This window comes from Rhamphochromis longiceps, linkage group LG2, assembly GCF_057381845.1.
Source record: "Rhamphochromis longiceps isolate RC_006_pf linkage group LG2, R_longiceps_female_GT1.1, whole genome shotgun sequence".
Lineage (NCBI taxonomy): Eukaryota > Metazoa > Chordata > Actinopteri > Cichliformes > Cichlidae > Rhamphochromis > Rhamphochromis longiceps.
In genome coordinates this window covers 17,094,004-17,238,182 of record NC_140558.1, presented here as the reverse complement: position 1 = coordinate 17,238,182, position 144,179 = coordinate 17,094,004, and the positions used below count along the sequence as shown (strand labels likewise).

The window sequence follows — 144,179 nt, the reverse complement described above, 5'->3', positions numbered from 1 at the left end:
AAGCGTTTTTGAACAACTTCATATAAATCGCTGTAACTTTTGATAGAAGACTCAGACAAACATGTTTATGGCTTTATCTTATAGAACTCAATATCCCCGTGCTGGGCAAACAGGTTTTGCAGCCGTTTGAGCTAAGATTTTAAAATTATTCACATAATGAAAACCTATACTTTGTTTCAGGCGAGTTTCCCATTCAAATGCATGTAACAGTGAGAAACGCATTGTCTTGGCGAAATAAAGCGTTTTTCAACCACTTCATATAAATCGCTGTAACTTTTGATAGAAGACTCAGACAAACATGTTTATGGCTTTATCTTATAGAACTCAATATCCCCGTGCTGGGCAAACAGGTTTTGCAGCCGTTTGAGCTAAGATTTTAAAATTATTCACATAATAAAACCTATACTTTGTTTCAGGCGAGTTTCCCATTCAAATGCATGTAACAGTGAGAAACACACTGTCTTGGCGAAATAAAGCGTTTTTGAACAACTTCATATAAATCGCTGTAACTTTTGATAGAAGACTCAGACAAACATGTTTATGGCTTTATCTTATAGAACTCAATATCCCCGTGCTGGGCAAACAGGTTTTGCAGCCGTTTGAGCTAAGATTTTAAAATTATTCACATAATAAAACCTATACTTTGTTTCAGGCGAGTTTCCCATTCAAATGCATGTAACAGTGAGAAACGCACTGTCTTGGCGAAATAAAGCGTTTTTCAACCACTTCATATAAATCGCTGTAACTTTTGATAGAAGACTCAGACAAACATGTTTATGGCTTTATCTTATAGAACTCAATATCCCCGTGCTGGGCAAACAGGTTTTGCAGCCGTTTGAGCTAAGATTTTAAAATTATTCACATAATGAAAACCTATACTTTGTTTCAGGCGAGTTTCCCATTCAAATGCATGTAACAGTGAGAAACGCATTGTCTTGGCGAAATAAAGGGTTTTTGAACAACTTCATATAAATCGCTGTAACTTTTGATAGAAGACTCAGACAAACATGTTTATGGCTTTATCTTATAGAACTCAAGGTCCCCGTGCTGGGAAAACAGGTTTTGCAGCCGTTTGAGCTAAGATTTTAAAATTATTCACATAATGAAAACCTATACTTTGTTTCGGTCGAGTTCCCCATTCAAATGCATGTAACAGTGAGAAACGCACTGTCTTGGCGAAAGAAAGCGTTTTTGTACAACTTCATATAAATAGCTGTAACTTTTGATAGAAGACTCGGATACACATGTTTATGGCTTTATCTTATAGAACTCAAGGTCCCCGTGCTGGGCAAAACAGGTTTTGCAGCCGTTTGAGCTAAGATTTTAAAATTATTCACATAATGAAAACCTATACTTTGTTTCAGGCGAGTTCCCCATTCAAATGCATGTAACAGTGAGAAACGCACTGTCTTGGCGAAAGAAAGCGTTTTTGTACAACTTCATATAAATAGCTGTAACTTTTGATAGAAGACTCGGATACACATGTTTATGGCTTTATCTTATAGAACTCAAGGTCCCCGTGCTGGGAAAACAGGATTTGCAGCTGTTTGAGCTAAGATTTTCAAGTTATACACATAATGAAAACCTATACTTTGTTTCGGTCGAGTTCCCCATTCAAATGCATGTAACAGTGAGAAACGCACTGTCTTGGCGAAATAAAGCGTTTTTGTACAACTTCATATAAATAGCTGTAACTTTTGATAGAAGACTCAGACAAACATGTTTATGGCTTTATCTTATAGAACTCAATATCCCCGTGCTGGGCAAACAGGTTTTGCAGCCGTTTGAGCTAAGATTTTAAAATTATGCACATAATGAAAACCTATACTTTGTTTCAGGCGAGTTTCCCATTCAAATGCATGTAACAGTGAGAAACGCATTGTCTTGGCGAAATAAAGCATTTTTGAACAACTTCATATAAATCGCTGTAACTTTTGATAGAAGACTCAGACAAACATGTTTATGGCTTTATCTTATGGAACTCAATATCCCCGTGCTGGGCAAACAGGTTTTGCAGCCGTTTGAGCTAAGATTTTAAAATTATTCACATAATGAAAACCTATACTTTGTTTCAGGCGAGTTTCCCATTCAAATGCATGTAACAGTGAGAAACGCATTGTCTTGGCGAAATAAAGCGTTTTTCAACCACTTCATATAAATCGCTGTAACTTTTGATAGAAGACTCAGACAAACATGTTTATGGCTTTATCTTATAGAACTCAATATCCCCGTGCTGGGCAAACAGGTTTTGCAGCCGTTTGAGCTAAGATTTTAAAATTATTCACATAATGAAAACCTATACTTTGTTTCAGGCGAGTTTCCCATTCAAATGCATGTAACAGTGAGAAACGCATTGTCTTGGCGAAATAAAGCGTTTTTGAACAACTTCATATAAATCGCTGTAACTTTTGATAGAAGACTCAGACAAACATGTTTATGGCTTTATCTTATAGAACTCAAGGTCCCCGTGCTGGGAAAACAGGTTTTGCAGCCGTTTGAGCTAAGATTTTAAAATTATTCACATAATGAAAACCTATACTTTGTTTCGGTCGAGTTCCCCATTCAAATGCATGTAACAGTGAGAAACGCACTGTCTTGGCGAAATAAAGCGTTTTTCAACCACTTCATATAAATCGCTGTAACTTTTGATAGAAGACTCAGACAAACATGTTTATGGCTTTATCTTATAGAACTCAATATCCCCGTGCTGGGCAAACAGGTTTTGCAGCCGTTTGAGCTAAGATTTTAAAATTATTCACATAATAAAACCTATACTTTGTTTCAGGCGAGTTTCCCATTCAAATGCATGTAACAGTGAGAAACACACTGTCTTGGCGAAATAAAGCATTTTTGAACAACTTCATATAAATCGCTGTAACTTTTGATAGAAGACTCAGACAAACATGTTTATGGCTTTATCTTATAGAACTCAATATCCCAGTGCTGGGCAAACAGGTTTTGCAGCCGTTTGAGCTAAGATTTTAAAATTATTCACATAATGAAAACCTATACTTTGTTTCAGGCGAGTTTCCCATTCAAATGCATGTAACAGTGAGAAACACACTGTCTTGGCGAAATAAAGCGTTTTTCAACCACTTCATATAAATCGCTGTAACTTTTGATAGAAGACTCAGACAAACATGTTTATGGCTTTATCTTATAGAACTCAATATCCCCGTGCTGGGCAAACAGGTTTTGCAGCCGTTTGAGCTAAGATTTTAAAATTATTCACATAATAAAACCTATACTTTGTTTCAGGCGAGTTTCCCATTCAAATGCATGTAACAGTGAGAAACGCACTGTCTTGGCGAAATAAAGCGTTTTTCAACCACTTCATATAAATCGCTGTAACTTTTGATAGAAGACTCAGACAAACATGTTTATGGCTTTATCTTATAGAACTCAATATCCCCGTGCTGGGCAAACAGGTTTTGCAGCCGTTTGAGCTAAGATTTTAAAATTATTCACATAATGAAAACCTATACTTTGTTTCAGGCGAGTTTCCCATTCAAATGCATGTAACAGTGCGAAAAGCATTGTCTTGGCGAAATAAAGCGTTTTTGAACAACTTCATATAAATCGCTGTAACTTTTGATAGAAGACTCAGACAAACATGTTTATGGCTTTATCTTATAGAACTCAATATCCCCGTGTTGGGCAAACAGGTTTTGCAGCCGTTTGAGCTAAGATTTTAAAATTATTCACATAATGAAAACCTATACTTTGTTTCAGGCGAGTTTCCCATTCAAATGCATGTAACAGTGAGAAACGCACTGTCTTGGCGAAATAAAGCGTTTTTCAACCACTTGATATAAATCGCTGTAACTTTTGATAGAAGACTCAGACAAACATGTTTATGGCTTTATCTTATAGAACTCAATATCCCCGTGCTGGGCAAACAGGTTTTGCAGCCGTTTGAGCTAAGATTTTAAAATTATTCACATAATGAAAACCTATACTTTGTTTCAGGCGAGTTTCCCATTCAAATGCATGTAACAGTGAGAAACGCATTGTCTTGGCGAAGTAAAGCGTTTTTCAACCACTTCATATAAATCGCTGTAACTTTTGATAGAAGACTCAGACAAACATGTTTATGGCTTTATCTTATAGAACTCAATATCCCCGTGCTGGGCAAACAGGTTTTGCAGCCGTTTGAGCTAAGATTTTAAAATTATGCACATAATGAAAACCTATACTTTGTTTCAGGCGAGTTTCCCATTCAAATGCATGTAACAGTGAGAAACGCATTGTCTTGGCGAAATAAAGCATTTTTGAACAACTTCATATAAATCGCTGTAACTTTTGATAGAAGACTCAGACAAACATGTTTATGGCTTTATCTTATGGAACTCAATATCCCCGTGCTGGGCAAACAGGTTTTGCAGCCGTTTGAGCTAAGATTTTAAAATTATTCACATAATGAAAACCTATACTTTGTTTCAGGCGAGTTTCCCATTCAAATGCATGTAACAGTGAGAAACGCATTGTCTTGGCGAAATAAAGCGTTTTTCAACCACTTCATATAAATCGCTGTAACTTTTGATAGAAGACTCAGACAAACATGTTTATGGCTTTATCTTATAGAACTCAATATCCCCGTGCTGGGCAAACAGGTTTTGCAGCCGTTTGAGCTAAGATTTTAAAATTATTCACATAATGAAAACCTATACTTTGTTTCAGGCGAGTTTCCCATTCAAATGCATGTAACAGTGAGAAACGCATTGTCTTGGCGAAATAAAGCGTTTTTGAACAACTTCATATAAATCGCTGTAACTTTTGATAGAAGACTCAGACAAACATGTTTATGGCTTTATCTTATAGAACTCAAGGTCCCCGTGCTGGGAAAACAGGTTTTGCAGCCGTTTGAGCTAAGATTTTAAAATTATTCACATAATGAAAACCTATACTTTGTTTCGGTCGAGTTTCCCATTCAAATGCATGTAACAGTGAGAAACGCACTGTCTTGGCGAAATAAAGCGTTTTTCAACCACTTCATATAAATCGCTGTAACTTTTGATAGAAGACTCAGACAAACATGTTTATGGCTTTATCTTATAGAACTCAATATCCCCGTGCTGGGCAAACAGGTTTTGCAGCCGTTTGAGCTAAGATTTTAAAATTATTCACATAATAAAACCTATACTTTGTTTCAGGCGAGTTTCCCATTCAAATGCATGTAACAGTGAGAAACACACTGTCTTGGCGAAATAAAGCGTTTTTGAACAACTTCATATAAATCGCTGTAACTTTTGATAGAAGACTCAGACAAACATGTTTATGGCTTTATCTTATAGAACTCAATATCCCAGTGCTGGGCAAACAGGTTTTGCAGCCGTTTGAGCTAAGATTTTAAAATTATTCACATAATGAAAACCTATACTTTGTTTCAGGCGAGTTTCCCATTCAAATGCATGTAACAGTGAGAAACGCATTGTCTTGGCGAAATAAAGCGTTTTTCAACCACTTCATATAAATCGCTGTAACTTTTGATAGAAGACTCAGACAAACATGTTTATGGCTTTATCTTATAGAACTCAATATCCCCGTGCTGGGCAAACAGGTTTTGCAGCCGTTTGAGCTAAGATTTTAAAATTATTCACATAATAAAACCTATACTTTGTTTCAGGCGAGTTTCCCATTCAAATGCATGTAACAGTGAGAAACGCACTGTCTTGGCGAAATAAAGCGTTTTTCAACCACTTCATATAAATCGCTGTAACTTTTGATAGAAGACTCAGACAAACATGTTTATGGCTTTATCTTATAGAACTCAATATCCCCGTGCTGGGCAAACAGGTTTTGCAGCCGTTTGAGCTAAGATTTTAAAATTATTCACATAATGAAAACCTATACTTTGTTTCAGGCGAGTTTCCCATTCAAATGCATGTAACAGTGCGAAAAGCATTGTCTTGGCGAAATAAAGCGTTTTTGAACAACTTCATATAAATCGCTGTAACTTTTGATAGAAGACTCAGACAAACATGTTTATGGCTTTATCTTATAGAACTCAATATCCCCGTGTTGGGCAAACAGGTTTTGCAGCCGTTTGAGCTAAGATTTTAAAATTATTCACATAATGAAAACCTATACTTTGTTTCAGGCGAGTTTCCCATTCAAATGCATGTAACAGTGAGAAACGCATTGTCTTGGCGAAGTAAAGCGTTTTTCAACCACTTCATATAAATCGCTGTAACTTTTGATAGAAGACTCAGACAAACATGTTTATGGCTTTATCTTATAGAACTCAATATCCCCGTGCTGGGCAAACAGGTTTTGCAGCCGTTTGAGCTAAGATTTTAAAATTATTCACATAATGAAAACCTATACTTTGTTTCAGGCGAGTTTCCCATTCAAATGCATGTAACAGTGAGAAACACACTATCTTGGCGAAATAAAGCGTTTTTGAACAACTTCATATAAATCGCTGTAACTTTTGATAGAAGACTCAGACAAACATGTTTATGGCTTTATCTTATAGAACTCAATATCCCCGTGCTGGGCAAACAGGTTTTGCAGCCGTTTGAGCTAAGATTTTAAAATTATTCACATAATGAAAACCTATACTTTGTTTCAGGCGAGTTTCCCATTCAAATGCATGTAACAGTGAGAAACGCATTGTCTTGGCGAAATAAAGCATTTTTGAACAACTTCATATAAATCGCTGTAACTTTTGATAGAAGACTCAGACAAACATGTTTATGGCTTTATCTTATAGAACTCAATATCCCCGTGCTGGGCAAACAGGTTTTGCAGCCGTTTGAGCTAAGATTTTAAAATTATTCACATAATGAAAACCTATACTTTGTTTCAGGCGAGTTTCCCATTCAAATGCATGTAACAGTGAGAAACGCATTGTCTTGGCGAAATAAAGCGTTTTTCAACCACTTCATATAAATCGCTGTAACTTTTGATAGAAGACTCAGACAAACATGTTTATGGCTTTATCTTATAGAACTCAATATCCCCGTGCTGGGCAAACAGGTTTTGCAGCCGTTTGAGCTAAGATTTTAAAATTATTCACATAATAAAACCTATACTTTGTTTCAGGCGAGTTTCCCATTCAAATGCATGTAACAGTGAGAAACGCATTGTCTTGGCGAAATAAAGCGTTTTTGTACAACTTCATATAAATCGCTGTAACTTTTGATAGAAGACTCGGACAAACATGTTTATGGCTTTATCTTATAGAACTCAAGGTCCCCGTGCTGGGAAAACAGGTTTTGCAGCTGTTTGAGCTAATATTTTAAAATTATTCACATAATAAAACCTATACTTTGTTTCAGGCGAGTTTCCCATTCAAATGCATGTAACAGTGAGAAACACACTATCTTGGCGAAATAAAGCGTTTTTGAACAACTTCATATAAATCGCTGTAACTTTTGATAGAAGACTCGGATACACATGTTTATGGCTTTATCTTATAGAACTCAAGGTCCCCGTGCTGGCAAAACAGGTTTTGCAGCCGTTTGAGCTAAGATTTCCAAGTTATTCACATAATGAAAACCTATACTTTGTTTCGGTCGAGTTCCCCATTCAAATGCATGTAACAGTGAGAAACGCACTGTCTTGGCGAAATAAAGCGTTTTTGAACAACTTCATATAAATCGCTGTAACTTTTGATAGAAGACTCAGACAAACATGTTTATGGCTTTATCTTATAGAACTCAAGGTCCCCGTGCTGGGCAAACAGGTTTTGCAGCCGTTTGAGCTAAGATTTTAAAATTATTCACATAATGAAAACCTATACTTTGTCTCGGGTGTTTCCCATTCAAATGCATGTAACAGTGAGAAACGCATTGTCTTGGCGAAATAAAGCGTTTTTGAACAACTTCATATAAATCGCTGTAACTTTTGATAGAAGACTCAGACAAACATGTTTATGGCTTTATCTTATAGAACTCAATATCCCCGTGTTGGGCAAACAGGTTTTGCAGCCGTTTGAGCTAAGATTTTAAAATTATGCACATAATGAAAACCTATACTTTGTTTCAGGCGAGTTTCCCATTCAAATGCATGTAACAGTGCGAAAAGCATTGTCTTGGCGAAATAAAGCGTTTTTGAACAACTTCATATAAATCGCTGTAACTTTTGATAGAAGACTCAGACAAACATGTTTATGGCTTTATCTTATAGAACTCAATATCCCCGTGTTGGGCAAACAGGTTTTGCAGCCGTTTGAGCTAAGATTTTAAAATTATGCACATAATGAAAACCTATACTTTGTTTCGGGCGAGTTTCCCATTCAAATGCATGTAACAGTGAGAAACGCACTGTCTTGGCGAAATAAAGCGTTTTCGTACAACTTCATATAAATAGCTGTAACTTTTGATAGAAGACTCGGACAAACATGTTTATGGCTTTATCTTATAGAACTCAAGGTCCCCGTGCTGGGAAAACAGGATTTGCAGCTGTTTGAGCTAAGATTTCCAAGTTATACACATAATGAAAACCTATACTTTGTTTCGGGCGAGTTCCCCATTCAAATGCATGTAACAGTGAGAAACGCACTGTCTTGGCGAAAGAAAGCGTTTTTGTACAACTTCATATAAATAGCTGTAACTTTTGATAGAAGACTCGGATACACATGTTTATGGCTTTATCTTATAGAACTCAAAGTCCCCGTGCTGGGAAAACAGGTTTTGCAGCTGTTTGAGCTAAGATTTCCAAGTTATTCACATAATGAAAACCTATACTTTGTTTCGGTCGAGTTCCCCATTCAAATGCATGTAACAGTGAGAAACGCACTGTCTTGGCGAAATAAAGCGTTTTTCAACCACTTCATATAAATCGCTGTAACTTTTGATAGAAGACTCAGACAAACATGTTTATGGCTTTATCTTATAGAACTCAATATCCCCGTGCTGGGCAAACAGGTTTTGCAGCCGTTTGAGCTAAGATTTTAAAATTATTCACATAATGAAAACCTATACTTTGTTTCGGTCGAGTTTCCCATTCAAATGCATGTAACAGTGAGAAACGCACTGTCTTGGCGAAATAAAGCGTTTTTCAACCACTTCATATAAATCGCTGTAACTTTTGATAGAAGACTCAGACAAACATGTTTATGGCTTTATCTTATAGAACTCAATATCCCCGTGCTGGGCAAACAGGTTTTGCAGCCGTTTGAGCTAAGATTTTAAAATTATTCACATAATAAAACCTATACTTTGTTTCAGGCGAGTTTCCCATTCAAATGCATGTAACAGTGAGAAACACACTGTCTTGGCGAAATAAAGCGTTTTTGAACAACTTCATATAAATCGCTGTAACTTTTGATAGAAGACTCAGACAAACATGTTTATGGCTTTATCTTATAGAACTCAATATCCCAGTGCTGGGCAAACAGGTTTTGCAGCCGTTTGAGCTAAGATTTTAAAATTATTCACATAATGAAAACCTATACTTTGTTTCAGGCGAGTTTCCCATTCAAATGCATGTAACAGTGAGAAACGCATTGTCTTGGCGAAATAAAGCGTTTTTCAACCACTTCATATAAATCGCTGTAACTTTTGATAGAAGACTCAGACAAACATGTTTATGGCTTTATCTTATAGAACTCAATATCCCCGTGCTGGGCAAACAGGTTTTGCAGCCGTTTGAGCTAAGATTTTAAAATTATTCACATAATAAAACCTATACTTTGTTTCAGGCGAGTTTCCCATTCAAATGCATGTAACAGTGAGAAACGCACTGTCTTGGCGAAATAAAGCGTTTTTCAACCACTTCATATAAATCGCTGTAACTTTTGATAGAAGACTCAGACAAACATGTTTATGGCTTTATCTTATAGAACTCAATATCCCCGTGCTGGGCAAACAGGTTTTGCAGCCGTTTGAGCTAAGATTTTAAAATTATTCACATAATGAAAACCTATACTTTGTTTCAGGCGAGTTTCCCATTCAAATGCATGTAACAGTGCGAAAAGCATTGTCTTGGCGAAATAAAGCGTTTTTGAACAACTTCATATAAATCGCTGTAACTTTTGATAGAAGACTCAGACAAACATGTTTATGGCTTTATCTTATAGAACTCAATATCCCCGTGTTGGGCAAACAGGTTTTGCAGCCGTTTGAGCTAAGATTTTAAAATTATTCACATAATGAAAACCTATACTTTGTTTCAGGCGAGTTTCCCATTCAAATGCATGTAACAGTGAGAAACGCATTGTCTTGGCGAAGTAAAGCGTTTTTCAACCACTTCATATAAATCGCTGTAACTTTTGATAGAAGACTCAGACAAACATGTTTATGGCTTTATCTTATAGAACTCAATATCCCCGTGCTGGGCAAACAGGTTTTGCAGCCGTTTGAGCTAAGATTTTAAAATTATTCACATAATGAAAACCTATACTTTGTTTCAGGCGAGTTTCCCATTCAAATGCATGTAACAGTGAGAAACACACTATCTTGGCGAAATAAAGCGTTTTTGAACAACTTCATATAAATCGCTGTAACTTTTGATAGAAGACTCAGACAAACATGTTTATGGCTTTATCTTATAGAACTCAATATCCCCGTGCTGGGCAAACAGGTTTTGCAGCCGTTTGAGCTAAGATTTTAAAATTATTCACATAATGAAAACCTATACTTTGTTTCAGGCGAGTTTCCCATTCAAATGCATGTAACAGTGAGAAACGCATTGTCTTGGCGAAATAAAGCATTTTTGAACAACTTCATATAAATCGCTGTAACTTTTGATAGAAGACTCAGACAAACATGTTTATGGCTTTATCTTATAGAACTCAATATCCCCGTGCTGGGCAAACAGGTTTTGCAGCCGTTTGAGCTAAGATTTTAAAATTATTCACATAATGAAAACCTATACTTTGTTTCAGGCGAGTTTCCCATTCAAATGCATGTAACAGTGAGAAACGCATTGTCTTGGCGAAATAAAGCGTTTTTCAACCACTTCATATAAATCGCTGTAACTTTTGATAGAAGACTCAGACAAACATGTTTATGGCTTTATCTTATAGAACTCAATATCCCCGTGCTGGGCAAACAGGTTTTGCAGCCGTTTGAGCTAAGATTTTAAAATTATTCACATAATAAAACCTATACTTTGTTTCAGGCGAGTTTCCCATTCAAATGCATGTAACAGTGAGAAACGCATTGTCTTGGCGAAATAAAGCGTTTTTGTACAACTTCATATAAATAGCTGTAACTTTTGATAGAAGACTCGGACAAACATGTTTATGGCTTTATCTTATAGAACTCAAGGTCCCCGTGCTGGGAAAACAGGTTTTGCAGCTGTTTGAGCTAATATTTTAAAATTATTCACATAATAAAACCTATACTTTGTTTCAGGCGAGTTTCCCATTCAAATGCATGTAACAGTGAGAAACACACTATCTTGGCGAAATAAAGCGTTTTTGAACAACTTCATATAAATCGCTGTAACTTTTGATAGAAGACTCGGATACACATGTTTATGGCTTTATCTTATAGAACTCAAGGTCCCCGTGCTGGCAAAACAGGTTTTGCAGCCGTTTGAGCTAAGATTTCCAAGTTATTCACATAATGAAAACCTATACTTTGTTTCGGTCGAGTTCCCCATTCAAATGCATGTAACAGTGAGAAACGCACTGTCTTGGCGAAATAAAGCGTTTTTGAACAACTTCATATAAATCGCTGTAACTTTTGATAGAAGACTCAGACAAACATGTTTATGGCTTTATCTTATAGAACTCAAGGTCCCCGTGCTGGGCAAACAGGTTTTGCAGCCGTTTGAGCTAAGATTTTAAAATTATTCACATAATGAAAACCTATACTTTGTCTCGGGTGTTTCCCATTCAAATGCATGTAACAGTGAGAAACGCATTGTCTTGGCGAAATAAAGCGTTTTTGAACAACTTCATATAAATCGCTGTAACTTTTGATAGAAGACTCAGACAAACATGTTTATGGCTTTATCTTATAGAACTCAATATCCCCGTGTTGGGCAAACAGGTTTTGCAGCCGTTTGAGCTAAGATTTTAAAATTATGCACATAATGAAAACCTATACTTTGTTTCAGGCGAGTTTCCCATTCAAATGCATGTAACAGTGCGAAAAGCATTGTCTTGGCGAAATAAAGCGTTTTTGAACAACTTCATATAAATCGCTGTAACTTTTGATAGAAGACTCAGACAAACATGTTTATGGCTTTATCTTATAGAACTCAATATCCCCGTGTTGGGCAAACAGGTTTTGCAGCCGTTTGAGCTAAGATTTTAAAATTATGCACATAATGAAAACCTATACTTTGTTTCGGGCGAGTTTCCCATTCAAATGCATGTAACAGTGAGAAACGCACTGTCTTGGCGAAATAAAGCGTTTTCGTACAACTTCATATAAATAGCTGTAACTTTTGATAGAAGACTCGGACAAACATGTTTATGGCTTTATCTTATAGAACTCAAGGTCCCCGTGCTGGGAAAACAGGATTTGCAGCTGTTTGAGCTAAGATTTCCAAGTTATACACATAATGAAAACCTATACTTTGTTTCGGGCGAGTTCCCCATTCAAATGCATGTAACAGTGAGAAACGCACTGTCTTGGCGAAAGAAAGCGTTTTTGTACAACTTCATATAAATAGCTGTAACTTTTGATAGAAGACTCAGACAAACATGTTTATGGCTTTATCTTATAGAACTCAATATCCCCGTGCTGGGCAAACAGGTTTTGCAGCCGTTTGAGCTAAGATTTTAAAATTATTCACATAATGAAAACCTATACTTTGTTTCAGGCGAGTTTCCCATTCAAATGCATGTAACAGTGAGAAACGCATTGTCTTGGCGAAATAAAGCGTTTTTGAACAACTTCATATAAATCGCTGTAACTTTTGATAGAAGACTCAGACAAACATGTTTATGGCTTTATCTTATAGAACTCAATATCCCCGTGCTGGGCAAACAGGTTTTGCAGCCGTTTGAGCTAAGATTTTAAAATTATTCACATAATGAAAACCTATACTTTGTCTCGGGTGTTTCCCATTCAAATGCATGTAACAGTGAGAAACGCATTGTCTTGGCGAAATAAAGCGTTTTTGAACAACTTCATATAAATCGCTGTAACGTTTGATAGAAGACTCAGACAAACATGTTTATGGCTTTATCTTATAGAACTCTATATCCCCGTGCTGGGTAAACAGGTTTTGCAGCCGTTTGAGCTAAGATTTTAAAATTATTCACATAATGAAAACCTATACTTTGTTTCAGGCGAGTTTCCCATTCAAATGCATGTAACAGTGAGAAACACATTGTCTTGGCGAAATAAAGCATTTTTGAACAACTTCATATAAATCGCTGTAACTTTTGATAGAAGACTCAGACAAACATGTTTATGGCTTTATCTTATGGAACTCAATATCCCCGTGCTGGGCAAACAGGTTTTGCAGCCGTTTGAGCTAAGATTTTAAAATTATTCACATAATGAAAACCTATACTTTGTTTCAGGCGAGTTTCCCATTCAAATGCATGTAACAGTGAGAAACGCATTGTCTTGGCGAAATAAAGCGTTTTTCAACCACTTCATATAAATCGCTGTAACTTTTGATAGAAGACTCAGACAAACATGTTTATGGCTTTATCTTATAGAACTCAATATCCCCGTGTTGGGCAAACAGGTTTTGCAGCCGTTTGAGCTAAGATTTTAAAATTATTCACATAATGAAAACCTATACTTTGTTTCAGGCGAGTTTCCCATTCAAATGCATGTAACAGTGAGAAACGCATTGTCTTGGCGAAGTAAAGCGTTTTTCAACCACTTCATATAAATCGCTGTAACTTTTGATAGAAGACTCAGACAAACATGTTTATGGCTTTATCTTATAGAACTCAATATCCCCGTGCTGGGCAAACAGGTTTTGCAGCCGTTTGAGCTAAGATTTTAAAATTATTCACATAATGAAAACCTATACTTTGTTTCAGGCGAGTTTCCCATTCAAATGCATGTAACAGTGAGAAACACACTATCTTGGCGAAATAAAGCGTTTTTGAACAACTTCATATAAATCGCTGTAACTTTTGATAGAAGACTCAGACAAACATGTTTATGGCTTTATCTTATAGAACTCAATATCCCCGTGCTGGGCAAACAGGTTTTGCAGCCGTTTGAGCTAAGATTTTAAAATTATTCACATAATGAAAACCTATACTTTGTTTCAGGCGAGTTTCCCATTCAAATGCATGTAACAGTGAGAAACACACTATCTTGGCGAAATAAAGCGTTTTTGAACAACTTCATATAAATCGCTGTAACTTTTGATAGAAGACTCAGACAAACATGTTTATGGCTTTATCTTATAGAACTCAATATCCCCGTGCTGGGCAAACAGGTTTTGCAGCCGTTTGAGCTAAGATTTTAAAATTATTCACATAATGAAAACCTATACTTTGTTTCAGGCGAGTTTCCCATTCAAATGCATGTAACAGTGAGAAACGCATTGTCTTGGCGAAATAAAGCATTTTTGAACAACTTCATATAAATCGCTGTAACTTTTGATAGAAGACTCAGACAAACATGTTTATGGCTTTATCTTATAGAACTCAATATCCCCGTGCTGGGCAAACAGGTTTTGCAGCCGTTTGAGCTAAGATTTTAAAATTATTCACATAATGAAAACCTATACTTTGTTTCAGGCGAGTTTCCCATTCAAATGCATGTAACAGTGAGAAACGCATTGTCTTGGCGAAATAAAGCGTTTTTCAACCACTTCATATAAATCGCTGTAACTTTTGATAGAAGACTCAGACAAACATGTTTATGGCTTTATCTTATAGAACTCAATATCCCCGTGCTGGGCAAACAGGTTTTGCAGCCGTTTGAGCTAAGATTTTAAAATTATTCACATAATAAAACCTATACTTTGTTTCAGGCGAGTTTCCCATTCAAATGCATGTAACAGTGAGAAACGCATTGTCTTGGCGAAATAAAGCGTTTTTGTACAACTTCATATAAATAGCTGTAACTTTTGATAGAAGACTCGGACAAACATGTTTATGGCTTTATCTTATAGAACTCAAGGTCCCCGTGCTGGGAAAACAGGTTTTGCAGCTGTTTGAGCTAATATTTTAAAATTATTCACATAATAAAACCTATACTTTGTTTCAGGCGAGTTTCCCATTCAAATGCATGTAACAGTGAGAAACACACTATCTTGGCGAAATAAAGCGTTTTTGAACAACTTCATATAAATCGCTGTAACTTTTGATAGAAGACTCGGATACACATGTTTATGGCTTTATCTTATAGAACTCAAGGTCCCCGTGCTGGCAAAACAGGTTTTGCAGCCGTTTGAGCTAAGATTTCCAAGTTATTCACATAATGAAAACCTATACTTTGTTTCGGTCGAGTTCCCCATTCAAATGCATGTAACAGTGAGAAACGCACTGTCTTGGCGAAATAAAGCGTTTTTGAACAACTTCATATAAATCGCTGTAACTTTTGATAGAAGACTCAGACAAACATGTTTATGGCTTTATCTTATAGAACTCAAGGTCCCCGTGCTGGGCAAACAGGTTTTGCAGCCGTTTGAGCTAAGATTTTAAAATTATTCACATAATGAAAACCTATACTTTGTCTCGGGTGTTTCCCATTCAAATGCATGTAACAGTGAGAAACGCATTGTCTTGGCGAAATAAAGCGTTTTTGAACAACTTCATATAAATCGCTGTAACTTTTGATAGAAGACTCAGACAAACATGTTTATGGCTTTATCTTATAGAACTCAATATCCCCGTGTTGGGCAAACAGGTTTTGCAGCCGTTTGAGCTAAGATTTTAAAATTATGCACATAATGAAAACCTATACTTTGTTTCAGGCGAGTTTCCCATTCAAATGCATGTAACAGTGCGAAAAGCATTGTCTTGGCGAAATAAAGCGTTTTTGAACAACTTCATATAAATCGCTGTAACTTTTGATAGAAGACTCAGACAAACATGTTTATGGCTTTATCTTATAGAACTCAATATCCCCGTGTTGGGCAAACAGGTTTTGCAGCCGTTTGAGCTAAGATTTTAAAATTATGCACATAATGAAAACCTATACTTTGTTTCGGGCGAGTTTCCCATTCAAATGCATGTAACAGTGAGAAACGCACTGTCTTGGCGAAATAAAGCGTTTTCGTACAACTTCATATAAATAGCTGTAACTTTTGATAGAAGACTCGGACAAACATGTTTATGGCTTTATCTTATAGAACTCAAGGTCCCCGTGCTGGGAAAACAGGATTTGCAGCTGTTTGAGCTAAGATTTCCAAGTTATACACATAATGAAAACCTATACTTTGTTTCGGGCGAGTTCCCCATTCAAATGCATGTAACAGTGAGAAACGCACTGTCTTGGCGAAAGAAAGCGTTTTTGTACAACTTCATATAAATAGCTGTAACTTTTGATAGAAGACTCAGACAAACATGTTTATGGCTTTATCTTATAGAACTCAATATCCCCGTGCTGGGCAAACAGGTTTTGCAGCCGTTTGAGCTAAGATTTTAAAATTATTCACATAATGAAAACCTATACTTTGTTTCAGGCGAGTTTCCCATTCAAATGCATGTAACAGTGAGAAACGCATTGTCTTGGCGAAATAAAGCGTTTTTGAACAACTTCATATAAATCGCTGTAACTTTTGATAGAAGACTCAGACAAACATGTTTATGGCTTTATCTTATAGAACTCAATATCCCCGTGCTGGGCAAACAGGTTTTGCAGCCGTTTGAGCTAAGATTTTAAAATTATTCACATAATGAAAACCTATACTTTGTCTCGGGTGTTTCCCATTCAAATGCATGTAACAGTGAGAAACGCATTGTCTTGGCGAAATAAAGCGTTTTTGAACAACTTCATATAAATCGCTGTAACGTTTGATAGAAGACTCAGACAAACATGTTTATGGCTTTATCTTATAGAACTCTATATCCCCGTGCTGGGTAAACAGGTTTTGCAGCCGTTTGAGCTAAGATTTTAAAATTATTCACATAATGAAAACCTATACTTTGTTTCAGGCGAGTTTCCCATTCAAATGCATGTAACAGTGAGAAACACATTGTCTTGGCGAAATAAAGCATTTTTGAACAACTTCATATAAATCGCTGTAACTTTTGATAGAAGACTCAGACAAACATGTTTATGGCTTTATCTTATGGAACTCAATATCCCCGTGCTGGGCAAACAGGTTTTGCAGCCGTTTGAGCTAAGATTTTAAAATTATTCACATAATGAAAACCTATACTTTGTTTCAGGCGAGTTTCCCATTCAAATGCATGTAACAGTGAGAAACGCATTGTCTTGGCGAAATAAAGCGTTTTTCAACCACTTCATATAAATCGCTGTAACTTTTGATAGAAGACTCAGACAAACATGTTTATGGCTTTATCTTATAGAACTCAAGGTCCCCGTGCTGGGAAAACAGGTTTTGCAGCTGTTTGAGCTAATATTTTAAAATTATTCACATAATGAAAACCTATACTTTGTTTCGGTCGAGTTCCCCATTCAAATGCATGTAACAGTGAGAAACGCACTGTCTTGGCGAAATAAAGCGTTTTTGTACAACTTCATATAAATAGCTGTAACTTTTGATAGAAGACTCAGACAAACATGTTTATGGCTTTATCTTATAGAACTCAAGGTCCCCGTGCTGGGCAAACAGGTTTTGCAGCCGTTTGAGCTAAGATTTTAAAATTATTCACATAATGAAAACCTATACTTTGTTTCGGTCGAGTTCCCCATTCAAATGCATGTAACAGTGAGAAACGCACTGTCTTGGCGAAATAAAGCGTTTTTCAACCACTTCATATAAATCGCTGTAACTTTTGATAGAAGACTCAGACAAACATGTTTATGGCTTTATCTTATAGAACTCAATATCCCCGTGCTGGGCAAACAGGTTTTGCAGCCGTTTGAGCTAAGATTTTAAAATTATTCACATAATGAAAACCTATACTTTGTTTCAGGCGAGTTTCGCATTCAAATGCATGTAACAGTGCGAAAAGCATTGTCTTGGCGAAATAAAGCGTTTTTGAACAACTTCATATAAATCGCTGTAACTTTTGATAGAAGACTCAGACAAACATGTTTATGGCTTTATCTTATAGAACTCAATATCCCCGTGTTGGGCAAACAGGTTTTGCAGCCGTTTGAGCTAAGATTTTAAAATTATTCACATAATGAAAACCTATACTTTGTTTCGGTCGAGTTCCCCATTCAAATGCATGTAACAGTGAGAAACGCACTGTCTTGGCGAAATAAAGCGTTTTTGTACAACTTCATATAAATAGCTGTAACTTTTGATAGAAGACTCAGACAAACATGTTTATGGCTTTATCTTATAGAACTCAAGGTCCCCGTGCTGGGCAAACAGGTTTTGCAGCCGTTTGAGCTAAGATTTTAAAATTATTCACATAATGAAAACCTATACTTTGTTTCAGGCGAGTTTCCCATTCAAATGCATGTAACAGTGAGAAACGCATTGTCTTGGCGAAATAAAGCGTTTTTCAACCACTTCATATAAATCGCTGTAACTTTTGATAGAAGACTCAGACAAACATGTTTATGGCTTTATCTTATAGAACTCAATAACCCCGTGCTGGGCAAACAGGTTTTGCAGCCGTTTGAGCTAAGATTTTAAAATTATTCACATAATGAAAACCTATACTTTGTTTCAGGCGAGTTTCCCATTCAAATGCATGTAACAGTGCGAAAAGCATTGTCTTGGCGAAATAAAGCGTTTTTGAACAACTTCATATAAATCGCTGTAACTTTTGATAGAAGACTCAGACAAACATGTTTATGGCTTTATCTTATAGAACTCAATATCCCCGTGTTGGGCAAACAGGTTTTGCAGCCGTTTGAGCTAAGATTTTAAAATTATTCACATAATGAAAACCTATACTTTGTTTCAGGCGAGTTTCCCATTCAAATGCATGTAACAGTGAGAAACGCATTGTCTTGGCGAAATAAAGCGTTTTTCAACCACTTGATATAAATCGCTGTAACTTTTGATAGAAGACTCAGACAAACATGTTTATGGCTTTATCTTATAGAACTCAATATCCCCGTGCTGGGCAAACAGGTTTTGCAGCCGTTTGAGCTAAGATTTTAAAATTATTCACATAATGAAAACCTATACTTTGTTTCAGGCGAGTTTCCCATTCAAATGCATGTAACAGTGAGAAACGCATTGTCTTGGCGAAATAAAGCATTTTTGAACAACTTCATATAAATCGCTGTAACTTTTGATAGAAGACTCAGACAAACATGTTTATGGCTTTATCTTATAGAACTCAAGGTCCCCGTGCTGGGAAAACAGGTTTTGCAGCTGTTTGAGCTAATATTTTAAAATTATTCACATAATGAAAACCTATACTTTGTTTCGGTCGAGTTCCCCATTCAAATGCATGTAACAGTGAGAAACGCACTGTCTTGGCGAAATAAAGCGTTTTTGTACAACTTCATATAAATAGCTGTAACTTTTGATAGAAGACTCAGACAAACATGTTTATGGCTTTATCTTATAGAACTCAAGGTCCCCGTGCTGGGCAAACAGGTTTTGCAGCCGTTTGAGCTAAGATTTTAAAATTATTCACATAATGAAAACCTATACTTTGTTTCAGGCGAGTTTCCCATTCAAATGCATGTAACAGTGAGAAACGCATTGTCTTGGCGAAATAAAGCGTTTTTCAACCACTTCATATAAATCGCTGTAACTTTTGATAGAAGACTCAGACAAACATGTTTATGGCTTTATCTTATAGAACTCAATATCCCCGTGCTGGGCAAACAGGTTTTGCAGCCGTTTGAGCTAAGATTTTAAAATTATTCACATAATAAAACCTATACTTTGTTTCAGGCGAGTTTCCCATTCAAATGCATGTAACAGTGAGAAACGCACTGTCTTGGCGAAATAAAGCGTTTTTCAACCACTTCATATAAATCGCTGTAACTTTTGATAGAAGACTCAGACAAACATGTTTATGGCTTTATCTTATAGAACTCAATATCCCCGTGCTGGGCAAACAGGTTTTGCAGCCGTTTGAGCTAAGATTTTAAAATTATTCACATAATGAAAACCTATACTTTGTTTCAGGCGAGTTTCCCATTCAAATGCATGTAACAGTGAGAAACGCATTGTCTTGGCGAAATAAAGCGTTTTTCAACCACTTGATATAAATCGCTGTAACTTTTGATAGAAGACTCAGACAAACATGTTTATGGCTTTATCTTATAGAACTCAATATCCCCGTGCTGGGCAAACAGGTTTTGCAGCCGTTTGAGCTAAGATTTTAAAATTATTCACATAATGAAAACCTATACTTTGTTTCAGGCGAGTTTCCCATTCAAATGCATGTAACAGTGAGAAACGCATTGTCTTGGCGAAATAAAGCATTTTTGAACAACTTCATATAAATCGCTGTAACTTTTGATAGAAGACTCAGACAAACATGTTTATGGCTTTATCTTATGGAACTCAATATCCCCGTGCTGGGCAAACAGGTTTTGCAGCCGTTTGAGCTAAGATTTTAAAATTATTCACATAATAAAACCTATACTTTGTTTCAGGCGAGTTTCCCATTCAAATGCATGTAACGGTGAGAAACACACTGTCTTGGCGAAATAAAGCGTTTTTGAACAACTTCATATAAATCGCTGTAACTTTTGATAGAAGACTCAGACAAACATGTTTATGGCTTTATCTTATGGAACTCAATATCCCCGTGCTGGGCAAACAGGTTTTGCAGCCGTTTGAGCTAAGATTTTAAAATTATTCACATAATGAAAACCTATACTTTGTTTCGGTCGAGTTCCCCATTCAAATGCATGTAACAGTGAGAAACGCACTGTCTTGGCGAAATAAAGCGTTTTTCAACCACTTCATATAAATCGCTGTAACTTTTGATAGAAGACTCAGACAAACATGTTTATGGCTTTATCTTATAGAACTCAATATCCCCGTGCTGGGCAAACAGGTTTTGCAGCCGTTTGAGCTAAGATTTTAAAATTATTCACATAATGAAAACCTATACTTTGTTTCAGGCGAGTTTCGCATTCAAATGCATGTAACAGTGCGAAAAGCATTGTCTTGGCGAAATAAAGCGTTTTTGAACAACTTCATATAAATCGCTGTAACTTTTGATAGAAGACTCAGACAAACATGTTTATGGCTTTATCTTATAGAACTCAATATCCCCGTGTTGGGCAAACAGGTTTTGCAGCCGTTTGAGCTAAGATTTTAAAATTATTCACATAATGAAAACCTATACTTTGTTTCGGTCGAGTTCCCCATTCAAATGCATGTAACAGTGAGAAACGCACTGTCTTGGCGAAATAAAGCGTTTTTGTACAACTTCATATAAATAGCTGTAACTTTTGATAGAAGACTCAGACAAACATGTTTATGGCTTTATCTTATAGAACTCAAGGTCCCCGTGCTGGGCAAACAGGTTTTGCAGCCGTTTGAGCTAAGATTTTAAAATTATTCACATAATGAAAACCTATACTTTGTTTCAGGCGAGTTTCCCATTCAAATGCATGTAACAGTGAGAAACGCATTGTCTTGGCGAAATAAAGCGTTTTTCAACCACTTCATATAAATCGCTGTAACTTTTGATAGAAGACTCAGACAAACATGTTTATGGCTTTATCTTATAGAACTCAATAACCCCGTGCTGGGCAAACAGGTTTTGCAGCCGTTTGAGCTAAGATTTTAAAATTATTCACATAATGAAAACCTATACTTTGTTTCAGGCGAGTTTCCCATTCAAATGCATGTAACAGTGCGAAAAGCATTGTCTTGGCGAAATAAAGCGTTTTTGAACAACTTCATATAAATCGCTGTAACTTTTGATAGAAGACTCAGACAAACATGTTTATGGCTTTATCTTATAGAACTCAATATCCCCGTGTTGGGCAAACAGGTTTTGCAGCCGTTTGAGCTAAGATTTTAAAATTATTCACATAATGAAAACCTATACTTTGTTTCAGGCGAGTTTCCCATTCAAATGCATGTAACAGTGAGAAACGCATTGTCTTGGCGAAATAAAGCGTTTTTCAACCACTTGATATAAATCGCTGTAACTTTTGATAGAAGACTCAGACAAACATGTTTATGGCTTTATCTTATAGAACTCAATATCCCCGTGCTGGGCAAACAGGTTTTGCAGCCGTTTGAGCTAAGATTTTAAAATTATTCACATAATGAAAACCTATACTTTGTTTCAGGCGAGTTTCCCATTCAAATGCATGTAACAGTGAGAAACGCATTGTCTTGGCGAAATAAAGCATTTTTGAACAACTTCATATAAATCGCTGTAACTTTTGATAGAAGACTCAGACAAACATGTTTATGGCTTTATCTTATAGAACTCAAGGTCCCCGTGCTGGGAAAACAGGTTTTGCAGCTGTTTGAGCTAATATTTTAAAATTATTCACATAATGAAAACCTATACTTTGTTTCGGTCGAGTTCCCCATTCAAATGCATGTAACAGTGAGAAACGCACTGTCTTGGCGAAATAAAGCGTTTTTGTACAACTTCATATAAATAGCTGTAACTTTTGATAGAAGACTCAGACAAACATGTTTATGGCTTTATCTTATAGAACTCAAGGTCCCCGTGCTGGGCAAACAGGTTTTGCAGCCGTTTGAGCTAAGATTTTAAAATTATTCACATAATGAAAACCTATACTTTGTTTCAGGCGAGTTTCCCATTCAAATGCATGTAACAGTGAGAAACGCATTGTCTTGGCGAAATAAAGCGTTTTTCAACCACTTCATATAAATCGCTGTAACTTTTGATAGAAGACTCAGACAAACATGTTTATGGCTTTATCTTATAGAACTCAATATCCCCGTGCTGGGCAAACAGGTTTTGCAGCCGTTTGAGCTAAGATTTTAAAATTATTCACATAATAAAACCTATACTTTGTTTCAGGCGAGTTTCCCATTCAAATGCATGTAACAGTGAGAAACGCACTGTCTTGGCGAAATAAAGCGTTTTTCAACCACTTCATATAAATCGCTGTAACTTTTGATAGAAGACTCAGACAAACATGTTTATGGCTTTATCTTATAGAACTCAATATCCCCGTGCTGGGCAAACAGGTTTTGCAGCCGTTTGAGCTAAGATTTTAAAATTATTCACATAATGAAAACCTATACTTTGTTTCAGGCGAGTTTCCCATTCAAATGCATGTAACAGTGAGAAACGCATTGTCTTGGCGAAATAAAGCGTTTTTCAACCACTTGATATAAATCGCTGTAACTTTTGATAGAAGACTCAGACAAACATGTTTATGGCTTTATCTTATAGAACTCAATATCCCCGTGCTGGGCAAACAGGTTTTGCAGCCGTTTGAGCTAAGATTTTAAAATTATTCACATAATGAAAACCTATACTTTGTTTCAGGCGAGTTTCCCATTCAAATGCATGTAACAGTGAGAAACGCATTGTCTTGGCGAAATAAAGCATTTTTGAACAACTTCATATAAATCGCTGTAACTTTTGATAGAAGACTCAGACAAACATGTTTATGGCTTTATCTTATGGAACTCAATATCCCCGTGCTGGGCAAACAGGTTTTGCAGCCGTTTGAGCTAAGATTTTAAAATTATTCACATAATAAAACCTATACTTTGTTTCAGGCGAGTTTCCCATTCAAATGCATGTAACGGTGAGAAACACACTGTCTTGGCGAAATAAAGCGTTTTTGAACAACTTCATATAAATCGCTGTAACTTTTGATAGAAGACTCAGACAAACATGTTTATGGCTTTATCTTATGGAACTCAATATCCCCGTGCTGGGCAAACAGGTTTTGCAGCCGTTTGAGCTAAGATTTTAAAATTATTCACATAATGAAAACCTATACTTTGTTTCAGGCGAGTTTCCCATTCAAATGCATGTAACAGTGAGAAACGCATTGTCTTGGCGAAATAAAGCGTTTTTCAACCACTTCATATAAATCGCTGTAACTTTTGATAGAAGACTCAGACAAACATGTTTATGGCTTTATCTTATAGAACTCAATATCCCCGTGCTGGGCAAACAGGTTTTGCAGCCGTTTGAGCTAAGATTTTAAAATTATTCACATAATAAAACCTATACTTTGTTTCAGGCGAGTTTCCCATTCAAATGCATGTAACAGTGAGAAACACACTGTCTTGGCGAAATAAAGCGTTTTTCAACCACTTCATATAAATCGCTGTAACTTTTGATAGAAGACTCAGACAAACATGTTTATGGCTTTATCTTATAGAACTCAATATCCCCGTGCTGGGCAAACAGGTTTTGCAGCCGTTTGAGCTAAGATTTTAAAATTATTCACATAATAAAACCTATACTTTGTTTCAGGCGAGTTTCCCATTCAAATGCATGTAACAGTGAGAAACACACTGTCTTGGCGAAATAAAGCGTTTTTGAACAACTTCATATAAATCGCTGTAACTTTTGATAGAAGACTCAGACAAACATGTTTATGGCTTTATCTTATAGAACTCAATATCCCCGTGCTGGGCAAACAGGTTTTGCAGCCGTTTGAGCTAAGATTTTAAAATTATTCACATAATGAAAACCTATACTTTGTTTCAGGCGAGTTTCCCATTCAAATGCATGTAACAGTGAGAAACGCATTGTCTTGGCGAAATAAAGCGTTTTTCAACCACTTCATATAAATCGCTGTAACTTTTGATAGAAGACTCAGACAAACATGTTTATGGCTTTATCTTATAGAACTCAATATCCCCGTGCTGGGCAAACAGGTTTTGCAGCCGTTTGAGCTAAGATTTTAAAATTATTCACATAATAAAACCTATACTTTGTTTCAGGCGAGTTTCCCATTCAAATGCATGTAACAGTGAGAAACGCACTGTCTTGGCGAAATAAAGCGTTTTTCAACCACTTCATATAAATCGCTGTAACTTTTGATAGAAGACTCAGACAAACATGTTTATGGCTTTATCTTATAGAACTCAATATCCCCGTGCTGGGCAAACAGGTTTTGCAGCCGTTTGAGCTAAGATTTTAAAATTATTCACATAATGAAAACCTATACTTTGTTTCAGGCGAGTTTCCCATTCAAATGCATGTAACAGTGCGAAAAGCATTGTCTTGGCGAAATAAAGCGTTTTTGAACAACTTCATATAAATCGCTGTAACTTTTGATAGAAGACTCAGACAAACATGTTTATGGCTTTATCTTATAGAACTCAATATCCCCGTGTTGGGCAAACAGGTTTTGCAGCCGTTTGAGCTAAGATTTTAAAATTATTCACATAATAAAACCTATACTTTGTTTCAGGCGAGTTTCCCATTCAAATGCATGTAACAGTGAGAAACGCATTGTCTTGGCGAAATAAAGCGTTTTTCAACCACTTGATATAAATCGCTGTAACTTTTGATAGAAGACTCAGACAAACATGTTTATGGCTTTATCTTATAGAACTCAATATCCCCGTGCTGGGCAAACAGGTTTTGCAGCCGTTTGAGCTAAGATTTTAAAATTATTCACATAATGAAAACCTATACTTTGTTTCAGGCGAGTTTCCCATTCAAATGCATGTAACAGTGAGAAACGCATTGTCTTGGCGAAATAAAGCGTTTTTGAACAACTTCATATAAATCGCTGTAACTTTTGATAGAAGACTCAGACAAACATGTTTATGGCTTTATCTTCTAGAACTCAAGGTCCCCGTGCTGGGAAAACAGGTTTTGCAGCCGTTTGAGCTAAGATTTTAAAATTATTCACATAATGAAAACCTATACTTTGTTTCGGTCGAGTTCCCCATTCAAATGCATGTAACAGTGAGAAACGCACTGTCTTGGCGAAAGAAAGCGTTTTTGTACAACTTCATATAAATAGCTGTAACTTTTGATAGAAGACTCGGATACACATGTTTATGGCTTTATCTTATAGAACTCAAGGTCCCCGTGCTGGGAAAACAGGATTTGCAGCTGTTTGAGCTAAGATTTTCAAGTTATACACATAATGAAAACCTATACTTTGTTTCAGGCGAGTTTCCCATTCAAATGCATGTAACAGTGAGAAACGCATTGTCTTGGCGAAATAAAGCGTTTTTGAACAACTTCATATAAATCGCTGTAACTTTTGATAGAAGACTCAGACAAACATGTTTATGGCTTTATCTTATAGAACTCAAGGTCCCCGTGCTGGGAAAACAGGTTTTGCAGCCGTTTGAGCTAAGATTTTAAAATTATTCACATAATGAAAACCTATACTTTGTTTCGGTCGAGTTCCCCATTCAAATGCATGTAACAGTGAGAAACGCACTGTCTTGGCGAAATAAAGCGTTTTTCAACCACTTCATATAAATCGCTGTAACTTTTGATAGAAGACTCAGACAAACATGTTTATGGCTTTATCTTATAGAACTCAATATCCCCGTGCTGGGCAAACAGGTTTTGCAGCCGTTTGAGCTAAGATTTTAAAATTATTCACATAATAAAACCTATACTTTGTTTCAGGCGAGTTTCCCATTCAAATGCATGTAACAGTGAGAAACACACTGTCTTGGCGAAATAAAGCGTTTTTGAACAACTTCATATAAATCGCTGTAACTTTTGATAGAAGACTCAGACAAACATGTTTATGGCTTTATCTTATAGAACTCAATATCCCAGTGCTGGGCAAACAGGTTTTGCAGCCGTTTGAGCTAAGATTTTAAAATTATTCACATAATGAAAACCTATACTTTGTTTCAGGCGAGTTTCCCATTCAAATGCATGTAACAGTGAGAAACGCATTGTCTTGGCGAAATAAAGCGTTTTTCAACCACTTCATATAAATCGCTGTAACTTTTGATAGAAGACTCAGACAAACATGTTTATGGCTTTATCTTATAGAACTCAATATCCCCGTGCTGGGCAAACAGGTTTTGCAGCCGTTTGAGCTAAGATTTGAAAATTATTCACATAATGAAAACCTATACTTTGTTTCAGGCGAGTTTCCCATTCAAATGCATGTAACAGTGAGAAACGCACTGTCTTGGCGAAATAAAGCGTTTTTCAACCACTTCATATAAATCGCTGTAACTTTTGATAGAAGACTCAGACAAACATGTTTATGGCTTTATCTTATAGAACTCAATATCCCCGTGCTGGGCAAACAGGTTTTGCAGCCGTTTGAGCTAAGATTTTAAAATTATTCACATAATGAAAACCTATACTTTGTTTCAGGCGAGTTTCCCATTCAAATGCATGTAACAGTGCGAAAAGCATTGTCTTGGCGAAATAAAGCGTTTTTGAACAACTTCATATAAATCGCTGTAACTTTTGATAGAAGACTCAGACAAACATGTTTATGGCTTTATCTTATAGAACTCAATATCCCCGTGTTGGGCAAACAGGTTTTGCAGCCGTTTGAGCTAAGATTTTAAAATTATTCACATAATGAAAACCTATACTTTGTTTCAGGCGAGTTTCCCATTCAAATGCATGTAACAGTGAGAAACGCATTGTCTTGGCGAAATAAAGCGTTTTTCAACCACTTGATATAAATCGCTGTAACTTTTGATAGAAGACTCAGACAAACATGTTTATGGCTTTATCTTATAGAACTCAATATCCCCGTGCTGGGCAAACAGGTTTTGCAGCCGTTTGAGCTAAGATTTTAAAATTATTCACATAATGAAAACCTATACTTTGTTTCAGGCGAGTTTCCCATTCAAATGCATGTAACAGTGAGAAACGCATTGTCTTGGCGAAATAAAGCGTTTTTGAACAACTTCATATAAATCGCTGTAACTTTTGATAGAAGACTCAGACAAACATGTTTATGGCTTTATCTTATAGAACTCAATATCCCAGTGCTGGGCAAACAGGTTTTGCAGCCGTTTGAGCTAAGATTTTAAAATTATTCACATAATGAAAACCTATACTTTGTTTCAGGCGAGTTTCCCATTCAAATGCATGTAACAGTGAGAAACGCATTGTCTTGGCGAAATAAAGCGTTTTTCAACCACTTCATATAAATCGCTGTAACTTTTGATAGAAGACTCAGACAAACATGTTTATGGCTTTATCTTATAGAACTCAATATCCCCGTGCTGGGCAAACAGGTTTTGCAGCCGTTTGAGCTAAGATTTTAAAATTATTCACATAATAAAACCTATACTTTGTTTCAGGCGAGTTTCCCATTCAAATGCATGTAACAGTGAGAAACGCACTGTCTTGGCGAAATAAAGCGTTTTTCAACCACTTCATATAAATCGCTGTAACTTTTGATAGAAGACTCAGACAAACATGTTTATGGCTTTATCTTATAGAACTCAATATCCCCGTGCTGGGCAAACAGGTTTTGCAGCCGTTTGAGCTAAGATTTTAAAATTATTCACATAATGAAAACCTATACTTTGTTTCAGGCGAGTTTCCCATTCAAATGCATGTAACAGTGCGAAAAGCATTGTCTTGGCGAAATAAAGCGTTTTTGAACAACTTCATATAAATCGCTGTAACTTTTGATAGAAGACTCAGACAAACATGTTTATGGCTTTATCTTATAGAACTCAATATCCCAGTGCTGGGCAAACAGGTTTTGCAGCCGTTTGAGCTAAGATTTTAAAATTATTCACATAATGAAAACCTATACTTTGTTTCGGTCGAGTTCCCCATTCAAATGCATGTAACAGTGAGAAACGCACTGTCTTGGCGAAATAAAGCGTTTTTCAACCACTTCATATAAATCGCTGTAACTTTTGATAGAAGACTCAGACAAACATGTTTATGGCTTTATCTTATAGAACTCAATATCCCCGTGCTGGGCAAACAGGTTTTGCAGCCGTTTGAGCTAAGATTTTAAAATTATTCACATAATGAAAACCTATACTTTGTTTCAGGCGAGTTTCCCATTCAAATGCATGTAACAGTGAGAAACGCATTGTCTTGGCGAAATAAAGCGTTTTTCAACCACTTCATATAAATCGCTGTAACTTTTGATAGAAGACTCAGACAAACATGTTTATGGCTTTATCTTATAGAACTCAATATCCCCGTGCTGGGCAAACAGGTTTTGCAGCCGTTTGAGCTAAGATTTTAAAATTATTCACATAATGAAAACCTATACTTTGTTTCAGGCGAGTTTCCCATTCAAATGCATGTAACAGTGAGAAACGCACTGTCTTGGCGAAATAAAGCGTTTTTGAACAACTTCATATAAATCGCTGTAACTTTTGATAGAAGACTCAGACAAACATGTTTATGGCTTTATCTTATAGAACTCAATATCCCCGTGCTGGGCAAACAGGTTTTGCAGCCGTTTGAGCTAAGATTTTAAAATTATTCACATAATGAAAACCTATACTTTGTTTCAGGCGAGTTTCCCATTCAAATGCATGTAACAGTGCGAAAAGCATTGTCTTGGCGAAATAAAGCGTTTTTGAACAACTTCATATAAATCGCTGTAACTTTTGATAGAAGACTCAGACAAACATGTTTATGGCTTTATCTTATAGAACTCAATATCCCCGTGTTGGGCAAACAGGTTTTGCAGCCGTTTGAGCTAAGATTTTAAAATTATTCACATAATGAAAACCTATACTTTGTTTCAGGCGAGTTTCCCATTCAAATGCATGTAACAGTGAGAAACGCATTGTCTTGGCGAAATAAAGCGTTTTTCAACCACTTGATATAAATCGCTGTAACTTTTGATAGAAGACTCAGACAAACATGTTTATGGCTTTATCTTATAGAACTCAATATCCCCGTGCTGGGCAAACAGGTTTTGCAGCCGTTTGAGCTAAGATTTTAAAATTATTCACATAATGAAAACCTATACTTTGTTTCAGGCGAGTTTCCCATTCAAATGCATGTAACAGTGAGAAACGCATTGTCTTGGCGAAATAAAGCGTTTTTGAACAACTTCATATAAATCGCTGTAACTTTTGATAGAAGACTCAGACAAACATGTTTATGGCTTTATCTTATAGAACTCAATATCCCAGTGCTGGGCAAACAGGTTTTGCAGCCGTTTGAGCTAAGATTTTAAAATTATTCACATAATAAAACCTATACTTTGTTTCAGGCGAGTTTCCCATTCAAATGCATGTAACAGTGAGAAACGCACTGTCTTGGCGAAATAAAGCGTTTTTCAACCACTTCATATAAATCGCTGTAACTTTTGATAGAAGACTCAGACAAACATGTTTATGGCTTTATCTTATAGAACTCAATATCCCCGTGCTGGGCAAACAGGTTTTGCAGCCGTTTGAGCTAAGATTTTAAAATTATTCACATAATGAAAACCTATACTTTGTTTCAGGCGAGTTTCCCATTCAAATGCATGTAACAGTGAGAAACGCATTGTCTTGGCGAAATAAAGCGTTTTTGAACAACTTCATATAAATCGCTGTAACTTTTGATAGAAGACTCAGACAAACATGTTTATGGCTTTATCTTATAGAACTCAAGGTCCCCGTGCTGGGAAAACAGGTTTTGCAGCCGTTTGAGCTAAGATTTTAAAATTATTCACATAATGAAAACCTATACTTTGTTTCGGTCGAGTTCCCCATTCAAATGCATGTAACAGTGAGAAACGCACTGTCTTGGCGAAATAAAGCGTTTTTCAACCACTTCATATAAATCGCTGTAACTTTTGATAGAAGACTCAGACAAACATGTTTATGGCTTTATCTTATAGAACTCAATATCCCCGTGCTGGGCAAACAGGTTTTGCAGCCGTTTGAGCTAAGATTTTAAAATTATTCACATAATAAAACCTATACTTTGTTTCAGGCGAGTTTCCCATTCAAATGCATGTAACAGTGAGAAACACACTGTCTTGGCGAAATAAAGCGTTTTTGAACAACTTCATATAAATCGCTGTAACTTTTGATAGAAGACTCAGACAAACATGTTTATGGCTTTATCTTATAGAACTCAATATCCCAGTGCTGGGCAAACAGGTTTTGCAGCCGTTTGAGCTAAGATTTTAAAATTATTCACATAATGAAAACCTATACTTTGTTTCAGGCGAGTTTCCCATTCAAATGCATGTAACAGTGAGAAACGCATTGTCTTGGCGAAATAAAGCGTTTTTCAACCACTTCATATAAATCGCTGTAACTTTTGATAGAAGACTCAGACAAACATGTTTATGGCTTTATCTTATAGAACTCAATATCCCCGTGCTGGGCAAACAGGTTTTGCAGCCGTTTGAGCTAAGATTTTAAAATTATTCACATAATAAAACCTATACTTTGTTTCAGGCGAGTTTCCCATTCAAATGCATGTAACAGTGAGAAACGCACTGTCTTGGCGAAATAAAGCGTTTTTCAACCACTTCATATAAATCGCTGTAACTTTTGATAGAAGACTCAGACAAACATGTTTATGGCTTTATCTTATAGAACTCAATATCCCCGTGCTGGGCAAACAGGTTTTGCAGCCGTTTGAGCTAAGATTTTAAAATTATTCACATAATAAAACCTATACTTTGTTTCAGGCGAGTTTCCCATTCAAATGCATGTAACAGTGAGAAACACACTATCTTGGCGAAATAAAGCGTTTTTGAACAACTTCATATAAATCGCTGTAACTTTTGATAGAAGACTCAGACAAACATGTTTATGGCTTTATCTTATAGAACTCAATATCCCCGTGCTGGGCAAACAGGTTTTGCAGCTGTTTGAGCTAAGATTTTAAAATTATTCACATAATGAAAACCTATACTTTGTTTCAGGCGAGTTTCCCATTCAAATGCATGTAACAGTGAGAAACGCATTGTCTTGGCGAAATAAAGCATTTTTGAACAACTTCATATAAATCACTGTAACTTTTGATAGAAGACTCAGACAAACATGTTTATGGCTTTATCTTATGGAACTCAATATCCCCGTGCTGGGCAAACAGGTTTTGCAGCCGTTTGAGCTAAGATTTTAAAATTATTCACATAATGAAAACCTATACTTTGTTTCAGGCGAGTTTCCCATTCAAATGCATGTAACAGTGAGAAACGCATTGTCTTGGCGAAATAAAGCGTTTTTCAACCACTTCATATAAATCGCTGTAACTTTTGATAGAAGACTCAGACAAACATGTTTATGGCTTTATCTTATAGAACTCAATATCCCCGTGCTGGGCAAACAGGTTTTGCAGCCGTTTGAGCTAAGATTTTAAAATTATTCACATAATGAAAACCTATACTTTGTTTCAGGCGAGTTTCCCATTCAAATGCATGTAACAGTGAGAAACGCATTGTCTTGGCGAAATAAAGCGTTTTTGTACAACTTCATATAAATCGCTGTAACTTTTGATAGAAGACTCAGACAAACATGTTTATGGCTTTATCTTATAGAACTCAATATCCCCGTGCTGGGCAAACAGAACAGGTTTTGCAGCCGTTTGAGCTAAGATTTTAAAGTTATTCACATAATGAAAACCTATACTTTGTCTCGGGTGAGTTTCCCATTCAAATGCATGTAACAGTGAGAAACACACTGTCTTGGCGAAATAAAGCGTTTTTGTACAACTTCATATAAATCGCTGTAACTTTTGATAGAAGACTCAGACAAACATGTTTATGGCTTTATCTTATAGAACTCAATATCCCCGTGCTGGGCAAACATGTTTTGCAGCCGTTTGAGCTAAGATTTTAAAATTATTCACATAATGAAAACCTATACTTTGTTTCAGGCGAGTTTCCCATTCAAATGCATGTAACAGTGAGAAACGCATTGTCTTGGCGAAATAAAGCGTTTTCGTACAACTTCATATAAATCGCTGTAACTTTTGATAGAAGACTCAGACAAACATGTTTATGGCTTTATCTTATAGAACTCAATATCCCCGTGCTGGGCAAACAGGTTTTGCAGCCGTTTGAGCTAAGATTTTAAAATTATTCACATAATGAAAACCTATACTTTGTTTCAGGCGAGTTTCCCATTCAAATGCATGTAACAGTGAGAAACGCACTAACTGGTGAAATAAAGCGTTTTAATGGTCTTCATAAAAACAGCTGTAACCTTTGATAGAAGACTCAGAAATATATATTTATGGCTTTATCTTATAGAATTCAATATCCCCGTGCTGGGCAAACAGGTTTTGCAGCTGTTTGAGCTAAGATTTTCAAGTTATTCACATAATGAAAACCTATACTTTGTTTCGTGCGAGAACTCCATTCAAATGCATGTAATAGCGAGACGCACTAACTGGTGAAATAAAGCGTTTTTAATGGTCTTCATAAAGACAGCTGTAACTTTTGATAGAAGACTCAGAAATACATATTTTTGGCTTTATCTTATAGAATTCAATATCCCCGTGCTGGGCAAACGGGTTTTGCAGCTGTTTGAGCTAAGATTTCCAAGTTATTCACATAATGAAAACCTATACTTTGTTTCGGTCGAGTTCCCCTTTCAAATGCATGTAACAGTGAGAAACGCACTGTCTTGGCGAAAGAAAGCGTTTTTGTACAACTTCATATAAATAGCTGTAACTTTTGATAGACGATTCAGATATACGTATTCCTGGATTTATCGTATAGAATTCAATATCACCGTGCTGGGCAAACAGATTTGCAGCTATGTGAGCTAAGATTTTCAAGTTATTCACATAATGAAAACCTATACTTTGTTTCGTGCGAGAACTCCATTCAAATGCATGTAATAGCGAGAAACGCACTAACTGGTGAAATAAAGCCTTTTAATGGTCTTCATAAAAACAGCTGTAACTTTTGATAGAAGACTCAGAAATACATATTTATGGCTTTATCTTATAGAATTCAATATCCCCGTGCTGGGCAAACAGAACAGGTTTTGCAGCCGTTTGAGCTAAGATTTTAAAATTATTCACATAATGAAAACCTATACTTTGTTTCAGGCGAGTTTCCCATTCAAATGCATGTAACAGTGAGAAACGCACTAACTGGTGAAATAAAGCGTTTTAATGGTCTTCATAAAAACAGCTGTAACTTTTGATAGAAGACTCAGAAATATATATTTATGGCTTTATCTTATAGAATTCAATATCCCCGTGCTGGGCAAACAGGTTTTGCAGCTGTTTGAGCTAAGATTTTCAAGTTATTCACATAATGAAAACCTATACTTTGTTTCGTGCGAGAACTCCATTCAAATGCATGTAATAGCGAGACGCACTAACTGGTGAAATAAAGCGTTTTTAATGGTCTTCATAAAGACAGCTGTAACTTTTGATAGAAGACTCAGAAATACATATTTTTGGCTTTATCTTATAGAATTCAATATCCCCGTGCTGGGCAAACGGGTTTTGCAGCTGTGTGAGCTAAGATTTCCAAGTTATTCACATAATGAAAACCTATACTTTGTTTCGGTCGAGTTCCCCTTTCAAATGCATGTAACAGTGAGAAACGCACTGTCTTGGCGAAAGAAAGCGTTTTTGTACAACTTCATATAAATAGCTGTAACTTTTGATAGACGATTCAGATATACGTATTCCTGGATTTATCGTATAGAATTCAATATCACCGTGCTGGGCAAACAGGTTTTGCAGCTGTGTGAGCTAAGATTTTCAAGTTATTCACATAATGAAAACCTATACTTTGTGTCGGGTGAGAACTCCATTCAAATGCATGTAATAGCGAGAAACGCACTAACTGGTGAAATAAAGCGTTTTTAATGGTCTTCATAAAGACAGCTGTAACTTTTGATAGAAGACTCAGAAATACATATTTATGGCTTTATCTTATAGAATTCAATATCCTAGTGCTGGGCAAACAGGTTTTGCAGCTGTTTGAGCTAAGATTTTCAAGTTATTCACATAATGAAAACCTATACTTTGTGTCGGGTGAGAACTCCATTCAAATGCATGTAATAGCGAGAAACGCACTAACTGGTGAAATAAAGCGTTTTTAATGGTCTTCATAAAGACAGCTGTAACTTTTGATAGAAGACTCAGAAATACATATTTATGGCTTTATCTTATAGAATTCAATATCCCCGTGCTGGGCAAACGGGTTTTGCAGCTGTTTGAGCTAAGATTTCCAAGTTATTCACATAATGAAAACCTATACTTTGTTTCGGTCGAGTTCCCCTTTCAAATGCATGTAACAGTGAGAAACGCACTGTCTTGGCGAAAGAAAGCGTTTTTGTACAACTTCATATAAATAGCTGTAACTTTTGATAGACGATTCAGATATACGTATTCCTGGATTTATCGTATAGAATTCAATATCACCGTGCTGGGCAAACAGATTTGCAGCTGTGTGAGCTAAGATTTTCAAGTTATTCACATAATGAAAACCTATACTTTGTTTCGTGCGAGAACTCCATTCAAATGCATGTAATAGCGAGAAACGCACTAACTGGTGAAATAAAGCGTTTTAATGGTCTTCATAAAAACAGCTGTAACTTTTGATAGAAGACTCAGAAATACATATTTATGGCTTTATCTTATAGAATTCAATATCCCCGTGCTGGGCAAACAGAACAGGTTTTGCAGCCGTTTGAGCTAAGATTTTAAAATTATTCACATAATGAAAACCTATACTTTGTTTCAGGCGAGTTTCCCATTCAAATGCATGTAACAGTGAGAAACGCACTAACTGGTGAAATAAAGCCTTTTAATGGTCTTCATAAAAACAGCTGTAACTTTTGATAGAAGACTCAGAAATATATATTTATGGCTTTATCTTATAGAATTCAATATCCCCGTGCTGGGCAAACAGGTTTTGCAGCTGTTTGAGCTAAGATTTTCAAGTTATTCACATAATGAAAACCTATACTTTGTTTCGTGCGAGAACTCCATTCAAATGCATGTAATAGCGAGACGCACTAACTGGTGAAATAAAGCGTTTTTAATGGTCTTCATAAAGACAGCTGTAACTTTTGATAGAAGACTCAGAAATACATATTTTTGGCTTTATCTTATAGAATTCAATATCCCCGTGCTGGGCAAACGGGTTTTGCAGCTGTGTGAGCTAAGATTTCCAAGTTATTCACATAATGAAAACCTATACTTTGTTTCGGTCGAGTTCCCCTTTCAAATGCATGTAACAGTGAGAAACGCACTGTCTTGGCGAAAGAAAGCGTTTTTGTACAACTTCATATAAATAGCTGTAACTTTTGATAGACGATTCAGATATACGTATTCCTGGATTTATCGTATAGAATTCAATATCACCGTGCTGGGCAAACAGGTTTTGCAGCTGTGTGAGCTAAGATTTTCAAGTTATTCACATAATGAAAACCTATACTTTGTGTCGGGTGAGAACTCCATTCAAATGCATGTAATAGCGAGAAACGCACTAACTGGTGAAATAAAGCGTTTTTAATGGTCTTCATAAAGACAGCTGTAACTTTTGATAGAAGACTCAGAAATACATATTTATGGCTTTATCTTATAGAATTCAATATCCTAGTGCTGGGCAAACAGGTTTTGCAGCTGTTTGAGCTAAGATTTTCAAGTTATTCACATAATGAAAACCTATACTTTGTGTCGGGTGAGAACTCCATTCAAATGCATGTAATAGCGAGAAACGCACTAACTGGTGAAATAAAGCGTTTTTAATGGTCTTCATAAAGACAGCTGTAACTTTTGATAGAAGACTCAGAAATACATATTTATGGCTTTATCTTATAGAATTCAATATCCCCGTGCTGGGCAAACGGGTTTTGCAGCTGTTTGAGCTAAGATTTTCAAGTTATTCACATAATGAAAACCTATACTTTGTTTCGGACGAGTTCCCCATTCAAATGCATGTAATAGCGAGAAACGCACTAACGTGGTGAAATAAAGCGTTTTTGTACACCTTCATATAAATAGCTGTAACTTTTGATAGACGACTCAGACTCACATATTTATGGCTTTATCTTATAGAATTCAATATCCCCGTGCTGGGCAAACAGGCTTTGCAGCTGTTTGAGCTAAGATTTTCAAGTTATTCACATAATGAAAACCTATACTTTGTTTCAGACGAGTTCCCCATTCAAATGCATGTAATAGCGAGAAACGCACTAACGTGGTGAAATAAAGCCTTTTTGTACACCTTCATATAAATAGCTGTAACTTTTGATAGACGACTCAGACTCACATATTTATGGCTTTATCTTAAAGAATTCAATATCCCCGTGCTGGGCAAAAAGGTTTTGCAGCTTTTTGAGCTAAGATTTTCAAGTTATTCACATAAAGAAAACCTATACTTTGTTTCGGACGAGTTCCCCATTCAAATGCATGTAATAGCGAGAAACGCACTAACGTGGTGAAATAAAGCGTTTTTGTACACCTTCATATAAATAGCTGTAACTTTTGATAGACGACTCAGACTCACATATTTATGGCTTTATCTTATAGAATTCAATATCCCCGTTTTGAGCAAACAGGTTTTGCAGCTGTTTGAGTTAAGATTTTCAAGTTATTCAAAAGATGAAAACTTATACTCTTTTTTTAGTGCGAGAAAAGCACAGGCCGCGGTGTAATGTTGATGGAATCAGCCGGCAACGCAGACCCTGGTGTGGTGAAGATGGCCTCACAGGGAGCAGTGGCCCTGGTGCAATGTGGATGGCCTAAGCCAGCAACGCAGGCCCTGGTGTGGTGAAGCTGGCCTCACAGGGAGCTCTGGCCCTGGTGTAATGTTGATGGCTTCAGCCATGAACACAGGCCCTGGTGAAATGTAGATGGCCTCATTTAACAACACTGGCGCTAATGAAATATGGATGGTATTGGTCAGCACCACACACCCTGGTGTAATGTGGATGGCATCAACGAGCAGCACAAGCCCTGGTGTGGTGATTATGGACTCCCAGGAATCAATTGCCGTGATGTAATGTGGATGGTATAAGCCAGCATCACAGGCTCTGGTGTAATGTGGATGGTAACGTTCAAAACCACAGGCCCTGGTGTAATGTACATGGCATCAACGAGTAGCACAGGCCCTGGTGAAATGTAGTTGGCCTAAACCAGAAAGACAGGGCCCTGGTGAAATGTGGATGGCCTCAGCCAGCAACGCAGGCCCTGGTGTAATGTGGATGGCCTCAGCCAACACAACTGGCCCTGGTGTGGTGAAGTTGGCCTCACAGGAAGCACTGGCCCTGGTGTATTGTGGATGGCATCAGCCAGCACCACAGGCCCTGGTGAAATGTAGATGGCCTTAGCCAGCACCACAGGCCCTGGTGTAATGTGGATGGCCTCAGCCAACACAACTGGCCCTGGTGTGGTGAAGTTGGCCTCACAGGGAGCACTAGCCCTGCTGCAATGTGTATTACATCAGCCAGTAGCACACTCCGTTGTGTATTGTGGATGGCCTCAGCCAGCAATACAGGCCCTGATGAAATGTGGAGGGCCTAAGCTAAAACCACTGTCCCTGGTGAAAATGTGCATGATATCGGTCAGCACAATAGGCCCTATAGCAGATGGCATCAACAAGCAGCAGAGGACCTGTTGGGGTGAAGATGGCCTAACAGGAAGCACTGTCCCTGGTGTAATGTGGATGGTAGAAGCCAGCATCACAGTCCCTGGTGAAATGTGGCCTCAGACAGCAGCACTGGCCCTGGTGTAATGTGTATGGGCTTAGCCAACAACAATGGCCCTGGTGTAATGTGGATGGCATCAGCCAGTAGCACAGGTTCTTGTGTATTGTGGATCGCATCAGCCAGTAACACAAGCCCTGGTGAAATGTGGATGTTTTCCGCCAGCACCACAGGCCCTGGTGAAATGTGGATGGAATCAGCCAGCAGCACAAGCCCTGGTCTTTTGAAGCCCTGGTGTGGTGAAGATGGCCTCCCAAGGAGTACTGGCCGTGGTGAAATACGGATGACATCAGCAAGTAGCAGAGGCCCTTGTGTATTGTAGTGTGCCTCAGGCAGCAACACAGGCCCTGGTGAAATGTAGATGGCCTCAGCCAGCAACACAGGCCTTTGTGTATTGTGGATCGCATCAGCCACCAACACAGGCCCTGGTGAAATGTAGTTGGACTCAACCGGCAACATACGCCCTGGTGAAATTAATTATCCCTGTGCTGGGCAAACAGGTTTTGCAGTTGTTTAAGCTAAGATTTTCAAGTTATTCACATAATGAAAACCTATACTTTGTTTCAGGCGAATTCCCCATTCAAATGCATGTAATCATGTCTTGACGAAATAAAGCGTTTTTGTACAACTTCATATAAATAGCTGTAACTTTTGATAGAAGACTCAGGCACACATATTTATGGCTTTATCTTATAGAATTCAATATCCCCGTGCTGGGCAAACAGGTTTTGATTTTCAAGTTATTCACAAGATGAAAACTGATACTCTTTTTTTCGTGCAAGAAAAGCTGTGGCCATGGTGTATTGTTGATGGAATCAGCCAGTAACGCAGGCCCTGGTGAAATGCAGATGACCTTAGCTAGCAACATACGCCCTGGTGAAATGTAGTTGGCCTCAGCCAGTAGCACAGGCCCTGGTGTATTGTGGATCGCATCAGCCAGCAACACTGGCTCTGTTGAAATGTGCATGATATCGGTGCATGTAACAGTGAGAAACGCACTGTCTTGACGAAATAAAGCGTTTTTGTACAACTTCATATGGTGAAATGTAGTGGGCCTAAGCCATGAACACAGGCGCTGGTGAAGCTGGCATCACAGTCCCTATTGTAATGTGAATGGCCTCAGACAGCAGTACAGGCCCTGGTGAAATGTGGATGGCATCAAGCAGCAACGCAGGCCCTGGTGAAATGTAGAGGGTGTCAGCAAGCAACACAGGCCCTGGTTTGGTGAAGATGGCCTCACAGGGAGAACTGGCCCTGGTGTAATGTGGAAGGCATCAGCCAGTAGCACAGGCCCTGTTATAATGTCGATGGCCTCATCTACCAACACTGGCTCTGGTGAAATGTGCATGATATCGGTGCATGTAACAGTGAGAAACGCATTGTCTTGAATAAAGTGTTTTTGTACAACTTCATATAAATAGCTTGTGAAATGTAGTGGGACTAAGCCATGAACACAGGCGCTGGTGAGATGTAGATGGCCTCAATTGGCAACATACGCCCTGGTGAAATTCAATATCTCTGTGCTGGGCAAACAGGTTTTGCAGCTGTTTGAGCTAAGATTTTTAAGTTATTCACATAATGAAAACCTATACTTTGTGTTGGGCGAGAACTCAATTCAAATACATGGGATCGTAAGAAACGCACTGTCTTGGCGAATTAAAGTGTTTTTCATCAACTTCATAAGGATAGCTGTAACTTTTGATAGAAGACTCAGACACACATATTTATGGCTTTGCCTTATAGAATTCAGCATCTCAGTGCTGGATAAACAGGTTTTGCAGCTGTTTGAGCTAAGATTTTTAAGTTATTCACATAATGAAAACCTGTACCTTGTGTCAGGCGAGAACTCCATTCAAATGCATGGGATCATAACGGTGTGTTCACACCGAACGTGATAGAGTCGGCCAGAGCGTCAGGTTTACATGTAAAGTCAATGGAAAAACGTGATGACACGCGATTGCGGGAATTCGCAATTCGGAAGCAGATTTGCGTCGCGAAAACGCCAAAATGCGGGAAACGCGCGTCAGTGTACCGCGTCTGGCGGGTTTGACTCGCGAAAAAAACCATGTCAGTTTTTGTGTTGCATTTTGTGCAACACAAAAAGTGACCGGCAGCCTCGCCTCTGTCAGTGCGCCCCAGGGCAGCTGTGGCTACAATGTAGCTTGCCATTGCCTGTGTGTGAATGTGTGTGTGAATGGGTGAATGACTGAATGTAGTGTAATGGCGCTTTGGGGTCCTTAGGGACTGAGTCAAGCCCTATACAAAGGCAGGCCATTTACCTTTTCTTTTTTTTTACGGGCGTTTCGGGTCTACCTCTTGAGTTGGAAAAATCTGAACTCCAGCGTCAAATCACGCCACCACAACCAATCAGGAGCGTGGTAACGTGGCTGTGACCTAGGTCAAAGGGGCAGATCCAGCTAAAGCCCTTCATTCTTCAATGGAGGGATGGCTAATCAACGCCGTGGTACGCAGTGTCTATGACTTTTATCATTTTTGAAATATTAATATTTTAGTGAAAAATTTCCCGCGCTTATGTGCCGCACAGTTTTGAGACAAGGGTTACATGTGTTATATCATTTTGTGCATCTGGGTCTGGACTAGAATGCTATGACTTTTGGTGTTTATGACTTTTATAGTTTTTTAAATATTTAGATTTTAGTGCAAATTTTGGCCCATTTCTAGGCCCATGAGAAAGATTCAACTTTTGGCCCCATAGAAACAGATTTCAAACTTCATTTGTGGTGTGTTGGCTCTCTCTAGTGGTATGTCGGGAGTGGTACGGCCTGTCTACCCGTATTTGGATTAGCGTAATGACGAGAATATCAACGGCGCGCACAGCGTCGCTGCTTTCAGGAACCATTGGAAGTTTTAAGGTTGCGCGAACCATTGAATAGTTACGGTAACCGCAAGGGTGTATGCTTGGTGGAAAACTCCATATCCCACAATTCATAGCACGCCTCTACAGAGTCAAACAATGGCGGCCACCACTTCGTTTTATGTCTTTTATTAGTGTTTCTAGGTCACAAAATAAACTTTTAAGATATTTTCAGGTGAGAAAGTAGGTGTGTAAACTTCAAATATATGCTCGTTTTATCAAGAACTCCCAAATTAGCAACCGTTCTCTTACGTGTTGCTGCTAGCTGGCTAGCTACCTAGCGCGGCTAGTGACCCTTCGCTAAAAAGCACATGGGCTTGGCTTTCAATGAGGCAACTCCTTTCACCCCCGATCGCTCGCAAACAGTCTTTGTCTTAGCTGGACTTATTTTTCGTTTATATGGGCCGATGATGCTGGTCGATGTGGAAAAAATAACTGAGTTGTTTGGTGGTGGCTAACGCAGAGCTACAACAGAGGGCAGCTATTCACCGATGTATGACAGAAAGGTCATCCGGGGAAAGAGACATAAGAGGCGGCCGTCGATCGACCGGTGGTGGCTAACGCGGAGCTCAATCGTGGATAAGGGAAACCGAAGGCAGGAGAAGCAGGCGGTGTTCCAGATCTACTGGCGTTTAGATCAACTGGCGTTAGTCGAACAGATGTGTGGCAGACTTGCGTTTCAGGAGCTGCTACCGACAAACCAGCAAAAAAACGCCAAATGTGTCATCTGTGACACATGTGAGGTTATCTCAAACACACTCCGTCAGTCTTGATGCTGTTGAACAACAAAATGTTTAAAAATGTGGCGAGTTTACCTGGTGATATCCTCACGCGTGACGCGATCGCGAAAACAGCAAACAATTAACACCACGCCGATGTTGTTCACGGGACAGCAAGAGTAAACGATCGGGAGACTCTTGTCGTCGTTATCGTTCCCCTCGCACGTTTTATTTGTCCGGTTTCAGCGTTTTTGCTTCACAACTAAAGCGAGCAGTTTACTTTGTGCACTAACATGGACTCGAGTCAACCAGCGCCACCTCTGGCCAAGTGCCACAGCCTACAGCCAGATCAACTTGTGACACACATCTGCAGCACGTTTGAATTCGTGTCATGCACATTTGTACCTTTCAATTGTGTCTGTTTGTGCGTCATGCAAATAAACCTTTGAAATGAATGAAATGACACTAATATTTCACTAGTGTTGTAACATCACATGTCGTTAGCGTAGTCTGTCTGTGTCTTTACTCTGCGAACAAACATTTTAGAGTTGGCTGTTATATACAGTCTGTTTAAGTGTGGTTAATCCAATGAACATTTGTAAGGAGATGGCAGTTACTGTGAATGTACAGCATTTACACAGTGATTAGTAATAAACAGTCAGACAATGACTCTGACAATCTCATTCAATCTTGCAGACTGAATGCACCTTCTGTGGAAAGTGGTACCACACAGTGTGTGTGGACTTTCCCTGTGCAGAAGGCGACTACAAATGTTGTGGGTGCTAAATAAACAGAAACAAATAATCCCTGTTGTCTTTGCTTACTGATTGTTTTCAGTGTTGACAATCCACATTGCTGGCATTGCATCTTTCAACATGTTTGTGGGTAGATTTGGATGTACCAGGGGTTAGTGCAGCCACTCAGCCTCTACTCAATGTGATCATAGCAGCAGGTGCAGATGTGTCACAAGTTAATCTAGTAGTAGGCTATGGTAGTAGTGGACTGACCTCCATTTGAAACTGCTCCAGCTGCTGTGTGATAGTGGATCTGCTACAAATTGAAGATCATATGGAAGTTTTGGAAATTAACCCTTGTATTATGTTGAAAAACAAAAAAGTGACATTGATTTTGTTGCGGGTCATTTTGACCCGTACTGTGTAAATCCACTCAGAATTGTCAAGAAACTGCAATAAACTGCAATAAAACAATAGCAACTTTATTTTCCATTAGATAAACATGTAGAACACAGACATACAACAGTGACTTTCCATAACTATTTTAGGAACAATTTGGTTTTTCGTTCTTACAAACACGTATTTTGAACTTGCCCAACGTTCTCAGTTTTCCAATGCTCAACATTTTCTATTTTGTCCACATGATGGACAGAATGTAACTGTGTGCTTTCTGCAGATGTACTTCTTGCATTTCTCACAAAAAGTGCTTGTTTTCAAACAGGAATCTTCCTAACTAAGATTTAAAACAAAAGATTTCTACGTCTCCTCCAGTCTCACAAACAGATGACAAACCAAGCGACACACCTGAGTCACTGACTTTCTTAAATCCACTCACTCTCACTGGCTGTTTATTACTAATCACTGTGTAACTGCTGTGAATTCAAAGTAACTGCCGTCTCCTTACAAATCTTCATTGGATTAACCACACTTATGCAGACTGTATATAACTACCAACTCTCCAGCCATGTTGATGGATTGCCTATATTGGCTGGAAATATTCATTTCCAGGGAAAAGACACAGACAGACGATGCTTACAGGATGTGATGTGACAACACTAATGAAATATTGATGTGTCATATTTGTCCAAGGTGTATTTCATTGTTATGGAAAAAGAGAATATCAAAATCATGTTCACCAATTGGAGTGGTGATTTCTATGACTTTGTGTATATAATTTGGAATTTTGTACAAATGTAGGCCAATAAGGAATATATGATATCATTTCATTCTTTTCAAAGTTTTATTTGCATGACGCACAAACAGACACAATTGAAAGGTACAAATGTGCATGAAACTAATTCAAACGTGGTGCAGATGTGTGTCACAGGTTGATCTGGCTGTAGGCTGTGGCACTTGGCCAGAGGTGGCGCTGGTTGACTCGAGTCCATGTTAGTGCACAAAGCAAACTGCTCGCTTTAGTTGTGAAGCAAAAACGCTGAATTCAGAGAAACAAACCGTGCGAGGGGGACGATAACGACGACAAGAGTCTCCCGATCATTTACTCTTGCTGTCCTGTGAACAACATCGGCGTGGTGTTACTTGTTTGCTGTTTTCGCGATCGCGTCGCGCATGAGGATATCACCAGGTAAACTCGCCACATTTTTAAACATTTTGTTGTTCACCAGCATCAAGACTGACGGAGTGTGTTTGAGATAACCTCACAAGTGTCACAGATGACACATTTGGCGTTTTTTTGCTGGTTTGTCGGTAGGAGCTACTGAAACGCAAGACTGCCACACATCTGTTCGACCAACGCCAGTTGATCTAAACGCCAGTAGATCTGGAACACCGGCTGCCGATCGGAGCGTGAGGTGAACTGAATTTCAGGTAAGAAGTTATGAACTGCACTCTATTTGGGTCAGATATAAACCGAGTTTAGGTGTAGTTTATTCTCGTTGTGCTGACTTTCTACAATAACTCGTACTGCGTGCTAGCTAGCACGATGCAGTTTCTTTACAGCTGTGTGCGTGCTAAGTTACTGATGTTGAACTTTATGACAGCCTCCCCTGTCATTCTCTCGCCTGTTGCAACTTCAATCATGAAACTGATCAATGATCGGCTTTTCTCTCTTGTTTGTTTATCGCGCTAAACAACAACAGCAGCAGCAGTTTAAGCTTGATCAGCTGCTGTTAGCATTTATTTGATATTAATTTCTAGTATCAGCTGATGTTTGCTGGAGTCACAGCTGTAAAGGCGGGTGGTCGGAACCAGGAGATGTCCTTACTGAATCATTAGAGCTGAACTGGTGATGGAGAAACAGGTGACATGAATGAGTTGAAGGAAAGTTATGAACTGTTTCTGAGAGACAACTGGTAACTGTGCAGGGGCAGATCTAGCAAAGCTTTTGCCAGGGGGCCAGGTAGGGCATTAACAGGAAAAGGGGGGCACAAAGATATACTTTTCTTTCTTACTCTCATATAAAATATTTAGCTTTTATTAAATAGTTATCTGAATCTTATAACCAAAGTTTGTATAATAATACACAAGATTGGCTGTAGGCCATTGTTAATCATTCAGAACACTGTGTAAAAATAACAAAAAACAAAAAGTGAATGCAAAAGTGCACAAATATTTATTTTACGTGTTTGATGTGTGTGGCAGGGCGTGGTCTGCAGTGCCGCTGCAGGGGAGATGGACTCACCTCAGCGACATCTGCAATCACGCCTCTCAGGCGTGCTCTCGGCTGGTTTTTTTGGTATGTGTTGGGCTGTGAGATGAAAAGCTACAGCCGGCTGTGTGGGTACAGCAACCATGTGTGAAAAGTGGTCAATAAAGTAATGCTACAAAGCGTGTTCATGCAAACATTGTCGGGTCTGCCGTGGTACAATGGGACTTCTGCTCATGAAGCTCTGCGCACAGCGTCTGCAAATCGGGGCTGTAAAAAGTCACCTCATCTTTACGCAAAACTGTAAGCTGTCATCTGTGAGGCGTGAGCTGTGTTTGGTTTTACCATAGTTCATGGTGGAGAATGGCTGCTCTGCTGAGTTTTGCTCTCTGTAGCCGTATGAATGGCAAACTACACTGATTAGCAGCGGCATAGGCACACTTAAAATTTCTTCTGAAATTTTCACTTTCTAGTTCATCATATACTTTCTTTTTATACTTTCTTTATTTTTCCACCCCCCCCCCCCCTTTTTTTTTTTTTTTTTTTTTAAACTGTTCGAAGTTTTTGATAAGACTAATCTACCTCAGTCTCAGAGCAGTTAAGGTGATATGTAGATGTCGGATAATTAGTTTCTGTGTCCTTGTTGCTGCTCCCAGTCTGAGGATCCATTCTCAGACTGGGAGGCCCGGGTTCAAATCCCGCTTATGGCAACATTTCTTTCAGTTAACAGTTATACTTTTTAAACTCTTTTCAACACAAATTTGAGCTTTTTCACCCGTTTTCAGCAGAATTTTCATTTTTTTTCATCACTTTTCAGCACAAATCCAAGCTTTTTCAGCTGTTTTCAGCAAAAAACCTCTTTTCAGCAGAAATTCTGCTGATTGAACTCTTTTCAGCAGATTTTTCAGAATTTTCACCTCTTTTCTGCCCAAATTCTGCTTTTTCACCTCTTCTGAAAAATTTTCAGCCTTCTCACCTCTTATCAGCACAATTCTCAGGAGCTTCTGCTCATTTCAGCAGAATTGTCAGTCTCTCCCCCTCTTCTTTGTGAGAATGAGTTTGGCTCAGTGAGATGAGTAGCCGCCTTGAGAGCAGAAGGGCCAGGTTCGAATCCTGCTCAGGGCAACATATTTTTTCAGCTTTTTTCAGCAGAAATCTTCAGCGTTAAGGTATCCACACAGCATTTTCGCAGGAAATGCAAATTTTTCTAGTCTTTTCTTCATCTTCAAGTTGCTTCCGTACGTTTTTCAGCACTTAACTGCTTCCTCAGTTTTGTACAAAAGTTAAATTGTTATAGCGGTTGTGTTGTTAAGCTTTGGGCATCTGCATAGACATGTTTCTTTTATTTAAAATAACCGTAAACCAGCTTGTATCGCGGGTCCCGCGGTTCTTCATGTACAGGGAGTGCAGAATTATTAGGCAAATGAGTATTTTGTCCACATCATCCTCTTCATGCATGTTGTCTTACTCCAAGCTGTATAGGCTCGAAAGCCTACTACCAATTAAGCATATTAGGTGATGTGCATCTCTGTAATGAGAAGGGGTGTGGTCTAATGACATCAACACCCTATGTCAGGTGTGCATAATTATTAGGCAACGTCCTTTCCTTTGGCAAAATGGGTCAAAAGAAGGACTTGACAGGCTCAGAAAAGTCAAAAATAGTGAGATATCTTGCAGAGGGATGCAGCAGTCTCAAAATTGCAAAGCTTCTGAAGCGTGATCATCCAACAATCAAGCATTTCATTCAAAATAGTCAACAGGGTCGCAAGAAGCGTGTGGGAAAACCAAGGTGCAAAATAACTGCCCATGAACTGAGAAAAGTCAAGCGTGCAGCTGCCAAGATGCCACTTGCCACCAGTTTGGCCATATTTCAGAGCTGCAACATCACTGGAGTGCCCAAGAGCACAAGGTGTGCAATACTCAGAGACATGGCCAAGGTAAGAAAGGCCGAAAGACGACCACCACTGAACAAGACACACAAGCTGAAACGTCAAGACTGGGCCAAGAAATATCTCAAGACTGATTTTTCTAAGGTTTTATGGACTGATGAAATGAGAGTGAGTCTTGATGGGCCAGATGGATGGGCCCGTGGCTGGATTGGTAAAGGGCAGAGAGCTCCAGTCCGACTCAGACGCCAGCAAGGTGGAGGTGGAGTACTGGTTTGGGCTGGTATCATCAAAGATGAGCTTGTGGGGCCTTTTCGGGTTGAGGATGGAGTCAAGCTCAACTCCCAGTCCTACTGCCAGTTTCTGGAAGACACCTTCTTCAAGCAGTGGTACAGGAAGAAGTCTGCATCCTTCAAGAAAAACATGATTTTCATGCAGGACAATGCTCCATCACACGCGTCCAATTACTCCACAGCATGGCTGACAAGAAAGGGTATAAAAGAAGAAAAACTAATGACATGGCCACCTTGTTCACCTGATCTGAACCCCATTGAGAACCTGTGGTCCATCATCAAATGTGAGATTTACAAGCAGGGAAAACAGTACACCTCTCTGAACAGTGTCTGGGAGGCTGTGGTTGCTGCTGCACGCAATGTTGATGGTGAACAGATCAAAACACTGACAGAATCCATGGATGGCAGGCTTTTGAGTGTCCTTGCAAAGAAAGGTGGCTATATTGGTCGCTGATTTGTTTTTGTTTTGTTTTTGAATGTCAGAAATGTATATTTGTGAATGTGGAGGTGTTATATTGGTTTCACTGGTAAAAATAAATAATTGAAATGGGTATATATTTGTTTTTTGTTAAGTTGCCTAATAATTATGCACAGTAATAGTCACCTGCACACACAGATATCCCCCTAAAATAGCTAAAACTAAAAACAAACTAAAAACTACTTCCAAAAACATTAAGCTTTGATATTAATGAGTTTTTTAGGTTCATTGAGAACATGGTTGTTGTTCAATAATAAAATTATTCCTCAAAAATACAACTTGCCTAATAATTCTGCACTCCCTGTATTGCCGCTTACATACAGCTAATTTAGATTTTTTCGAATTGGTGATATGTTGCGGGGAACAAAGACCAAACGACTTAATTTATTAAAACGCAGAGAAAACGATCACCTCTTCACTGGGGTGAAGAATTGGGCCGCTACGGCCTGGATGTACAAGAATAAATAAATTTACACATCATATTCATATGAGTGCAGTCCTATTAACCCTCATGCTGTACAGCAGCAGTCCCCAACCTTTTTTGCGCCACAGACATATTATGTCAGACACAGAGCGACCTTTAAGGTATCGCGGATGAATACAACCACATAAAATGATCCGACCAAGACAAAAACTGTGGTACTTTGTAAATATAATAATAAACGTGAATGTACTGTGTAATTGTGTAACTTTATTAGCAGCGTCCTCCTGAAAATGCGCCAACATTGACAGTAACATTCTCCTCTCTGCCGCTTCATGCTCTCTGGTCGCTATGGTAACGTGTAAATATTTCTTTCAAAATAAGACACACAGCTACAACAAGGGAAAAGACCCAGGGAAACCGCGTCAACAATAATAACCCAGAAAACCATAAATTTCACAGGCTCGAGCCTCAACTCTCGTGGCCCGGTACCAAACAACTCACGGACCGCTGCTGTACAGAACCTGTGATGTCCAGACGATGTTCTGCTGTAAAAACTTTTGGGTTTAGGGATTAACATAGTTGCCATGGTTTCCTTTCTTCTCTTATTTGTTGTGTGTGATCAGGACAATTCTGGAGAAGATGGGCCTGCAGGGGTAAGTCACCCCCTTGCAGGCCAGAAGACATGAGATAACTTTAAAGAATACAAAGTACGTATTAGAGATGGCTTGATACCACTTTTTTATGTCCGATACCGATACCGATATCATAAATTTGGATATCTGCCGATACCGACATGAATCCGATATAGTGTGTTTTAATCAACAAAACTGTTTTTTAAATATCTTGCTGCATTTTGTATAACTTCATACTCAAGTTTAAAACAACAACTACACTTAAGCTATTCTGTTATACCTGTATGCAAAAAAAAATATTTCATAGTTCAGCAATACTGATCAATCTAATAAACTTAAACCTACACCATCCTCCCTATTCTGGTATTTTAAAGAGTACTTAGCATAAATATTAAGCAACCTAACTAATAGGGTTCCAACTCCCAGCAACAACAAAAATAAATAAATAAAAAATAGGGAACCACCCCTCACGCTCCACCTCATGATGCTTAATCGACGTAATCAACCTTAATTTGATGCAGTGTGAAAAAAAATGCACAGAAATCAATTATTTTTCAAGAAATATTAAATAGATTCAACATCTTTCTTCAACAAAATTGCAGACTGCACAGATGGTACCTTCCCAAAGGAAAAAGTACTATAGCTTACTAGGGTATATATATATATATTAGACTTAATAGTTACTATATACAGTAATGTACTTCTATTCATTTTGCATCAAATTTTGGCTGTCAGATAATTATTTATTAAAAGCTAGACATTTTAAATGAGAATAAGAAAGAAAAGTATGTCTTTGTGCCCCCTTTTCCCTGTTAATGCCCTATCGGCCCCCCTGGCTAAACTTTGCTAGATCCGCCCCTGCACAGTTACCAGCGTCAGCTACGTAGAAAAAGATCCTGGTGTAGAAAGTAATATTAAATAAATTCTAACAACAGATTATCAAGCTTCAACGTGCTGCTGTTGTTCAGCCGCTGGTTTCCTCTTTCTGGTGCAAAGTGGGCCAAAAGCAAACTAGAGACACGGACTCGCACAGAAAAGCCGATCAGCTGATCGTTAAGCAGTTTCATGATTGAAGTAGCAGCAAGAAGACGCAGTCGTTTGTTAAGCTTAACGCAGGAATGCTTTACAAACATTCAGAGATGGACTTACACACTTGCTTTACTTCTCTCGGGATAACTTTGTCAGAGATGAAATGCCGGGTTGGTAGCGAAGCTCCACATGCTATCCAGACCACCAACAGGTCCTGCATGCCACAGCCGCTCTATCACGTGATGCATACTGCTCCGACGTGCTAACGTTCTGAGGTGAGTTACGGCGTGTTGCAAGTTTTGTGAGGTGCTTTCGTGATATTTAATGGATCGGATTACATTTTTTATTTTTCTCCGATATCCGATCCAGTAATTTAGGTCAGCATCGGACCGATACCGATACGTAATATCGGATCGGTCCATCTCTAGTACGTATGTGTGTTATCAAGAAGATAATTCTTAAGAACACAAGTTATGAAATGTGCAATTACTAAGAGTTGTTGTGGTGTTTTTATTTGCCTGCTGTCATTTTTGATTTCCTCTGCCTTTAGAATTGCAAGTATCCAGGCTCAGGAGAGGCCCTGGTTTGCCCTCATCGATGAGGTCATCGATGAGGACAGATGTCTTCCATTAAGCCTCCTGTCCTAATGTCCTCTCTCCCTGAGGACACCCCAGGGCCAAGCACAGCAGTGGGTGACCAAAACAACAGCGATGACGAAGCGGCTCAGCCACCTACGACAGGGAGAAAGAGGAAGAGACAGGGATGATGAGCTGCTAGACCTCATCAGAGAGGACATGAGGCAGCAAAGAGAGGCTGAGGAGAGGAGAGCAGGGAGAGGATGGACAGACTGTTTTCACTTCTAGAAAGATTTGTTCCAAAATGAGTTATGTATGGAGGAATTTATTTATTTGAATATATTTGTTACATTGTTATATGTGTTGCATTAGTTTAAAGGTTTTATGTTATTAATAAATTGATTCAAACAAACAGTAATTGTCACTGAACTCAATTTGATTTACAGGCATTTTTAACATGTATGAACATGACGCTAACTTTGAACAATATTACTTGTATATTTATTTGATAGCAATAAAGTAAATAACAATAACAATTAAACAAGAATATTTCAAATACACAGTATGTAAAGATGGAAAAACAATATTTTCAGTTGTTCACACAGGATTAAGCTGAGTGACCTGTTCCTGGACCGTTTCTTTTACAACTGTAATAGATTACAGGAAGTCTCTGGCAGTGTTGTTGAATCTGCCCGAGCAAAATTAGACATGGATGGGGTGCTGCAACTGAGACCTGCGGTTTGTCTTTTCTGGTTGGCGAGTGGAGAATCACACAGGGTGGTCTGCAAGGAGAGCTGTAGGATGCTTCCTCCCACTGTCCACTGCATCGTCCATCCACAGAGTTTGCAGGGCTGGCTCAATCACGGCTGCCACACCACTAAGATGTTTTCAGAAATATGCAAGCAAGAGATGGTGGATGCTATATTATATATATATATATTATATATATGTATAATACTTGTAACTCTGTAGCAGACAACCGTTTGATAAAGTGCTATGTAAAAAAACAAACGAACAAAAGATTAGATTCTATACGTTTCTAAGATATTTAGTTTATATATGTTATATGATACAGTACGTGTGTAAGAATGACTAATGTTGTGCCAAAAAATGATCGTCTGCCAAAAACTGATTTCTGGTTTTTGCCCTAAACTGATTGCTCATATTTAACCTGCTATAAATAACTTGTTGTTCTATAATACGTGAAACATGTGTCAAATGTTTCCCTCACTAATGGTATCAAGTTACTTTGAGCCACCAGCAACATTCCTGTAACAAGGTAGAAGCTGCAATCAGTTTTTGGCAGTGACTTTTGTATATCCTTTATTTATCCAGTTCAAAAACAATCTTGTTGACATTACAAATTTATTTTTTAAGAGTAATCTGGTAAAGAGGACAGCAGACATCGCAACAGATATATCAATTGTACCTACATTAGAACCAGAGTTATGAAGACACTTGAACAACAGGTAATTATTGTATATATAAAACTCCTTTGTAAACCATGTTCACCGAAGTCTATTTACCAACATACATGAAGATGTTACACACAGAAACATTGGAAATCAGTTTTGGCAGGCGAACACTTTTTGGCACAACGCTGGCAATAATTCAATTATCCATGTAATTAGCTAAGTAATTCCTAAATGCGTGTAGATTAAAGGAAATTATTTTACCTGGATATGATTGTCTCTGACGAGCCTAAGGTACAAAACGTGCAGGCGACAACGATAAGGTTTTTCTAGCTCCTCAAGAAATGAAATTGTCCACACAACGGAGCAACATTTGTGGGTCCATTTTAAAGTTTTCGCGCTGTGGCGCTAGCGACGGAAAAACATGCAAGTAAGGGCGGAGTTGAAGACTAGGAGGCTGTCCACAGCCCGTCTGTTATGTTGGATACTCATTGTTTGTTCAATAAAGTTTCTATGGTGTTGTGAAATCTGTTTATGTTGTCCTAGTAAGGCTACCAGCCACTAGAGGTCGCTAGAATACTGGTGTGTATATGTGTTTTCCAGAAATTGATGTAGCCACGTACACTGCTGCTACAATTCAATAAAAAGCGGTTCGTGCTTGAGAACCCTGCGTCTTATTGCCTCCGATCATGACATGGTGTCAGAATTGAGGACTTCATGCCAAGTTACACGAAGAAATGGTTAAATTTGGACCTCCGGAGCCGTTCGACTTTACACAGAGTGGCCGATATGGCGGCAGAGATTCTCCCGTTTTTGAGTGGCGTCCAAGCTAGGGATGGAGAGCGGCGAAGTGCAGGTGAACTCGCTTCTTTACTCCATGGGGAGAGATGCCGAACCAATATAAGGCTCATTTGTGTTTCCCACTGCTACGGAGGCCAGGCCAACTCTGCAGTTTGAGTATGATCTGGTTATACAAAAGTTCGATGAGCACTTTGTCCCAAAGAGAAACGTTACGGAGCCAGAGGGCCGGGGAGACGGTCGAGGCTTTCGTGCGGAGCCTGTACGAGCTCACGCAGCACTGCGAGTTTGCCGGCAGTAAAGACGAGCAGATCCAGGATCGTATCGTCATTGGATTAATTGACAAAGATGTTTCACAAAAACTCGAGGCGCACTTAACTCTGGATAGAGCCATTCAACTAGCACGCCAGAGTGAACAAGTCAAACAGCAAAGTGCAGACCGAGTGGAAAGCACAGTGAATGAGGTGAAACAGAGGCATTATAACAGCATGAGAAGGAGTTACTACCAACCTCATCAGGTACGTGAGCAACAACATGGTGAGAGTAAACCAAAATGTCAAAGATGCAACAGGGTGCATGACAAAAGAGAAAACTGCCCAGCCCGCAATAAAAGATGCAGAAAGTGCAATAAGTTGGGACACTTTGAAGTTGTATGCAAAACCAAAATGCTAAAAGAGGTCAGGGCTGAGGCTGTAGAGGACTCAGATGAGGATTCATTCTTCATAGGGGAGCTTTTCCTGGGAGCAGTAACTGAGCCTAAAACAACAGTCATCGAGGAGTCAGGCTCAGATGCCGACTGGGACATTGAGCTACTGGTGTAGCTGGCAGTCCAGTTGATTTCAAAATTGATACAGGCGCAGACACCACTGTAATGACAGAAGCGACCCTTAATAAGCTACAGCAGAGACCCAAACTTATCCAGTGTAAGCCAACTGTGTACAGCCCTGGTGGAAAAGTCAAGTGCATGGGTAAATTCCTTGCTACTACAGTGTACAAAGGCCAAAAGTACCACTACTGGATTACAGTTATAAAAGGGCAATATGCAAGTAACCTACTGGGGAAGACAGTGGCAAAGTGCATGGGGTGAGGTCAGGGTGTGTGTGGACTTAAAACGTCTGAATAAGGGAATAAAGCGTGAACGGTACATCTTGCCCACATTGGATGACATAACTCCCAAGTTAGCAGGGGCTAAAGTTTTCTCCACTTTGGATGCCTCCAGTGGGTTCTGGCAAATACCACTGGATCCCAGCTGCCAAAAACTAACCACGTTCATAACTCCCATGGGCAGGTTTTGCTTCAGATGCCTGCCATTTGGCATAACTTCAGCACCCGAGATCTTCCAGCGGCTCATGAGCACCTTGCTCAAGGGCCTAGATGGGACTGTCGTCGTGATGGACGACATATTGGTTTTCAGGGCTAACAAAGAGGAGCATGACCAATGCTTAGATGCAATATTACAGACAATCAAAGCATCAGGACTTAAGCTCAACAGATCCAAGTGCCACTTTGGAAAAAACGAACTACAGTTCTTCAGTCACATCATCAGTGCGGATGGTGTGAAACCTGATGATGGCAAGGTGGAGGCAATTGCCAGGATGCCCAGCACCACCAATGTAGAACAACTCAGGCAGGTACTTGGATTAATAAACTATGTCGGAAAATTCCTGCCAGGCCTGTCCACGGTGCTGCACCCCCTCTCCAACCTACTCAAAAAAGAGACTGTATGGGTGTGGGGCGAGCCTCAGGAGCAAGCATTCAATAAAGCAAAAGCAATGCTCGTGGCTGCACCAGCACTTTGTTATTATGATGCAGGCCAATCAACAGTTGTCAGTGCGGACGCCAGCAGCTATGGCCTGGGTGCTGCACTGTTATAGGACAATGACGGGGAGTTACGGCCCATTGCTTTTTGTTCTTGCACGCTCACAGATGCAGAGAAAAGATATTCGCAGATCGAAAAAGAGTGTTTAGCATCTGTCTGGGCCTGCAAACGTTTTACCCGCTACATCCAAGGCATGGGTCATGTACGTCTACAAACTGACCATAAGCCCTTGGTGCCTTTGATCAACTCATATGACCTTGATAAAACGCCACTGAGATGTCAGAGACTGCTGAAGCGACTGATGCGATTCAATGTCACTGCTGAGCATGTTCCCGGTAAACAGTTAGTGGTGGCGGACGCACTCTCCAGACATCCACTGCACGGATGCTACCCGTCCGAGACAGACAGCCAGGTCAAGGCATATGTGAGCAACGCAGTGACAAGCAAACCTATCAAGTCACATAAGTTGGAGGAAATTCGTAGAGCTACACAGAGGGACCCAGAGCTTCAAAAAGCAATCATCTTCATCAGACAAGGGTGGCCTCGGAGAATGGCAAAGAGCTCACCACTGCAAGGCTTTTATGCAGCCAGAAGCCACCTTTCAGAATCAGATGGTCTAGTGCTCTACCACGATCGCATCGTAATTCCCACAGCACTCAGACCCAGTGTCCTTGACCAATTACATGAAGGCCACCAAGGACTAACTAAATGTAGAGAGCGAGCAAGATCAACAGTGTGGTGGTCCAACATTGGACTTCAAATAACACATAAGGTAAGGTCATGCAACTTTTGCAGAGAGCACAAGCCTACACAGCGACGGGAACCTCTCGTGACTACTCCTCTGCCCAATGGCCCCTGGCAAAAGATTGCGAGTGATCTTTGTGGGCTTGAGGGTAAGAACTTTCTTGTCGTTGTTGACTATTTTTCAAGAGACGTTGAGATTGCTTCCCTCACTACAACAACCAGCAGACAGGTCATTAACAAGCTTAAACACATGTTCGTTAGATGGGGCATCCCGTTAGAACTGGTCAGTGATAATGGGACGCAGTTCACATCATCAGAGTTCCAAGACTTCAAACTGAGTTATGGCTTCACCCACACTACGTCGAGCCCTTATTACCCCCAGTCAAATGGAGCTGCTGAAAGAGCTGTCCAAATGGCCAAGTACATTCTCAAGCAGCCTGACCCCTGTTTAGCCTTAATGAGTTTCCGCTCTACACCAATTGCAGCAACCGGTGCAACTTATGACAGGACGTCAAATCCGCACCACCGTCCCAGTACTCGAAAAGACATTGCTGCCCAGTCCAGTCAATAGGGACACGGTGTGCCAAAGAGATGTTGCAGCTAAGGACTCTTACAGATTCTTCTACAACCGCAGACATTCAGCTCGTCCACTTCCTGAGCCAGGATGTTGTAGTGAAGCTTGACGGGGAAAAGGGGTGGACGACTCCAGCCAGGGTCATCAGTAAGTCTAAGGAGCCGAGATCCTACTTGGTGGAGATGGCGAATGGGAACGTGACTCGCCGCAACAGACGACACCTTCAGCCTGTCCCAGGCACCGCTGATCCTGAGGAGCAGCAGCAGAGCACTGTTCCAGCTACACCGACTACTCCAACTAAAGGGGCGGCTGCTTCCCAAGAACCACCAGTAAGGCAGGCATTGCCAATCCCTGTCCTGGGGTCTCCTCTCCACCCTACCACACCTGTGAGAGTGACTTCCAGGGGGCGGGAGATTAAAGTACCTCTCAGATTCAGAGACTGAGGACTATCTCCTTTCTATGTTCTAAGGGCAGAATAATCCCTTATCAGGACTGAGGGTAGTCTACCCCCGTGATTTCCTGCGTTCTGACAACACTCAATGGTCAATGGTCAATGGTAACTTTATTGTCCCTGATGGGAAATTGATTCGCAGTATGTCAAAACAAACAACAAACATACAACCAACACATCACGTACACTCATTAAAAAAATACTATAATATAATATAAGCCTGATAAAACAACCTAGATATTCCATCGAAAAAAGTGCAATGTGCAATGGCAACAACACTTACAATTTAGTGTTGTTAATTAAGATAATAGCACTAGGTACAAACGACAATTTGTGTCGCTTTGTCTTCACTGCAGTCATTTTATAACGACGACCTGATGGAAGCAGTTGAAAATCGTTAAAGAGAGGATGATCTGAACACAACAGGACAGAAGTTGCCTTCCTCAGCACCTGCCTGTTATAAAAGTCCACAAGCTGGACCTGAGACCTCCCTGAAATCTTGCCCGCCACTTTAACCAGATTGTTAAGTCTGGTCTTATTATCCATGGACATACTACCGTACCAAGCAATGATACAGAAAGTTAAAACAGATTCAATAAAACATTTATAAAAGAGAGTCATCATTTCAGATGAAACATTAAAACCTCTCAACCTCCTTAAAAAGTACAGTCTTTGTTGGGCCTTTTTCACTGTAGCAGCAAGATGTGACTCAAAGGACAGGGTCTTATCAAGAACAACCCCCAAGTACTTGTAACTATCCACCATTTCAATGACTGCACCATTTACCACTGTAAGCGCAGGATGAGGGGATGACTTCCTGAAATCAATAACCATGTCCTTGGTTTTCAAGGTGTTAATCATTAAGAAGGACTGATCACACCATGAAACAAACTCCTCCACAACAGGCCCATGGGAATCCTCTTCACCATGAAGGAGGCTTACAATGACTGTGTCATCTGCGTATTTGATGAAATGCCTATTGGCCTGTGTGCTGCGACAGTCATTAGTGTGCAAAATATACAAAAGAGGAGAGAGACAACAACCTTGTGGTGAGCCAGTAGAAGAGTTCAGCTGTTTGGAAAAACAGCCGTTTATTCTCACACACTGTGATCTATCAGTTAAGAAGTCTAAGATCCAACCAACGAGATTAAAATTAAGTTTAAATTGGTTAAGAAGCTTGTCCACTAAAAGATGTGGCTGGATAGTATTAAAAGCAGAAGAAAAATCGATAAATAAAAGCCGAGCATGAGCTTTGGCGCCATCAAGATGGCGATAAAGGAAGTTCAACAGAGTGACCACTGCATCATCCACACCTCTACAAGGCCTGTATGCAAATTGTAGTGGATCTATCAGCTTCTCTACTTACTGCAGGATCTCCTTCCTGACAAGTTTTTCGAAGGACTTCAACACTAAAGATGTAAGAGCAACAGGCCTAAAATCCTTTAATGATGTAGGTTTTGTGGTCTTAGCAAATGGAGAAATAATTGATTTTTTCCATACCTCTGGAACCTTCTGTTGCTGAAGAGATAAAAGAAAGATGTGATAAAAAATACCACATAATTGCTCAGCGCATGTTCTAAGCACCTGGCCACATATATTATCAGGACCTGGACTTTTATTAGTCTTACTCATTTTAAAAAGATTTCCCACCCTTCTTTCATCAAAGAACAAAACTGGGGGGCCTCTGGTGCTCTCTATTAAGGAATCAAGTGTATTCCTTGGAATATAGTTATCATTAAATCTCGAATAAAATCTGTTCAGCTCATTGGCTAACTGAAAATCTGAACTAAAACCAGGGAGACTTATCTTATTACAGTCACTGAGACAGTGACCAGTCATGTGTTTCATGCCAGCCCAAGCCACCCTTAAGTTATTGCTACCCATCTCCGCCTCTACCTTATCCTTGTATTTTATTTTAGCTTTTTTAATTTCTGATCTAATCTCCTTCCTAATTTCTCTGACTTTCAAGGTATTCCCTTCAGTAAAAGCTTTATTCCTTTCGTAAATCAGCCTCGTAAGAACTTTAGAGGACCATGGTTTGTTATTAGGGAAAGAATTCACAACCTTTGAGGGAATAATCATGTCTCTACAAAAGGATATATATCCGCAGACAACGTCAGTGAGTTCATTAATGTCTCTACATGATTCTATAAACACCGACCAGTCTGTACAGTCAAAGCAGCCCTGCAGGGCTAAAGAGGCATCATCACTCCAAACCTTTATGCGGTGTTTCCTCACTTTCTCTCTTCTCAGTACAGTCTTGTAAACTGGCAGAAGATGCACCGTGTTGTGATCCGAGGATCCGAGGGCGGGGCCAGCCACAGATGTATACGCACCTTTTATGGAGCCATAACATAAATCCAGAGTCTTATTGAAGCGAGTGGGACAGTGCACATACTGATAAAAACTGCTCAGTGTTTTCTTCAAGTCGCAGCGATTAAAGTCCCCAAGAACAATATTAGGGGCTTCAGGACAGAGAGATTGTAGAGAGTGGATAGCATTGGAGATGGTGTCAGTCGCATTCTTAGGATTCGCTTTGGGGTGGATGTAAACGACGGTGACGTTGATCTGTGGGAATTCCCTCGGCAGATAAAACGGCCTCAAAGACACAGAGAGGAGCTCAATGTCAGGCAGACACACTTGTCTACGAACGGTCACGTTTTTACACCATTTCTGATTTATATACAAACACACCCCTCCTCCTTGCGATTTCTGGGTAGCTCCGGGGTCTCGATCCAAACGTATGGGAACCCCGAAGCCATTTAATTCCAGAGAACAATCAGAGTCAGAATCCTTGAGCCAAGTCTCTGTGAATGCCATTAGACATGCATCCCTGTAGTCACGTAAATGTGCAACATTCAAATGCAGTTCATCTAATTTACTCCTCAGAGACTGCACATTAGCCAGGATTATTGATGGTAAAGGAATACGGTTGTACCGTATTTGCTTCCGCAATCGCTGACGTAGGCCTCCCTTCTTACCCCGCTTCCTTGCTTTGACTCTGTTAAAAACAAAAGTGCCCCTGTGATTACTGGATAATCCAGAGCTGGAAAACACTGGAGGGTGAAAAGAGTCCAAAGACGGGCCTGTCCACCGAAGATCCAGAAGAAACTCCCGTGAGTATGTAATTGTGTGGGAGTAGCACTGACTCCAAACAACCGTCAGGATTGCCAATAAAACCAAGCGAAATAAAAAACCCATCTTCAACAAAAGAAGTTCCACAAAGCACAAGCCGATGCTGTAGGATTTCCTCAGGCAAAAAAAAGAAAGAAAAATAAGATAAAATAAAGGAATAAAAAATAAGTTAAGACACTGACACTGACAGACAGAGACAACCTGCTGGTCGCCGCAAGAGCAGCGCCACTGTTTTATGTTTAAAGTACTTTTGTTAAAGGGGGAGATGTTGTGAAATCTGTTTATGTTGTCCTAGTAAGGCTACCATGGGGGCAGCCACTAGAGGTCACTAGAATACTGGTTTGTATATGTGTTTTCCAGAAATTGATGTAGCCACGTACACTGCTGCTACAATTCAATAAAAAGCGGTTCGTGCTTGAGAACCCTGCGTCTTATTGCCTCCGATCATGACATATGGAGAATAGAAGGGGGCTGTCCACAGCTGCTCCCTTCCTGACTACCCGTCCGTCTAAGGACACCTTGTGACGTAGGTAGGTAGTGTCCTTATGAGCATCCTTCCCCTGAATTTGGACACAGCCTTTTATTCCTCTACTCTCTAGAGAAGAGTGAACTCCACCTCACTAGGTCCTCTAACTAGTGATGGGCAGATGAAGCTTCATGAAGCACTGAAGCTTTTCATCCAATTGGTTCACCCCAGCGCAAAGCTTCTTGAAGCTTCATTTGCTCTAGTAGGACATCTACTGGACGTAAAAATATTAGTTGGCATGAATTTGAAGAGTGTGGCATTTTGCACACAGCCTGTAAATGTCAACAACAAAAGGAGTGTGTAAAACATGTATATTGTAGTGATAGCAGTATACTGTGTATATTTATACTGGCAGTATGGAAAATTATCATTTGGAAATGCTTAAAATGGAAATGATCATTTACTGTGAGGTGAGGTGTGGTTGGGGTGCGGACAGTGGTTGTGCTTTTGTAACGTTCAGGTATGGACAGCTACACACTGAGGCTTTGAGCCACAGTCCTGCCCACATTTTATTCTGTAAAAACTAAATTTTCACTGCTTTTATGACCTTTTTAGTGGGGAGAACATAGCTAGGATTTAATGATTTAACAAATCTTTTAAATTCTTTGTCCTCCACAATGCTAAATAGCTGGGAGTCCTCAATCACCATGCTAACCAGGTCTTCATCTATTTGAAATTGTTCTCCTGAGGAAAGACAATAAAAACAAAGCACAAATATCACACACGTAACTTATAACAGTCGTATAATATTGTTATATCATTTAGTAACATTACTGCATGCTATATTATCATGGCATTTGATGGCTCACCTGGTCTTGCTCCACAATCAGTGTTCCCCTTATTCTCATGCAAAGCTCTGTAGTGCCTAAGCATGGATGAGGCGTTGTTGTTATATCCCAGCTCCCTGGCACATAGCAAACACTTCACCTTGTACAAAAGTAACGACAGCTTAACATAAATTGTATTGCACCATCAGTATTATGAAAATACATCTTCTGTAGAAATTTACATACCTTGTTGGGAGGAAAAAAAAACAATGTTCCCACACAGGGGAGGACATCCTCCTCTTCTTAGGTGGCTCCATTCTCTCCTGACTTTCTCTCCTCACTCTCATAAACCTCCAAACTCTCTCCAAATTGTCTCCAAAGTCTCACTAACCGCAACTCTCCATCAAACACCCACATTTTGAATGAAGTCTGAGGGGTTTATATCGCTGTCATAGCTCGCGGCAAAGTTCGAACCACTTCATGAACCAGTCACGTGGTACAGCCGGGCAGCGAGGCTTCGGACGTCATCATTTTCAGCTCCTCCCATAAATAAAGCAAGCCTCGATACGCGCATCGCGGAAACGCCCCCTCCATTACTCGACACAAGCTTTGAAGGCTCCACAAAGAGTCCTGTCTGACCTCATCTGTTAACCTGTCTGTCACAAGATGGGGATCAGAGCCGATCACTGATGTAACCTCGCCCCGGCCTTGAGCCTGTTACTCCTACCACACAGCTCAGTACCACTCTAGCTGTTCTCGTCCCACCTAACACCAAACTCACATACTTCTCTGCCACTCCTGACTTCCTCACACAGTGCGACACTTATTACCCTATCACATTGTTGGCAAATGTGTGTATGGATACATATCTAAATGCTGCTCGTGTCATATCGGCGAATAAACTAACAGAGCAGTGAGAATAGCTAAATTACAGCTGATAAATTCTTCCAGCATCCGTGATGTAACACACGTGAAACTCTTCAATACCCCACGTTACATCATGACCTTCACAGGCCCACTAAATGCGTCTGCCCTACCCGTGCCAAAACCGCGAACATCCAAAAACCACCGGTATATATTTGATCTTTATATCAGAAAGCTTTATTCTTTAATTAATGTCAGTTTTTCCAATTGATTTGCATATTCGATTTTAAACTGTTGTTTTAGGCATTTTACTATCGATGAAAAAAAAACAGGCAGTCATTGTAGAGCCCATTTTTGGGGTCCTTGAGCGGTGCATGGTGCAACATGTGTTGGATAATTCGAGAAGAAGCTTCGCAGGTCTTTTGCCGTTGCAGTCCAGAGGCGAGCAGTCTTGTCGCAGCTGAGCTCTATGCGGTTTTCTGAGGAGACGCTGCGTTAAAGTCTGAAGAGGCTCGGAAAGCTGAAATATTTTAGCATTCCTTCGCTGCCGAACTATCTGAAGAGTGTGCTTTTACTTAAAAGCTGTAGTTTAAAATCGAAGTTAGCAAGCCTGTTAGCTGAGTTGTGAAAATGTTGAGCGTCGCCCGAAGCGTTTCAAGGACTCTTCCCACGAGGAGTAATATCAGAAGCGTTTCGTCCTTGATTAAAAAGGTAAATGTCAAACAGTTAAGTAGATGCATTACGATGTGGCCATTAGCTTCCTAGCTTTAGATGCTAACAGCGTAAGCTTGAGGACAGCATATTTAGTCGTGGTTAGATCATTACTGTGTCACTAACAATGAGCACAGTCCAGCAGACACTGTAATAAATGTGTGTCACGAGAAGAGATGTGCAATAACAACATAGTATTGAGCCGCCGCTCTAGCATTCGATGTGCTGGTGTGTTTCATATCTGTGGGGCTAAGCTAACGCTTCATTTGATACCGGACCTACCTGGCAGCTGTTTTTCAAAGTGCGGTCATTAGAGAAGCAAGTACTACTTGCTTCGTCATCTACTGAAATATTTTACTTTGGTGTGTGAGTTTTAATGTTCGTTTTGAGCTAGTTCCAAGGCTGTAGCAGAGCTGTGGGTCTGTGATCTTCGGTGAGGCGTCCCCTCCTCCAGCACGCTGCTCCACAGTTTAAGTAACACATTTAGAGCTCGATCTTCTACAGGCTTCGCTTAGCTGGATCCCACTATTAAGAATGGTTTCTTGTCACATGTGCTTGTTTGTGACTCCGATAATGTTATCTATGCTTTGGTTCTTCCAATTTTCATCCTGTTTTATTTTTTTTTAAATATACTTGGATCTTTCCTTTTGAGGTTCAAAATGTCGAATTTTGTGAGTTCATCGCAAATATTTTGTCTGAGTTAACAGCTGTGTAACTGCGTTGTTCTGTATTATCAGGCATGCTGGACCGGCTTCCAACCAGATGCTCTTAGAGCCCTCTCCAGGAGAGACTATGCGTGAGTATCAACATTAAAGTGCCTGCGTTATATGAACGTGCACTAACAGCATGACGTTGGTGCTGGTTTAGCAATTTTTGTTTGTCGTTTAGAGGTAAAACTATACATTCACTTCCTAATGGCTGTGATTCATATTCACAATTTAAAATACTTTTTTGTCACCAAACAGAATGCCATATTCTGTATTGGTATTTCTAAATAGAAGTCTGAGAAATTTGGATCTTTTGGTGTAAACATGAGGTCTGCTGAGTTTGTCACTATCATTGTATGTGCTGCAGGTCTGAAGCCGTCAAAGGTGCAGTCATTGGGATTGACCTGGGAACCACAAACTCATGTGTTGCAGTCATGGAGGGCAAACAGGCCAAGGTGATGCTTTAGATGATTCACATGTTTGTTTGTTTGTTTAATCCCCTATCTTTAATCTAGCAGTATCTATGGAAATGGAACCCATCCTGAGTGCTGATACTAGAGAACTTCTAAGCGGGTAAACTAAATGTTGTGTTAATTAACTTAATGGAAGTTTGTTACTGTATGTGTAAGTAAACCAGAACAGGAAAAAAAATCAGACTGGCCAAATAGATGGGATCGTAGACACTGATGCAGCATTACTCAAAAGCCTCACTGCCCCAGGATATGATTAATAACAAAAGTTAAACATCACATCAGTGCATCCCTGGTAAAGAAATGGGTAACTTTGTGTAAACAGAATACAAAGTTGTTGTTTTTTTCTCTGTAGTTTTTCTACCGTTTTGAGAAAAAAACTGAAAAATGTTAACACTCATTAATTGAGGTTTTTGGTTCTTGGTCTTTTTTTTTCTCTTCTACCTCCAACTTTAAAAACTGGGGTTGATTGATGAATCTGATGAAACAATGATTCCTCCAATCTAAATGTTTTCTTATTTATGTTCAGGTGCTGGAGAACGCAGAGGGAGCGAGGACAACTCCTTCAGTCATTGCTTTCACAGCAGATGGTGAGCGTCTGGTGGGCATGCCTGCTAAACGCCAGGCTGTTACCAACCCTCAGAACACATTGTATGCTACCAAAAGACTGATTGGACGGCGCTTTGAAGACCCAGAGGTCCAGAAAGATCTGTGAGTTCATTTCTGGCCTTTAAAAAGATTCCGGGGTGGCTGTAGCTCAGGAGGTAGAGCAGGTCACCTACTGATCGGAAGGTTGGAGATTTGATCCCAGGCTCCTCCAGTCTGCATGCAAAGTATCCTTGGGCAAGATACTAACACCAAGTTGCTCTCCGATGCATCCATCGGAGTATGAATGTGTGTGAGTGTAGTTAGGAAGCACTCAGTATAGAGGTAGTGCTTGTGAGAATGGGTGTGACTGGGTGAATGTGGCGTGTTGTATAGAGCGCTTTGAGTACTCCGGGAGAGTAGAAAAGCGCTATATAAGAATCGGTCCATTTACCATTCTCAGTTATTGCATTTAAATCTCAAATCCGAGGTTTATTTTTTTAAATGTTGGATATAATGAAAGAAATAAACTTAGCTGGGTAAAAAAAACTACCTTTTTTCCATCAACAGGAAGAATGTTCCCTACAAAATTGTGCGTGCATCAAATGGTGATGCTTGGGTTGAGGCTCATGGCAAAATGTACTCCCCTAGCCAGGCAGGAGCCTTTGTTCTTATGAAGATGAAAGAGACTGCAGGTATAGTTGTGCAGACAGTCAAAAGATAATTTAAATGTTTTGCACATGTGAGCATTAGTTTTGCTTCATATTCATGTTGTAGAGAGCTACCTGGGAAGCACGGTGAAGAATGCTGTGGTCACTGTTCCAGCCTACTTCAATGACTCTCAGAGACAGGTATGCACACACAGGCTTTCTATTGAAGGAAACGTTGCTAAACGTTTTCGCACGAGCACCAAGATATGAATGTTTAAAAGCAGATGTCAGGCCTCCACCAGGGTCTTTTAAGAAAAGCTCAGCTTTTGAGAAGTGAATTATTGTTTTCCTGCTGTGACACTGAGAAGATTCAGAGGTTACTAACTGTAGCAGACTGTATCATGTTTCCACTAGAGTGGAGCAACTTGCAATACATTCAACTGCTTTAAAGACATTTTACTTAAATCTATTTAAACCTCCAAAAACATGTTTAACTGATGCATACATAAAGTATAGTTTTAAGTTCAGTTAGAATGTGATTTATAAATTGTATTGTCCCTATGATACTGATATTTTATCCCCTCCACAGATTTGTATTATGCACTATGCCTTCATTGTTTAACTGATGCTATTTTTGGAACATAAAAATGATTCAGACATCCAGACAGGAGAGCACCGAATCACTGTTAACCCAATTCACACAGGATAGAATAATTTGGCCAAGTTCATGTTCAAATCGCCAACCTGATTTATAATCAATATATATATTTTAAGGTATAGTGTAATTAAGTGTGCCTATGCCAAGAGGCACACTTATTACTATTCATTGGATTTATTGTGTGGATGCCCTCAAGGGCATCCACACTATTGAGATCCTGTTTCTCTTTATTCTTTATTCCACTATTTGTGTGGATGCTTTAAGCATCCACACTATTGAGTTCCTGTTTCTCTTTCTTCTTTATTATTATTATTCCGGGTGTTTCCGTACACTTTTAGCCGTAGAACTACTTCCACAATTTTCAGCCGATTTTCACCGTTCAAATTTTAAACTATTCTGCTATTTTTGCTCTTTCCGGCTATGACTTTTGCTATTTTTTGCTATTATACTTTTTAAAATATTCCACTTTTTTCCTTTAATTTGTCCCATTGAAATGAACGGGAAACTTCTGCAATTCTGCTAAAATTTGCTTGTTTTTGAAACTTAACTACTTCCTCATATTTTCACGTAGAACAACCATTCAAACTTTAAAATGTTCTCAAATTATTGGGCTATTCAGGTATGATTCAGCTTTTTCAAATCTTTTACTGTTTTACTTTTATGCCTCTTAAAGTTTTGAGTTGCAAAATTGTGATTTTTCACAAAATACATGCGTTGTTATGGTTGCTATGCTCTTGGCTTCCAGTGTGCCACTGAAGCTTTTGCAGTCTTCTCTTCATGTCCGAACAACTGTTTGCTACTTGCTCAATTTTCACTCAACTTCCACAAATTATACATCAAAACGTAGGTATTTTTGCTGGCTTTCAGAAAATGTCACCATCATTGTTGTGGGATTTATAGAATTTTGGCAAATCTCCTCAGACCAACACAAGGTCAGAAAACTCTCCATATAAAGTCAATGGAGAGTTTGTTCAAAATCACCGCTGCATTTCTGTAATGAGAGGCATATTCGAATCGTCATATCTCCTTAACGAAGCAAAGTTAAGACATGAGGCTTGTCCCGGTATATCTTCAGACACTCCTGACGCTCACAATTCAAGAATTTCTTTCTCACCTATTACCGTTCTGAAATGAGTTGGACTTGTTTGAGGGTAGGAAATTCGTCCTTCGCTCAGATTTCTTCAGATTTCAAACTCTGGAAATGAACCACTTTTTTCTCTCGTCATAACTTTTTGTTGGATTTCCACAGAGACCTGAAAATTTCCATGATTGTTCACCAAAGCCTGCTGTCTCTTACGGTGAAAGAATGATATCGATACTCCAAATAGATTTAGAGTTACAAAGCGTTGTTTGAGGGCAAGTCAAGGCAGTTTTTGCTTCGCTCTACTCAGTTATGGTGCGTTACAAGTCAAATATCTTTAATAATTCATATTTTAATGATAAATTGTTAACACTGGAAGATTCCCCCATCTCTTCTGAACAGAACGGTGTAAGAATGACCGCTCTAGCCCCTACGGTTAGGAAATTATGGTCATTTGTTTGAGGGGAATCCTCACTATGTGAAATAAACTGAAAGAAGCAGGTCTATGTCTCTGTGCTGCGTGTGTAAACAGATGCACCTGTTTTGGCGGGAAAACGTAAACAGCCTCTCTCCCTGTGTGTGTGTGTGTGTGACAGAGAGAGAGAGAGAGATAAAGCCTCTTTAATGGGATGATCTCATTCTAAGATTCAAATTCAATATATTTAGACTGGGTGACTGAATTGGATCTTGTGTGTGTGTCTCTGTGCATGTGTGTTTCCTTATGTGTACATATTTGTGATTGTGTGGCTGTTATAGATTTTTTTGCTGATTTTTGTCATTTAACAAGTATAGTTGAGGGACCCTCAGCATGTTCATCATTTTTTCAGCTGTCCATTTTGCTTTTCCAATTTTTCTGTTTAAGTTATTACTATTGTGCTAAATCATACTATTTCTGCTATTTTATAAGATGTGTGCTAAATATAGTATTTCTGCCAAATATAGTATTTCTGATTAATTATAGTTTTTCTACCAAATCATAGTACAGTATTTCTGCTTTTTATAGGATTTGTGCTTAATATACTATTTCTGCCTTTTATAGGATTTGTGCTTAATATAGTATTTCTGCTAAATGTAGTATTTATGCTTAATCATACTATTTCTATATATTTCTGCCAGGCAGCCAATCCTCTGTGAGGACTCAGACATTCAAATGCACATATCAGGGCCTGCAGGGCTTCCCAGCCAGCCAATCATATCTGAGGTCTACCGTTTCTTCTCTCGTCATATCTCAGCGACGGATATACAGAGAGCAATGAAAATCGCAGTCAAAGTACACCAAAGTCCGCTGATTCAGCCAGTATAAGAACTATGCTTCTAGTCCACCTAGTTTTTGAGTTACACAACGTTTTGTAACTCCAAAAAACGGCGTTTTTCGCCTCTCACCACGATCTAATTCTGACTCCTCATCACCCTGTTTTTCCAAGCGGCTGCTCTCTTTCCCAGTGGCGCAGTTGGTAATGACACGGGTCTGCAAGCCAAAGATCGTGGGTTCGATTCCACCTTGGTCAACATGTTTTTTTCCCTACAAATTAATACACTGTCACAGACCAGTAATTCATATTCATCATTTATTACAATTCTGAAAACTTTTATGATTTTACCAGCTTTTTTAATATGTACCTCACATTCTTGTTAACACTCCATGGCACAAATACTCTTCCCTTTAGGCTGTGTGTGTGTGTGTGTGTGTGTGTGTGTGTGTGTGTGTGTGTGTGTGTGTGTGTGTATCAATATTTCTCCCATTTTAAAGTATTACTCCTCCATAATTGTATTTCTGTTATATCAAAGTACTTTTACTACATCTTAGTACTTCTGCTGAATCATAGTATTTCTGCTAAATCATAGTATTTCTGCTACTTTTTGGTACTTTTGCTAAATACAGTGTTTCTGCTAAATCATACTATTTCTACTATATTATATTTTTCTTTCTACATATAGCATTTCTGCTATATAATTGTATTTCTGCTATGTTATAATATTTGTGCTAAACCAGAGTATTTGTGCTGAAACATAGTATTTCTGCCAAATGATAGTATTTCTGTCAAATTATAATATTTGTGCTAAAACATAGTATTAATTTAAAATTACAATATTCATAGTTCATCACAGTGTCTCTGGTAAATCACAGTATTTCTGCTATGTTGTACTATTTTTCTAAATCATAGTGTTTCCGTAATGTTTAAGTATTTTTGGCTAAATATATTCTTTCTGTTATCTTATACTATTTCTCCTGAGTTCTTGTATTTTTGAGAAGTTATCATGTTTCTGCTAAGTTCTGCTATGCTATTGTATTTCTGCCAAGTATTATGTTTCCTCTAAGATATTGCAGTTCTGCTAAGTTATTACATTTTCGCAAAGTTCTTTTGCTTCTGCAAAGTTTTTACAATTTCTGCATCTTTTCAGCTTTTTCAGCTAGTTTTTGCAGACAGCTTCAGCTTAAAGCATCCACACTGCATTTTCGCAGGAAATGCAAATTTTTCTAGTTACTAGTTGCTTCCGTACACTTTTTGGCACTCAACTACTCCCTCAGTTTTCAGCCGATTTTCTCCGTTCAAACTCTAAACTGTTCTGCTCTTTCTGCTAATGCCGGCTATGACTTTTGGTGCTTATTACTATTATGTTTTTTACAATATTACACTTTTTTCTTTTAATTTGTCCAATTGAAATGAATGGAAAACTTCCACAATTCTGCTAAAACTTTCTTGTCTTTGAAACTTAACTACTTCCTCATACAGTGGGGCAAAAAAGTATTTAGTCAGCCACCGATTGTGCAAGTTCCCCCACTTAAAATGATGACAGAGGTCAGTAATTTGCACCAGAGGTACATTTCAACTGTGAGAGACAGAATGTGAAAAAAAAAATCCATGAATTCACATGGTAGGATTTGTAAAGAATTTATTCATAAATTAGGGTGGAAAATAAGTATTTGGTCACCTCAAACAAGGAAAATCTCTGGCTCTCACAGACCTGTAATGTCTTCTGTAAGAAGCTTTTCTGTCCCCCACTCGTTACCTGTATGAATGGTACCTGTTTGAACTCATCATCTGTATAAAAGACACCTGTCCACAGCCTCAAACAGTCAGACTCCAAACTCTGCCATGGCCAAGACCAAAGAGCTTTCGAAGGACACCAGGAAAAGTATTGTAGACCTGCACCAGACTGGGAAGAGTGAATCTACAATAGGCAAGCAGCTTGGTGTGAAAAAATCAACTGTGGGAGCAATCATCAGAAAATGGAAGACATACAAGACCACTGCTAATCTCCCGCGATCTGGGGCTCCACGCAAGATCTCATGAGAACGGTGAGCAAAGATCCCAGAACCACACGGGGAGACCTGGTGAATGACCTGCAGAGAGCTGGGACCAAAGTAACAAAGGTCACCATCAGTAACACACTACAACGGCAGGGAATCAAATCCTGCAGTGCCAGACGTGTTCCGCTGCTGAAGCCAGTGCATGTCCAGGCCCGTCTGAAGTTTGCCAGAGAGCACATGGATGATACAGCAGAGGATTGGGAGAATGTCATGTGGTCAGATGAAACCAAAGTAGAACTTTTTGGTATAAACTCAACTCGTCATGTTTGGAGGAAGAAGAATACTGAGTTGCATCCCAAGAACACCATACCTACTGTGAAGCATGGGGGTGGAAACATCATGCTATGGGGCTGTTTTTCTGCCAAGGGGACAGGACGACTGATCCGTGTTAAGGACAGAATGATTGGGGCCATGTATCGTGAGATTTTGAGCCAAAACCTCCTTCCATCAGTGAGAACTTTGAAGATGAAACGAGGCTGGGTCTTCCAACATGACAATGATCCAAAACACACCACCTGGGCAACAAAGGAGTGGCTCCGTAAGAAGCATTTGAAAGTCCTGGAGTGGCCTAGCCAGTCTCCAGACCTCAACCCCATAGAAAATCTGTGGTGGGAGTTGAAAGTCCGTGTTGCTCAGCGACAGCCCCAAAACATCACTGCTCTCGAGAAGATCTGCATGGAGGAATGGGCCAAAATACCAGCTACTGTGTGTGCAAACCTGGTAAAGACCTATAGTAAACGTTTGACCTCTGTTATTGCCCACAAAGGTTATGTTACAAAGTATTGAGTTGTATTTTTGTTATTGACCAAATACTTATTTTCCACCCTGATTTACGAATAAATTTTTTACAAATCCTACCATGTGGTTTCATGGATTTTTTTTTTTTTTTTCACATTCTGTCTCTCACAGTTGAAGTGTACCTCTGGTGCAAATTACTGACCTCTGTCATCATTTTAGGTGGGGGAACTTGCACAATCGGTGGCTGACTAAATACTTTTTTGCCCCACTGTACTTTCACCTAGAAACTCCATTCAAACTTTAAAACGTTCTCAAATGATTGGGCTATTCCTGTGTGATTCAGCTTTTTCAGATCTTCTACCGTTTTCATCTTATCTCTCTTTAAGTCTTCAGTTGCAAAATTGTGATTTTTCAGAAAATACATGCGTTGCTATTGTTGCTATGCAATTAACTCAGAGGGGACAGTGAAACTCTTTGAATTTTCTCTTCATGTCCAAACAACTTCTTGCTACTCGCTAAATTTCCACTGAAGCCCCACAAATTATACATCAAAACGTAGGTGTTTTTGCTGGCTTTTAGAAAATGTCGCTATCATTGTTGTGGGACTCATAGATTCTTTGCAAATCTCCTCAGAGTAACACAAAGTGTGAAAACTCTCCATATAAACTCAATGGAGAGTTTGTTCAAAATCACCGCTGGATTTCTCTAATGAGAGGCATTTTCAAATTGTCATATCTCCTTAACGAAGCGAAGTTAAGACATAAGGCTTGTCCCGATATATCTTCAGACACTCCTGATGCTCACAATTCAAGAATTTTTTTTCCTCACCTATTACCGTTCTGAAATGAGTTAGACTTGTTTGAGGGTAGGAAATTTGTCCCTTGCTCAGATTTCATCAGATTTCAAATTCTGGAAATGAGGCCCTTTTTTTTCTCTCATCATATCTTTCTGATGGATTTCCACAGAGCCCTGAAAAATTCCATGACTGTTCACCAAAGGCTGCTGTTTCTTACGGTGAAAGAATGATTTTGATGCTCCATATAGATTTAGAGTTACCAAAGGTTGTTTGAGAGCAAGTCAAGGCAGTTTTTTTCTTCGCCTCTACTCGGTTACAGTGTATTACAAGTCATATATCTTTAATAATTTATATTTTATCTCTGAATTATGAAGACCTGAAGATTCCCCCCCCTCTTCTGAACAAAACGATGTCTGAATGACCGTTCTAGCCTCTACGGTTAGGAAATTATGGCCATTTGTTCGAGGGGAATCCTGAATGTCAGAAATACACTGAAGAAAACTCACACCTCTCTCTGTGTCTGTAAGGGCTGACTACAGCAGGTGCAGCTAATTTAACTGACCTACATATACCAAGCCCAGACTCTCAACAGCTCCTGTTCCTTTTACTCTCTGTGTATGTGTGTCTGTGTATCAATATTTCTTCTATGTTTAAGTATTACTCCTCAATCATAGTATTTCTGCTAAAGCAAAGTACTTCTACTACATCTTAGTACTTCTGCTAAATCATAGTACTTCTGCTAAATCATAGTACTTCTGCTAAATCATAGTATTTTTGCAAAATCATGGTTTTGGGGCCAAATCATAATATTTCTGTTATTTTATAATATATGTGCTGAATATATTATATGTGCCAAATCATAGTATTTATCCCAAATTATAGTATTTATGCCAAATTACAGTATTTCTGCTAAAAAGAAGAAATGGTCCTTTTTAGCAGGAATTTCTGCCAAAAGATGGTATTGATGTTAAAACATAGTATTTCTGCCAAATCAGAGTATTTGTGACAAAGCATCGTATTTGTATGGAGTCATAGTATTTCTTCTAAATCATAGTATTTCAATCAAATCTCATTAGTTGTTGTTAAAACGCAGTATTATTGCCAAATCATAGTATTTGTACCCAATCATAGTATTTCTGCTAAATCATAGCATTTGTGCCAAATCATGGTATTTGTGCAAAAACATAGTATGTCTGCTAAACCATAGTATATCTCTTATGTTATAGTATTACTACTAAGGCATAGTATTTCTGCCAAATCATAGTATTTGTACTAAATCATAGTACTTGTGCCAAATCATAGTATTTGTTGCACATCATAGTATTGGAACCAAAACATAGTATTTGTCCCAAAGCATCGTATTTGTATGGAGTAATAGTATTTCAATCAAAAGTAGTTGTGTTAAAACGCAGTATTATTGCCAAATCATAGTATTTCTGCCAAATCATAGTATTTGTACCCAATCCTAGTATTTTTGCCATGTCGTATTTGTGCCGAATCATGGTATTTTTGCCAAATCGTGGTATTTGTGCCCAATTAATAATTCTGTTATGTTATAGTATTACTACTAAGTCGTAGAATATCTGTTATGTTATAATGCATCTGCGGAATATAGTATGTGTGCCAAATCATAGTATTTATACCAAATCACAGTATTGCTGCTAAAACATAGTATTTCTGCCATATTGTGGTATTTGTGCAAGAATATTGAACTGTTATGTTATAGTACTAATGTTACTACTAAGTCATAGTATTTCTGCGTTGTTATAGTATTTGTGCTAAAACGTAGTATCTCTGCCAAGTCATAGAATTACTGCAATTTCATAGTTTTTTCTAGGAAATCTGTTATGTTATAGTATTACTACTCAGTCATAGTATTTCTGCCAAATCATAGTATTTGTGTGAATTTGTATACTGTAATATCACTGTATTATGTAGTGGCTAAGTAGGGGCTGTTAACTAAGTGCATCAGTGTAAATAGGTCATCACTTGTGTTGGAGTGCCCTCTTGTGGCGCCTTTTGGGTAGTGCCTTAGTAAACGTGAACCCTGTAAAAAGTGGCATCAGACTGATTTGTAGTGGAGGAATTTGTTGCCAGTTTTCTTAATCTTTAATCTGTATGCATATTGTAATGCATACCCTGTTCTTAATCATAGAAACCACACCATATCACCTCTCCACATCCTCCTACTTGTATGCCATACCTCCCTGTACCATCCATCTGACCGCAATAAACTCCACCTGTGGCAATCTAATCCCTGGATGTCAGCCTCTCCTTCTGACCGAGGATAGTTACTATTGCAGCACCACCCAGCATTAAACTGACGTACACCATTCTGTACAATAGTATTTGTGCTAAAAAGTAGTATTTCTGCCAAATCATAGTATTACTGCTATTTCATACTATTTAAGCGAAATTACAGTGTTTCTGCAAAAACATTGCATTTCTGCTAAATCATAGTATTTCTGTAATCTTATAGTACTTGTACTCAATTATAGTATTTGTGACAAAGTGTAGTATTTGTACCAAAACATAGTATTACTGGTAAATCATAGTATTTGAGCCAAATCATAGTATTTGTGCCAAAGCATAGTATTTCTTCCAAATCATAGTATAACTGCATAATAAAGGTTCTTGAGCCACATCAGTGTTTGTGCCAAAGCATAGTATTTCTTCCAAATCATAGTATAACTGCATAATAAAGGTTCTTGAGCCACATCAGTGTTTGTGCCAAATCTTAGTATTTCTTCTAAATCCTTGTAATTCTGCTCAATGATAGAATTTCTGCTATGCTGTAGTACTTTTTTTCCTGGATTGTAGTACTTCTGCTAAGTCAAAGTATTTCATGTAAATCATAGTATTTCTACCAAGTCCCAGTGTTTCTGCTAAATCATAAATAATGTTTTACCACAAATTGTATGATTTGGGGGCGAGAGGCAGGGTACACCCTGGACAGGTCGCCAGTCTGTCGGGGATAGGCTCCAACGCCCCCTGCGACCCTGAAAAGGGTAAGCGGATGGATGGATGGATGGATGTATGATTTGGCTCAAATACTATGATTTGGCAGAATTTTCTGTGTTCCAGCACAAATGCTATGATTTGGCAGGAAAAAAAATATTATTTAGTATTTCTGCTAAAACTTAGTATTTATACTATGTTTAAACTTTAAAAAATTCTGCTATTTCTGCTGATGTGTGTTATGACTTTTGACCATTTAAATGAATGGAACACATTATCAATGTGGTCACTGATTTTGCATGCTGGGCTGAGCTGTGTTTTAGCTCAGTGAGATAAGCATCCGTTCTCAGACTGGGAGGCCTGGGTTCAAATCCAGCTTATGGCAACATTTCTTTCAGCTAACAGTTAAACTTTTTTTTTTAACTCTTTTCAACACAAATTTCATCTTTTTAACCCCTTTTCAGCACAAATCCAAACTTTTTCAGCTCTTTTTAGCAAAAACCTCTTTTCAGTAGAATTCTGCTCATTCAACTCTTTTCAGCAGCAATTCTGATAGAAATCTTTTAAGCAAAATTTTCAGTTTTTTCTGCTGTTTTCAGAAAAAAACTCTTTTCAGCAGAAATTCTGCTCTTTCACCTCTTTTCAGCAGAATTTTCACCTTTTTTTTTTTTTTTTTTTTTTTTTTTTTCCCCATCCATCCATCCATTCGCTTCCGCTTATCCTTTTCAGGGTCGCGGGGGGCGCTGGAGCCTAGCTGTCATAGGGCGAAAGGCGGGGTACACCCTGGACAGGTCGCCAGTCTGTCGCAGGGCTAACACACAGGGACAGACAACCATTCACTCGCACATTCACACCTAGTGACAATTTGGATTAATCAATTAACCTATCCCCACAAGCTGCATGTCTTTGGACGGTGGGAGGAAGCCGGAGTACCCGGAGAGAACCCACGCAAACACGGGGAGAACATGCAAACTCCACACAGAAAGACCCCGGCCTGATGGTGGAATTGAACTCAGGACCTTCTTGCTGTGCGGCAACAGTGCTAGCCACCGTGCTGCTTTTTTTTTTTTTTTTTTTTTTTTTTTTTTTTTTTGCCCAAATTCTGCTTATTCACCTCTTCTGAAAAATTTTCAGCCTTTCCACCTCTTATCAGCACAATTCTCAGCAGCTTCTGCTCATTTCAGCACAATTGTCAATCTCTCCACCTCTTCTTTGTGAGAAAGAGTTTGGCTCAGTGAGCTAAATAGCTGCCCTTAGACCAGGAGGGCCAGGTTCGAATCCTGCTCAGGGCAGCATTTTTTTTTTTTTCCAACTTTCAATTTTTTCAGCTTTTTTCAACAAACATCTTCAGCGTTAAGGCATCCACACAGCATTTTTGCAGGAAATGCAAATTTTTCTAGTTATTCTGGTTGCTCCTGTACGTTTTTCGCCACTTAACTACTCCCACAATTTTTGTCCGATTTTTACCATTCAAATTTTAAACTATTCAGCTATTTCTGCTAACGATTGCTATGACTTTTGGTATTTTCTGTTATTATACTTTTAAAAATATTACACTTTTTTCCTTTAATTTGTCCCATTGAAACGAATGGGAAACTTCCACAATTCTGCTAAAACTTGCTTGTTGTTGAAACTTAACTACTTCCTCATACTTTCACCTAGAAACTCCATGCAAACTTTAAAATGTTCTCTGATTATTGGGCTATTCCTGTGTGATTCAGCTTTTTCAGATCTGTTACCGTTTTCATTTAATGCCTCTTTAAGTTTCAGTTGCAGCTTTGTGATTTTTTTTTTTTTTTTCAGAAAATACACGCGTTGCTATGGTTGCTATGCAATTAACTCAGAGTGAGTGCTGGTCTGATCTGAATTTTCTCTTCATGTCTGAACAACTTCTTGCTACTCGCTCAATTTCCACTCACCCCCCACAAATTATACATCAAAATGTAGGTATTTTTGCTGGCTTTAAGACAGTGTCACTATAATTATTGTGCGAGTTACGGTTTTTTCACAATTTGCCTCAAAGTGACACAAGGTCTCAAAACTCCCCATTCAAAGTCTATGGGGAGGTTGTGAAACTCAGAGCTGAAATACTGAAACTGAAGGCATTTTCAAATCGTCATATCTACTTAACGAAGCGAAGTTAAGACATGAGGCTTGTGCCAATTCATCTTCAGACACTGCTGACACTCGCGGTCGAAGCAGTTTTTACAGTCATCTTACCATTGAGCCATAAATTACGTTTGTTTGAGGGGTGGAAATCTGTCCTCCTCTCATTTTTCAAACTCCAAAAATGAAGCCGTTTCTTCTCTCGTCATATCTCCGCGACGGAGGTACAAAGAGCTATGTAAATCGCAGTCAAAGTTCACCAAAGTCCGCTGATTCACCCAGTGTAAGAATGCTTCTATCCCACCTAGTTTTTGAGTTACACGACGTTTTGTAACTCCAAAAAACTGAGTGTTTTTTCGCCTCTCACCGCGATCTAATTCTGACTGCTCATCACCCTGTTTTCCAGGCGCCCGCTCTCTTTGCCAGTGGCGCGATTGGTAAGGAAACGGCTCTTCAGACCAAAGTTCATGGGTTCAGTTCCACCTTGGCCCACATGTTTGTTTGTTTGTTTGTTTGTTTGTTTGTTTGTTTGTTTTTCACTACAAATTCATATTGATAATTTATTACAATTCGGCAACGTTTTATGATTTTTGGCAGCTTTTCTAATATGGACCTCAGATTCTTGTTAACGCTCCATGGCAGAAATACATACAAGTACACAGCCTGATGAAGCAGACAGAAGCAGTACCTCTGATTGGTTCAGCATTTTCACCTCTTATCAGCACAAATCTCTGCCTCTTCTGCTGTTTTCATTAGAATTGTAAGCTTTTTCACCTTTTTTCAGTTACGTGAGAACCAGTTTGGCTCAATGAGTAGCTGAAAAATATCAGCCTCTTCTGCTGTTTTAGCAGGATTTCAGAGTTCAGCTTTTTCACTTGTTTTAAGCACAAATTTCAGTTTCTTTACCTCATTTCAGAACAAAATTCTTCCTCTTCACCTCTTTTCTGCTAATTTGAGCTTCTGCTCCACAGTGCACATTTTCCCTCTCATCATATCTTTGTTTGTGACCAGAACTCATTTGGCTCAGAGGGTTGAGCAGCTGCCGTGAGACCCGGTGGCAGAGGTTCGAATCCTGCCTGTGACAGTTGCTACACATGTTCCCTGCTTGCATGCGCTCTGCTTTCTTGACACTCCCCAGTGTATCATTACACATACAGCCATCTTCAGCAGGCACCTCTGCTTCCACACCTCTTTTCAGCAGATAATTCTGCTTTTTCAGCTTTTTTTTCAGCAGACATCTTCAGCGTTAAGGCATCCACACAGCATTTTCGCAGGAAATGCAAATTTTTTTTCTAGTTATTCTTCAAGTTGCCACTTTCTTTGCCGCTTAACTACTCCGTCAGTTTTCAGCCGATTTTCTCAGTTCAAACTCTAAACTGTTCTGCTCTTTCTGCTAATTCCTGCTATGACTTTTGGTACTTATAACTATTATACTTTTTAAAATATTCCACTTTTTTCCTTTAATTTGTCCCATTGAAATGAATGGGAAACTTCCACAATTCTGCTAAAACTTGCTTGTTGTTGAAACTTAACTACTTCCTCATACTTTCACCTAGAAACTCCATTCAAACTTTAAAATGTTCTCAGATCATTGGGCTATTCCTGTGTGATTCAGATTTTTTATTTTTATTTTTATTTTTTTTAAATATCTTTTACCATTTTAATTAAATCCTCTTTAAGTTTTCAGTTGCAGCTTTGTGATTTTTGAGAAAATACATGCGTTGTTATGGTTGCTATGCAATTAACTCAGAGTGAGCACTTGTCCTTTTTCAGTTTTCTCTTCATGTCTGAACAACTTCTTGCTACTCACTCAATTTTCACTCAACCTCCACAAATTATACATCAAAACGTAGGTATTTTTGCTGGCTTTCAGAAAATGTCACTATCACTGTTGTGGAAGTTACAGATTTTTATCAAATCGCCTCAGAGCAACACAATGTTTGAAATATGAATGTCTCCATAGAAAGTGAATGGGGACTTTGTTCAAAATCACCGCTGGAACTCTCTGAGAGGCATTTTCAAATCATCATATCTCTTTAACAAAGCAAAGTTAAGACATGAGGCTTGTGCCAATTCATCTTCAGACCCTGCTGACACTCACGGTCGACGCAGTTTTTACAGTCATCTTACCGTTGAGCCATAAATTAGCTTCAACAAAGGGCAGCTAGCCACCGGTGTATTTACATGCGGGAAAGAGACACATGCGAGGCGGCCGCCGATCGACCGGTGGTGGCTAACGCGGAGCTCAAACAGATGGCAGCCATGGATCAGGGAAATTGAAGGCAGGAGAAGCAGGTTAACTGAATTTCAGGTAAGAAGTTATGAACTGCACTCTATTTGGGTCGGATATAAACAGAGTTTAGGTGTAGTTTATTTTCGTTGTGTTAACTTTTTACAATCAGTTACAATAAGTCGTACTGCGTGCTAGCTGGCATGACGCAGTTTCTATACAGCTGTGTGCGCGCTAAGTTACTGATGAATTGAATTGAATTTTATTTTATTCATAAGGGTTAGTTCGTAGAGTTGCAAACCGTTCCGTACAAACTGAATCGTCCCGCATTCAGAGAAAATATTACGCGTTTCGTATTGAGCTGAAAAGGAACACAGTTTGTCCCGTACTTCAGGTAGAACGGAAGAAGACACAAAGCTGGATTTATTCTGTCGTTACGCAGCCTCCCCTGTCATTCTCTCGCCTGTTGCAACTTCAATCATGAAACTGATCAATGATCGGCTTTTCTCTCTTGTTTGTTTATCGCGCTAAACAACAGCAGCACGTTTAAGCTTGATCAGCTGTTGTTAAATTCATTTGATTTTAATTTCTAGTATCAGCTGATGTTTGCTGGAGCCACAGCTGTAAAAACGGCTGGTCCAAACCAGGAGATGTCCTTACTGAATCATCAGAGCTGAACTGGTGATGGAGAAACGGGTTTACCTTTTAGGTGACATGAATGAGTTGAAGGGAAGTCATGAACTGTTTCTGACAGACAAATAACACCAATATCCTTTTTTGTGTAGCTGACAACTGGTAACTGTGCAGGGGCGGATCTAGCAAAGCTTTTGCCAGGGAGCCAGGTAGGGCATTAACAGGGAAAGGGGGACACAAAGATATACTTTTCTTTCTTACTCTCATATAAAATATTTAGCTTTTATTAAATAGTTATCTGAATCTTATAACCAAAGTTTGTATAATAATACACAAGATTGGCTGTAGATCATTGTTAATCATTCAGAACACTGTAAAAATAACAAAAACAAAAAGTGAATGCAAAAGTGCATAAATATTTATTTTACGTGTTTGATGTGTGTGGCAGGGCGTGGTATGCAGTGCCGCTGCAGGGGAGGTGGACCCACAGGCGTAAAGTCTGTGATCTCTCGGCTGTTTTTTGGGTGTGTGTTGGGCTGTGAGATGAAAAGCTACAGCCGGCTGTGTGGGTACACCAACCATGTGTAAAAAGTGGTCCATAACGTAATGCTTCCTGTAAAATAGTCAGATGTCTATTCATATTAATGTACAGAATTCACCTGCTTACTGCTACTACTGCACATTCACTCAGTGTGTGTGTGTGTGTGTGTGTGTGTATATGTATATACACAGATATATGTGTGTGCTTCCTCTACACCCCCCCCCCCCCCCCCCCCCCCTCAATTTTTTTGCACATGTCGAGGAGCGTGTCAGGCTACATTTCACTGTGTGTTATACTTGTATAACTTTGCATGTGACAAATAAAGAACCTTGAACTTAAACTTCAAAGCGTGTTTATGCAAACATTGTCGGGTCTGCCGTGGTACAATGGGACTTCTGCTCATGAACCTCTGTGCACAGCGTCTGCAAATCGGGGCTGTACGAAGTCACCTCATCTTTACACAAAACTGTAAGCTGTCATCTGTGAGGCGCGAGTGGTGTTTGTTTTTTACCATAGTTCATGGTGGAGAATGGCTGCTCTGCTGAGTTTTGCTCTCTGTAGCCGTATGAATGGCAAACTACACTGATTAGCAGCGGCATAGGCACACTTAAAATTTCTTCCGAAATTTTCGCTTTCTAGTTCATCATATACTTTCTTTTTATACTTACTTTTTCTTCCAACCCCCCCCCCCCCCCCCCCTTTTTTTTTTTTTTTTAAACTGTTCGAAGTTTTTGATAAGACTAATCTACCTCAGTCTCAGAGCAGTTAAGGTGATATGTAGATGTCGGATAATTAGCTTCTGTGTCCTTGTTGCTGCTTTGGAATGCACTTGATGATTGAAGTAACGATTCATCTTCGATACTTGTGTCAACTTGTTTCTTTGACAGGCCACCAAAGATGCTGGGCAGATCGCTGGTCTGAGCGTCCTGCGTGTGATTAACGAGCCAACTGCTGCTGCTCTGGCCTATGGCCTGGACAAGACCCAAGATAAGATGTGTGTAGATGACAAAAAAACCACCTGATGTTTACTGCTATGCTTAGGAGTATCAGTACTTGCTAAGAAAGATGATAGATGATCCTGTACATAGAAGAATACAACTACTCGCTCTGTTGTTGTGTTAACCTCTATGAATGTGTTTCCAGTATTGCTGTGTATGATCTAGGTGGAGGTACGTTTGACATCTCAATCCTGGAGATCCAGAAGGGAGTTTTTGAGGTGAAGTCCACCAATGGTGACACCTTCCTTGGAGGAGAGGACTTTGATCAGCACCTCCTCAGACACATTGTCAAGGAGTTCAAGAGAGAGGTGGGTATTCTAACAGTCTTTAAGCCTTGATCTATTTGTGAAGTTTTGCGTTTTCAACCTGCGCTGTTTCTTTTCAGTCCGGTGTAGACCTGACGAAGGACAACATGGCTCTTCAGAGAGTCAGAGAGGCTGCGGAGAAGGCAAAGTGTGAGCTGTCCTCTTCACTGCAGGTACTCCTAGCTTTTATCCTCATGGGAAGCTAATGAGTTTGTGTAGTTGTATAAAAAGGTGACACTGAATGGCTGATGTATCACAGATGCTTTAGGGTGTTTTGATTTTGGTTGTACTGCTTGTCATCACATGTCTCAGTGCATGTTGTGTGCCAGCTCTCAGTCAGCTGTCCAGATAATCTGTGTCTGGCTCAGTGTTACAGTGCTGGTAGACGAAGCTCCTGTTTTTTTTGCTTCAGTGCAGCAGGTTCTGTTTTAGAATCCGCTGCTGCTGTGCTGCTACAGGACTTGGCCCAGTGAGAGTGGACTGTCCTGATTCTGACCGCAGGCCAGGCCTAGTACAGGGTCACACAAAATGAACCACAGTGCTGAGTTAAAAGCATTTTGTAACTGTTTAAATACTCAGTGATTGTCCTTCTGTTTTACAGACTGACATCAACCTCCCCTACCTGACTATGGATGCCTCCGGTCCCAAACATCTTAACATGAAGCTAACCCGTGCTCAGTTTGAAGGTATTGTTGCTGACCTTATCCGCCGCACCGTGTCTCCTTGCCAGAAGGCCATGCAGGATGCTGAAGTGTCCAAGGGAGACATCGGAGAGGTGCTGCTGGTGGGAGGCATGACACGCATGCCCAAGGTACACAAGACAGATGTTTAAAACCACCAAAGTGCATGAAATAACTCAGGGTGCACATACTTTATACTTGTGGGACTAGATGGAGTAAACGAGTAAGTTCTGCAGCTTCCATGGCAACGAATAGTTAACAGTAGACAAAGTGGTACACACCACAAATGTGTGGTCTGGTTTGGGGACATAATGACATTTACAGTGGCTTGCAAAAGTATTCGGCCCCCTTGAACCTTTCCATATTTTGTCACATTACAGCCTCAAACATCAATCAATTTTATTAGAATTCCACATGAAAGACCAATACAAAGTGATGTACACGTGAGAAGTGGAACAAAAATCATACATGATTCCAAACATTTTTTTACAAATAAATAACTGAAAAGTGGGGTGTGCATAATTATTCAGCCCCCTGAGTCAATACTTTGTAGAACCACCTTTTTTTGCTTCAATTACAGCTGCCAGTCTTTTAGGGTATGTTTCTACCAGCTTTACACATCTAGAGACTGAAATCCTTGCCCATTCTTCTTTGCAAAACAGCTCCAGCTCAGTCAGATTAGATGGACAGTGTTTGTGAACAGCAGTTTTTGAGATCTTGCCACAGATTCTCAATTGGATTTAGATGTGGACTTTGACTGGGCCATTCTAACACATGGATATGTTTTTTTTTTTTTTTTTTTTTTTTTTTTTTTAAACCATTCCATTGTTGCCCTGGCTTTATGTTTAGGGTTGTTGTCCTGCTGGAAGGTGAACGTCCACCCCAGTCTCAAGTCTTTTGCAGACTCCAAGAGGTTTTCTTCCAAGATTGCCCTGTATTTGGCTCCATCCATCTTCCCATCAACTCTGACCAGCTTCCCTGTCCCTGCTGAAGAGAAGCACCCCCAGAGGATGATGCTGCCACCACCATATTTGACAGTGGGATGGTGTGTTCAGAGTGATGTGCAGTGTTAGTTTTCCGCCACACATAGCATTTTACATTTTGGACAGAAAGTTCCATTTTGGTCTCATCTGACCAGAGCAGCTTCTTCCACATGTTTGCCGTGTCCCCCACATGGCTTGTCGCAAACTGCAAAGTGGACTTCTTATGGTTTTCTGTTAACAATGGCTTTCTTCTTGCCACTCTTCCATAAAGGCCAACTTTGTGCAGTGCACGACTAATAGTTGTCCTATGGACAGATTCCCCCACCTGAGCTGTAGATCTCTGCAGCTCGTCCAGAGTCACCATGGGCCTCTTGGCTGCATTTCTGATCAGCGATCTCCTTGTTCGGCCTGTGAGTTTAGGTGGACGGCCTTGTCTTGGTAGGTTTACAGTTGTGCCATACTCCTTCCATTTCTTAATGATCGCTTGAACAGTGCTCCATGGGATGTTCAAGGCTTGGGAAATCTTTTTGTAACCTAAGCCTGCTTTAAATTTCTTAATAACTTTATCCCTGACCTGTCTGGTGTGTTCTTTGGACTTCATGGTGTTGTTGCTCCCAATATTCTCTTAGACAACCTCTGAGGCCATCAAAGAGCAGCTGTATTTGTACTAGGGCTGCCACAAACGATTATTTTGATAGTTGACTAGTCACCGATTATTTTTGCGATTAGTCGACTAATCAGATCATGCATCCATTGGAGTAAAACGTACATCTTATTGCACCAGCATGCATCTACTCTTATGTAACTATCATTAGCTTACAGCTTTAAGTGTTTAAGGTATGTGCTAACTAAAAATAAAGACAAGGTGATAGTTTATTAAATTTTAATGAAATTTGCAGATTGTTTCGGTGAAGTTTAAACTCCTTGCTATCTAAAATATAACAGGACACCGGAGTATATTCTCGAGCATTTCACACTTCTGATAATCAGTTGTCGTCTTGACGTTTATTCAGCTGTGTAAAAACTAAAACTTCAATCTCAGCCAAACCGATTTACTCAGGAACAAATAAAATACTAAAAAAAAGCAAAACAATAACATTTTGAAGTTATCTAAGTGACTTATATATGTTTTACCTGAGTAGCGAAAGACGGCAGTGGGTTTGAAAACGATTTGCCGGGAGTCCGGTGTTCTCACGGGCTCTAGTGAGCCTTGCCCCCGACTAGCTATCGAGCTAGTGGGTAACAGACGTCTCCGAAAACGTCAGAACGCCTTTGAAAATATGTGGTGTCTTGATAAACTGAGCAGATATTTGAGGTTTATACAGCTACATTCTCACCTGAAAATATGTTAAACGTTTATTTTGTGACCCAGGAAGAATAATAAGAGTAATATTAAAACTAACTAGCTGCCGCCATTGTTGTAAACTGAACTGAGCTGCGCTATGAATTCTGGGACACAGCTTCTTCTTCGGGTTTAACGGCAGCTGGCATCTATGTACATGCAGTGCTGCAATCTTTTGTTTCAGTCTGTTATTACACTCTTAAATCCTACTACTTATTCCTGCGTCTTTTGTGATCTTACAAAGCTTCGAACGACGCGTCGACTATTAAATCAGTCATCGACGATTTTGATAGTCGACGTAATCGTGACTAGTCGACTAATCGTGGCAGCCCTAATTTGTACTGACATTAGATTACACATAGGTACACTCTATTTAGTCATTAGCACTCATCAGGCAATGTCTATGGGCAACTGACTGCACTCAGACCAAAGGGGGCTGAATAATTACACACACACACCACTTTTCAGTTATTTATTTGTAAAAAATGTTTGGAATCATGTATGATTTTTGTTCCACTTCTCAAGTGTACACCACTTTGTATTGGTCTTTCACGTGGAATTCCAATGAAATTGATTCATGTTTGAGGCTGTAATGTGACAAAATGTGGAAAAGTTCAAGGGCGCCGAATACTTTTGCAAACCACTGTATACATTGCAAACAGGTGTATTTTTTTCGTAGTTGAGCTAACATGCAGTGCACTTTAGTTTTCGGCAGCTTGACAGTTGAATTGTTGGCTCATTACTGGCTCATTAACTTTGACGTGATCTCTATCTGCACAACCCTAGTGCACAGACAATAAGAAGAACATAGATTTGTACAGTGCTTTTACAAAAGAGTAAAACAATGTTTTCTGCATTTTGAATATGATTTTTATAATGCTGATTTTAATGCATGCATAACTCGTAATTAACACCCCCCACCACATCCGCACTGCAGGTTCAGCAGACAGTCCAGGATCTGTTTGGCCGAGCCCCCAGCAAGTCTGTGAACCCTGATGAAGCTGTCGCTATTGGGGCAGCCATCCAGGGTGGCGTTCTGGCTGGCGATGTAACCGATGTGCTGCTTTTGGATGTGACTCCACTGTCGCTGGGTATCGAGACTCTGGGTGGTGTCTTTACCAAACTCATCAATAGGAACACCACAATTCCCACCAAGAAGAGCCAGGTATTTAAAGCAGGACTGCAGTCCCACAGTCTCAGTGAAGCCCCATGTGATCTACAGTGTCACATGTTCCCCTCCAGGTGTTCTCCACAGCAGCTGATGGACAGACTCAGGTGGAGATCAAAGTGTGCCAGGGTGAGAGAGAGATGGCGACAGACAACAAGTTGCTGGGTCAGTTTACTCTGGTAGGAATCCCTCCAGCCCCTCGTGGAGTCCCTCAGATCGAGGTCACATTCGACATCGACGCCAACGGCATCGTCCATGTGTCGGCCAAGGACAAAGGCACAGGCCGCGAGCAGCAGAGTCAGTGCACACAGTAAACCAGTCTGAAAGCTGAGAACTTTGTTTTTTTTCCCACTTCGTGTGTTAGCAAGTCAAGCTAAAAGACATTTCAAACTGCTGAAAATAATCTGCATTTTTAGATAAATGTTAACACTTAACTTGGTTGACTTTTACAGTTGTTGTTAAGACAGACTAGATAGGGAGGTTAATATTTATGCATGTTGCTGTAATCACTTGGCCCTTACTCAGTCTTGTTTCAGACAACTGTTTTTTGTTTTTTTCCCTGCATTACGACTCTGTTTGAATTGGTATCTGTAAAAGTCAAAGTGCACATATAAATATCTCATTTCCTCCTTTACAGTTGTGATCCAGTCATCAGGAGGTCTCAGTAAAGATGACATTGAGAATATGATCAAGAATGCTGAGAAGTATGCAGAGGAGGACCGGAGGAGGAAGGTAACAGTCAAACTGTAAAGACAAAAGTCGGGGGTGAAATCTCACCGTCTTGATTGATGGGCACTTTATTGTCATCATAACTCAGTGCAACACAGAAAATGTTCATCTTAAAACACAGAAATCAGTTCACACTTATTTATACAAGGCTCATTCCTAATGGGTCATCTCAAGACACTTTATGTTGAACAGACTTGAAACTAGCTGCAAACAAAGGACTCAATGCCGTTTCACCCACAGTTACATCTGTTCAGTTGGTTTACAGGCATTTCCACATTGGCTTTTTAGGCCTAGAAGTTGCACGTCTTACACACAGATGATGGTTCACCACTGTGTTGTCTGTGGTTTTAGTATCTGGTAAATACTGAGTTGTCTTGCTGCAGGACCGTGTGGAAGCTGTCAACATGGCTGAGGGCATCATCCATGACACAGAATCCAAGATGGAAGAGTTTAAAGACCAGCTCCCTGCTGATGAGGTAATGCTCTAAACTTTGTTGTAATTTACTGAGATTAAATTAATGTTTTGTGCTTGATTTTTGTCTTATTTTTTCCCCCCTATTTTTGTGAAATCAGTGCACCAAGCTGAAGGAGGAGATTTCAAAGGTCAGGAATCTGTTGACCAATAAGGACTCTGAGACAGGCGAGAACATCAAGCAGGCCGCAACCAACTTGCAGCAGGCATCACTCAAACTGTTTGAAATGGCCTACAAGAAGGTAGGCCTTGAAACTGTGTATATCAGTGTGTGCTGTACTGTAAAAGTCTTGACCAGACCCTCATTTTATTACATTTTGCTTCCAAGAATCTTTTGAATCAGAAAAATGCTAACTGTAAAAGGAATAAGAATATTTTTGTACAAACAAGTTGACTACCAAAGAGCTATTTGCTGAAAACGAGGCATATCTTAGAATGTGCAATTTCCATAAAAATTAGGGAAAACTAGAGGTGAACAAACCCAAAAGAAGTAAAAGGTCACACAGATTAAAGCGGTTTTGTAAAATTCTGCTCAGTGTTTGTGAAAGTCTTTAATTCCTTTTGTTCCTGCAGATGGCAGCAGAGCGGGATAGCAGCAGCAGTTCCAGTTCTTCAGAAGGAGAGAAGAAAGAAGGCCAACAGTAGATCTTATTAGTACTTGGCTGTCATGAGATGACCATGACAGCAGAGGACTGTTGGGCTTGTGTGGTGGACTAGGCGGAAGGATGATCGCCAGAGTCATTCTTGCATAACACAACATTCTACTGTGTTTTGGCAGTAAAATAGAAAAGATAAATGTCAGTGTATGTTCCTCCATGTCCCATGATATCCTATTTCTAATTTAACTGTCTGGAACAAAAAGTTGTTTATTTTTACAAAGATGTTAATTTCCATTCTGAGGTAGTGAAACATTTTCTTGTTGAAGATATCACATTTCTTTTGTTCAGTTTCGGAAAGCGGGATGCTCGTTCATAGCACTTATTTGTACCGGGTTCACTCTGAGAGGTGTGGTACAGAGGATGTACAACTGCAGAGTGCTGAATAAGAAAAGTCTCCTTTTGGTGTACTCTATTAACATCTCGGAGGCTGCCAGTCCCCCTCTCTGTTATCCTGAGTGCACTCCATTGACTTGCATTCATTTAGTCTCTTGTAAGAACTGGTTTGTGATCATGTGGTCACATTTTCTGGCATCACGCCAATTCCTTAAACAGTAAATTCAAAGTATGTCTGTGAGATGAGAATTTTAAGAATATAATAAGTATGTGAGAAACTCCCTTTTGGCTCTTAAAAATGCACTTCTTTGGTCACCTTAAACCGAGCATGGGTTGAACTCAACACAACACATGATGGGACAGCTAACTAGATGACATCATGGTTCACTTCTGACAGACAACAGGAGAAAGAAGAGTCATGCATGAGGAGTGTGGAGCAACTGTGTCATTCATTGACGGCCAGAAACTACTCTGTGTACAGTGACTTGCTGTGTTGAGCACTCTACTTTAAAAAGAAGCATGAAGTAGTGTATTGAATTGAAAGTTCTGTTTATTGTGAGAGTATGGGATGGGTGATTATATTAATGAAGTGAAAACTGAGAATCATAGTAACTTGCCTTTTTCTTTTTTTTTCTTTTTTTTTTTAAATAAAAAAAATATGAAATATGTGAGTGTTGTGGGTTTTTTTTTCTTTTCTTCATGTGTTTTATTCTTTCTAGTATTTCAAAAACTTCCTGATTTTATTTTCTTGCGCATTTGTGATACTTGCTTGTTTCAGATAATGAAACTTTAATATTGGACAAAGACGGTGTGAGCAAAGAAATCAGTTTTTGAAAAAACCGTGCCATTAAGGGAGAAAAGAGAGCCAGGTAGGCTTGGTTCTATGCGTTAAAGTTGTTGCTCCAGAAAGTTCCCTGCTTACCAGCAAAAACCGCAATCAAGCATTAGTGATGACTATCAATGAGCCTTTCATACCACTGTGAAGGAATTTTGGACCACCCTTCTTTACAGAATTGTTTTAATTCAGCATGAGTTGCCTGTTTAAGGGATGCGTCCCAATAGGCTTTAAGTTCAGACTTTTGAGTAGGCTCAAAACTAAGAATCCTTTGTGTTCTTTTTTTTTTTTTTTTTTTTTTTTTTTTTTTTTAAGCCTTTCAGAAATGGACTTGTTTGGTGTATTTGAGATCATTGTATTTCTGTATAATCCAAGCGTTCTGGAATCATAACCCGGTCTGTGGCGCACAAAAGGTTGGGGACTGCTGCACTAAAGGATGTTGGACCTTTATGCCAACCTCTTAGTTCTTGGTGAGAAATATGCCTGAGTAGCTCACTGGAGGTCATTTTATAGGGCTCTGACAGTGTTTCCCATGTTCCTACTTGCACAAGAAATCATCTACAGGACTAGGTTGATGCCCTTCTGCATGGATGAAATAACTGAGACATTTACAATAAATTAGTTACCATTTTGTGTTTGATGAGCTAACGTGTTCAAAGAATAATTCTTTGTGCATAATCCCCTAACATGTTTTAATACGCAAGTAAATTTGAGTTGTGCATGCTTAGAACATCCAGATGCGTTATTTTTAAAACGTGTTAAAAATGCATCTCAAACCTCTGTGCTGTTGTACCCCTATGGTTTCACTAGCATATGTTGTTAAATTCCAGAAACTTACCACTGCTCTAAAAAAAATAAATCAACCACATATAAAGGGGATATTATATCTTTAATATTGTCATCTCAGGCACAAAGTGTTGGCTGTTAGCATAAAGCTTGTTTTAAGCAAAAGATGAGCTGTGGGGCTGTGGTAAAGGATAAAAAAATAATTGTTTTGAATTGTGTCTCAAGCAAAGCTCCTGTAGTAGTACACAAGAATCAAAACACAAAGCAGAATGTTTCTATGAAACTGATGCAGCCCTGACATATCACCTTTGATTGCTGATTGGAATGAAAGAGGGGATTAATAGTAGTCCTTATTCTACAGGGTGGGCCATTTATATGAATACACTGTAATAAAATGGGAATGGTTGGTGATATTAAAGTCCTGTTTGTGGCACATTAGTATATGTGAGGGGGCAAACTCCTCAAGATGGGTGGTGACCATGGTGGCCATTTAGAAGTGTGAAGATACGAGATGTGCAGCACCTGAAACTACGGACATTGGATGCCTGTGCTGGCATTTCTCCTGCGGTGTTGCTATCAGTATGTGAAGAGTGGGAGAAGAGGGTTGGATTGATAATCCAACACAATGGGCAGAACATTGAACACATTTTATAAGTGGTCAGAAACTTGTAAATAACTCATGAAAAAATAGTTACGTTGAAACCAAGCACACCATTGTTTTTCTTGTGACATTACCAATAAGTTTGATGTGTCACATGGCCCTCTTCCTATTGAAAAAACAAAAGTTGTATCCAAGATGGCCAACTTCTAAATGGCCACCATGGTCACCACCCATCTTGAGGAGTTTGCCCCCTCACATATACTAATGTGCCACAAACAGGACTTTAATATCACCAACCATTCCCATTTTATTACAGTGTATTCATATAAATGGCCCACCCTGTACATTCAGTGTAATCAGAGTTAGACTAAAAGCGACTTCTTCATGTTGTCCAAACAGCTCTGTGACTCATCAATTCACACTGGAATCCAGCAGGGGGAAGCAGTGCATCATGAAGCAGGCAGACTGCCTCAGCATGCTTGAGGTCACTAAGGCTGTATCCCAATTCAGGGTCTGCAGCCTTAAAGGCCGCATTTTAAGGCCGATTACGTCACAGCGACGCGACGAAGGCTGTCCCAATTCGAAGGCTGCTCGAAATGCGGCCCTCAAATGCGTCCTTCATTCCCCTGAATTTTAAGGACGTGGCGGTGTAGACTTCATGGCCCAATATATCCCAGAATGCATAGGGTGGATATTGGTAGGTGTGGATAATTTTGCTGAAAAAAACGGCGGATGAGGGGCGCCCGAAGAGTAAACTTTAAGTAAGTACTGAATATGATGCCACTTATTTATGTGCAAATGTTTAATAACGAAGAACATTAAAACATTACTGTTGGCCACATGTCGGCAAAGTTATGTGACATTAGTGATGTTTGTACTAACTTGGTTTTAAAGCCTTTGCTTTAAAATATACGCCGTTCAATAGCTGACCTTAATCTTACAGAGAATGATCAAAGCTCATGTAGAAACAAACAAACAAATGAACAAATGATTTTCTCTTTCATTTCTGTCAAACAAAGCTGTATGAAACATTTCCAGCTGTTAGTATCATGGTTGCTAGGCAACCTGGGCAGCGCAACCGAGGCTAGACCATCCCATTTCACAAGCCTCGCACTTCCGGCCTTAGCGGTCTTTAAGTACGCGGCCCTTGAGGATCGTTGAGACTGCGTACTTTAAGGCTGCAGACCCTGAATTGGGATACAGCCTAAGTCACGCTGCAGGTTTTATGATTTGAATGATATAGCTGGTTCTATGAAGTATTAGAAAATTGGAGGTAAATTTTAGGTGTTATATATATATATATATATATATATATATATATATATATATATATATATATATATATATATATATATATATCATAATAATCTGACAATACTATAATATTGGCCATATTATATTTACATTACCACAGTGAGATGACTTTAGTCTCATGAACAACATTAGCTAATTTTTATTTACTAACTGATCTTGAAATGACTGTTCAGTACAGAAATGAAGCCCAACAATCATGTTTTACAGTCCTGTGGTCTCAGCCTCAGATACTCAACTAATCAAAGTGATGTCATGACAAAAATGAATGACCAACAAAACATTTTTTCTCCTTCATTTATGTCACACAATCTCGCGTTTCTCGCGGTTAGTATCGTGGTTGCTAGGCAACCTGAACAGCGCAACGAAGGCTAGACCGTCCCATTTCACAAGCCTCTCACTTCCGCACTTCTCGTACTTATAGTACGCACCATACGTAGTGCGGGTAGTCCGGGTACTTTAAACGTGCAGACCCTGAATTGGGACACAGCCAGAGACTGTCACTTCCCGGGAGGATCTAAGATGGTGGAGTGAGAAGCACCCTTTTTGCAGGCTCTGTTAATAATAAGACTATTTTGTCCCTAGTTGGGGTATTTATACGCAGCAATCTACAAATTCCACTAGGATTAAACTGCATTAATCCTTTTTCCTTTTGCCGGAATTTTTTTTTCTCGTTTTTTGAGGCTTTTTTTTCCCCTGAGAACGAAGTGGTTTACAACATGGCTGACCATGACTACAACTTAACTGCCCTCCGCGAGGCTTGTGAAGACAGCGACATGGAAGACATCGAGGTGGACGAGAGTTCTTCCAAAGAAAGTAAAATCGACCCGAATCATACACCTACTAAAAGCCCGAACCCAAAGAAAATGAAGGGTAAGGACAACAGAAAATGATGATAATATCGGCTCAATTCAGGTTCAATTCAATTCAATTCAATTTTATTTATATAGTGCCAAATCACAACAAAAGTCGCCTCAAGGCGCTTCATAGATACAGAGAAAAACCCAACAATCATATGACCCCCTATGAGCAAGCACTTTGGCGACAGTGGGAAGGAAAAACTCCCTTTTATAACAGGAAGAAACCTCCGGCAGAACCAGGCGGTGGCCTGGGAGGGGGCGGCCATCTGCTGCGACCGGTTGGGGTGAGAGAAGGAAGACAGGATAAAAGACATGCTGTGGAAGAGAGACAGAGGTTAATAACAGACATGATTCAATGCAGAGAGGTCTATTAATACATAGTGAGTGAGAAAGGTGACTGGAAAGGAAAAACTCAATGCATCATGGGAATCCCCCGGCAGCCTACGTCTATTGCAGCATAACTAAGGGAGGATTCAGGGTCACCTGGTCCAGCCCTAACTATATGCTTTAGCAAAAAGGAAAGTTTTAAGCCTAATCTTAAAAGTAGAGATAGTGTCTGTCTCCCGAATCCAAACTGGAAGCTGGTTCCACAGAAGAGGGGCCTGAAAACTGAAGGCTCTCCCTCCCATTCTACTTTTAAATACTCTAGGAACAACAAGTAGGCCTGCAGAGCGAGAGCGAAGTGCTCTAATAGGGTGATATGGTACTACAAGGACATTAAGATAAGATGGGGCCTGATTATTTAAGACCTTATACAGTGGGGCAAAAAAGTATTTAGTCAGCCACCGATTGTGCAAGTTCCCCCACCTAAAATGATGACAGGGGTCGGTAATTTGCACCAGAGGTACACTTCAACTGTGAGAGACAGAATGTGAAAAAAAAAATCCATGAATCCACATGGTAGGATTTGTAAAGAATTTATTCGTAAATCAGGGTGGAAAATAAGTATTTGGTCAATAACAAAAATACAACTCAATACTTTGTAACATAACCTTTGTTGGCAATAACAGAGGTCAAACGTTTACTATAGGTCTTTACCAGGTTTGCACACACAGTAGCTGGTATTTTGGCCCATTCCTCCATGCAGATCTTCTCGAGAGCAGTGATGTTTTGGGGCTGTCGCCGAGCAACACGGACTTTCAACTCCCGCCACAGATTTTCTATGGGGTTGAGGTCTGGAGACTGGCTAGGCCACTCCAGGACTTTCAAATGCTTCTTATGGAGCCACTCCTTTGTTGCCCGGGCGGTGTGTTTTGGATCATTGTCATGTTGGAAGACCCAGCCTCGTTTCATCTTCAAAGTTCTCACTGATGGAAGGAGGTTTTGGCTCAAAATCTCACGATACATGGCCCCATTCATTCTGTCCTTAACACGGATCAGTCGTCCTGTCCCCTTGGCAGAAAAACAGCCCTATAGCATGATGTTTCCACCCCCATGCTTCACAGTAGGTATGGTGTTCTTGGGATGCAACTCAGTTTTCTTCTTCCTCCAAACACGACGAGTTGAGTTTATACCAAAAAGTTCTACTTTGGTTTCATCTGACCACATGACATTCTCCCAATCCTCTGCTGTATCATCCATGTGCTCTCTGGCAAACTTCAGACGGGCCTGGACATGCACTGGCTTCAGCAGCGGAACACGTCTGGCACTGCGGGATTTGATTCCCTGCCGTTGTAGTGTGTTACTGATGGTGACCTTTGTTACTTTGGTCCCAGCTCTCTGCAGGTCATTCACCAGGTCCCCCCGTGTGGTTCTGGGATCTTTGCTCACCGTTCTCATGAGATCTTGCGTGGAGCCCCAGATCGAGGGAGATTATCAGTGGTCTTGTATGTCTTCCATTTTCTGATGATTGCTCCCACAGTTGATTTTTTCACACCAAGCTGCTTGCCTATTGTAGATTCACTCTTCCCAGTCTGGTGCAGGTCTACAATACTTTTCCTGGTGTCCTTCGAAAGCTCTTTGGTCTTGGCCATGGCGGAGTTTGGAGTCTGACTGTTTGAGGCTGTGGACAGGTGTCTTTTATACAGATGATGAGTTCAAACAGGTGCCATTCATACAGGTAACGAGTGGGGGACAGAAAAGCTTCTTACAGAAGACGTTACAGGTCTGTGAGAGCCAGAGATTTTCCTTGTTTGAGGTGACCAAATACTTATTTTCCACCCTAATTTACGAATAAATTCTTTACAAATCCTACCATGTGAATTCATGGATTTTTTTTTCACATTCTGTCTCTCACAGTTGAAGTGTACCTCTGGTGCAAATTACTGACCTCTGTCATCATTTTAAGTGGGGGAACTTGCACAATCGGTGGCTGACTAAATACTTTTTTGCCCCACTGTATATGTGTGTGTGTGTGTGTGTGTGTGTGTGTGTGTGTGTGTGTGTGTGTGTGTATATGTATATATGTTGTTACGGATTCAAATATTGGGGATGGATACAAGAGGAAAAACCAAAATGACAACACTGGTCCGGCCGGGTTCAGTCAAACGATGATTTTAATGATCACACGCGTGGGAGATGGACACCGTACGCAGACAGCATCAGATCTCAAAATGGTGGAGCATTGATCAAACTCTTATAGCCTCTAGTGGCCCCCACCTAATCATAAAAGCCTAAACATTCACATTCTTTCTCTCACACGGTGCCTAAGCTACGACCTTGGCTCCCTGTTTATCTGCTCCTGCTGAGATGGGGCAGAAAACCTCTCCAGTATGTTCTGTTCTCTTCTAATCAGACAAATAAGGCGATGACTTTCTGCGAACAGTATTTCTTATAACTCAGCAGTATAATGCATCATAAAACAATATCATTCATTCACAATAAATCAGCAGTCTAATGTAATGCAAATCAGTTTAACAAATGCAATAGTTATCACCTTCTTCTAATTCAGGAGAATAATGCAAACTAAAACTACATAATAATTCACAATCTTTAATTAAGGGTCTAACATGTCATAAAATAATATTATAATCCCACAATGTATATAGGTATGTGTATATATACAGATAGATATCATTAATGTAGCTCAAAGCTACATTAATGGTGTGTAAGCTAAGAAAATCAATGTAGAAGTTAGTTGTGCTTTTGTACATTAACATTTTCATATTGTATGCCTGAAAATGTTTCTTTTGTGCATTTTGTTTTCATCTAGGAAGAATTAAATGAAGTTGCTTAGGCCTGGAATGACCACAGTCCACAACTCCCAAAGTCCTCATAGCGACCATCTTTTATGTATGCCCTCCCAGACATTTATGGCGCGAGGGACTGTCTCAAACATGTCAATATGGACAAAGTTGAAGCCTGCCTTGAAGAATGCGTGTTCAAAGACTTTCCATGTGAAGAGGATGTCTTTCATCTCTGTGTAGAACTCATGTCAGAACATAACCTGGACTTCTCAGATGATGTGTTTCATACAGTGGATCTGTATGTAAAGCTAAGGCAGTTGATGCTTACTGAGTTGGAGCTTTTGCCTTAAAGGTAAGACATCGTTATGCATTTGATTGAGGTGGCAAAAACACATTCTTTGACCCTTGTCCTTCAGGGACATCTAGGGATATTTAGGCCTTTTCCCCCCTTTGTTTGGTTTTAATTTTGCTACATTTGCTGTCTGCAACAAATATCACCCCAAAAGACACTTTTTTAAATGCTGTATTTTCATATTTAAACTGTAAAATTTTATAAGTTATTAATTTATGGATGGTTGTCGTTTTTGGGGCACACATACATGGGTTTTGAGGGCCTGAAAATGTATTTCACAAACAGTGAAAAAGGCTATAAAAATTGTATTTAATTTTTGGAGGGTTTTTTTTTTGGATGGTTTATTTCAATTAACAAACCAATTTTTTGTTTTAAAAGACTTATTATTAAAACATATTTACACATAATGTCAGTTAGACCTGCTATTTGGAGGATATCCAGCGCATGTCACCTTGGAATTATGATTTCAACTTTTTGTAAATATGCTTTTTCATCTTTCTTTTTATTTAAGTAATTATTGATGTTTTGAAATATCTGGTTATGTAGCAGTAATTTTTTTTTCACTGTCAATTTTCACTGCTGAGACTTTTTATATATACCGACTGTTTTCCTGATTATGGGCAGTATAATTATATAGTTTTTAGCATATGGATAACCTAACTGAGTGAGATTTATGGACCTATGTTTTTTTTCAGATTGCGCCTCAGAATAATAAAAACCCAAAAATTACCAAAATGAAAGATGTAATTTGTCTCATTGAACACTTTATTATAAAACACAGATCTTCTGCCATCATCTTATCTTAAAACAAAATAACAACTGTACTGTATTTACAGTAACACAAAAACCCTTAAAGTATTCTTATAAAAATCTAATTGCAAGCACAAGACTTGGAAAAAGTACGACAATACACTCAACAAAAATATGCAATATGTTGTGCAAAAATTCAATTATTATTAAAAATACAAACAGAATGGGACAATAAAAAGAGATTGAGGATAATATGGCAAGATCTGATAACAATATCCTACAATTAAAGAATAAGAACGTGTGGTCTAAAACCACTATGAAGCAAATACATTAGGCTCAATCATGAAAACAGAAATATAGGAAAATATCTTTTAAATAACTACCCCATTGGCTGTGCAGTTTTAAAAAAGGGGGCTATGATAAACAAGGGTTTTTTTCCATTACAAAAATCAGGAAAAGCCAACTAATAATCAACCTTCAGCTAAGCAATTGCTGATTTCACAGAAATCCAAAATAAAAGCATATAGGTGTGCCTTATGGCCATTCAATTGAGCAAAAGTCACCATAACCCAGATGGCTAAACAGAACTGTACAAACATAACTGTAATAAAATACAATGACAAGTAAAACCTGACTTGTAAACTGTAAAATGTGTGCACGATGATAAAATATGTAGGAGATATATACAATAGCTCCTAGATGTACTATATACTACATATTGCAGGGGTCTCAATCTCTAATTTTCTGGTGAACCACTACAATACATGTCATCTTGTGACATTACATTAATAAAATTTGACAAATTAAAATTAACCTAATGCATTTTTTTTAAAGTTGATTTTGGATTCAAATAATAGAAAAATTGAATAAAAGGTGGGAAAACTGCTTTCATTGTTCACATGCACACATGCTGACTGAGGAAATGGGAATGCTTATAAATGGTCTCCAGACTGCCACTTTGAGACCTCTGCAGAAATGCATTTCACAAGTGTTTAGAAAAATATTGCCTCAGTTGTAATAGGAAAACACAGAAACACAAAGAAGTACCTCAAATTGCATTACAGTGGTATTTCACCAAAGACTTTTTCTTGGAACTCAGTTTTTAAACACCTGAAACCTTTGCTGTGACATTCACACGGGAACACTTTAGTTTTAGTTCACAACTCAAATATAATCTGTTGTAAAACAACAATGGCTTTTAAGCCATTGTCCGTGAATCAAACCTTTAGATAATGTCCATAACCCACACATTTGATTCCAACACACTGTTCATCTCCGATCTGAAGTCAGGATAGCTGTCATAATTTATCGACAGCTCCAGTTCGTTAAACCCAATGATGATGTTCTTTCCCAGATGTAAATCTGAACCTGTGCAAAACCTGAGGAACAAACACAAATGTTCCTTCTCAGTATTCTTCACATATGTAGTCAGATATTTCTGAATGAGCTTCTGGTGAGCCGTCATTGTTTCAGGGAAAGTGAGACACTTGGGAGCTTTTCTCACAGTTGGTTGGAGGGTTTCATAAACTGAAGATAAATCACAAAGGCTTTCCCATGCAGTGCTGAGTGTTCTTGCCCACTGTTCAATAACATAGGCAGGCTCTTGGACAAGTGTTTTGTGTGCAAGCTCCAATAGGACTTCAGTGGCATTGCAGGCTGTTGGTATCTTTCTGCAGCTGTGGTTATCAAGTATGTCTATAAGTTCTTCTTGGTCCACGGTGCTAAAGTCTGATCGCCACGCCTCTAACACTGTACGCTCAGAGTCAGGCATGAACTTAAAGAAATTCTCCACAATATCACTCTTTACATATCCAAAGGCAGCTTGTTCCAGAATGGCAGGTGCAATTTTCACAGGCAGATATTTCTCTCTAACCCATCCAAATGCAATGATTCTGCACACACTCTCCCACTCCGGTTGCCCAAAATCATGCCTTATGAAGGGCACCTTGTAAACGTTTCCAGTGGTGCACTGGTCATAGAATTCTTTCCAGAATTCTGAAAGACAATCTCTCACAACTCCCCCATCGTCATGGGCCATTTCAGGTGTTCCATCAGGCAGTAAGACCTGGATTTTGATGTCGACATCTTCAAGGTCCTTATCACTAAAATGTGAAATGAGCTCTGACATTACCTGCCCTCTGTGGACCACCACTACTCTCCTCACTGTCTCACTGGATGGACCAGGTTGTGGAGAAAAAATCAGGGTGTCATCCAAATGTATTGGCTCACTGTCAGAAAAGGGGCCAACAAAAATAATGTCACTGCTGTGAGAAGTGTTAGCACTTAGAGACTGCGTGGAAGATTGTGGAAGGTTATCGTTTGGAGTGTCTTCAATGTATGTCACATCATGGCTGATTGTTTCAAATGGAGCAGATGTTTGGACTGTAGTGACAGTAAAAGAAGAGGTTTGGTTTTGAGGACTTCAATTTCTGAAGATGGATGCAAACCTGGGTTGGAGCTCTGAAGGCTGTCATTTTGTTTTTTCTTTGTGGTGAGGTAGAACCTGAGGATATTTAGTTTTGTAACATGATAAAGTTCTCCTACTGTCAATGCATCATGGACTATCATCTCTTGATAATCCTTCAGATCACAGTCAAAATCTGTTAAGGGCCCCTGGAATGTTTCCTCCATCTGGAAAGAACAGGCCTGTTGCAACCTGTAATATGTCCCTTTTCTTGGCATCCTTGCAAATGCCTATTTTTCTTGTTCCTCCTCCTCATCTAGCTCTAACCTGCTTGAAAACCTCAGTGTCTTCATCATAATGCATCCATCCTATTTCTATTTTTCTATTTCTCTTCAGAGCATTTCTTTTTTGGGTTGTTTGGGAATGTTCTTCTTGCCGTGTGCTACTGCCATCCTCTTCAGATAATTTTCTTTTGGACAGTTTGGATTTCAGCCATTCAAAAAGCGCTGACTTGCGGCTGCTGCCCCTACGTCTGCAAAATCCAAATACTGCTAGACGATCACCGTATGATGGCAAATAAGTCTTCAGCTCCTCATCTGTCATTAGACTTATGACACTGGCATCAATCTAAAGATGGAAAAATAATTTGATTTATTAAAAATACCAGCCTTGAAAATACAATCCTATTTTTAACTTAAGAACAATGAGGAAAAGTTGCATTTCAACCAGTATCTTGTTGGAATTAAGTACCTTCTCATTCTCCAAGGTCTGTATAATTTCCTCAGAGACTTCTCTTTGTTTCAAGAATTCAGTCAAGTCTCCCATGCTGTAAGGAAGGATGTAAATTAAAATTACCTATTATAAAGCCACCATATTATCATCAAAGTATCTGTGCCTACCTACATTATGAGCTCTGACTATGGTGGAGAAGTGGGAACTGCATTTTTAAGTGTCCATTTGCACTGTAACTACAATCAGCATCACAATACAGTCAATCCCACATTTTCTCAGTTGTCTGGTTACAGTTTTATTGGTTTTGTTCCTTATTTATAGAGTTGTCAGTCATATTCCCTGTTTTGGGTGATTTGTGATTTTGTTTTATATAGTGTTGTACACTTATTACGCATGCTTTCAGCAAAACGTCTGTTTCATCAGACGTAACAGGTGTCATTAGCGTGTAACAGAAACCTTATAGGTACCTTTGGTTAACCCTCACGTTGCATTCTATTCAACTTTGTATGTCACACTGTTTTTGTATACCTTTTATCCAGTTATCATATCCTTCTGGGTAACAAGGAAATGACATCAGCCACATAGATTTCTTATTGGCAGCGCTAACTTGAAATTTTGAGTTAATAACCTGAAATTTCGAGAAAATAACTCGAAATTTCATGGATCTTTTTTTTTTTTTTTAGTGGCGGAAACAGGCTTCCATATGAAACCGAAAAGTGGATTGAAACCGAAAAAAATGGATTAAAACCAAAAAATGGATTGAAACCGAAAAAAAAAAATGGATTGAAACTGAAAAAAAAAAATTGTAAGCGAAAACAAAAAAATTACAGTTTCAATTGATTGTTTTTCACTATCAATTTTTTTTTCCGGTTTCAATACAAGATTTTTCAGTACATTTATTTCAGTTACAATATTTTTTTTCGGTTTCAATATTTTTTTCGGTTTTGTTTCAAGGTGGCATTGTTCTGATTCCATACGTTTATCCCACTGTAAATGTCCAGATGAACAGAATCAACCTTTTGGGATTTACGTACCTGGATGATTAAGCACGTATGAAGATGTTATTTTATTAATATTTTTAAAATGATAGCGGCACACACGAAAATGTTTGCAGCACAAACGTAGCACAAGCCTTTGACATCAATTTTGTTTGATTCCATCAATGTGGAGAGGCTGGTTGAACTCTGATGACCTCTAGAAATTTTTATTAATATCTTTAAAATGATAGCAGCACAAATGAAAATTTTTGCAGCACAAACCAGCACAAACGTAGCACAAACGTTTGATACCACTTTTGTTGGATTTGAAGAAGGGGGGGGGGGGGGGGGGGCAACTTCACTCACATGGAGATTTGCACTGAACAAGACTAACTTTTTGGACTATCTGTGTGCCCTGTCCACACACATTACAGCTGGACAGCACTGAGCTTTTCTTTTTCAAATCATTGAAGAGTTGCCAGCAATCCCTTTGTTAGCTTTCATGAACAGTGCATAATCCTCACTGGTAGGTGCCTACCATGGTGGTTTTGGTTATGCTAGTTGCTGGGCTAAAAGCAAGTTAAGTTAAAGAGGCAGATTATGGCTACTCCTAGCTGCTTCAACAGCTGGTACTGACAATGTGTATCTAATGAAGTGTCTGGTGAGTGTATTTAACTGTTTATCTTTAATTCCCTCTTCACAAACAAACAAAAAATTAAAAAGTGCCGTATACATGCAACATGAGACTTAGTGGCTATTTTAGTCTTTGTGTCTCAAACTGATAATGTTTAGGAACACTTCAGGGGTACGTACCTTTAGGAGAAGGAAAGAAAATATTGTCTCAGCATGCGCAGTCTTCCACGTTGTACCTTCACCTCACCGTGATAAATGCAAAAGTGTCTTTTTTGATTGATTGCCTTTTCATTTTAACCTTTCATATTCTTCTGTCACACTGTATAATTTCCTTTCTTTCTGTTCCTTGCTTGGCTGCACAGATGAAATTCTCACACATTACGCCAGCTTGTGCAAAAGGACTGTGGCACACAAAATAGCTTCTTTGATGGAGGTGTATTCAAAATTGTAATTCATGCAAAAAGACAAAAACAACTGTTTACGATAACAAAGAAAATAAGAAAAATTCTTTTCCTTTTCCACCCTCATAATCACATCTGCCTGTTGATAAATTTATTTGATAATACATTTCATCCAATTTCTTAACCCTTTATCCAGTTCAGGGTCGCAGAGTTTTCAGTCCCTATCCCAGCTGCTAAAGGGTGAGAGGTCAGATACACCATGGACCGGTCACCAGTATGTCACATATTTAAAAATATGAAGGTGTAGAAAGTGGCTTTCCACACCACCACTGCTTTCTAGTGTCCAAAAACACAAATGAAACCATCTATCCATCTTCTTCCGCTTATCTAGGGTCACAGGGGCAGCAGCGTAAGCCAGGGGTGTCCTTTTTGCAAAGAGGGCCAGATTTGGGAAGGTGAGAATGTGTGGGGGCCGACCATTCAGCCTGAAATATTTTGAACCAATAACATTAAATGCAAACGAACGACTTTATAATTTTTTCCCCCTTTTTTCACACACAAATTTTATTATGATTTTTTTTTATTATGAATCATTTATTATTAAACGTTTTTACCAAAATCATGTATTTGAAAAACACACAAAATGAAGAAAAATTAAACATCTAAATTCAAAACATGTGAACAGGAAAATAACATTAAGAGTTAACATATTCAAAAGTACAAAACATCAAAACCAAAAATGGATGTGTTTTTTATTATTTCAATTTTTAACTCTGATCAAAGATACGAAATTGAAAAACCGGCTGCCGGACCGAATTTGATTTTATTATTTAATTTGTAGGGTTTAGGAGACCTGGTTTGAGTGTTAATTGAAACAACAACAACGACGAAAAAAGACTAAAAAACTAAACAAATAACTTGCCTGCACTAATGTGAAGGGTGATAATTAAACCTTGACTGAAGTAAATGGCCCAGGTTTAGCCATAGCTGGACTGGCCATCGGGCACACCGGGCATTTGCCCGGTGGGCCGCTGGCGATTTTTTGTTTTTATGGGCCGATGGATTTATTTTTTATTTTATTTTATTTTTTTAGGAAGGGTATATATAATGAAAGGTGTTGGATTGGCCAATTGGTCATGATCGACTCTGGGCTGGACCAATTACAGCCGAGGAGGCCGGATGCACCCTCCCCCTTGTTTAGCAATCACGTGATTTCCGCGCATTGCATGCCGGGAATTAGTGGCAAAACAATCCAAGTACCGCATCAAATGCAAGCATTTGCAGCACCGCAAAACGTTAATTCTCCGGTTCCAATACCTTCTTGTTTTTTCTTTGCCGCACAAAAAAGGAATGCACAAAACAAAAGGAGAACAATGCCGGTCCGTACAAAGACAGACTCGACGAAAAGACAAAGAAAAGATACAAGGAAAAATCAAAGGAGTGAAAGGGTCAGACCCTTACGAGCACACAGAGTGGACAAAAGACGTTAGCGTGCTGCCCAACTTTCACCACGCTCAGATTTATAATTATACGGTTCTTGCAGTGAGTGCATACACTCATGAAGTTTAGTAACTTCAGGTCACTGCAACAAGCCCAGGTACAGTTTACTGACGGATGGGTACAGGACCGTGTAGAATGAAAGACCATCGTACGAACAAGGCAAGGCAAGGCAAGGCAAGTTTATTTGTATAGCACAATTCAACAACAAGGTGATTCAAAGTGCTTTACAGAGACATTAGAAACAAGAACAAATAAAAAGCATGATTTAAAATTGATTAAAACAAGCAAATAAACTAACTAACTAATTAACAAACAAACAAACAAACAAACAACAGTATATAAAATCAAAACAGATAAAATCAGAACAGTAGATAAAATCAGTAGTTAAATGTAAGTTTTGAAATTTAAGCTTAAAGTGTGGATTTGGTGCTTTATTCAAATGCAGCTGAGAACAGGTGAGTCTTCAACCTGGATTTAAATAAACTGAGTGTTTCAGCTGATCTGAGGCTTTCTGGGAGTTTGTTCCAGATATAAGGAGCATAAAAGCTGAATGCAGCTTCTCCGTGTCTGGTTCTGACTCTGGGAACTGATAAAAGACCGGATCCAGATGACCTGAGGGATCTGGATGGTTCATACTGGGTCAGGAGGTCATTGATGTATTTTGGTCCTAAACCATTCAGAGCTTTATAGGCCAGCATCAGAACTTTAAAGTCTATCCTCTGACGGACAGGCAGCCAGTGTAAAGACCTCAGAGCTGGACTGATGTGGTCCACTTTTTTGGTCTTAGTGAGGACTCGAGCAGCAGAGTTCTGAATGAGCTGTAGTTGTCTGACTGATTTTTTAGGTAGACCTGTAAAGATGCTGTTACAGTAATCAAGCCTACTAAAGATGAATGCATGGACTAGTTTTTCCAGGTCCTGTTGAGACATCAGATCTTTTATCCTTGATATATTCTTGAGGTGATAGTAAGCTGACTTTGTTATTGTCTTAATGTGTTTTTCTAAGTTTAGGGCTGCATCCATCACTACACCCAAATTTCTCGCCTGGTTTGTGGTTTTTAGATGTATAGATTGAAGTTCTCTGGTGACCTGTAATCGTTTTTCTTTGGCGCCAAAGACTATTACCTCAGTTTTGTTTTTGTTTAGCTGGAGAAAATTGTGGCACAACCAGTCATTGATTTCCTCAATGCATTTACCAAGAGCCTGTACAGGGCCTCGGTCTCCTGGTGACATTGTGATATATATTTGTGTGTCATCTGCATAGCTGTGGTAGTTTATTTTGTTGTTCTTTATAATCTGTGCCAGTGGGAGCATGTAGATGTTAAACAGAAGGGGTCCCAAGATGGAACCTTGGGGAACTCCACATGTGATACTTGTCTGCTCAGATGTGAAGTTACCTATTGATACAAAGTATTTCCTGTTTTCTACGTATGTTTTGAACCAGTTTAGTACAGTTCCTGAAAGACCTGTCCAGTTCTCCAGTCGTTTGAGTAATATGTTGTGGTCAACTGTATCAAATGCTGCACTGAGATCCAGTAAAACTAGGACTGACATTTTTCCACTGTCTGTATTCAGACATATGTCATTAAACACTTTGGTCAGAGCGGTTTCAGTGCTGTGGTTCTGTCTAAAACCTGACTGGAAGGCATCGTAGCAATTATTCTGTTTTAAGAAGTAACTGAACTGTTGAGAAACTGGTTTTTCAATGATCTTACTTAAAAACGGGAGATTTGAGATCGGCCTGTAGTTGTTCATTTGTGTCTTGTCAAGATTGTCCTTTTTCAGTATAGGTTTGATTACAGCAGTTTTTAGTGATTCTGGAAACACACCTGATAATAAAGAAAAGTTGACGATCTGTAACAGGTCTGACTCTAAAGTCTTTGAGACCTTTTTGAAAAAACTTGTTGGCAGGACATCTAAACAGCAGGAGGAGGATGTCCTCCAGGTCTTTGCTGTTAATAGGTTGAAACTGTTTCATGGTGTTTAAACAGTTTTTTGGTGGACACAGTACATATCCTGGATCTGCTGTTGATGTACCAATTGCTTGTCTAATTTTTGGGATTTTTTCAGTGAAGAATTTGGCAAAGTCATTGCAGGCCATGGTCGAATGAAGTTCAGCTGCCACTGACACAGGGGGGTTTGTTAGCCTGTCAACTGTAGAAAATAAGACCCGAGCATTATGGCTGTTTTTAGTGATGATGTCAGAGAAGTAGGACCTCCTTGCATTCCTCAGTTGTAAATTATAATTGTGAAGTTTCTCTTTATAAATGTCATAATGAACCTGGAGGTTTGTTTTTCTCCATCTGCGCTCAGCTTTCCTACACTCTCTTTTTTCATTTTTCACCAGTGTGGAGTTTCTCCATGGAGACTTTTTCCTTCCAGAGATAACCTTCACCTTAATGGGAGCAATAGTGTCCATTACATTTAACATGTTAGCATTGAAGCTATTGACGAGCTCATTGACTGACCCTCTGGTCAGGTCAGGTGTTAATGGGAAGACCTGGTTAAAAATTGCACTACTGTGTTCAGTTATACACCGTTTTGTGATCACTGTTGTTGATATATTTGTGTGGGCTGAGATTTTACTTTCAAAGGTAAGTTTACCAGTCTCACAAATCGTCGTCATAAATACACATTCGTTAACCATTTATTAATATAACCTTTGAGCTCAACGGTAATTAATTAGTAGTGGAAATAATTTCTGGTACGTGTTACAGAAATGTAGCAGTGACAATAATATTGTATGCTGTAATCGCACTGGACAATTAGTGATACAAAACAACTGTTTTATCCTGTGAATAAAAGTATATGTTTTTGTCAATGTACCATGGTAATAACAGAAGCAAAACGCAATATTGTGTCAGGACAATTCACTATTTATGCACAATAAATAAAGGAGCATAGCGCGACAATTTCTGTTCAGCGCCAGACTTGCTTGTAACCTATATCACCAATTATGTTAAGAAAAATGACGTATTAACTACTACAAAACTCTGACCTTTGTGGGAATGCTTGGAGCAGACTAACATGTGAGCTGGAGTGTTCTGAGACGTTATATTTGGTATATCCAGACCATCCGTCGGTTCTTACTTCGGAAACATGGCTTAAAAAAATTCTCTTCAACAACGTAATCCGATTAAAAAAAAAACGATCTCTTTACCCGTCGGCTTCCCGTGGCTGTCATGCGACCGGCTATTGCAGTTAATAATACAACAGCTTCTTGCCATTTTTTGGGTTTCTTTTTATCGCTTTGTAACTGAGTTCAATTGAAAGCCTGCGTGCGCTAGTACCTCTTGCCACAAGTTCCCAGAATTCTTTGCGGTTTTACCCCTGAATGACGTCACATTTTCAATCTTTATCCTGGTGGGCCGGTCTCTAGTCAAAATGCCCGGGCCGATTTTTTGTCCCAGTCCAGCCTTGGGTTTAGCACAAAAACAGCGGTTTTGATGAGCAAAATGTCACACAAGTGAGAGTCACTTAAGATAAGATAAGATAAGATAAGATAAGATAGAACTTTATTAATCCCTCGGGTGGGTTCCTCTGGGAAATTCGACTTCCAAAAAGCACAGCAACGACCGAAGTTACAGTTACAGAATTGTTATATATATATATATATATACACACACACACACACACATATATAAATACAGAGACAAATATAAATAAAATATACAAAGGGGATAAATAGAATAAATAGGAATAAAAAATAAAAATACAAGTGAATTGCACATTTCAAGTATTGAGTCTATTGCACTGTTGACTATTTACAAAAAGTATTGCACAAGGTATTGTACAGTGAGGTGAAGAGGCACTACAGCTTAGTTGTTCCCCCCTCCTTTGTCCTCCTGTTTCCCCTCCCTCTCCCCTCCAGAGAGGAGTTAAACAGCCTTAATCTCCGCCTCACACGGTTCTTGGTCATTTTCATGACCAAGAATGTCTTCTCGCACAAGCATGCGATACTCGGTGTCACACTGCAGCTCAATGAGTTCCAGCTGCAGCTATTTATCACCGGTTTCATAACATGGTCATATTTTAAATGTTTAGCACAGAGTACTTGTTGGTGAATAATACAGTTGAGTTTTATAGCTCTACCTCCTTATTTGCTGACTTTGTTACAGACTAGGGTTCTTAATCCATTTCTCTCCCCAGCCATGGCAGGTGCGCCATCCGCAATAATAGCAGTGACTTTTTTGCACGGTAGTTTCATGTCATCTACAGCAGAACAAACAGCAGCAAATAAATCTGTTTCTTCTTGTTTGGCCCTTAAGGCTCTGGAGGTCAAGTAGCTCTTCACTCACGTTCATTTTATTGTCCACTCCTCTAAAAAAAAATCTGTGATTGAGTGTTGCATCCATGCTTTTGTCACGTTTTGTTAGTGACCAGAGGTGAGGGTAGGGACGTAGATTGACCGGTAAATCAAGAAAAACCTAGCAAATGAGCAAATGAAACAATTTTAATTCATTAAACAAACATTATTCACATTTTGCCGCGAGGCTGAGCTATAATGTCACAAATGTGAAAGACACGCTAACATTGTGTAGCTAACATTGTGTAGCTAACATTGTGTAGCTAACATTAAAACAAAGATAGTTATGCGCTTTTTTTCTCAGTGTAAAATGCTCAAAGGTTTTCCTGACTGATGTCAGTATGCTAGATTACTTTTCTGTAAAGAACAGAGCCAACGCTAAGGCTTTCTGTTTGTTTGTCTGTTTATCGAAAAGATTAGTAAAAAGCCACAAAGCCAAACTTTGTGAAATTTGGCAGAAACGTGGACTATTTGCAGAAAACCCTTGAAATGTTGGTCCTAGTCTGGATCAGTTTCTTTAAAATTGCAAAACATATCATTCACTTTAGGAAGGAACACGCTCTTGTGGCTTGTGCTGTGAGTTGGAATGTTTTATCAGACACTCGCTGCACTCACCAAAGGCCAACAGAAACTCATCAGGCTACATGGACACACATACAGGTACACATAGAGACCAACACTTAAATCACAAACTGCTAAGGTCACACAAAGCCTCTCTCATACACTCACTCACCATTCTATCACGTACAGTCATGGAAAGGGCAACACTGTCAACCTTTTCCCTCAGATACAGCAAGTGTTGTTTATGCTGCTGTCAGCTGTTCTTTGGGCAGAAACACGCTGCTGAGTGCCTGCAGAGACCCACCAGAAAACTATGCATTATTGATTCGTCCCATCTTCGATTATTTAAAAGTGGAAGTAGGATCAAGTGCAAACTAACTGCTCACTTTGTAGCCTGAATTCTTTATTAAGTTTGGTGCTTTGTCAAATTGAGCTCATGTACCTGTTATTTTTAAACAGACTTCAAGGAAAGCTTTCATCACGTTTGTATTTTTCTGTTATTATTAAGAACCATCATGGAAAAACAGTTCAGTTCTCTTCCAGCCGTGATGATTCTGCCTTCAAGTGCTGCAGAAAATATTGTTGTGATATAGAGAGAACACTCAAAAGGGGAAGGTAGGAATTTATAACAATCCCCTTGGTTGCCAGATTAAAGGCTAAGCATATAAAAGCCCTGCCAGTGAGTGCTGGTAAAAGTGATGAGTGCAACTTTTGGATAAAAAGGTTAAAAATAAAAGTGTGTTTATGTGCACTGCTTCTGCAGCAAAATGGAACTTATGTCTTTTTTTTCTCACTGTTTTGTAGCTTTTTAATTTTGTAAATCAATTCTGACAAATGTTCTACTTTGTTATAGCATCTTTTAAATCAACGATGCAAACTTTTGACACAAAAACTACAGTGTCTTGTGGAAAATGTCTGCCTATATGTTGATTTCAGCTCATGTGTCCTTGGGATTTTGTGGCCTTACCACCTAAATTTGATGTGGTTTGATTAAAATGTGTATTTGTGTCCATCATAAATTAGCAATGACAGAATCATTAAGTTCTATCATTAAGTTTTCTGTCACAAAGCAATTCCAGAGTAGAATGTAAAGTGAAGAAACAACATCCAGTGCTAGTGTTTGATGTATTTAATTCACAAAAGCTTCACTGGGTCAGTGAGCACCATGCCATGAACATAAAACAGAGTAGCTTGTCTCTACACTGTCATCATCACACAGCTCAGTGATGGTCCTGGGGTTTTGAGTGGTTTCTGAGGCAGGGACCAACAGTTAATTAAAAACGGAATAAAGCAGGTCGTCATCATGATTGACATTTCTCACTGAAGGCAGTTGTATATGTCCTTCGCATGTTGACAAGTTAAATTGCAGTGTCACTGTCATTCACGGAGGTGAGAAATATGTACAATTTGAGGATGGCTTGTGCAAATGTATTTCCATCACCTCAAAATTCTGGGGATGAAAATTTGCAAACTGCAGGGCAAAATGTCATGTAAATGTCAAAAGATGGAGAAGTGTTTGTGATGAGAAAATTAATGTCTGTCAGGCAACTACAGGCTAATGTGGACAAGAAAATAAAATAAAAGAGACCATAGTAGAGGAACTGCTCCTCTAGAGGCGCCTATGAGTGTGCTAAACAACTGAGTTGTTGTAAAGGTTTAGTTGGTTGGTTAGTTGGCTGGTTGAGAGGTCATCGGTCGTACCATTTTTCTGAAAGTCACGACATTACGTACAGCATTTAAAGTGCTTTAACGTCACATCCCTACTGTCTGAATAACAGACACAACACAAACCCACTGATTTTCTCCTTACAGCAGGACCATAAAACAAATAGATACTTTTGATGTAAACTCTTTTTTTGTAAACTCTTTTAAGATGCAGAATGTCAGTGCCAAAGGACTTGAAAGAGATGGCACAACTTACATACATAATGTATGAAATATAAGGATAGGTTTGTAGCTTGAACCTATTCGCTGGAACGTTGAAGACAATATAATTACACAGCAAAAGCATTGAACACCAAGTAGGCAAAGTTCTTCGTGTTACTCATGCATGAGGGAGACCTGCCTGGAGCCAAGTATCGTCCCACCACTTGACCTCCGTCAGACTCTCAGCCAGGTTCCCCATAGCACTCCTTTTATTGTGGTTACATGAATATGCATAGGGTCATTAACATATGACGTCTACATACAAACAAAGAGTACCTTGCCTGTGTGTGTGTGTGTGTGTGTGTGTGTGTGTGTGTGTGTGTGGGGTCAGAGTGTGACCCCATAAATGACTTCCCTAAACCTGCTGGTCTGGAAGTCTAGCAGTTCATCTAAACAAAAGGCACTTAGCATAAAACAGATATAGCCACGTTTATCCGACCATAAAACAATAAGACAAGGTACGACCTCTTCCCATGCTCCCAGGATGTAGGTGTGCACACAAAGTTTGCAGACTATTAAGGATCAAACCTCTACCAATCTAAAACTAATTATAAAACTCTAAGCATACATAAGTAAATATTTCTAAGCATAAATGACAATCAACAATACAAAACCTAACATATAACATCTTGCTACACTAACTATTTTGTAAGTTTGTAAAATCCCAGAGGACCAATGCCAAAACCTCTATGCAGAGCAAAGGTTACCATTATCCCAGGAAAAGACTCCCCTCCCCCCCCTTGCATTTCCTTACCGCGGTTGTACCTCATTATGTCAGTAGATGGTGCTCTTGCATTGCTGTGCAACTACTGCATGCGCAGTATTTATGTCTGCGCAGTTCAGACATAAATGAGCTCCAGCCTGAGCAAGACGCAAACTGCAGTGTCTTCTCTATTAATCCAGTTTTTTCATCATTGGCTACTTTTATGTTACCAAAGTGGTTCTAAAACTCCCATAAGTTGAGTAACAACTGTTCGACCTCGTTTTGAGATGATTGTGACGATGTCATTTTGTGGTATTTTGTTGTAATGAGTGTCAGTTTTACCGGAAGTTTACTGGAAGCCCTCACACATGGACCAGTACGTCCTCTGTGTTTCAGAGGGTGGTGGGAGTCAAAAACTTGGACTAATCAGGACCTCACAAGACCGGGCAGAAAATGTTCCCTCTAAGTCTGAAGGAAAAAAGAAGGAACACAACAACATAGAAGAGCCACCTTCACGGGACAAGACTCGGCGGTCCATCTGCATCTAAAGGACAAAGGTCACTCTTTCCATTGTGAGCGACCATCTTTGAACAGAGGTGGTGGTTTACGACACCAACTGTCTGCCATCTATAATCCAGTTTTGAGATCCCTTCCCAGACGCCTTAACGCCCATTCACATCCTGGGCCATCTGACCTCAGGAAATCACATGATAGGGTGGGGCTAGGTTTCACAATGAGCTCACCTGAAACCTTGGCTGATTGTGACCTACACCCATTTTCACAACTTGGCTTGTGTGATTAGATAGAGGATCAGTAGGGGGTCAGGCGGCAGAGCAGGTCAGCCACTAATCAGAAGGTCGGTGGTTCGATCCCAGGCTGCCTCCTGACTGCATGCCAAATATCCTTGGGCAAGATACTAACCCCATGTTTGCCTACTGGTGGTGGTCAGAGGGCCCGGTGGCGCCAGTGTCCGGCAGCCTCGCCTCTGTCAGTGCGCCCCAGGGCAGCTGTGGCTACAATGTAGCTTGCCATCGCCTGTGTGTGAATGGGTGAATGACTGAATGTAGTGTGAAGCGCTTTGGAGTCCTTAGGGACTAGAAAAGCGCTATACAAATCCAGGCCATTTACCATTCCATTGTCCCTCTTGGAGGGATATTCCAACAGGGCTTAAATATCCACCATTTGACCGTAGAACTGAAGAAGCTTCTTGAATGAGGTGAAACGTCTTCAAGCAACTTAAAGAAGTCCAGATGTTTTTTTTCTTTCCAAGCTCCTTAGAGCGTCAGTGTATCATCTGCAGAATGCTAGTATGTTAAGTAGCACTATAAGTGTATGTTATGTTAGTGGCAACCTGCACCTTCAGAAAATGTGGTGTAGAATTTGTTCTAGGGTTAGCCAGGCAGTATTGAGTATGGGTGTTATGGCGAAAGATGTAAGTTGGTGAGCGTGGTATTTGCAGTTGTCTGTCGCCATGTTGTGTTATGTTCAGGTTGTCTTGTTTCTTTATGTTGTTGTGGGTTCTTAAGAATGACACCATTAGTTGAAGAGAAGGTATTTTATCGAACTGTGGTTCACATGTAAACAAATCTTCGCCATCACAGTCTACTCCGAGGTAACTCCCTCTGCTCTCTAGCTCCCCCTACAGTCTAGGAGTATTAATAACATAAAACATGATACTAGGCAAATAAGGATTTGCTGTTATCATTACATCTTCCTTCAATAAAATAACATACCTACTTTCACAAACACAAACAGTCTCTATTTGTTGTTTTTACTTGTTAAACCAGGCTTTGTCAAAGTAACGTTAACAACACAACTAGTTTTCAACAATTATGGTCCATTCAACACTAGTAACCAAACATAGTGAAACTTGCATAGATACTATGACATCATCTTCCAAACAACATGTCAACACATTACATCTGTTCAATCAGTCTCAAAGGTGGCTTCACTTGTCTTACAGATCTTCTCAGTGTTTGTTCTTGTGTATGCATAGGTGTTTCAGTTGATAGTGTCTCATGTGTGTGTTGGGGTTGTTCAGCAGCCTCCAACCTCTGCTCCACTACTACTGGTCCCTTAAGAAAATCTCGGCGATTTCTTCTCAGCATAGCTCCATCTTCTGTCTGAATGATGTATGATCGTGGTTGGCCTTTCCTTAGAACAGTTGCTTTCTGTGCCCATGTGTTGGTTCTGTCTTTGAATCTCACTTGATCCCCAGCATGCAGTTCAGGTAGGTTTTTTGTTCCTCTGTCATAATAGAACTTCTGCTTTGCTTTTTGTTGCTCCTTAAACTTCTTCACGCTGTTTCCCTCTTTTGTTTTAAGCAGATTATCCTGAATGGGCAGGTTTGATCTCAGGCGTCGTCCCATAAGAAGCTGTGCTGGTGACATACCACACTCAAGTGGCGTTGTGCGGTATACTAGCAGGCTTTGGTAGAAGTCCGCACCACTGTCTCTCGCCTTACTCATCAGCCTCTTCACTGTTTGGACAGACTTTTCCACTAGTCCATTAGATTGTGGGTAGTGCGGGCTTGATGTTGTGTGAACAAAGTCCCTGTGGTGGGGCGTGGTTTGCGGTGCCGTGCGGATGCCGTGCAGGTGCGTCCGCACGGCACCGCAAACCACGCCCCACCACATACCCCCATCGCCCGATTGAGGCCGGGGAGCAATCTGGCCGAACCTACTCCCCCCCCCGCGAACTGGGGCGAGACTCGGCCCAAAACATCAGCACCCCAGCCCAAGCGACGGGGAAGCGTCCATTCTGGTGGCCGCCCGCGCATCCAGCGGCAACGGCGAAGTTGGTCCGGAGGTCGGCCGCGTAGCAAGCTGACACGGCCCCACAGGCATGGCCGTGAGCTCCTGTACCCAGGTGGCTGGGCAGACGTCAGGCGCGCAGAATCGACTGGTGGCAGCGAGGCTGGACTAGCCAGCCCGCCGACCCCCGGCTTAGCGGGGCTGTCCCGCTCCTCTGCCTCCAACTCCGGCTGCGCAGGCTGCCCTGGAGCAGGGACCTCCGTCTCCTCGCACAGCTGCTCCGCCACCGCCTCCGCCACTCCCGTTTGGAGCGGCTCCCCGCACTGCGCCTCCGCCTCCAGCAGGCACAGCCCCTCGTCCACCTCTGGGTGGAGCGACTCCTCTTCCTCCGGCAGGTGTAGACCCTCACCCGCCTCGTCCTCCGCCTCCGATTGGAGCGGCTCCTCCACCGCTCCACCGCTTCACTGTCCTCGGGACACACTTGTAGGGGTGGCGCCCAGGCCCAGAGCAGCGCCACCAGCTCCCCAATCCTTTCCAGGTGGCGCTCGGACCGGTCCTGCAGCTCTTCCTGCTGGCGACGCACCTCTGCCGCCTGCTCCCGCTGGGCGGCCGCCATTTCGGCCACCCTCCGGGCCAGCTCCTCCATTCCCTGGCTCCGATACGGACCCGCCGTGCCGCCTCCTGGGTTTTGGCACCAATGTGGCGTGAATAAGGCACGGCGGGACCACGGAGCAACGTTCAGAGCCAACTTTATTTAATTCACGTCACACCACACACACACACCAACCCCTGAGTCCCCGTGTTTTAACACGGCGGGCGTGATTGCGGATGCCGTGCAGGTGCGTCCGCACGGCACCACAAACCACGCCCCACCACAGTCCCATTCTTTGGCAAACTGTCCAAACCTAATATTGGAGAATTGTGGTCCATTGTCTGTGAAAACTTCACTTGGCACACCATGTCGTGCAAATACAGCTTTCATAGAGGTGATTACAGCCTCTGCTGTTGTTGTTTGCAGTCTACTTCCGGATACAAAGAGTAGTAGTCTGTGACCACAATATACAGTGGGGCAAAAAAGTATTTAATCAGCCACCGATTGTGCAAGTTCCCCCACTTAAAATGATGACAAGGATTTATTAAAGGATGTAAAGGATTTATTCGTAAATTAGGGTGGAAAATAAGTATTTGGTCACCTCAAACAAGGAAAATCTCTGGCTCTCACAGACCTGTAACGTCTTCTGTAAGAAGCTTTTCTGTCCCCCACTCGTTACCTGTATGAATGGCACCTGTTTGAAATCATCATCTGTATAAAAGACACCTGTCCACAGCCTCAAACAGTCAGACTCCAAACTCCGCCATGGCCAAGACCAAAGAGCTTTCGAAGGACACCAGGAAAAGTATTGTAGACCTGCACCAGACTGGGAAGAGTGAATCTACAATAGGCAAGCAGCTTGGTGTGAAAAAATCAACTGTGGGAGCAATCATCAGAAAATGGAAGACATACAAGACCACTGATAATCTCCCTCGATCTGGGGCTCCACGCAAGATCTCATCCCGTGGGGTCAAAATGATCATGAGAACGGTGAGCAAAGATCCCAGAACCACACGGGGGGACCTGGTGAATGACCTGCAGAGAGCTGGGACCAAAGTAACAAAGGTCACCATCAGTAACACACTACAACGGCAGGGAATCAAATCCCGCAGTGCCAGACGTGTTCCGCTGCTGAAGCCAGTGCATGTCCAGGCCCGTCTGAAGTTTGCCAGAGAGCACATGGATGATACAGCAGAGGATTGGGAGAATGTCATGTGGTCAGATGAAACCAAAGTAGAACTTTTTGGTATAAACTCAACTCGTCGTGTTTGGAGGAAGAAGAATACTCCTACCATTTGAATTCATGGATTTTTTTTTTCACATTCTGTCTCTCACAGTTGAAGTGTACCTCTGGTGCAAATTACTGACCTCTGTCATCATTTTAGGTGGGGGAACTTGCACAATCGGTGGCTGACTAAATACTTTTTTGCCCCACTGTAGTCCTTTCCTCCAGACACAAAGAGGTCAGCCCCCACTTTCTGATATGGTCGGTCTGGAACTGGGTGCGGCTTTAGTGGCTCGGCAGGATTGCTTGCTTGATATGTCAGACATGTTGAACAGTTCGACACTTCATTTGTCATATCCTGATTAATCCGTGGCCAGTACATCACCTCACGTGCTCTCCTTTTACATTTTTCCATGCCTAGATGCCCTGCGTGTATCTTTTTGAGCATCTCTCCTCGCATGCTCTTTGGGATGACAATTTTACTTCCCTTGAACACCACATCATCCACTACAGACAGTTCTGCTCTGCAGTTCCAATACTCTTGAATAACAGGTGAGCAGTTTTGCTTACAGCTGGGCCATCCATCTATGATGGTTTTGCGCAGTGCTTGTAACGTTCCACCTTTGCTTGTCTCCGTTCTGATGAGCTCCATCTTCCCTTCTGCAACAGGAAGTGCACTTGTGACCATGTTCACATATGCTCTTACATCATCATCCATCTTGGTGTTTGCTGGCTCATTCGGATCAACAGCTTGGGATAATGTGTCAGCTGTGTACATCAGCTTGCCAGGTGTGTACATCACGTTAAGCGTGTAACGTTGCAGCCGGATCATCATTTTTTGGATTCTCAGCGGACAGTCATTTAGTGGTTTTTGGAACAATGCTATCAGTGGCTTGTGGTCAGTTTCAACACTGATGGCCTGCCCAGACACAAACTGGTGAAATCTCTCACAGGCGTATGTTATGCTGAGCAGTTCTTTTTCAATCTGTGCATATCTTGTCTCTGCGTCTGTCATGGATCGCGATGCATATGCAACAGGCTGCCACTCATCATACTTCTGCAGAACAGCTCCAAGCCCACTCTGTGATGCATCTGATGAGATCTTAATAGGTCTCATTGGATCATAAAACTTCCAAACTGGTTCCTTTGTAAGCAGATCTTTCAAGTCACGCCATGCTTTCTCATGTTCATGATTCCACTCCCATTCGATTCTCTTTTCAGTTAGCTGTCTCAGTGGCGCCATTTTTTTCTGAGAGATTGGGGATGAATTTTCCCATGTAGTTTATCATGCCATTAAATCTCTGCACATCTTTCTTGCATTGCGGCCTCGGCATGTTTTCAATTGCAGACACCTTTTGAGGATCTGGTCTGATGCCTTCACTGCTCAGGATATCTCCAACGAATGTCAGTTCCGTCGCCCCAAGCTGACATTTCTCTTTGTTCAGCTTCAGATTGGCTTTTCTGGTTGCTTCAAGAACATTTCTCAGTCTCATGTCATGTTCAGGTTTTGCGCTACCCCACACAATGATGTCATCCATTGATGTGTCTACTCCTTCCAGGTGTTCATAGATCATGTGTATTGTCTTGTGATACACCTCAGGTGCTGAAGCAATGCCAAACGGTAGTCGCCGGAATCTGTACCTGCCAAATGGGCTGTTGAACGTGCACAGTTTTGAACTTGCTTCCAGCTTCCAGCTTCAGTTGCCAAAATCCTGATGAAGCGTCTAGCTTGCTAAAGTACTTCGCTTTTGCAAGCTGTGACATTATCTCTTCTCTTGTAGGTAGTTTGAAATGTTCTCTCTTTATTGCTCTATTCAGATCTCTAGGATCCATGCAAACTCTGAGCTTTCCAGTCTTTTTCTCCACAATAACAAGAGAACTCACCCACTCCGTTGGTTCATCGATCTTTTCAATCACTTCCAGGTTTTCCATCCTGTCCAACTCAGCTTTCAGTGGCTTTTGTAGAGCAAATGGTACTTTGCGGCATGGATGAATGACTGGTGTTACACTTTCATCGACTCTGATTGTGTGTTCTCCAGCAAGGCAACCAAGTTCCTGAAATAGGTCACCATATTCCTTCATCAACTCATTATAGTCCATGTCATCATCAGTTTCCACAACGAGCACTCTTTTCACTAGGTTCAGACTCTCACAGGCATGTAACCCTAGTATAGGCTGCACAGTCTTCGGCACCACAATGAATGTTAGCGTGTGCTCCTTGTCTTTGTGTGTCAATTTAACCATGCATTTTCCTTTCACAGGTATTTCTGCACCTGAGTATCCACTCACTTTCACCTTCGTTGCATGCATTTTAGGTCTAGGTCTGATTTTCTTGAACTCTGCTTCTGATATGACATTCACTTGAGCTCCAGTATCCAGCTTGACTTTCATGAGTGTGTCATTCACTTTGAGTGTCATTATCCAGTCCTTTTCACCTGTCTTATTGTCTGTCACTGCAGCTACATAGAGTTCCTCTGTGTCTTCTTCATCCACAGTAGGGCTGGGCCATATTATACCGTTCACGGTAATACCGGTATAATGTTAGGCAACGATAGGAAAATGAAATATCGCGATAGAATGGGAGTAAAACGCGCATGCGCAGTGCCTTTGTTTTCATACGCACATGGCCGATTGTTGAGTGAAACAGATGAACCAGAATTGGTTTGTAAAAATGGTGCAACTTCCGTGATGTGGAACTGGTTTGGTGTTTGTCCGTCAGATACACAACAAAGCACATTTTTTTGCAGAACATGCAAGCGGCCGTTGTTATTGTCATATTTGTCGGACTAAGATGCTCTTAAATCTGGGAGTAATCTGGGTCCTAAACTCCGTATGCTTCAGGTCAAACAACACTGCAGCATCACTTAGAGTTAAAAACTGTCTAAATTCTTTCATCTTTAATAAAACGATCAGCATTGCTGCTTTACCAGGTGTAACTATAAAGTTTAACTTCCAGGCATCCATGAAAACAAAAGTTATTACATTTAACGGAGTTAGAAGTTAGCAGGAAGCTAGCGGAAGTTAGCTCGCTAGTTTCGCTAGTTACCTAAGCATGATATTGCATGTTCTGACTGAGAGATTTCTGAAAAAAATCAAACGTACAGCTCTGCTATCACTTCCAACATAAATGAAGACAGGAAACTAAACAGCAGTGACGTTTGTAGGGTTACTGAAGTTGGGCTAGCTGGTATATAATGATGTGCTACGTGATCGCTAGCGACACAGCTATGTTAGCATAACATAAACAGTGAAGCTGGAGGACGAACACTAACACTTTTCCACTTATAAAAGTTAACGTGAAGGTTCTTCATGGTTAGAGACAAATGCAATCGCATGGCAGGATGCTGTAAACGGACCAAACTTCAGTCAGGAGAACAACTGAGATAATCCATCCACAATACGAGGTTAGTCATTAATATACTGCAACAACATGGGAATAGAGCAGCTGCCAGAGAATTCAACATTAATGAATCAATGGTACAGAAGTGGAGGAAGCAAGAAGAATGAGTTTAATAAAGTTTGATTTATCTGACTGCTTTGTTTCGCTTAATGTGCCTTATAATCCCGTGCACCTTATGGTCCGAAAAATGCGTACTGCACACTGCAGTTTAATGTTGCAAAGCACCTCTTTTTAACTTCAGTGGATATTATACATGGTTATGCTCAGGATATGTCAGCCCATTTCTACTGGAAATGCCTTTTGGTTAAACTTTCAGCAAGGAATTTGCATTTGCACTGTTACATTTTTATAAAGCTTTAATGTACATAAAACCAGCTTCTTGTTTAAGTGAAAATAAATGGAAGGTTGTCTTTTTGCGCTAGTAATGTTGTGGAGTTGTATTTTGTCTCGCATCAATTATATCGTCGGTTATATCGTTATCGCAAATTTTCAAATATATATCGTGATAAATATTTTTGGCCATATCGCCCTGCTCTAATCCACAGTATGGACTGCACTTTGTTTCAGGGTTTGAGCTTTGCAGCACCTAGTATAATGGTTATTTTTGTTACAATTATTGCATCTTTTCCCATATGCTGGACATTATTTAGGAGGATGTTGCATTCCATTCCACCACAAGTCTTTTCTTTTCTGTCCCTGTTTGCTGGCGATTTCAATTGCAGTTTCATTTCAGCGGCAGCACTCTCCTTTTTGACTCTGTGTGTGTTCTTATTCACAGCATCCACTCTGCAGCTGTCACTAAGTAGTTCTTTAGCTTGTGCCCTCACTGCTTCAGCTGCTCTGCACAGTGTTAATGCTTTTTCCAGGTCAAAATTTTCCTCTCTCAGTAGCCTGTCTCTCAGACCGTTGTCTGGAATCCCGCACACAAGTCTGTCTTTTATCAAAGACAGACTTGTGTGCTCCAAATTCACGTTTTACTCCTGTTCTGCAGCTCTGTGACATACTGATCTATTGTCTCCCCTGTCTTCTGTACACATGTGAAGAATCTGTGCCTCTCAAATGTCACATTTCTCTAAGGTATGCAGTAAGCCTCAAACTTCTCCATTATTTTATTCAGCTTCATTCCGTCACCATCAGTAAACATGAAGTTATTATAGACTTCCAGTGCCTCATCACCCACTATATGCAAAAACACTGACGCTTGCTTTTTATCACTTGCCTCGTCAAGTCCAATCGCTGATAGGTACAATGTGAAACGTTGCTTAAATCTTCTCCAATTTTCAGCCACATTTCCAGTCAACTGAAGAATCGGTGGTGGGTGTAAGCGTCCATGCTTATGTCGCTAGGTCTCTTTTCTCTCCCTCGGCGAGTTAGCTACACTACGTTCACTGCTAAGCTGATCCGTTGGTACTGCTATATTGTAGTCCGTTACCTTTCTTCAAGTCCATCTTCTGACACCATGTCTTGTTTCTTTATGTTGTGGGTTCTTAAGAATGACACCATTACTTGAAGAGAAGGTATTTTATCGAACTGTGGTTCACATGTAAACAAAGCTTCACCATCACAGTCTACTCCGAGGTAACTCCCTCTGCTCTCTAGCTCCCCCTACAGTCTTGGAGTATTAACAACATAAAACATTATCATGTTGTAGACAAATAAGGATTTGCTGTTATCATTACACAGGTGACACCAAATACAAAAGTAATGGTGTATATGGCGCGAATGTGGGGAAAGGTTGTATGATTGTTAGATTAGGGTTGTTTTGGTTTATGCTGTTATGCTTTAGCCGTGAGTGTTTTAAGTGTTTGTTTTAAATTAATTTGTATTTAATTTGCTTTTGAAAGAATGCTTTAACTTTATTTTTGTTTTTGAAATCTGTTATTTTATTGGAAGAATGCATTGTTTAGTGTGAGTTGTATTGTGTATATCTTAAGAAAATAAATGGCAGTGAGAAATAAATGAGCTCCTATTAATCCACAGTTTTTTCATAATTGCCTACTCAGTGCTCTGTAGCCTGTATGCCGCTTGCTGCCGGTCCAGATTTCCCCCAGTTCTGGCACTTTATTCTCTTTGTTTAAACCTGTGGCAAGAATTCGACCCCAAACATAAAATATGTGTGTTTATTTTAGCATAATTAATTTATTGGTTTTCTACTTGGAAACATTAATGGACTAAGCATGGTGGACAACTACACACACAAGATGTTTGAAAAGAAAAAGTTCTTTCAGTTTTGATAAAATAATGTGAACACACACACACACACACACACACACACACACACACACACACACACACACACACACACACACACACACACACACACTAAACACCTGCTGCATGACTAACCCATTCACATGGAGGCATCATTATAACATGGGGATAGATGTACGCTCATTCTTCTGTGTATGTGTTTACTTGTGATTGACAGCTCTGCTCAGCTCTCTTGTGACTTTGCCAGCATATGAAGTGTCAGAGAGTTGAAAGGCAGACAGAGTCACAGACAGGCAAAAACTAACTGGAGGGATTCCAGCAGAGAAATCGACAATTATATTTCACCACCCTCTTTTTTGGTATTATGATTCATCCCAATTGCCCTGTATCCAAATCCAAGTACAGGCTCTGACTCACATTCTACTTTTAGAAACTCCAAGAAACACAAGTAAACCTGCAGTCTGAGAATGAAGTGTTCTGTTAGAATAAAAAGGTACTGTTCTGGATAACTGAAAGCTTTTCAGGTTCTTTTCAAGTGACCTGATATTGATAAATTACAGTAGTCAAGCCTGAAAGTATTAAATGCATAAGCTAGCATTTCAGCATAACTCTGAGACAGGATGTTTCAAGTTTTAGTGATATTTCACAAATGAATATATTTGTTTAATGTGCACATTAAATGATGCATTCTGATCAAAAACTACTCCAAGATTTCTCACAGTGCTGCACACTTCTTTTTTTGCAAATGCTTCTTGTAGAACAGAGTTTAGTGTAGAAAAAGTGGCGAAAGGCAGAAAAGCTAAGACAGAAAAATAAAAAAAAAACTTGCTGCAAAATGTGTTGGATTAACTGACATGTTAGGTGTTCCAGCAGCTGCTGCACCATCAGCAGCAGTACCAGCAACAAGTAGTAAGAAACTCTTTATAGTCACTGGAGGCTACTATTGCTAGCACTAATCACAAAGAATTGCTCCTTTGCCTTTCCTGAGCATGGTATCAGGTGCCAGTACTTTTTTGGGCATTTTAGGCTCTGCAACAGTTACCGAGTGGCCGACTTACTTATTTCCGGCCGTTGTGGAGAGGACAGTTAGCATCCTTTTAATTCTGGGAACCAGATCGCTGCCAGCCATAACCTCCGTTTGAGTGTCCGGCTCAGTCAAGTTGAGGAAACCGCCTGCAGCAGTCACTATTTTGTGGCCCGTCCTTTGAGAAACTCCTGTCTTGTCTTGTCAACTGTTTTGTTTTGTTTACTGTGTTGTCTACTGTCACGGTCTGGCTGGCAGACCGTGGGGAGGACCCAAACGCCGGACTCTTCAGTGCAACAGTGTTTATTTACAGAGTGGTGAAGTAAGCAACAATAAATTCCCCAGTTTCCCAGACTCCCGTGTTGTGTTTTCTTCCCAGAAAAGTCCCAGTGTCCCTGCACTCCCCGTGCTCACTGCTCCTTCTCGTCCCACATTCCTCCTGAGGGAAAACAATAGAGGCAGCCGTTACACACTTTATCCCAGCAGGCATACACTCACACTTTCTGACTATGCTAGAAGACTGCTGTGAAGTCAAACTCAATAATCCAGCGTCGGTGGAAGCTCCATCGCTCTTCTAAATAGCTCCCCTGACGAGCCCAGATGAGGAGCAGGTGTGTGGCCAGTCCTCAAGCCAGGCCACAAGGTGCCTGTAACATGGCCACAGAAAACAGCAACACACACACACCTGCCTACATACGGATGAGATAGGAGGCAATGCAGACGACACACCAAGTGATAATAATAATGACAATAATAATGATAATAATAATAAGAATAATAAGAATAACAACAGTCATAGTCCCCACTGCCCATGGACCCCGAGTCCCCAGACCCGGGTCCATGACATCTACAGTTCTCTCCTGGCAGGCTGCAGTTCACCTGTGCAGTGTAAAAAGCTATTTGGATTGTGAACCTTTTATTTTCTTTGTTTTAAAAGTGTGTATGTGTGATGTTTGAATATTAGTTTGGTTGGTTTGTATGTGCGATCTTCCTCTTCTCGTGGTCCTCAGCTACTGGTAGGTCTCAAGACTCAATATTGATATATATTAATATATTGGTTGTTTTACTTAATTTAGGACACTACTACATGATAGGCTGTGCTACAGTCAACTTTTATTGTGATCCGTGCTGCAACTGCTTATAATTCCTTTTTTTAAACAAATATATTTAATAAAGGTATTTTATTATTGGAACCAATCTGCCTCAGTAGTGTATTTTTGAACCTGTGTAATCCGTTTTGTTTTTATTTCCTAGGGGTGAAATTCTCTTAGGTGGTATTGTTGCATTCGGATCATAATTCCCCTGACCACCTCGCCATATATGCATACATTATATACATGTTGAGAGACTGAGACAGAGAGAGCGACAGTCCAGCCCTGTTCATAAGACCAATTGTAATACTCATACAGTTGGTAAAATACAATACATAAACTCTCACTGACATGGATGTCTACCTTCTCCATTGTCTTGCACAGTAGCATCAGGAGGTTGCACCAGTCCTCTTTTATGCCATCCAATGTAATGCCATCTATTTTCAGGAGATGCTGAGGAGACTGATCTATTTATATTGTTAATGTTGATATTTGATCTGCTGTGAACAGTGTCTTTGATTTCTCTTTGTAAACTGGAAGCCTTGAGGGCAAACCTCAGCCTGATTATCGGTCAAGCTTTAAAATCAAGGCACATGTGGTTCACTTCCTCTAGCCTCTCTTCCTCTAGTATGTCACAGGAGCACACATCTTTGCTGTGTGCTCCTTTATATACTTTGGTCAAAATTTCAATTTTGACCAAAGTATTCAATTATATATAAACAAAACACCCAGCACGCCCCTGCGGGCGGTTTATCCTTCAAGCTTGGGTCCTCTACCAGAGGCCTGGGAGCTTGAGGGTCCTGCGCAGTATCTTAGCTGTTCCCAGGACTGCGCTCTTCTGGACAGAGATCTCCGATGTTGTTCCCGGGATCTGCTGGAGCCACTCACCTAGCTTGGGAGTCACCGCACCTAGTGCTCCGATTACCACGGGGACCACTGTTACCTTCACCCTCCACATCCTCTCGAGCTCTTCTCTGAGCCCTTGGTATTTCTCCAGCTTCTCGTGTTCCTTCTTCCTGATATTGCTGTCATTCGGAACCGCTACATCGATCACTACGGCTGTCTTCTTCTGTTTGTCTACCACCACTATGTCCGGTTGGTTAGCCACCACCATTTTGTCCGTCTGTATCTGGAAGTCCCACAGGATCTTAGCTCGGTCATTCTCCACCACCCTTGGGGGCATCTCCCATTTTGACCTCGGGACTTCCAGGTTATACTCGGCACAGATGTTCCTGTACACTATGCCGGCCACTTGGTTATGGCATTCCATGTATGCCTTGCCTGCTAGCATTTTGCACCCTGCTGTTATGTGCTGGATTGTCTCTGGGGCATCTTTACACAGCCTGCACCTGGGGTCTTGCCTGGTGTGATAGACCCCAGCCTCTATGGATCTTGTACTCAGAGCTTGTTCTTGTGCTGCCATGATTAGTGCCTCTGTGCTGTCTTTCAGTCCAGCTTTGTCCAGCCACTGGTAGGATTTCTGGATATCAGCCACCTCCTCTATCTGCCGGTGGTACATACCGTGCAGGGGCCTGTCCTTCCATGATGGTTCCTCGCCTCCCTCCTCTTTCTTAGGTTTCTGCTGCCTGAGGTATTCACTGAGCACTCGGTCAGTTGGGGCCATCTTCCCAATGTATTCTTGGATGTTCGTTGTCTCATCCTGGACTGTGGTGCTGACACTCACCAGTCCCCGGCTCCCTTCCTTCCGCTTAGCGTACAGCCTCAGGGTGCTGGACTTGGGGTCAAACCCTCCATGCATGGTAAGGAGCTTTCTTGTCTTTATGTCAGTGGCTTCTATCTCCTCCTTTGGCCAGCCTATTACTCCAGCAGGGTACCTGATCACGGGCAGGGCGTACGTGTTGATGGCCTGGATCTTGTTCTTACCATTCAGCTGACTCCTCAGGACTTGCCTGACCCTCTGCAGGTACTTGGTGGTTGCAGCTTTCCTAGCGGCCTCTTCATGGTTCCCATTCGCCTGCGGGATCCCCAGGTACTTGTAACTGTCCTCTATGTCTGCAATGTTGCCTTCTGGTAGTTCAATCCCCTCAGTTCTGACTACCTTCCCTCTCTTTGTTACCATCGACTACACTTCTCCAGTCCGAACGACATTCCAATGTCATTGCTGTATAGCCTGGTAGTGTGGATCAGTGAATCGATGTCTCGTTCACTCTTGGCATACAACTTGATGTCATCCATGTACAGGAGGTGGGTGACAACTGCTCCGTTCCGTAGTCGGTATCCGTAGCCAGTCTTGTTAATGATCTCACTGAGGGGGTTCAGACCTATGCAGAACAGCAGTGGGGACAGAGCATCTCCTTGGTAGATCCCGGACTTGATGGTGACTTGTGCTATGGGCTTGGAGTTGGCCTCTAGTGTTGTGCGCCACATCCCCATTGAGTTCCTGATGAAGGCTCTTAGGGTCCCATTGATCTTGTACAATTCTAGGCATTCCAGTATCCAGCTGTGGGGCATTGAGTCATAGGCCTTCTTGTAATCAATCCAGGCAGTGCACAGGTTGGTCAGTCTGGTCTTGCAGTCTCGGCTGACTGTTCAGTCTACCAGTAGCTGGTGTTTTGCGCCTCTGGTATTCTTGCCAATTCCTTTCTGTGTCCCGCTCATGTATTGACCCATGTGCCTGTTCATCTTAGCCGATATGATGCCTGATAGGAGCTTCCATGTGGTACTGAGGCAGGTTATTGGTCGGTAGTGTGTGTGTATATATATATATATATATATATATATATATATATATATATATATATATATATATAATTTTTTGTTGTTGTTAATCTTCTCCTATGAAGAACTGCTGTTTCATTCAGTGTCACATTTTATATATGATAGATGATTTTAATAAAAGAAATGTTTATAATGCTTTTTAACAAAAAAGCTTCTTATTTGAAATATATATATATATATATATATATATATATATATATATATAATTTTTTGTTGTTGTTAATCTTCTCCTATGAAGAACTGCTGTTTCATTCAGTGTCACATTTTATATATGATAGATGATTTTAATAAAAGAAATGTTTATAATGCTTTTTAACAAAAAAGCTTCTTATTTGTAATAAAGAATACATAAAGAATACATACACAATAATATGTCCTGCCATCCTTGATTTGTTAGTCACAAATTAAGAATTATAGAAAACAAATACAGCCCTATGTCATAATACCTGATTGCTCCACCCTTGGTGGCAAGAACTGCAAGCATCAGTGATGACTGTCTCTTTCACACTTGTGACCTACTCTTCTTTGCAGAAGTGTTTAGCCATACTGGAGTGTTTTCAAGAATGAATGGTCATGCCAAAGCATCTCAGGACTTTTACTAGGCCACTCTAAAACCATTTAGATTTTGATTGTCATTCAGAGGCTGGTGAGTTTTCAGATGACCTTTTCACATAGGTTTAGGTAGATTTCAAGAACTAGTCCCCATTAATTAATTAAATCATGATTTTAAAACTGAATTTTGGATTTACTTAAATTCACCTTTGTCTAATGTCACAGTTTGTTGAATGATCTGAAACATTTAGGTGTGTTAAATATGCCCAAAACTTGGAAATCAGGGAGGGGCAAATACTCTTTCAAAGCCGTGTAGTTGATCAAGGTACTCAAGTTGCTGGAGTCTCACTCACACTTCTTTCTGTCACAGGTTAATCGGAACTCATGGCTGCCTGGGTTCACTGAAGCTACAAAAATGAGTATTTTGCACAAGAATTCATTTGTGTATGACCAGGTAAATATTCTTAACAATAGCTCGTTGTACTTCATGTACTTCATATGCTATGTGTCACATTACAGATCTAATCTGATAGATTTCACCAAATATAATATTTAGTCATTTTAAATGCTCCAGACAAACAGAAATGGCAGATACATTTCAGAGGTCCAGTTCAGTGATTTAAATTATGTGAGGTGAAGCCTGACAGGGAGTGCAGCTGCCTGTGTCACACACTGTCAGTCAGTGACAAGCTCTGACACAGCTCATAACCTTACTGGTATCCACTGGCATTTGAATGGATGAGTGAAGAGATTCACCTTTCAACTGTTAAATATTTTATATATCTAAATATACACTATACTGGTCAAAGATTTCTCTTGTCTGCCTTCACATGCGTATGAACTTGAGCAAAATTCCATTCTTAATCCACTGGGTTTAATATGATGTTGACCCACCCTTTGCAGCTATAACAGCTTCAAATCATCTACAGGGAGTGCAGAATTATTAGGCAAATGAGTATTTTGTCCACATCATCCTCTTCATGCATGTTGTCTTACTCCAAGCTGTATAGGCTCGAAAGCCTACTACCAGTTAAGCATATTAGGTGATGTGCATCTCTGTAATGAGAAGGGCTGTGGTCTAATGACATCAACACCCTATATCAGGTGTGCATAATTATTAGGCAACGTCCTTTCCTTTGGCAAAATGGGTCAAAAGAAGGACTTGACAGGCTCAGAAAAGTCAAAAATAGTGAGATATCTTGCAGAGGGATGCAGCAGTCTCAAAGCAAAGCTTCTGAAGCGTGATCATCGAACAATCAAGCATTTCATTCAAAATAGTCACCAGGGTCGCAAGAAGCGTGTGGAAAAACCAAGGCGCAAAATAACTGCCCATGAACTGAGAAAAGTAAAGCGTGCAGCTGCCAAGATGCCACTTGCCACCAGTTTGGCCATATTTCAGAGCTGCAACATCACTGGAGTGCCCAAAAGCACAAGGTGTGCAATACTCAGAGACATGGCCAAGGTAAGAAAGGCTGAAAGACGACCACCACTGAACAAGACACACAAGCTGAAACGTCAAGACTGGGCCAAGAAATATCTCAAGACTGGTTTTTCTAAGGTTTTATGGACTGATGAAATGAGAGTGAGTCTTGATGGGCCAGATGGATGGGCCCGTGGCTGGATTGGTAAAGGGCAGAGAGCTCCAGTCCGACTCAGACGCCAGCAAGGTGGAGGTGGAGTACTGGTTTGGGCTGGTATCATCAAAGATGAGCTTGTGGGGCCTTTTCGGGTTGAGGATGGAGTCAAGCTCAACTCCTAGTCCTACTGCCAGTTTCTGGAAGACACCTTCAAGCAGTGGTACAGGAAGAAGTCTGCATCCTTCAAGAAAAACATGATTTTCATGCAGGACAATGCTCCATCACACGCGTCCAAGTACTCCACAGCGTGGCTGGCAAGAAAGGGTATAAAAGAAGAAAAACTAATGACATGGCCACCTTGTTCACCTGATCTGAACCCCATTGAGAACCTGTGGTCCATCATCAAATGTGAGATTTACAAGGAGAGAAAACAGTACACCTCTCTGAAGAACAGTGTCTGGGAGGCTGTGGTTGCTGCTGCACGCAATGTTGATGGTGAACAGATCAAAACACTGACAGAATCCATGGATGGCAGGCTTTTGAGTGTCCTTGCAAAGAAAGGTGGCTATATTGGTCGCTGATTTGTTTTTGTTTTGTTTTTGAATGTCAGAAATGTATATTTGTGAATGTGGAGATGTTATATTGGTTTCACTGGTAAAAATAAATAATTGAAATGGGTATATATTTGTTTTTTGTTAAGTTGCCTAATAATTATGCACAGTAATAGTCACCTGCACACACAGATATCCCCCTAAAATAGCTAAAACTAAAAACAAACTAAAAACTACTTCCAAAAACATTCAGCTTTGATATTAATGAGTTTTTTGGGTTCATTGAGAACATGGTTGTTGCTCAATAATAAAATTATTCCTCAAAAATACAACTTGCCTAATAATTCTGCACTCCCTATAGGAAGGCTTTCCAGAAGGCTTAGGAGTGTGTCATATAAATATCTGTTTACAGTCAACAACTGCCTCTCAAAACTAAGAAAGGACAACTCAAAAGTATTTCAGCAAAGTTTATTACTAATTTTCACAGACAGTACTTAGTGACAGTGAGAAGAAAAACTCCCTTCTAACAGGAAGAAACCTGTGGCAGAAGGCCAGGGAAGGGTGACCATCTTGGGTGACCCTTTTCTCTCTGTTTAAATTCTTTGGATTTGTGCATCTATATCTTAGATTTCTGTTTCCTTATACATTGAGTACCATAAAGATAGAGGAAAAGGCCTCAGGATAAGGCTACTGTAAATACGAGAAAAGTTGTGTAGAGTAAAATAGATACAGTTCATCAAAATTCTGTTTAGAATGGCATCTGGGTCCAGATCTGGACACCAGTCTGCCCATATAGGACCTAGGCTTTAGCAGAGTCACATGTGATACCAGCGTGTCAAATTGACTCATATCAGGCGTAAAAGAGGGTCTACAGCACAGTATTCACTCACTGTCTCTGTACTGTCTCGCTAGCTTAGCTTAGCTCGTAGTCGACTCATTAGCACCATGGCTACTTCACCTCTCCCTCCTGCACTTTCTTGCTCATTGTGTCAGATGTTTAGTTACTCCTCGGCCTCCTTTAGCAGTAATGATATCTGTAACAAATGTAGCATATTTGCAGCGCTGGAGGCCAGGATTACTGAATTGGAGACTCGGCTTCGCACCCTTCATTCACCCGTAGCTAGCCAGGCTTCTGTAGCTGGTGCAGACGAAGATAGCGTAGGCCCCGCTAGCTGTTCCCCGGCAGATCCCAAGCAGCTGGGGAAAGAGGGCGGCTGGGTCACGGTGAGGAGGAAGCATAGTCCTAAACAGAAGCCCCAGGTACACCACCAACCCGTTCATGTGTCTAACCGTTTTTCCCCACTCGGCGACACACCCGCCGGGGGTCAAACTCTGGTAATTGGCGATTCTGTTCTCAGACATGTGAAGCTAGAGACACCGGCAACCATAGTCAATTGTCTTCCAGGGGCCAGAGCAGGCGACATTGAAGGAAATTTAAAACTGCTGGCTAAGGGTAAACGTAAATTCAGTAAAATCATAATTCACGTCGGCAGTAATGACACCCGGTTACGCCAATCGGAGGTCACTAAAATCAATATTGAATCGATGTCCAACTTTGCCAAAACAATGTCGGACTCTGTAGTTTTCTCTGGTCCCCTCCCCAATCAGACCAGGAGTGACATGTTTAGCCGCATGTTCTCCTTAAATTGCTGGCTGTCTGAGTGGTGTCCCAGAAACGATGTGGGCTTCATAGATAATTGGCAAACCTTCTGGAGGAAACCTGGTCTTGTTAGGAGAGACGGCATCCATCCCACTTTGGATGGAGCAGCTCTCATTTCTAGAAATATGGACAAATTTATTAAACCCCCCAAAATATGACTATCCAGAGTTGGGACCAGGAAGCAGAGTTGCAGTCTTACACGCCTCTCTGCAGCTTCTCTCCTCCTGCTACCCCCCCCAAAAAACCCATCTCCATAGAGACTGTGTCAGCTTCCAAAAAGACAAAAAACAAACTAAAAACCAGCAACAAACAACTTAAACATAAACAATTACAAAGTATCCACATCTGAACCAAAGAGTAAAACAGTGAAATGTGGATTATTAAATATTAGGTCTCTCTCCTCCAAGTCTCTGTTAGTACATGACTTAATAATTGATCAACAAATTGATTTACTCTGCCTTACAGAAACCTGGTTGCAGCAGGATGATTATGTTAGTTTAAATGAATCAACACCCCCGAGTCATTCTAACTACCAGAAATCTCGAAGTACAGGCCGAGGGGGCGGTGTGGCAGCAATTTTTCACACCAGCCTATTAATTAATGAAAGACCAAGACAGACTTTTAATTCATTTGAAAGCCTGATGCTTAGCCTCGTCCACCCCAGCTGTGAAACTCAGAAATCAGTCTTACTTGTTATCATCTATCGTCCACCTGGGCCTTACACAGAGTTTCTGTCTGATTTCTCAGACTTTATATCTAATTTAGTTCTGAGCTCAGATAAAATAATTATTGTGGGTGATTTTAACATCCATGTAGATGCTAAAAATGACAGCCTCAACATGGCATTTAACCTGTTATTAGACTCAATTGGCTTCTCTCAAAATGTAAAAGAACCCACCCACCACTTTAATCACACTCTAGATCTTGTTTTAACATATGGCATAGAAACTGAACATTTAACAGTGTTTCCTGAAAACCCTCTCCTGTCTGATCATTTCCTGATAACATTTACTTTTACAATAATTGATTGCACAGCGGTGAAGAGTAGACTTTATCAAAGTAGATGTCTTTCTGAAAGTGCTGTAACTAAGTTTAAGAATATAATCCACCCACTGTTATCATCTCCAATGCCCTGTACCAACACAGAGCAGAGCAGCTATCTGAACGCTACCCCAACAGAGGTCAATTATCTTGTTAATAATTTCACCTCCTCACTACTCTGGATACTGTAGCTCCTGTGAAAACTAAGGCCTCAAATCAGAAGTACCTGACTCCGTGGTATAATTCTCAAACACGTACCCTAAAGCAGATGACTCGTAATCTGGAGAGGAAATGGCGTGTCACAAATCTAGAGGATCATCATTTAGCCTGGAGAAATAGTTTGCTGCTTTATAAGAAAGCCCTCCGCAAAGCCAGAACATCTTACTATTCGTCACTGATTGAAGTAAATAAGAACAACCCCAGGTTTCTCTTCAGCACTGTAGCCAGGCTGACAAAAAGTCAGAGCTCTTTTGAGCCAACCATCCCTTTAAAGTTAACTAGTAATGACTTCATGAACTTCTTCACAAATAAAATTTTTATCATTAGAGAAAAAATTACCAATAATCATCCCACAGATGTAATATTATCTACAGCTACTCTTAGTACCATTGATGTTAAGTTAGACTCTTTTTCTCCAATTGATCTTTCTGAGTTAACTTCAATAATTACTTCCTCCAAACCATCAACCTGTCTTTTAGACCCCATTCCTACAAAACTGCTCAAAGAAGTCCTGCCATTAATTAATTCTTCGATCTTAAATATGATCAACCTATCTCTAATGATCGGCTATGTACCACAGGCCTTCAAGCTGGCTGTAGTTAAACCTTTACTCAAAAAGCCATCTCTAGACCCAGCAGTCTTAGCTAATTATAGGCCAATCTCCAACCTTCCTTTCATATCAAAAATCCTTGAAAGAGTAGTTGTCAAACAGCTAACAGATCATCTACAGAGGAATGGTTTATTTGAAGAGTTTCAGTCAGGTTTCAGAGCTCAGCACAGCACAGAAACAGCTTTAGTGAAGGTTGCAAATGATCTTCTTATGGCCTCTGACAGTGGACTCATCTCTGTGCTTGTCCTGCTAGACCTTAGTTCAGCATTCGATACTGTCGACCATAATATCCTATTAGAGCGATTAGAACATGCTGTAGGTATTACAGGTACTGCGCTGCAGTGGTTTGTATCATATCTATCTAATAGAGTCCAGTTTGTGCATGTAAATGGAGAGTCCTCTTCACACACTGAGGTTAATTATGGAGTTCCACAGGGTTCAGTGCTAGGACCAATTCTGTTTACATTATACATGCTTCCCTTAGGCAGTATCATTAGAAGACATAGCATACATTTTCACTGCTATGCTGATGACACCCAGCTCTATCTGTCCATGAAGCCAGATGACACACACCAATTAGTTAAACTGCAGGAATGTCTTAAAGACATAAAGACCTGGATGGCCGCTAACTTTCTGCTTCTTAATTCAGATAAAACTGAGGTTATTGTACTCGGCCCTGAAAATCTTAGAAATATGGTATCTAACCAGATTCTTACTCTGGATGGCATTACCTTGGCCTCCAGTAACGCGGTGAGGAACCTTGGAGTCATTTTTGACCAGGACATGTCCTTCAACGCACATATTAAACAAATATGTAAGACTGCTTTCTTCCATTTGCGCAACATCTCTAAAATTAGAAATATCCTGTCTCAGAGTGATGCTGAAAAACTAGTTCATGCATTTATTACTTCCAGGCTGGACTACTGTAATTCATTATTATCAGGATGTCCAAAAACCTCACTGAAAAGCCTTCAGCTAATCCAAAATGCTGCAGCAAGAGTACTGACAGGGACTAGAAAGAGAGAGCATATTTCTCCTGTTTCGGCTTCCCTTCATTGGCTTCCTGTTAAATCCAGAATTGAATTCAAAATCCTGCTCCTCACATACAAGGTCTTAAATAATCAGGCCCCATCTTATCTTAATGACCTTGTAGTACCATATCACCCTATTAGAGCACTTCGCTCTCGCTCTGCAGGCCTACTTGTTGTTCCTAGAGTATTTAAAAGTAGAATGGGAGGGAGAGCCTTCAGTTTTCAGGCCCCTCTTCTGTGGAACCAGCTTCCAGTTTGGATTCGGGAGACAGACACTATCTCTACTTTTAAGATTAGGCTTAAAACTTTCCTTTTTGCTAAAGCATATAGTTAGGGCTGGACCAGGTGACCCTGAATCCTCCCTTAGTTATGCTGCAATAGATGTAGGCTGCCGGGGGATTCCCATGATGCATTGAGTTTTTCCTTTCCAGTCACCTTTCTCACTCACTATGTATTAATAGACCTCTCTGCATTGAATCATATCTGTTATTAACCTCTGTCTCTCTTCCACAGCATGTCTTTATCCTGTCTTCCTTCTCTCACCCCAACCGGTCGCAGCAGATGGCCGCCCCTCCCTGAGCCTGGTTCTGCCGGAGGTTTCTTCCTGTTAAAAGGGAGTTTTTCCTTCCCACTGTCGCCAAAGTGCTTGCTCATAGGGGGTCATATGATTGTTGGGTTTTTCTCTGTATCTATGAAGCGCCTTGAGGCGACTTTTGTTGTGATATTGCGCTATATAAATAAAATTGATTTGAATTGAATTGACAGGTACACTTACTCACTTATGAAAATCCAACATTTATTAAAAAGAAATGTTTTATAACAGAATCAAGAGAACTTGACGTGCAATAACTGCAGATATAAAGCTTTCTCACTTTTCCCACAAGGAGCTAGCACCTGTCTATGTACAATTCCAAAGCAATGAATTGCAATATTTCACCCTCAGGCAGGAGCCGATTTAAGACAGGCTGGATCGCAGAGGGCAGACATGAGCAAATATTAGAGGTGACAATTAGAACTGAGTGGGCTGAATGAAACTGAAAGTCAAGCTCAGCATTTACATCACCAAAAACCATGAAAAGAATGAGTCACTGCAAAACCTCCAACACGCACACATTTTTAGTAATGCTATACTACAGTCTACAAACATTCCAGGCTGACTCTGGCATGCCAACATTACCAGCATAGTGTTGAGACAACGCTGGTCTCTGCGATTCTTTTGGTCCTGGTAGAGATCACGCTGAGATGTTTCCATGTTTTACACAATCCTTTTATTACCCATTATTCTTACAGATGCATCTGGAGATCAGCACACTGCATTCCTATGCAGTCCTATGCTAAAGGCTGATCTAAAGAACTCCACACAACAGTTACAGTTATAACCTCTAGTCTCCTCGACCCTACAGTAAACACCCCCACATTGGAAATACACTAGTACAGTGGCCAAGGGTGCTGACACCCTGACACCCATCTCCTTTTAAGGTAGTGTCCGTTTGCCCTTTGTCTGCCCCTCACTCTCAGTAACTCTTGCTTCCTGGCCTGGGGGTGGGGGTTGATTGTCCTCCTGCCCTGCACCCCAGTTCTTTGTTCCCATTCCAGGCCTTCTTACACCCATTAACAGCCGTATTGTAATATTACAATCAATCCCAAACTATATTCTCTTTAACTCTGATGTATATTAAGGAATCTATTCTCAACAATAGCAAAGTCAACATTTTATGATATCTAAAACTAAAGTCTTAGTTTTAACCATACCTTAAAACTCATTCTCACTCATACTCCAACTGAAAATGTGACTGATATTCAGTATGTAATACTTTACTGAAGGGAAGAAAAGAATGAAAGATGGTAAATCATAGAAGAGCCTCTTTTAGTAAACAAACAGATTTAATGGGTGTTGTCAGCCTTTCTTTGATAGAATAGCAGAGCTGAAGTAAAGAAGATTTCTACTCATGTCACATACTTAGCGACAAGAAATCATTTAAAAGTGTTAATTTGCCCCTGAAGGATTATTCATATACTGATTGTTGAGCATGTCACAGTGTATGTGGGTGCCTGGCATTGACTGATGTGCACCATGTCTGTGTGTTGTCACCCTGTCTTTAAGAACATCTTCTTCAGGCCTCTCGAGACTAACTGAGACAGGTAGACAGGCGGGGAATGAGACAGAAAGAAACAAACTGAGAGTCAGCAGACAGACAGATATATGGATACCAAGCTGAGAGAGGAAATTTCCTAGACAGCCGGCATTTAATCACAGGGCAGATGCTGCAACATGAGACCCAAAGTGGTATTCCATCCAAAATAAATCAAACTCTGTCTCGCTGAGAGCACAGTTAGCTATATTTTGTGTCTCTGTGTAGCCTTTTGCAGACAAAAGTAATGCAGATGATAATGCCAGAGTGGTTTGTGGTGTTTCTACATAAAGCTTTTCTTGTTGCCTCTGAAGGAAACGGCAGAGCCTTCAAGGCACCAGTGAGTGGCTAATTAGCTATATCCTGCCAATAGTATATATCCTTATAGAAGCTCATGGAAACTGAACAAAAAAATGATGTAGTCAAGGAAGACTCATAAAACAAAGTGCCTAAGATTTTCAGCTGCATTTCAATAGCCGTGTCGTGACCCCGCCTTTACATCACGGCTAACAGAGGTTAAAAGACCTTAACATCCAGCCTTATGTGAGTGAATGTGATCGGTCCTAAAAGGGAGTTTTTCTCTGTTTCCTAATAATAATACGGAAGCGTAGAGCTGCCACCCAGGCAAAAGAATATCACATTATAACATGAAAAGTTTATTGTTCTAACAAGATACTTTTCACGTTTGAACAACATAATATCACGTTATTACAATATACATAATTATCACGTTCGTACACGCTATATTGGCCCAGTTTATTTTTCTTATCATTGTTGTGAGGAGACCTTAAATAGCATTTGCATTTTCTGTTGTACAGTTCATTTGCTGTTATGGAGTTCTTGTTATGGATAAAAAGTGTCCTTTTTTTGTTATAAAATAGTTGATAACTATGCGCTGATAGCTGCCAACATCTGCGAAAAAATATAATTCTGGGAAGTTGTTCTATATAGTGTGTAACTGTTAATATAGAGCGTTATTAAATTTATTGCTAATGCAATCATATGGCACATTGACGTCTGAGGAAATTTTAGATGGCACTCATTATCAGAAAGGTTGCCAAATAAATAGATGGTAACTTACAAACACAGTTGTAAAAAGTAAAAGAACACATTCCCCTGTATTTGAACTGAAAAGGGATTAATGCTTATTCAATTCAATTCAATTTTATTTATATAGCGCAATATCACAACAAAAGTCGCCTCAAGGCGCTTCATAGATACAGAGAAAAACCCAACAATCATATGACCCCCTATGAGCAAGCACTTTGGCGACAGTGGGAAGGAAAAACTCCCTTTTAACAGGAAGAAACCTCCGGCAGAACCAGGCTCAGGAAGGGGCAGCCATCTGCTGCGACCGGTTGGGGTGAGAGAAGGAAGACAGGATAAAAGACATGCTGTGGAAGAGAGACAGAGGTTAATAACAGATATGATTCAATGCAGAGAGGTCTATTAATACATAGTGAGTGAGAAAGGTGACTGGAAAGGAAAAACTCAATGCATCATGGGAATCCCCCGGCAGCCTACGTCTATTGCAGCATAACTAAGGGAGGATTCAGGGTCACCTGGTCCAGCCCTAACTATATGCTTTAGCAAAAAGGAAAGTTTTAGCCTAATCTTAAAAGTAGAGATAGTGTCTGTCTTCCGAATCCAAACTGGAAGCTGGTTCCACAGAAGAGGGGCCTGAAAACTGAAGGCTCTCCCTCCCATTCTACTTTTAAATACTCTAGGAACAACAAGTAGGCCTGCAGAGCGAGAGCGAAGTGCTCTAATAAGGTGATATGGTACTACAAGGTCATTAAGATAAGATGGGGCCTGATTATTTAAGACCTTATATGTGAGGAGCAGGATTTTGAATTCAATTCTGGATTTAACCCTTTAAAGCCGGTCGGAGCGGACACGCTCCATTTTGCGTAACTATTTTTAAATCCCGGTAGCTCTGCAACCACCTAAGCTAGCGCAATAATTTTTTTTTGCATATGAAACCGGAGGAGTTGTACTTACATCTTATGCCATCAGCTTGTCCTAAGTCACAGTTTCCTTCCACATATAGCTTTGCAAAAACTGCATAAAAAGCACTTGCAGCAACAAAAACATAATATTCCAGAAACACGCTTTGCCGATCCGATCAGCTGTTTGTAACACCTCCTACGTCCATCAGCGTGAACTATCACATGACCGCATGACCTGCCCGAAACCGGAAGTGACATCATTTTGCGGAAATGTAGTTTTTTAGCATTGTGGCCTTATGAGCCTATACTTGTGTTTTTAAAAGTTATGTTTGACTTTATGACTTTCTGTGTCGTTTCTGGGATGCTGAGGACTCATATTGCACTGCTGGAAATATTTTATTTTGATGCATATGCTGTTATTTTGCAAATTTGCACTATAATATATTTTTTCGTTTTTCCTGCAGTATATGAAAATTGGTGTATCTCAAAATTAAAACTATGAAGACACTTAAAATAAATTTCCTTTGGTGGGAAACTAGTTTGTGCAACTTTTTTGTATTTACAGTTTTGAGGGATAAGCCTAACTAGAAATATATGTTAAAAAATCAAAAACGATTTTCAATTTTTTTGTAGTTTATTGCACTTTTTGTCATGGTCTGCGGTGGGTGGCCTGGAATTTCCATAAGGCTCCTGAACTGACCTGGGATCCGCCCCTGGGCAGGGCCAACTCCAGCTCCTGCACACCTGGAGCCTATTGCAGGCAATCAAGACAGAGGGATTTAAACCACACGTTGATGTTCATTCACTGCCAGTTTGTCATCAACACATTTGCTCTATTCACCTTGGCTCACGCTCCACCTCCGGACTCAGGATACCAAGCAATCATTCTGAAAATCTCTCTGTGCCTCACCTGCCTGCCCTCCTGCCATCACACTCCATCTGAAGCCCTGGATCTCAGGCCAGCCTTTCCATGCCACTCAGCCTCCCCTGGATTCTCATCACCCCCCTCTCAACACTCCATGTCCCCTACTGCAAGTAAGAATTGCTACTCTTACAACTGGCCACTTCAGAGCTGCCTCCACTACCTCCCTAACTCCTCTATCTTCTCTCTTCAGTGTGACTGTTCCCTGCTCAGCTCCACTCCGCATCTCAGGCCTCATTCCCTCGCCCTAGCCACGTTCCCCAGGCCACGCCTCGTCAAACTCCACGTCTTATTGTTGTTTTTTTTTGTCTTTGCTACGTTTTCTTTTTTGCACTTAAACCTAATAAATTATTACATCATCTGCTGTCTCTGCTCTGGGTTTCTGCACCTGAGTCCTGTTCAGTACAGGCCACTCGGCCCCGTGACACTTTTTTGCAATTTATGTAATTACTATGCACTTAATGCAGACATATTATTAAAATTTGGGCTATAATGGTTGTATTGATGTATAGCAACTTGAAATCCTCCAAAAAATGGCTCCACAGCATGTAAAAATATACTATAAGCTCTGGCGGTCTTGGTTCTATGGTAGGTCTTAAAGGGTTAACAGGAAGCCAATGAAGGGAAGCCAAAACAGGAGAAATATGCTCTCTCTTTCTAGTCCCTGTCAGTACTCTTGCTGCAGCATTTTGGATTAGCTGAAGGCTTTTCAGTGAGTTTTTTGGACATCCTGATAATAATGAATTACAGTAGTCCAGCCTGGAAGTAATAAAAGCATGAACTAGTTTTTCAGCGTCACTCTGAGACAGGATATTTCTAATTTTAGAGATGTTGCGCAAATGAAAGAACGCAGTCTTACATATTTGTTTAATATGTGCGTTGAAGGACATATCCTGGTCAAAAATGACTCCAAGGTTCGTCACAGCGTTACTGGAGGCCAAGGTGATGCCATCCAGGATAAGAATCTGGTTAGATACCATATTTCTAAGATTTTCAGGGCCGAGTACAATAACCTCAGTTTTATCTGAATTAAGAAGCAAAAAGTTAGCGGCCATCCAGGTCTTTATGTCTTTAAGACATTCCTGCAGTTTAACTAATTGGTGTGTGTTATCTGGCTTCATGGACAGATAGAGCTGGGTGTCATCTGCATAGCAGTGAAAATGTATGCTATGTCTTCTAATGATGCTGCCTAAGGGAAGCATGTATAATGTAAACAGAATTGGTCCTAGCACTGAACCCTGTGGAACTCCATAATTAACCTCAGTGTGTGAAGAGGACTCTCCATTTACATGTACAAATTGGACTCTATTAGATAGATATGATACAAACCACTGCAGTGCAGTACCTGTAATACCTACAGCATGTTCTAATCGCTCTAATAGGATATTATGGTCAACAGTATCGAATGCTGCACTAAGGTCTAGCAGGACAAGTACAGAGATGAGTCCACTGTCAGAGGCCATAAGAAGATCATTTTTAACCTTCACTAAAGCTGTTTCTGTGTTGTGATGAACTCTGAAACCTGACTGAAACTCTTCAAATAAACCATTCCTCTGCAGATGATCTGTTAACTGTTTGACAACTACTCTTTCAAGGATTTTTGATATGAAAGGAAGGTTGGAGATTGGCCTATAATTAGCTAAGACTGCTGGGTCTAGAGATGGCTTTTTTGAGTAAAGGTTTAACTGGCTGATGAGCTGAACACGTTTTATGCTCGCTTCGACGCCGCAGCAATTAAAACAACAAACAAATTTTTGTAGTAAATTGTAAATTGTAAATATTGTAAAACTTTTCTTCTGTCATTTAATGGTCGGGCATTGTACAGCTACAAGCATTTCACCCCCATGTCATACTGTGTATGGTTGTGTGTGTGTGACAAATAAAATTTGAATTTGAATTTGAATTTGAACTACAGCCAGCTTGAAGGCCTGTGGTAGAACTACATAAAGTGAATCAAATCCATGTGTGACTGAATGTTTTAATGTGATGTGAATGTGAGTTCTTTATGTTAAGAATAACAAAGAAAATGTAATAATGTAGATAGGGTGTAGGTTGATCATATGATTAAATGTCAGCAGTCCAGAAGATTAGATCTAAGAGCCTCACAATTGAAAATTTCATTTGGTACGCTAAAAGGGGAATCACAGTCCAACCTGTGAATTGATTTCGCAATTTTTGGTTTTTCATCTGCTCATGTTTTGCCCTGTTAGATGTTTAATTCAGAAAGATTTTGGTTTACATTAAACTTCCACTGAAAGCCCAGCTGCTTTCCTGTTCGGTGATTATCATCAACACAGATCTCGGGGATAAGTGCATCTTTAGATCCAGTTGTGCTCATCCTTCCTCCAACCTCTCTCCACCAAAGATAAGAACAAACTCAGCACTAGCTTGGATCAAAAGTAGCCATGGTCTTGGTACAGTTATAATGTGGGAACTCACTGACTTGTCTATTGACCTAAGCCATTACCACCTTTTCAGGGGTAGTAATGGCTGACTGATTTAGATGTTCTCATTGATTTAGATGAGGATATCCAGATAGCAGCTAACAACTAATGATACTCTAGTATTATTATCTTCCAGTGATTCTACTCTGACATACAGGCAATTCAGCAAATGCAGACTCTTAATCCCCTAATTAAACATCTTTCACATTTGGTGTGATGTGACAAAATATGGAAGAGAAAGTCCTTGTCACACTTTGTCCACATCCGCATATAAATCATCGCAATCCTCCTGGCACTTAACAGCGTACACTACAGGGAGTGCAGAATTATTAGGCAAATGAGTATTTTGTCCACATCATCCTCTTCATGCATGTTGTCTTACTCCAAGCTTTATAGGCTCGAAAGCCTACTACCAATTAAGCATATTAGGTGATGTGCATCTCTGTAATGAGAAGGGGTGTGGTCTAATGACATCAACACCCTATATCAGGTGTGCATAATTATTAGACAACTTCCTTTCCTTTGGCAAAATGGGTCAAAAGAAGGACTTGACAGGCTCAGAAAAGTCAAAAATAGTGAGATATCTTGCAGAGGGATGCAGCAGTCTCAAAATTGCAAAGCTTCTGAAGCGTGATCATCGAACAATCAAGCGTTTCATTCAAAATAGTCACCAGGGTCGCAAGAAGCGTGTGGAAAAACCAAGGTGCAAAATAACTGCCCATGAACTGAGAAAAGTAAAGCGTGCAGCTGCCAAGATGCCACTTGCCACCAGTTTGGCCATATTTCAGAGCTGCAACATCACTGGAGTGCCCAAAAGCACAAGGTGTGCAATACTCAGAGACATGGCCAAGGTAAGAAAGGCTGAAAGATGACCACCACTGAATAAGACACACAAGCTGAAACGTCAAGACTGGGACAAGAAATATCTCAAGACTGATTTTTCTAAGGTTTTATGGACTGATGAAATGAGAGTGCGTCTTGATGGGCCAGATGGATGGGCCCGTGGCTGTGTTGGTAAAGGGCAGAGAGCTCCAGTCCGACTCAGACGCCAGCAAGGTGGAGGTGGAGTACTGGTTTAGGCTGGTATCATCAAAGATGAGCTTGTGGGGCCTTTTCGGGTTGAGGATGGAGTCAAGCTCAACTCCCAGTCCTACTGCCAGTTTCTGGAAGACACCTTCTTCAAGCAGTGGTACAGGAAGAAGTCTGCATCCTTCAAGAAAAACATGATTTTCATGCAGGACAATGCTCCATCACACGCGTCCAAGTACTCCACAGCGTGGCTGGCAAGAAAGGGTATAAAAGAAGAAAAACTAATGACATGGCCACCTTGTTCACCTGATCTGAACCCCATTGAGAACCTGTGGTCCATCATCAAATGTGAGATTTACAAGGAGAGAAAACAGTACACCTCTCTGAACAGTGTCTGGGAGGCTGTGGTTGCTGCTGCACGCAATGTTGATGGTGAACAGATCAAAACACTGACAGAATCCATGGATGGCAGGCTTTTGAGTGTCCTTGCAAAGAAAGGTGGCTATATTGGTCGCTGATTTGTTTTTGTTTTGTTTTTGAATGTCAGAAATGTATATTTGTGAATGTGGAGATGTTATATTGGTTTCACTTGTAAAAATGAATAATTGAAATGGGTATATATTTGTTTTTTGTTAAGTTGTCTAATAATTATGCACAGTAATAGTCACCTGCACACACAGATATCCCCCTAAAATAGCTAAAACTAAAAACAAACTAAAAACTACTTCCAAAAACATTCAGCTTTGATATTAATGAGATTTTTGGGTTCATTGAGAACATGGTTGTTGTTCAATAATAAAATTATTCCTCAAAAATACAACTTGCCTAATAATTCTGCACTCCCTGTATATTTCTCTGTTTGTGTCGGGTGACCCGATCCTTGGGATGGACCAATTTTTGGCGCAGCGTGTTTTGGGGTTTGAAAGCCACAGAGACTCTGTGTTTAGAATAAAATGTCTCCCACCTGCAACTCAAATGTGTCTCTACTTTTTAAATTTAGCCAAACCAATTTGCAGTCATTGCCATTTGCAGACAGTCTTTGGCAGAAGGTACACATTACATTAAATGCACAGAATTACAAAGAGAGAGTAGAGGGTGAAGCAGGCAGTATTTTAATATTAAAATCACAACCTGTGTTCAAGCTAAAGTTTTTCTTAACATTTGGTGTTCAAACAGCGCTCGGTGTTCAAAGTATTTGCTCCAGGGTTTATATTTATTGCTTTGTATTATATTTCTCCTGTCAGACCCCTCACCACAGTTAATTGTGACCGTGAAAATACCAGTCTGTTTCGAGCTGCCTTTTTAACTGCAAAGATGGGTCATAAAACTGTGATATCCTCCCAGATAATATCCTCTGATAGCCTCTGTCCCACAACACAGCCGGGCTGTTAGATGACAGCTGGCTCAGAATTAGAACAGATAAAAGGGGAACTTCCCCATCTAGAATATAAAGCATCACTGATGTTGTGTTACAAATAAGCACTGTTGTATGTATGCAGAAGTCCTTGCCAAGAGTCTGGGTAGAGCGTGGCAGGAAGGTGATGGTTTGGCAGCTACCTGCTCTGCTGAAGTGTCCTTGAACAAGATTCCAAGTTGCCTCCTGGTAATGGGGCGATGTACTGTGGCAGCTTCTGATCGCTGTAACCACAGTCATAGCTGAATTTTGTACATTAACATATTGTAGTGTGGGAATAAGGGGTTACAGGATAATGAATCAGTTATGAAATTATCCACAATACTCTGATTGACAAGCGGAGTTGGCTGACCGAATGTGGGCTGAACAATGCTTTCTTTTACTTTCAGTGTCTGCTCTTCCAAAGTCCTAGTACTGACCGTCAGACCCAATTTTACACCCCCTAAAATTTATACCACTGCTTAAGACACCAAAACTATCTTTGGTTTAGGAAATAAAACCACTCAGTTTGGTTTAATAAGCTGTTTAAACATTAGGACCTAGACTCTGAGCAATTAACAATTAGGAATTCTAGCTAAAGTTGGTCTCTAACCATAAAACAATATATAAGGGTCTGTCACATCTACATAAGGTAGACCAGGGAAAAATGTTATTCAGCAAATGTAAGATAAATGGAAGTGCCCTTTCTATCTTAATCTATTCAGATGCTGGTGTTTGCCAGGGCAGCTAGATTCTGACAAATAGGCAGAGCAGCCACAGTCAGATAAATGCAGAGAGAATGGTGAGAGGAGAAAAAATATTTTAGAGACTAATGGAAAACAATGGGGATATCTAAGTGAAGGGACAAAAACGAGCAAATCAAACAAATAGAAAGAAAATATGGAAAATAAAAGATAATCAGTATATTTTATTATACACCACGCAAAGCACAGTTTTTGTGTATAAATGTAATATAAGCTCAGTGCTCCACAGACAAAAAAACAGATGGAAAATAAAATACACAGTTATCAGGTAACAGTTGAGAACATCTAAATCAGTCAGCAAATGTGTGTGTATACTTGTATTATTGACATGGCAAGCACATAAATCACTTTAACAGCCACACTGGAGATAAAAAAAAAATCCCCATTATATTAATCATTTTAAAGCTAGCCTTAAGGTCAGATTTAGGTTATGGGAAGGTCACTGTAATGAACTGTGAAGTGATGGGAACATGGAAAAGCTATGGCATGAAAACCACAGCCACGAGGAGATGATTTACTTCCTTTTTTTGGTCATGAGGTGAGAGGCTGTTCTTTTTTAGTCACACTCACACACACAAAAAGTAATGTCTTTCTCTGGTGTCTGCGGGTGGCCATACATCCACTTGATGTGTTGTTATGAGTGAGCACGACTGAGTGAGGTCGAGCCAAAAAAAAAAGAAAAAGAAAAAAAGGTGAAGCCATACAAAGTTTATGGGGCATGCAATGGCCCTGCTGTCAGCACTAATGGGACACTGTAACACAGTGCCCTGAGAGCAGGAGGTGGAAGTGCTGCTGTGGCCAGTACCTGCTGGCTGTTGTATGTCACATAAGTTACGGATGCAGAATCTAACAGCAGTGTGGCTGATAGGGCAGGTGGCTACAGTAGCAATGGATACAGAGG

General features: G+C 40.0%; 2 protein-coding genes, 1 non-coding gene and 1 pseudogene across 4 annotated transcripts; 2 read left to right on the top strand and 2 right to left on the bottom strand.

The window, feature by feature from the left end:
* Nucleotides 1-57,822: 57,822 nt before the first annotated feature.
* Nucleotides 57,823-61,897, bottom strand: LOC146677118 (uncharacterized). The gene is made up of 3 exons (XM_085418336.1): nucleotides 61,144-61,897; nucleotides 60,940-61,057; nucleotides 57,823-60,814 (listed from the first exon to the last, which is right to left on the bottom strand). Exon 3 carries the CDS (start codon nucleotides 59,668-59,670, stop codon nucleotides 57,832-57,834), a length of 1,839 nt encoding a protein of 612 aa, XP_085274462.1. The 5' UTR covers nucleotides 59,671-60,814; nucleotides 60,940-61,057; nucleotides 61,144-61,897; the 3' UTR covers nucleotides 57,823-57,831.
* A 266-nt stretch (nucleotides 61,898-62,163) lies between these two features.
* On the top strand, nucleotides 62,164-88,276 carry hspa9 (heat shock protein family A (Hsp70) member 9). 2 transcript variants are annotated; one of them, XM_085418316.1, is made up of 16 exons: nucleotides 62,164-62,472; nucleotides 63,210-63,268; nucleotides 63,547-63,634; nucleotides 64,179-64,360; nucleotides 64,805-64,929; nucleotides 65,012-65,085; nucleotides 80,826-80,932; nucleotides 81,082-81,244; nucleotides 81,322-81,414; nucleotides 81,843-82,052; nucleotides 85,184-85,411; nucleotides 85,489-85,711; nucleotides 86,052-86,146; nucleotides 86,527-86,619; nucleotides 86,717-86,857; nucleotides 87,189-88,276. In XM_085418316.1, exons 1-16 carry the CDS (start codon nucleotides 62,392-62,394, stop codon nucleotides 87,258-87,260), a joined length of 2,034 nt encoding a protein of 677 aa, XP_085274442.1. In that variant the 5' UTR covers nucleotides 62,164-62,391; the 3' UTR covers nucleotides 87,261-88,276. The 2 variants fall into 2 exon arrangements, with proteins under 2 accessions (XP_085274442.1, XP_085274451.1); XM_085418325.1 differs by lacking the exons at nucleotides 62,164-62,472; nucleotides 63,210-63,268 and having other exon boundaries at nucleotides 63,615-63,752.
* On the top strand, nucleotides 81,566-81,769 carry LOC146677117 (small nucleolar RNA SNORA74). Its single transcript, XR_014907877.1, has one exon. It is a non-coding gene; the product is annotated as a small nucleolar RNA SNORA74 (small nucleolar RNA).
* A 9,176-nt stretch (nucleotides 88,277-97,452) lies between the features above and the next one.
* Nucleotides 97,453-99,456, bottom strand: LOC146677115 (uncharacterized; annotated as a pseudogene).
* Nucleotides 99,457-144,179: the final 44,723 nt, after the last annotated feature.

What these genes read in the sequence shown, in the direction of transcription:
- LOC146677118 (XM_085418336.1), bottom strand. Translation starts at nt 59,670, where the DNA reads ATGGGTTTTTTATTTCGCTTGGTTTTATTGGCAATCCTGACGGTTGTT.
- hspa9 (XM_085418316.1), top strand. Translation starts at nt 62,392, where the DNA reads ATGTTGAGCGTCGCCCGAAGCGTTTCAAGGACTCTTCCCACGAGGAGT. An exon ending in GAAGATGAAAGAGACTGCAG is followed by an intron (nt 64,930 to 65,011) that starts GTATAGTTGTGC and finishes TTCATGTTGTAG; the next exon opens with AGAGCTACCTGGGAAGCACG. An exon ending in TCAATGACTCTCAGAGACAG is followed by an intron (nt 65,086 to 80,825) that starts GTATGCACACAC and finishes TTTCTTTGACAG; the next exon opens with GCCACCAAAGATGCTGGGCA.